Source organism: Puccinia triticina, chromosome 16A (assembly GCF_026914185.1).
Source record: "Puccinia triticina chromosome 16A, complete sequence".
Taxonomy (NCBI): domain Eukaryota; kingdom Fungi; phylum Basidiomycota; class Pucciniomycetes; order Pucciniales; family Pucciniaceae; genus Puccinia; species Puccinia triticina.
In genome coordinates, this window is record NC_070573.1 from 494,627 (window position 1) to 635,435 (window position 140,809).

The window sequence follows — 140,809 nt, forward strand, 5'->3', positions numbered from 1 at the left end:
CATTGAACAGTTTAGTCTCTTGTCCAGGAGAAAGACTTAGTCCGAAATAATGGATGCATTAACGTCAGAGTTCGTGTTGGAGTTTGCCTCTTCATCATCAGACGATTCAGGTTGAGCGGGATCCTCGTCATGCTGAATATCGGCCAAGCTTCGTCCTCGTGGGTAAAACCGTTTAATATGTGAAGCTGCGTAAGCCCTCTTCAGTTCTACCCCGTCCAATTCCTCCAGAATGTAAGAACCCTTTGGTAACTGTTGCTTGATTCGAAAAGGCCCATTCCAGCGATTGGCAAAAAGCTTGCCCCATTGGTCTTCCAAACTCTTATTATAAATAAGCACTAATTCGCCTGGGTTTAAAGGTTTACGGAGCCTAGCCGCCATCCTTCGATCCCAGTATCTGACCGAAGAATTCCTAGTTTTCATTAACTTCTCGTGAGCTATTCCCAGGATCTCTTCTCGGCGTTCCAGCTGCATAGTTCTGGCTTCCAGAAGTTCCTCTGTTGTGCTGATTTCAGTCCAATCAATTCCCAGATAGGTGTCCATTTCTAAATCGACTGGAAGAACCGCCTTTTGGCCAAAGACTAATTCGTAGGGTGAGTACCCAGTTGTTCGCTTGGTTGAAATTCTATCAGCAAAGAGTACTAATGGAAGATACTCTCTCCATTTTCCTCCAGATTCACCACACATCTTGATTAAGGTGTCCTTGATTGGTCGGTGTCCTCTTTCAATCATTCCGTTAGCTTCCGGATAATACGGAGTGGGTGGTTTGAAAGCCGCTCCAATCTTTTCCACAGCTTTTATAAACTCGTTCTTGAACTCAGGCCCATTATCTGCTGAGACTGTCTTGATTACGCCATAACGGTAGACCCATTCTTCCAAGAGAAATTTTCCAATAGTGGCCGCTGTTAATTTGACCAAAAGGGCTGCTTCTACCCATCCGGATAAGTCGTCTCTGGCCACCAGTAAGTATTTGTATCGTCTGGCTTTGATGTGGCAGACGTCCAAGGCTACTCGTCCAAATAAGCTGCTTTCTCCTGTTGGATGTCGTATCTCCCGAGGTACTAAGGGGTCCCGCTTCTGGCATGGTGCACAGCTCTGAACCCATAACTTCACTTTTTTCTTCAGGCTTGGCCACCAAAATCTGCAAACTAGTCGCTGGTATGTTTCCTCAAGTCCTTGATGCCGGCCAAGATCCTCATGAGTCATTCTCAAAAGTTTACTTTGGTAGGCAATTTTGGATATAACTAGTTGGGCCATGGGTGAGTGCCTTTGCATAAGTCTCCCATCCTGAACGAAATAATTTGCTGATTTTCGTTTGAGTTTCTGAAACTGGTCCTCATCCATAGCGTGGGGTTTGCGTAATGTCCTTAAATATTCCTTAAGATCTGTCCAAAATCCAGGCGCTTCCCATTCCAAGAGCTCGGTGGATGCAGCCAAAAAAAAATGGAACTGAGAGCAAGCTTTAATTACTGGTTCATCTTCGTCAAAATCCTCTGCGTCATTATAGAACTCGTCTTCCTCATCGCTTATTGGTCTCCTTGAGAGCGCGTCCGGCATTGTGAATGTTTTCCCAGGTTTATGGACCATGTCGAAGGAGAAGAGATGGATGAATGATACCCATCTGGTCATAGGGGCATTTGGAAGCGAGGGGGCGTTAATCATTTGGATCAAAGATTGAGCGTCAACTTGCAGTTCAAAGTGCTGTCCCCAGAGAAGTGTTTGTAGTTTCTTGAGGATTCTTGCCACGCCACAGAGTTCAAGTTTTGGCTGAGAATATTTTGATTCCACTGGTGAAAATACCACTGATTCGTATAACACTGGTCGGTTTAACCCTGTTTGAAGCTCCTGTTGAGAGAGCACTGCTCCTGCTGCGATGAAGCTGGAGTCCACCGCCAAAACAATAAGTCCTCCGTGTTCCGAGTAGTCCAATTTCTTCAGTGTAATGTCTTCTCCAATTATTTGCTTGAGCCGCTCAAAAGCGTGGTTACAGTCATTGTCCCAGCACCACTCGGTATCCTTTCTTGTGAGCTTCCTGAGAGGTGCTGCAATCTCTGATAAGTTTTTCACAAAGATTCTAACATAAGTTACTATTCCCATGAATCCTCGTAGTTCGGTAAGATTGTTTGGGGTGGGCCATGTTGTAATTTTGTTCTTCTTCTGAACTGAGACCCTTCTTCCTTCCTTACAGACCACGTGACCAACAATATCCAAGGCAGGCACACAGCAGGCGAATTTTTTCCCGGAAATGGTTAGTCCAGCCTCTTCAATTCGAAACAAAACCCTTTCAAGCGTTTGCGCATATTCCCAAATGAAACAACGTATTCCTGGATTTTCCTCTAGCACTTCGTCATCGTATGTTGAACATGGTCCCTTGATGCCGCCGTCGTCAATAAATACGCCTATGTGTTCTGGTATCTCATCCTGAAGAATCCACATCATTTGCGCTTGATACACGGCTACCGAATTAGTTGCACCTTGGGGAAGTCTTGTGAGCTGGAATCTACCCAAAGGTGTGTCAAAGGTGGTTAAAGGCCTTGATTCCGGAGCCAATTCTCTCTCATCGTAGCCTCCCATGATATCGCCTAATCCGTAGCATGCGCGTCCTGCAAATGATTCTACAAATTCTTCTGTTGCCGGTGGCAGCCCTGCGTCTTTAATTGTGACTTTGTTCATTTCTTGTAGATCATGGACTATTCTTAATTTTCCGTCTTGCTTAAGTACGCAAAAGACCGGGCTCGAGTAACTGGAGGTAGACTGTTCGTAAAGTTTTGTACAAATTCGTTCTCTGACCAATTCTACGTATTCGTCTTTTACAGCAGCCGGTATAGGAATTGGTTTCTTCTGCCAAGGCACGTGATCCACCACGGGAATAATATACGGTAACCCATAGGTATGCTTCAAGAGTCCTCGTTCTTCCGGGCTGAATGCCAAGGCTTTTTCCCGAATAAGGATTAAATTCTTGAAGAGCTTCAACTCTTCTTCCCATAGCCATCCTTCCGGTCCAAAATTAACTACCTTCAGGCGTTCTTCCGTAATCCTCGCGGTAGGCTTGAAGTCCGGAGGGTTTGGCGTAAGTGGTGTGTTGTAAGGATCTCGTGAAAGTGGTGGTCGTTGAAGCGGAGGATTTAATGCTTGAGGAATTGGTTGATTGATTGGTCTGATCTTTTTTGCTACAGGTTTATACTTAGTCATACACCATAGTTGTCCCTCCCTCCAGCTCTGACATAATTGATCCTGAAACGTTATGCCTAGCCCTTTTGTGAGTAGTGCCTCCGTTTCCTTGTATGTGGGACTGGGTTTAGAAACTGTTGACGATATGGTGGTGGTTTTTACAAGAACCATTGTGTGGTGATTTAGTTTTTCTGATGCAGGCTTATTCGCCCAAGTTTCCTGTAGTTTTGTCCTGAACATTTTGAGTAATGTGAGAAAGCTGTTCAGAATATTCTTGTTTGTTAGCATCAATTTAAAGAAACATTTTTTTGTTTTACTTGATAGAGTTTTGATTGATTTGAGGATTATTTTTTTAAGCCAGTCAAAGAAACCCGGCGCTCGAGATATAACCCGCTTGACTAGCTGGAGTGAGTTTTTCCCTAGATGAACGCCGGTATTTATAAAAAATGATCATTCGTCTTCTTTTTGAACATTCGCTCCTCATCGTTGATAGTAGAAGTGGGGTCCTGGCCCATGTCTGGCTTCACGACGTTGGTACTGAGATCCTTTCGATTATCCCAACCTCGCCCTTGACCAATACGTGCTAGAGGTACTGACACCCGCCTTCCTTTGGTTCCTTGGAAAGAGAGTGTCTCCCCGGTATCATGGTACTCCAATGTGCAGCCGTAGTTGAAAAGAAAGGGACGTCCCAGGATGCAGTCTTGCGCTTTTGGTGATATGAAGAGATGAGCAGGTCCAGCAAATCGACCAATTCTTACTGGGCAGTTTTCTGCTACTCCCGTGATGTCGCACCTGGCTCCGCCAACTCCTTTCATGGGTATGTCGACTTGTATCCTCTCTAGATCCAGATCGTCCGCTACTGATTGGGGCATGACATTTACCATAGACCCAGAATCAACCATAAAATTGACTTTAGCTCCCCCAACTTTGGCTGTTACATATCCCAAGGCGCAACTGTAGTAGCATGGATCCGCTTGATCTTCTACTGGTGGAGTGGCCATTGCTGCTGCTACCTTTTTGGCTTCTGTTGCCATGTAAGTGGTGGTATTCTTTCCTGGCAGTCGTCCTTGTAGCTTTGCAATGACTTGCTCCGTATATGAAGGTGAGATTGCTGTGAGCTGCGCAAAAGTCGTTGGAATTTTGACGTGATCCAAGTCCTGTAGAAGGGTATCTTCCGGTGAATCTTTTTTCAGGATAGTTGGTACTTGTTCTCGACTCCAAACTTTCCCAGGTGCTTTCCTTGGCGTTTCTTTTGGCAAGTTATCGTCTTCCTCTTCTTCATCAATATCCATGGTGTCTCTTTCCGGTTCTTGGATCCTAACTCCGCGTCTTCCTTTCTGAGCTTCTGCTCTAGTGACTGCGTGAGTTTTCATAAAATTTTCTGATCCTAAGGACGGGGGATTCCAATCCACGGTTTGTACTGAAGCCTTCATTACTGGAGTGTTACCGTTTCCTGTTTGACGGGATTTCGCCAGATTCCTGATTGATTCTTGCATCTCTGGTCTTGCAGATTCTGTGGCTACCACTGTTTGTATTGGTCTAGAAGGCACCCAGGGTATGTGCTGCCCATTTGGTAGGAACCAGTCCTTTCCTGCTCGTCTAACCAGCCCTTGCTCTTCATCTTTCAAGTATTCCGGACATTTTGATGTGGAGTGGCCTTCCCGCTTGCAATAGTAGCAAACCATTGTCTCGTACAGTGGAGTGGAGGGTCGGGAGTTTCCTCTGGCAAATTCCTGTTTGTCAGACTGGCCTTGTCTATTATAACTTGATGGTGGGTCACTCTTCATCTGTTGCTTGAGAGCTGCCAATTCTTGATGCAAATCGTTAAGTTTTTGTTCCACAGCTTTGTCGTTTGGGGTTTCTTTCAGCATTTGTTCTCGTCGTCTTCCGTTGCCTTTCTTGGTATCCAGATCTTTCTGCATTAGTCGGTTTGATTTGGAGAAATGCGAGAAACTATTATAGCCTTCATCTACCCTAACTTCGGTTTCTGCAGCCTTAGTTAAGTCTTCCCATTTTGGTGCCTTGTTACTTCCGTCCTTGGCTCTTGGGAGTTGATTCTTGTTGACTAGGGTGCGCTTGATACTTCGTTGACTTTCTGCTGAGAATGCACTTAAAAATAGGATTCCGGCATCGCTTTCTTTACTGATGTGTTCATTTTTTACTAGATATTTGAGGATTGGGGTAAACTTTGCCAGGTACGCTTTGTATTCCCGGTGACTTGAAATTCCTTCTTTTGCTTGAATTTTTGCCACCTTGATTAGATCATCCACAGTATACATGACGGTGTTATCCAAATCTCCCCAAGCTGTGACCATTTCCGCTCGAAGTTTTGCCCAGTCGTAATCATCGTATCCGTCCATTTCTTCGAGTTGGCATTTTAATTCCTCCGTCCGTATGAATCGTAAGATCTGGACTACTTTGTCATGATCTGAAGCTCCGTGTGCGTATGCTGTTCTTTCGAACCGGGTCAGGAATTTCATAAACTGGCTTCCTTCGTAATAGAGCCCTGGATCTTTTATGATGATTGGTTTGGAGGGGTGCGCAGGTTGGAATGGTGGAGTCGGGACCCGTGGTTGTGGCCTCATAGGCTCTTGTCGAGGTTGAGACTGATGTTGTTTTTGTTGAAATTGAGGCTGATACATTGGTTCTCTGACATTTTCAGTGTTATGAATTCCATACCCTGACGGCTGTTGTCGTGGTGTCGTTTGTCTGGGAGGGATATTCTGGTGTTGTGGAGTTTCATCGGAGTCAGACAGCCCTTCTTCAGCTTGATCTCTGAATTTATTTTCCGGTTCTTTTCCTTTTTCTTTTCGTGGAGGCGGCGGAGGGTTCTGAGATTCCGAAGTCCAAAACAATCCTGAGGGTCCTGCCAATGGTCTGTTCCTAAACGGGGTAGAGGGAGCGAATCCATCTTCCAAATCCGGTGTGCTGAATGGTAAATTCATGTTCATCTTGTTGATTCTTAGTTTTCTATTATGTTGATCCTTGGCTTCCTGTTACTGTGCTCTGAAAAAGAAACAATAATATCTGGTCTCTGGTCTCTTTACCAGGGCAAATTGGGGGTATTCTTTCAATATTTGATATAAATAACTTCACCGTGCTGGGAGTGTTCTTCAAACAGTATCCAATTATCCGAATCCTTAGGTACTACACACCGTCGTTCAGTATATAATTGGCTGCTTCCTTCGAGTGGGCTCCAGAGTTTTCTTCTAACAGTATCTAATTATCCGGATCCTTAGGTACGACAAACCGTCTTCCAGTATATAATCAGCTGCTTCCTTCGAAATACTCCTTTCAGGTCCGGTGGTTATACGTTCTCTTCAGAGGTTTGTAATTGGTTCCTTAGATGGTTCCTAATAGTTGACTAGTCTTTCAACAGAATAACTGAATATGCCGTTGAGCGCTCTTGATTTGTTGATGAATTTGATTCCTTTTGTTGTTAGAAGCTAAGATCCCTTGACGAGTTCTTCTGGATATGTGGAATTCGGTTAAACCTATACGTCGTCAATTGAACAAGATTATCCTATCACGTTGGGGACTCCCTTGTAAGACTCAAAAGTGTTCCTGAGAACCTTTTGCTGAATGGAGAAGGGGATGATGGAGGTGCAAACTCTGCCCTTCTATGCTATCAGTCAACAAGACCCACCAAGCTATGCTTGGCAAGTTTTAATGAAGTGATAGGGTAGGTTGGCTCAAGATGAGTTGTTTGATTGACAAGGTATAGAGCTGATGATTTATATAAGGGTGGGTTATAATTGGTAAGGGTGAATATTGGGGTGACTGCGATTGGTGAGTGATGAACTGAGGAGCTGACAACTGGGGAGGAGAGAGCTCCTTATATAGACAGAAGTGGAGCCCCAGAGGGCTTGTGGGTTAGGGTTTCAGCTGATCTGGACAACAGTGTGAGGGATTTTAGCTGGTCTGGGTAGATACAAATGATGTCATAATGTGTCAGGGGTACATGAATGATGTCATAAGCATGCAGTAGGGCTGCATGAAGGCTGCGTAAAGTGACAGTAGGCTGCATTAGTTGACAGGTGGATGCAGGGGGTGCATAAATGACGTCTGAACTGCAGGATCAGTGCGGGATGACATCATAATATGGAAATAGAAGAGTACTTGATACTATGTGATGACTATAGTCTGATGGGGAGATGTATGCTTGTATCCTGTGATGTGTATAAGCATAATACTGTGATCCTTGACTTGAGGCTTGTGACAGGCTGGTGACTGGGTATGCTGAACGTGTGATGGGTGTCCATTTTCCAAGGGCGTGTAGGTTCCAATCCAGAGGGGCTCCAGTGACGCTTCCAGTTGTGACTAGGGGTAAAATTGGCCGTAGAATCCATTTCTGGGGTCCATTTGATGGTATCTTGAGGCGTATTGTGAGTAAATATGTAGTATAGAAAAAACTTTTTATTTTTCCACTTTTCCGTCTACCACACCGCAGGGTCTCTGTCTCACAGAGACTCTCGAGAGGCTTGCCCCCAAGCGTCAAGCTTTGGCGTAAATCCTGACGCACCTAAGGCTTGGCCAACCCCCAATTTTCAAAGGATCCCTTATTATACATCAACCACTACTCAGGCAGGCTCATGAGTGGCACGGCCTTGAAGCCTAGCTTCTTGCGCAGACAGCCAGCCATCCACCATCCATCAAGCCCCTTGTAGAGCTGCTGGACATGCTTTCAAAAACCATGCCAAGCTTGTCCCAGCGAGCAGAGTGTGTTTTTTTCAACTCCTGTACACATTTTATGTGTGGCCTGCATACCAAATGTAGTTCATTTATGGTGTTCAAAGTTGGTTTGCGTAGTTTTATACATGCATAAATCATAAAATCATAAAATATTTTTTGCAGGGGATATGTCTGTTTGATTATGTAATACAAAATTTACTCCCCAAAATATTTTTATGATTTTATGATTTATGCATGCATAAATCATAAAATCATAAAATCATTTTTGCAGGGGATATGACTGTCTGATTATGTAATACAAAATTTCCTCACCAAAATGTTTTTATGATTTTATGCATGCATAAATCATAAAATTGTAAAAATATTTTGGTGAGGAACTTTTGTATTACATAATCAGACAGTCATATACCCTGCAAAAAAGATTTTATGATTTTATGATTTATGCATGCATAAAATTATGCAAACCCACTTTGAACACCATAAATAAACATACTTCATGTACTTATTAGAAGAAATTGAAACTTTCATGTACTTATCCAATAGTATGGTGTAAGATCAATGCTGGAATCATGATTCCATGACTTTACATCCTTGTAGCTTTAAGGCCACTCAAGGCATCAACATGTGGCCTATGTAGTCGTGAAGGCCAGATGCAGACCTTCAATTTGGCACCTGGGCGGCCCATTTGGCCACCAGGATGCTATAGAAAAGTGGTGCCAAGCTTTCACACCAGCCAAATGGGTGAAAACTGTACTCAGGACTCACGCCAAATTTTGCCGCTTAGTCCCCCAGGGCCAAGTCCCTCCTTCAGAGGCTCGCGCTTTGCGCGAGGGGCCCCTGCCCACCCCCGCCTGACTTATCACAAGTCGCTTGTTTCAGAGGGCCCTGGTACAGCCTGGGCTGGCGCAAAGCGCGACCTCCAAAGGAGGGACTTGCAGGTATGTAAAGCCAAGAATTTGGCTTGAGAGCCTTCAGTGTTTTGGTGGGAGTTTTTTCCCGCTCCCCTTTCAGGGGTCTTCTCCTTGTGTATTCCTATCGCCTGTGGTGCCAGATTAAAGGCCTGATTTTTCTCTTTCTTTTGGTGTCAATCACCACTTTTTCCCCCTTCACAAACTTCTTCCATCCCCCTTTGAAGTTTGTGATTGTTTTGTGTTCGGCCAGAAGTGTGTATGGTGTTGCAAGCCCGTCTGGGCACTCACCAAAGTTTGGCCGAAAAAAGGCCAAGTGCGCGTGGCCAACGCTAAAGCCCGCTTGGCCAATCCTCAAGCCCACCTGGCACACTCCCAACCCCCGCTTGGCATATCGCAAAGTGGGCGGGGTTTGGCACAAAGCCCCGCTGGGCCGATTTCAAGCGAGGGTGCCACGCACGCCAAACGCTGTTCTGGCCATCAAGGAGAGAAGTTTCCCTCCTCGATGGTCGGTCTACAAACTGGTCATCAAGAAGGGAAGACTCCCTTCTTGATGATCGATACAAGTATCGCCCACCGCGAAGGGAGTCTTTCCTCCCCGATGACCAGCCTACAGACCGACCATCGAGAAGGCAAAGCTCCCTTGTCGATGTCCGATGTCAAGAAGGGAGAATGTTTCCCCTCCTCGAGGGCACATTGTTCTTGCCTTTTGAGGCAGAGACGAGGGCTGGCGTCTCATGACCGGTGTGTTGCCATCGGCCCAGAGCTTGATCTCGGCCAAGCGGGACTTGGCTGTGTGCCAAGTGTTGTAACTAGAATCCCTGAGGTTGTATTGCTCCGACTTGCCCGCCTCTTCCAACTCCCATACTCCAATTGTGGAGTTTGTCCACCCCACCGTACAACATCCCCCCTCAAACTCCACACCATGAGTACAACCAAAAAAAAAAAAAAAGCCCGGCTAGCTCAGTTGGTACTGGTAGAGCATTCGACTCTTAATCTGTTGTAACTAGAATCCCTGAGGTTGTATTGCTCCGACTTGCCCGCCTCTTCCAACTCCCATACTCCAATTGTGGAGTTTGTCCACCCCACCATACAACACCAAGCTCTGCCCCCCGCGCAAGCTGCTTGATCAAGCCCGCTGGGCACATACCCAACCTCCGGAGGCACTCGGCCAAGCGGGAGTTGGGTATGTGCCCAGACGCGCTTGCAACACCATATGCAAATTCCGAGAAGATCCATTTGGACTCAATTTAAATACAGAACTCCATCATCCATCCACCTTGACTGCTGAGCAAGGGCAACACTCTCCTTCAAGTGTAGATATCACAAAAGTGACACTACATTGAAGCTGAGATGCTCAGCTATCCCGTGTACTTCAGCTTGCTGACTCACAATGAGTGCGCGCTGTGTAATGTAATTTTGATTCAAAAAGTTGGCCAAAAGCCACAAATTTCCTGAAGCTCTCACGCGGAAAAAAGCTGATAACTCATAAGCCTCCCATTGGGAATGGGAGATGCTTTGCATCGGGGTGCTCCGCACCCCCAGTCCCGGGAGGCTTAGTTAAGTCAGGCCCCCGCCCCTCAAGAAGAGGGACTGACTGAGTTCGCCGCCCTAGAGGCTTTGTTAAGCTAGAGTTCCTCCTGTGCCAATTAAGATCACCGCTCACGGGCAAGTCCCTCCTGCGCGGTGCGACCTCCTCGGAAGGACTAACTTAACGAAGTCCCCCGAGGAGGAGGGAATTAGCTAAGTTAGTCGTAGGGACTGCGTCAAGCTTGGATTTAAATATGTACATAGAAATTCCAACTATTTAGAGCATCAGCATTGGTGGCTAAGTTAGTTATTGAACAAGTGAAAAGAAAGGTCCGAGTGAAGTGGGTGTTGAACCCACAACCTCGTGTACTGTGAGAGTCGAACTCACATACTCAACATTCATGAGTGATGCTCTAACCATTGAGCTAAGTACACATTGCTATGTTGCAGTTGAATACAGTAGATGTATGCTTATGATGATGTGTGGTGTTGCCCCAATGGTGATTGGATGTGTAAGCAACAATGTGTTAAGCAGTGCTAGATTGACACTTCAACATTAGTTTGGACTAACTAGCTCGGATTATGCTCGGAATAAGCTAATCCGATCAGCCGCCCGCATGGGTGGGGATTAGCGGGTCCGAGGCTGTCAGAGGTTATGTGTTTAGGTGCCTGTATGTTATGTATTTGGCACCTAAACACATAGAGCTCATGCTTATGAGCATGTTGAATATTCATTGTGTGTTTAGTCTGAGGACTAGTGAGGTCTACATGTAGACCCCACTAGCTCCAAACGGAGCTCCGGGTCAAGTTGATCCCGAGTTGATCCGAGCCAATGCGGATGCGGGGGTGGACTAAGTGCCCTAATCCGGGCTAACTTTGCCGAATGCGGATGCTTATTCATTTAAATATTTATTTATTTTGTAAATAAACTTTTGTTTTTTTGTTTTTGTTCGTCGTTTCTGACCTGAGTTTGACACTGTCACTGGGCTCCGGGCTGCCACACCAAATCGAATGGAACACTTTTGATGCACTTTTCTGGAGGAGGCTATTGCCAGGATGGATGAGGGTGAAGCTGTGGCCAAGGCCTTCCCCGCGATTGACTCCGTTCCATGACAGCTCATATGGTTCTGAAGTTTATTGCAAAAACAAAATTCTCCTCGCCAAAACCTCTCAGCGCTGAAGGCCGAGGAGGGGACCTGGCTAAGGTCGGGTCTGACTCAGCCCTCCCTCGCAGCCATGTCGACATCCAACCACCAAGCAAACCTCGTCAAGCTGGACTGAACAAGACACCGAGCCCTCGAACCTCAAGCTGATGATGAGTGTCGTTTTCGATGTGAATGGGCTCCAGGAATCCTTCCAGAACTTGACCTGTCTCGACAGTCACCCGACCGCTGGAGGAGACTCGCCGACCCCAGCCCAAGCCTCTGAGAAGAAGCCACTGGAGAAACCCCCGAACCAGCCGTACCATTCGTTCCTGTGTATCGACTTCGAATCTAGTTGCATCAACGCCGATGACCCGACCCTCGACAACCCGACTCAGCTGACCAAGAGCCAATTGACCTGGCTCTACCCGAACGAAATCATCGAATGGCCCGTCATCTTACTCCAGTGGAGGACCAATCAGGACGGCAATTCGGAACTGTACGAAGCCGGCCGATATCGCCGCTTCGTAAGGCCTGTCTGGAGACCCATTCTTTCGCAATTCTGTATGGACCTCACCGGGATCTCTCAGGTCGGGCTGCCAATTCTTTTACCAGCCATTTCTTGAGAGTATCCACCCAGCTGTATTGATGCTCGTCTTAACCTCTTCCTATTTGCTTCTGGCCTTTTGGCTCTTATTTGAATCTTGGTGATTTTAGAATGAGGTTGATCGAGCGATGACGCTGGACCAAGTCCTCCGTGATTTCGATCAGAGCTTTGTTAAGCCTCACAAACTCTTCACCCCGGGTAATCAAACGGTTTGGGTGACTGACGGACCATGGGTCAGTACTCTCTTTTTTTTTGTACAAGCACACTTGCTTAATCTGAACAATCTGTGGGTTTTTCCGTTTTTCTTCTTGAATCGTTTGTACATCAGGACTTTCGGGATCATTTCGTCAAGTCGACCTTCCTGGCCAAGATCGATATCAACTGCCTGCCCAGATATCTCCGATCGCCAATAGCGTTGATTGACCTACGCTATCTTCTCAAAGCGTACATCCCCAACATCTGCTCATTTCCGCCGCCGGATTCACTCAGTCTTTTCAATGCCATGGCAGCCTTTGGTCTGGACTTTGAAGGACAACAACATTCTGGGATCGACGATGCTCATAACGTCGCCAGGTTGCTTGCCGAAATGGTCAGATTCTCTATCCCCGACGGCTCTCAGACCCCTCAATGGATTTTCCGTCTCAACAGACGTTTATACATGGAACCTCGAAGGTTTTTTTGGATGTCCAAAAAGTTCAAATGTACCTGGACTTTACCTTAGCTTAACCCTCACTTCCCCCAGCCCAAAAAGACGAGAATCCCGATTCTTTTCAGTTGCCGCGTTTGTATTGCCATTTCCCTCTGTGGTTTGCTCATGTTTCAAAAATGTACACTACCGTCGTCTGCAATTGCTTATACCTATCGAGAGAAATGTGGTGCATGATGAAGAGTCCACTCAATTACATTGATGCTTCAGTTTTGTTGTCATGCTTTGGGAGCCTTTCGTTCATTACAATCGAGATGCGAGTCTGAATGGATGCATTTGAGGAATAGCCCGCAGGCAAATATTCAACTGGAAACAATTAGGCTACTCTGAGCAAAAAATGATACGATTAAGTTGAACTTATTTGGCAGAAAGTAAACTCGAAATAGATGGCATCTGACGTGTCTTATACGGGGGAGAAAAGCTGTATAGGTAGTGAGGAACAAGTAGCTCATACTAAGTGGACCAGGTCGATGAATTTGATCCCGTTCTTGATCTCCCGAAAGAGAGTTCTGATCTTGCTTTGGGTTGCCGTCGGATGGCTGCCATCTTGGGTGCAACAAGGAGTAATAGCGTCGATAGAAGCCCTCGTACTCTCCGGATCTGCGTCCTGGTAAAACTCGTCCTTGATTCTCTTGATCAACCGCATCATCGAGATCTTACGTCGGACCAATTCACAATACCAATAGTAGCAATAGTAAGTTAGTGTGGTGCCACGTCAGTCATGGCCACAAGAAAGTTATCAAGATGAGGTCTATACTCAACTGAATCGCCACCCAGATTCTCGAAAGACTGATTGAATCCAGGTGGATTGTGCGTGGTTAAACCCAAGATATCCATCCAAATTTCTCTCATCTTGGCGACTTTGCGAGTCTCTTGGTCATGACTGATTTGATTGCCATCTGCTGACTGGATTTGTTGCTCGTCGGCCAGAGTTTTGCTATTGGTTAGGCTCTGATAATCATCTTTCAGCTGGCCTCGAGTGGAGCACAGTGGTTCGGTGGACAGGGATGGATTGAGGATCGACTGTATGGGCTGATGATGATAGGAATCAGAGAGGGTTAGGTTGAGGCTGGCGACCAAGTCGGCCAAAAGGGTCCCGGCCAGCGCGTCGGCCGAGTGGCCGGCCCGTCCACTGCCCGGGAAGCTCTTGCCGAACGATCGGTTGTCGTAGAAGAGGTCGATGGCGACCGCATCCCTGTCCTCCTCCAGGCTCACCTCGATGCTCAGCTTGAACCTCGTCGGCATCCTGATCAGCTCCGGCGGCTGCTTGATCGGTCTCTGGTGCTCAGCCGAGTCCCAACTCTGGATGGTCACCAACGTGTCGAGCCATTCCCCATGTCCCACAACCAACCGGCCCAGCTCGCCGATGGATATCATCTGATGCTTGCCCATCTCCGCCTCCACTTCCTTCTCATGGGCCAGCGCTTCCAGCAGGCTCATGGCCCTGAACCGGTCGTCCCATAGCCTCGTTCGGATCGGCAGGACTGACACGCAACATCCGACCACGTCTTCTGCCAGCCGGCCTCCATCCAAGTCAACCTCCCTGCCACTTCTTACCATCCCGAAAACTACATCTGGTCCAGCCAAGCCTGAATTGAACAAACCAATCGCAATCGACAGCCGGATGGCTATCGCAGGCGTGATTCCATGGAGCAACTTGAGCTCTTCTAGCTTCTGCCGACCAAGCCATCGGGTAGATTTGTGCTGAGTCGTCGTAAAAGCTGAACCAGCGGAGTTTCTTTGGACTCCTTCCAGGTAGACTTTCCAGAACTGATGAATCTCGCGTTGATGAACCTCTGAGCGCGTCTTCCAAGCCTCGACAAACGCACTATACCTAACTTCAGTCCTCGGCGGGGACACATCAATCGAGCTCGACTGGCATGCTTCTCGTCGACACAATTCACCCAGTTCTCTCATCAATATTTCTAACGTCCACCCGTCGCTGAGAGCATGATGCAAGGACCAGACCAGCCTCCTCTGTTTGCTGTCCTCGCATTCAAAAATCCTCATCGATACACTGAGCCTACCCCACCCAAACTTCCTTCGATCTCTGTCTTCATTCAAGTAAGTCTATGATGAGAATTTCAGCCCTCAGTGTGACCAGCTATTTCAAGCAATGCATGAAACAAGTGAGTTTTACGCACCTCCAATTCCGAGCAATAGTCTTCTTCTTTCGCTAATCTTAGAATTTCGACATTCTTAGCACTTCTTGCACTGGAATAATCCAACACAACTTGATAGATATCAGCCAGCGATTCTGGCCAAACAAATATCGTCCTCAGCGCAGGATGATTCGAGACAAGTTGGAGCATATTCCGAGCGATTGATTCGCTAGAGAAGGATGGGTTTATGCGATAAACTGCTTGCGAGAAATAGATCCCGACTTTCTCCTCATCGTGCTTGTACTCGTCTTCCAGGCTTGCACTGATGATTCCAGCTTGGGTGGGCGAGGTGGGATAACAGTCCTCGACCTCATCCGCTGTGATTGAATGGACTTGGGCCAGGTGATCTAAAACAGTCTCTTTTTCTGCACGCGTCAGTAGATCAAATGGCGCGTAACTACTTGCCCTTGGCTCAACACTGCTCAATTCTGGCTCATGTTCTTGGAGGATCTTGACGAAATACAAGAAATTGTCGGCACGAGCTAGAGTCGAAAAATGGACACCGATCTTGTTCTTTCTAACGATTCCAATCGCTCGCATCATTCCAATTGAGTCCCCCCCCAGTTTGACGAAATTGTCTGTATCTTGGAACCGACTGGCCGCGCCTAGGTTGCCTAATCCAACACTCCAAGCCTCGGAGGCGATCTGTTCGAACCTTCCAAGCGGTCCTACTCCCTGAGCGGCTGCGGGTGGTAGCTCTGGGAGCTTGCTGCAGAAGTGCTTCTCCAGAAAAGTAGTCAAGATTCTCCGGTCAACCTTGCCGGCATAATTAACAGGGATCCGATTGATTGGAAGCCAGTATCGAGGGATCATGCAATGCGAAAGGTCGTCCCGGACAGCCCCCTTGATGTCTCGGACCAAGCTGTCGAACCATTCCTCGTGTTCACTCAGGCTCAACACCTGGGCCTCTGAACCGACGACGGGAGGTGTGAGCGATATCCCCTGCTGGCGGAGCGATTTGCAGAGCTGGGGGTTGAGCTCAACGAAGCAGACTAGCCCCGCCGTGCGCGTGTTGTCGCCATTCCACTTGGAAATAACGGTCCGCAGACGATGACCATGCAAGGAGGGCAGCCGGATTGCGAGCTGGTTTAACCGTTGCTCGACCTCTCCGAGCTCGACCCGCACACCAGAGATTTTCACTTGGCTATCGATACGTCCGAGACAGCAGATACTACCGTATCCTTCGGATCCGCTCGGCAGGAACTTGCCGAGATCGCCGGTCCGATAGACTCGGATGGGCTCGGGCCCGTCTAATTTGACCTCGACGAATTTCTCACGCGTTAGTCCGTTGTCCGCATACCCCCCAGCTACCTGGCCGCCACCCACGCAAATCTCACCGACCCCACCCAAGGGAACCAATTTGTCTAGATGAGGCTCAAGGATGTAGATCTCATTCAGCCCAGTCGGCCGTCCGATATCGTCAAGGGGTAGCTCCGGACTGTACTCAAGGGTCAATGAGCTTATGACGCCCACCGTCGTTTCACTCGGCCCGTAATCAACGCACACACTGACGCCTCTGGAGAGGAATTGTCGCCGTAAGTCAGCTGAGACGGGCTCGGCGCCCGTATTGAGGTGGTTTAAGTAAAGCCCCCGCGCTGCCCACTGCTCAGCTACCCTTGCTCGCGTTAAATTCTCCGTGGATTTGAAGAGCTCATCTTCGAGTAAAATGTTGAGGACCGTCGGCGTCAAGTCTACCGCCGTACATCTTAAACTAATCATCGTGCCGATCAGGTCTGTTTTCAGATTCTCCTCTGATGTCATACAGATCGTTGATCCATGCTATTATCATTATTTCGAAACAAACACATACAAAAAACAATCAGCTTCCAAATCACTCGATTAAAAAAAAAAGATTGGGACTGTATTTCTTAGACTGACAGCCAATGTATCCCAAATAGAAATAACCGAAACGTCAAACGCGTACGAAGCGAATTGTAAGACGCGAGTCAGGCCGTCATTTTTGCGCTGAAACCTCAAAGCGTAGTTGAACAAAAAGTGGAGCAGATTCGAGTTGGAGATCTTGATGGGTTTAGGTTCGCCGGTGGTGCCGGAGGTGTAGACGATATACGCGATCTGTTTTCCACCGCCGGCCATTGGTGTTCTTTCTTCCATCTCTCTCATCCTTGATTCGTACATCTCTAAAATTTCTAGGGGACGTTTTGTTGTGAATTCGCGTGTCTGGTCTTTTGTCGGTTTCCCGCATAATCCGAATCGGCTTTGAAGATCGTGACAGTAAGTCGATAGGTCTAATATATTCTCAAAATTCAATTGCTCCCGTAAAGTCTTGTCTTTCTGAGAGTATCTATTCTGATTGAACTGGTGATTATCATAGCTCTCAAACGTCAGCAGTAAAGAAACCTTCGAGTTTGCTAAGATTTTTTTCAACCTGTTTTTTGGGGTGGATAATTCCAGATTCAGATAGCCCGAACCAGTCAATGAAACGGCAAACATGATCAAGACCAGCCACGGGTTTTTGCTCATCAACAGACAAATTGTTGGATTCTCAGATGCTGGCTCCTCGTCTGGTTGAAGTTCTCGCAGAATTTTTAGGAGATGTTCGGATAACAGGTACGAATAATGAGCAAACTGCTTGAAAGTTAGATTGATTTCCAAGTTCTCGTTTTGATCCCCACGGCCAGGACCGGCGGAGGATAGACTAGAAGAATTGGCTCTTTCGAACCAATGGAGCGCAACCAGTGTCTCATTGATCTGCGCCGATCTCAGCACCAGTTCAACTAGGGATTTCGAGCCCAGGAAGTGCTGGACGAACGGCGGCCGGCTCGCATTGATTTCGGCGGCGGTCAGGGCCGGCCTGGAGAGCTTCAAGATGATTTGTCTTTCGTCTTCTGAGATCTTCAATGGAAGGGAACATAGACGTGCCGTGTGAGCCTTGGTGTACTGGGCGGGAGAACCATTGTCTGGGGTAGATAATAACTTGCTTATTTGATCGAGGAAATTGCCGGTATGAAGCAGGAACCAGTTGGCGAGGTTTGGATGAATCTTTCCGGATGGGTTCCGACGGCTCGCCAGCTTGAGATGTCTATCATCCACCACTTGGAGGACCAAGTGAAACTGAGCTCCTCGGGTCAATTCTTCATCATCCCGCGACTTGGTGGTGGCTCCTGGGCAATCATCCGATCTAGAGAAATCTATCAATAGGGCCGCTTCCGGCGTGTTCTGAAGCTGAGTACTTGGTTCTAGTTTTTGGAGTTGGGAGGCGATCAGGTTGATGAGGGTTTCGATGGGTTGCAGTTCCAGCTGGTCAAGAGTGAGGGTGACGATTGTGAAAGAGCCTCCGTGATCTGCCGTCCCGACGCAGAGAGCCCGGTCCCTGGGCTTGAGTCCGCCGGTGGTGCTAAAGACAGACAGCTGGTGGAACTTCAAGGAAGCCAGGCTGGCGAGTATCAACACGGCCCTGAAGGAGATGATGCTCTCAGCGTCGGCTAATTTGTTCGGCGGCCGGATGGATTGGATGGCGTAGCCATTTCCCTCTTGGATTTCTGGCTCATCGGGATAGTTCTCTACACCGTTCATTTTCTCATCCCAGGCCTGGCCGATGGGATCTTGGAGTAGGGGATGGGAAGCTTGGAGACGCTCCACTGGGCTCGAATGCGGACGAGCCGTGCTTGAGGAATAGACTGGAGAGTGCCGTTCGGCGTCGGAGAAGTCCATCAGCTTTGTTATTTTTTTAGTGCATAAGGGTTCAAGGCTGCGACACACCGGGAAGATGGGACAGACGCTAATGGCCCTTCAGGCAGCGCCATACAGCGGCACAGCATTCCCTAGCTTTATCATTTGAATGCACGCACACAAAATATGCACTTGCAACGTTTTCTGGAGATGCTCATATGCCAGTTTCAGAAGGGCAGCGACCATCGCTTCTCAGCATCGGGGGACTCTCTGCACCCTGACGAGGAAAACGAGATGAGAATGCCGGTGTGCCGGGAAGCCTGAAGTTGATGCTCGCGGCCTTCCGGAGCATCAGCTTATTAAATTAGCTCCATTCGTGAAACAAATAGTGACACATTTACAGATTCCTCGGGCTTCTGGCGCAGGCCCTTGCTCCTCCTGACCATCTTCCCTGGTCCTCCCGCTGCACAAGAAGTGCAGGCCACGGAGGTATTATGTAAAACCCTTCGGCTGAATCTGGAACACGTAGAGTGTCCGGAAGACGGCAAGTCCAGCGGGTGTGATCACGTCCCCGGTCATGAGTAATCTGAAGCAGACGAGCGGCGTCCAGGCGACTTGAGCCTCATTGTCGTGAATCCGAAGCGATTCCTCAGGAAAGTGACTTGTATCAAGTTTTCTCAATGATCATGTGATTTTGCCGACCGGCTCTCGTATACTCCACAGCTCGGGACTCCAATAGACACCATCCTCAGAATGATGCACGGATGGACAAGAGTGTTACAAATATATGACTTTGGCCCGTCCCGATGTGTTTGTTAACCTTGATTGTCTGGCGTTAAATGTTAATGGTGGACAGTCATCGAGATTTTCACTTCGCCTTACAGTGTGGCCCCGGATGGCGTTCGTATCAAGAGTCATTGGAAAAGTGGTTGAGGAGTCCTCGGGCCTTATCTGGGGAAACGGGTTTTCTTATCCTGCGAAAGTTGAGAGGAAAACGGGGCGACCCCTGATGAGGCTCAACACGTTCAAGACGGACTGCTTGAGACGCCGCACCGAATTCCCACCGATGTTCTAGAGTGCTTGACTCCGGCTTCGACGGCTGTGAAAGACTTTGTACTCGGGGCTGTGTGGCCCGGGTTCCTCTCAACCGGGTCTGCCTCGACAAGTATTTATGATCAGGTATGATCTCTGGTTCTGAATCTGATCGATCATGTCGCTGCCCATCGGGTCCTTGGCGGCTGGAACCGGCTTTCTCGAGGACAGCCTGAGGGCAACATGCTTGCTCGGCGATTCCTGTCCGTGCCGTCTCCGGGGGCGTGAAATCGGTCGATGCTGTCCGCTGCTGGTTCGGTTCCGTCGCCCTACGTAGTGCTCCACGCTGTCCGATCCGTCGAGGCGAACAGCACCGGTGGATTGGACGCCGTGTAAAGTCGCATTCGTATACTCACCCTGCCGGCGCGCAAGGTCGAAATCAACGCGAACGAGCCCTCAACAATGGCTCAGGCCTGATGGCTGCTGGTAAATCTCGAAACATTGAGCAGAACGCTCTTGAGCAAAGGCGGCATTTTCTGCAGCGGATGTGGTCCAATAATCGAGCCATGTCCTCACATGTGCTGTATCCCCCCTTCAAAGAGTTCAACTGGAGTCCATAATTGGCCAGGATAGCCCTGCGTGAGGTGACATGACATATTTCTTATTAACATGCAAGAGCCACATCGAGCCTGGACTCGGGCCGGCAGAAGATCATGAAGAGCAAGTACGGCCGACCGGCTTCGTTTTCTTGGCATGGCGGGCCACTCTGAAAAAGACAAAGGACGATTGCCATGCACCGATGCGTTTCTGCTCGTTTCAGGGCGCAGGTTCCGGAAGGCAAGATCGACGCACCGATGGATGGCAAGCCAGTCTCGCCCAGGATTGGCAGCAACACATCCCAGCCTCCCCATGCCGGAGTGCCGGCCGAGGCTGTTCGATCCAATGCTGCAGTGCCCAGGATGGACGGGTATGATCGATTGGGAGAGGGGGCAGGCCGGCAGACGGAATAGGAAATGCGCCCAGTCTTGGCTATACCCTTGCTTTGGTCCCCAGCTGAGCAGCCTCGAATCAGACTAAAATCGTCAACCGGACTGGCCACTCCACTGGGCTGTTGACCGTTTGCGGCTGGTCGATGGCCCACCCCCAGCCTCTGACACTGTGCCTGCCCGTCCTCACCTCGGCTGGACAAAGCGTATATAAATCATCGGCCGTCTCCCAAACAAACCCCTGGCCTGGGTAGATTGCTCGCCACCTCCATAAATACAACTGGGAACCCCCCTGCCTGCTTTCCTTCAGCCTCGGCTTCTCGACCACCATCTCCCCACTTCCACTAAAGACAGCTTTCCGCGAACATGGGTGTCTCCAACTCGGTCTTCCTCCCCCAATCTGCAACCAGCTCGGATGACCACTTCAAGGCGGCACACCCGAGCCCCATCCGCCCGTTTGCTGCTACTCCCTTGGCCCGTCTGAAGCCCTTGGACGGCGATGGGGACTTGGAAAAGCCCATCCTGCGGGTCGAAGGCGATCGCAATTTGATCGGTCTTCGCTCGGGCTTCCTTCCGAGCAGTCCGCCCGTCTGCCGGCTGGACGGCGCGTGGTCCCCATGGGAGGAGGCCCTGGATGCCGCCCAAGGGCTCCAGCTCGGGCTCGGCGAAGCCGACGAGGGCACGTTCCAGTGGCGCCAAATGCTCAGAGACGAGCTCCCGGTCATCGATCTCGGCCCGCTGGAGAGCGACACCGGCCGCCTCCGTCGCGCGCACTTGGTCCTCGCGTTCCTCATGCACTTCTACGTCCATTCCCGCACACTCCTCGATGAGTCCGCCATGTCCACTCAACTCGAAAAAATCCCAAAAGCAATTGCCGTCCCCTTATGCGCTGTGAGCAATCTGCTCGACATGCCCCCGGTGCTTACTTATGCCGACACCGTGCTCTATAACTGGCGTCTGATCAATCCAGCGGAGGGATTCACACCAGAGTGAGTTTGTAATTCCCCCATACCACGTACAGAAATCATGCGGTCTTACCTAACTTCTTATGTCTCTTTGCAGGAACATCGCGATTGTCACCACATTCACCAACACCCCTTCGGAAGAACACTTCTTCAAGACATCCGTGCTGGTCGAGGTTTTGGGACCGACCAGCCTCTCTTTGATGAAGCTAGCGATCGATGAAGCCATCGTGGCCGACACGCTCTCGGTCACCCGAATTGCTTCGAGCTTGCTAGTCCTTGCGAGCCTGGTTGATCGTCTGCGGGAAGTGGTGGAAAGAGTGCGAGACCATTGCGAGCCTTCGGTATTTTACTGGCAGATCCGGCCTTGGTTCCACGGCGGACCACGCGAGATGGAGGGGGTAGTCGACCCGAAGGACAAGACGCGCTGGCTGGTCACCGACTTCGGCGGCCCCAGTGCCGGCCAAAGCACGCTCATCCATGCCCTCGACGTCTTTCTCGGCGTCGACCACCGCCCACACCCCGCCCAGAGCACATCGACGAACCCGATGAAGCAGGACACGCCGAGCGGTGAAGAGACGTTCATGGCCCGGATGGCGGTCTACATGCCCTCGCACCACCGTCGCTTCCTCTCCGAACTCGCCGCCTGCCTCGAAGAACACTCCTCCAAGATCACCACCTTCCCCAGCCTGCCCCACGTCCCCACCCACTCCGTCCGCTCCCTCGCCCTCGCCTCTCCCCCCACCTCCGACCTGCGCTCGAGCTACAACGACTGCGTCGCCGCCCTCGGCCGCCTCCGCTCCACCCACAGCAAGGTCGCCCTGCTCTATATCGTCTCCCAGAGCCGCGTTCCTCCCCCCGAGGGAAGCGCTTTCATGGACGGCTGGCTCGAGAAACAGAGGCTGGAGGCCGAGAAGGCACGGCAGCCTCAACGGGCTCACCTGGGCACCGGTGGAACCGACCTTGCCAAGTTCTTGAAACGCTGCAGACAGAGAACCACGGAGGCCTTGATCGATTAACGGACCTTCATACCATCTCTCTTTTTCGCTTAACCCAACTTATCTCATCCGTTTTTTCTACTCAACCAAACCACACCAACAAGTCTGCTTAACTTCGTATATATGAGAACTCGCCCATCCATATTAAGCTATCCCAATTTATTGTCCTTGCAACCATAGATTAACTTGTCTGTATCCGCTATACACCAGATCCGAAACCTTAGACATATGCTGCCAAGAACAAGAACAAAAAACATGGAACATCATGTTGATGCTCCAGAAGACAAACTTCCTTATGCTTATCAAGTTGTTCTATCATAGCTTCTAAAGATTACACATGTTATCACTTTTTGCTTGATAAAAAACCCCTGAATGCCTTTGACTTACCAGTCCAAATTAGTGCTGCGCATCACAAACCCAGCATGTCGCTTTACCCGTACTAGCCCAGTTCGTGTGAGGAGGCTTCGAGACGTTTGGATATAAACCGTGAAGCCAGAAACGAACTTGGCAAAGTCCCTCGAGACTTCGGGCCCCCGGGGGGTAGGCTGAACTCGCGAGGCGAGCCTCCTTCAGGAGGGACTTCACACGGTACCTCCCCGCATTGGCACAGCAAGAATGCCACTTTGATTCCTTTTTCATTGAGTTATGTTCACAGCTGGGGGACAAGTGTGGTCTTGTAGGGCTGATAGCATCCTCTGAGAGAAAGCTACAAAAAAAAAACCAACCACCAAGTGTGCACACAAGCTGCAAGGTGCAGCAGTCAAGTTGGACACTGCTTGCAAATCCAGCAAATACATTAATTGCTAGAGCAATACATGTATTGATATTAAAGCCATACATATCTTGTTAGAAAAATAAATTTATTGAGAGGAAAATACACCCATTCCTGAAAAGCTTGTGGTTGGGTAGGCCCAAATTTTGGACTGCTATTTTCAGCCTCAAAGCCTGTAAGGCTGCATACAGTAATGTGATTACACCACGGGTCGTGCCGGATGTCCATGGGACACCCTTTTGGAGATGTCCCTGGACATCCGGCTCTTGCAGGGCAGGAAGCATCCGCGGGATGTTACTCTTCATGATGGATACAGATGTATCCCAGCTGAGTATCCACCGGATGGTCTTGGAGCATCTGCTGGATGTAACCCAATCATCCGCCGGATATCACAAACCATCCGCAGATGGGAAAAATAATTGTCCAGGTGCGCTGGCCTGCAAACTCCTGCAATGAGCACCAGGCCCTGGGTCGCGTGCGCTAACAGGCGGGGGGGGGCAAAGGCAATGCAATTGGGTGCCGGGGGCGATCGGGCCCGGGTGCTGCAGAGGTTGACAAGACTGGGTGTTGAACACCCAACCTGCAGCATCACAGGTCCCGGGCAGAGGCAGCCCTTCCCCACTACGGCAGGAGGCATGTGTGATTGACAGCAGCGCACGCGGTTCATATCGAGTGCACACTGGGTTGACATCCATTGGACACTCCAGCCAGAGTGTCCGATGGATGTTGACTCTCAGGATGTCCAGCGGACACTCCAGCCAGAGTGTCCAATGGATGTTGACCCTCAGGATGTCCAGATGATGTCTTTGAGGGCTGAACATCACTTGGACGCATCCAAAAGCGTCCAAGTGATGCTCAGTGCACCTGGCATCTGCTGGATGCTCCCCGGACATCATGCAGACACTTTTCAGCCCAAAGCATCCGCAGGATGTCAGCCTTTTCCAAAAAGGCGCCCTGTGATGTAGAAGAAAATCACTACTTTCTTTGTTTTTAAATTTGGGGCCTTGAGGGTTGCACCATTGGAATCCTGGAGCAATTTTACACTGATCAGACCCTTTCCCGCATGCCCCTCCCCTGCCCTGTGGCCAGCATGGCACCCTTGTCAAGCCAAACAGCCGCCCAAAGGGGTTTTGACTTCCTGTACAGGCCTGTGGCTGAAATAAAAGAAAAATTCTTTTTTTGGCCTTGAGCCCACAAGCTTTTTGAGAATGGCTGTACGTGTATTGATAGAAAAATAGATATATTGATATATCAATGCGTGTATTGATAGAAAAATAGATGTATTGATATACCAATGCGTGTATTGATAGAGCAATAGACTCAATCAATACAGCTTGTCAGCTATTGATAGTTCAATGCATGTATGGAGAAACTGGTACATGTATTGTGTAGTCAATATATGTATCATTGAGCCAATACATGTATTGCTACACAGATAAATGTATCAATAGACCAGTATACCAGGAAGAAAAACAGTCACTTGATGACAAGTGACATCATGCCAGCTCCAGCGGGCTACCCGCCATCTACCCACAATCTAACCAAATCTCCCCCCCCATCTACTTACCTTTCAGAATTCCCACAGGAGATCCTGCGTTTTGGCTGGGCACCACTAATCCTCATTTCTGGTCAGCTGATACTCAGCTTTGGCTCCCAGCTCATTCTCAGCTTTGGTGCCCAGCTCATGCTCAGCTTTGGTGTCCAGCTCATGCTCAGCTTTGAACCAGTCCTGGCCCAGCTGATTTTCAGCTTTAGTTCAGTCATGGCTCAGCTTAGACTCAGCTTAGGAATATCATTGGCTCAGCCAATGCTCAGCTTTGGACCATTATTGGCTCAGCTGATTTTTAGCTTTGGATCAATCTTGGTCCAGCCAATGCTCAGTTTCTGACCACTCCTGTAACAGCTGATGCCCATCTGTGGACCAGCCTTGGCTCAGCTGATGCTCAGCTGTGGACCAACCTTGGCTCAGCTGATGCTCAGCTGTGGACCAGCCTTGGCTCAGCTGATGCTCAGCTGCGGAACAGCCTTGGCTCAGGTGATACTCATCTTTTGAATAGTCTCCAAACACCTCATTCTCAGCTTTGGAACAGCCTTGGCTCAGCCAATGCTCAGCTTTGGGCCAGTATTGGCTCAGCTGATTCTCAGCTTTGGAAAATTCTTGGCCCAGCTGATTCTCAGCTTTTGAAAATTCTTGGCCCAGCTGGTGTTAATCTTTGGAACATTATTTTACCAGCTGATCCTCAGCTCTGCACAAGCCTTTTCCAAGATGATGCTCAGCTTTGGACCATTGTTGGCTAAGCTGATGCTCAGATTTGGAATATTCTTGGTCCAGCTGACACTGGGCTTTGTATCAGGCTTGGGATAGCCAATGATCAGCTGTGGCCCAGGCTCAGTCAATGCTCACCTTTGGCCCAGGCTCAGTCGATGCCTACTGCTCAGCTTTTGATGCCTGGGAAAAATTTAGGATCAGCTGACTGTGCCACATTGAGTGCTCTGCTGCAGTCCTGCAAGCTCTACAAGTGCTGGTGGAGCAGACTTAGCGCTGGAGCAGCTCTGGAGCTGAAACCAAAGCTGTATCATGTCACTTGCCATCACATGACTATATTTTTTTTCCTGGTGGTAGATGTAACATTTAATCAATATGTGTAGTGGTAAACCAATACATGTAGCAACATGTAGTGATATATGTATTGCTACACTATTGAGACATTATACCATACATGTAGAATGGTGGTGGGTTTGACTCATGGGAGAGCCATGGCAAGCAGTGTGCTTGGGAATGTTTCCATCCCACAAGGAATACTCACACAGATTTCTTGGGTCATAAAATTTAAGGCCCTGTTTGGCAGCGTGATTATTACGCAATAAATAATCTTGCCATGTCCCCCTACATTGTGTAAGACACCACTTTTCCGCCTGATCTTTTGGAAGTAAACTGCCAAGCCTTATGAGGGTTTAATTTCAAAAGATTATCCTAAAAAGACATGTTTTACCATATGTAATGTATCATGTTTCCTATTATTACGCTGCATAATATGACGCTGCCAAACAGGGCCTAAAGGTGATCAACAGCTTATGCGCAACACAAGTAAGGAATACTTGAGTTCACTCAAACTCTTTCCTGGGTACCCTTATTGTTAAATCCCCTGATTGGGCAACTGTGGAGGGGCCTTTTGTTGGGGGTAACAAAGGTGACACAAGAACTATGAGAGATGACAAGATGTCATGGACATGGTCCAGCACATTGAGTCAACGTGTAATAATCATTCAGTGAGGAAATCACAGTGAGGGAAACAACTAGACTATATACATGCAAAACATAGGCTGAGTTGTGGGTGCATAGATTAGAAGCATAAAACATAGTGAAATGCTAATACACTATCTCAACACCTTTGATACGTGTAGCAATGGTGAAACAGATATAATACAAAACAGCATCTTGAGATATTTGTATACTGTATCTGTTGACAAATACAAATGTATTGTATCTGCCTGAAGATATAATACCATAGTATTGTATCATTAAATGATTAAATTTTCTTTTCTTTTTTTTGGCCACAGTGGACTGCAGACAGAAAAACTATAAAAAAATGTAAAAATACAGTATCTTGTATTGGGCTGTATTTGTGAGAAGATAACAAAGTTTGAATACATGTGTATAGTATTGGTCTTTGAATATGATACAAATCAATAGGATTGGGTGCAAAACAGATACAAATGCAGGCAGATACAGATACAAGTATTGTATTTGTTTCACTGTTGTGTGTAGGGACTTTTGGATTTTCTGCTAAAGAACACATGCAGCTGTAACTTAGATCTTATAGCTGTCCAGGATTGTGTGAATTCAATAAACTTTGACTAAGAATTTGCGTTTGTGACAAGGATCTTTCTAAGCATTTTAATCATAGTTTATGACATGTGAGCTTTTTTGTTTTCAACAAATCAGAAACAAATAAAATAAAATGTATCAGGAAATGAATTCCATTTAATGTTTCATTTTCAACTTCAAGCTTGCTTGAGTTTTGCTGACTTTTTGGAGTGTGATATCATACTGATTCAGTTTTTGGAACATGTGACAAAACAAAGCTCACTGGCAGATTTTGAAACCCAATTTATCAAGAATCAAAACAAGCCAGCTAGCCCAAGGTTCAGAATTACTCTCAATCCACTCACTTTTATGACTATTTGATTGCAAAAATGCAGAAAATCCACCTCTTTGCTTCTTGTGGAGCTTTTCTGGCCTGTAATACAATCCAAGAGCTTTTACATGATTATAGTGATTCAACCATCCAAATTCAACCAATTTGGCACCAAACATCCAATGTCTCACATGGAAAACCCAATCTGTCACTAGGCCTGTCACTTGGCCCACCAGCCAGCAATCATAAATGGCCAAAAAATACAGATCAAAACCCACCAGCTCTTGGAATCACTAGTGCTTCACTAGGAAAGTTTACCAATGAAGCCCAAGACTTTCACCTTACTTTGATTTCAGATGATAAATTTGATGCCCCAAAAGATGATTATGTCCAAACAGAAATTGGTTGTTGGTGCCATGAAGTTGCCCAATTACCTACTTCTACCCCTTCTCCATATCCAAATACTTGTGGGACGCTGAATCTAATCAATCATCTTGATGTGAAATATAAAAGTGGATCTTCTGGTATTCTTGAAAATGCTGATAATTATTATTTTCCATCTCAAATTTCCACCATGAGAACACCAAAGGGTTCCCCATCTTCTGAAGCTTTCATATCGCACACTCAACCCCATTATTCACAAAAAAAACAAGTTTGTTGGGGAACCCTTGGGAATCCTCACATACAGAACCCACGTACGTCTTGGATTTCAGAATTCACAGTTCACATTCCCCCTCTCATGAAGTAAAGCCTGGATCAAAGAGAAATTTGATCCAAACATTGAAGAATCCAATTTCCAACACACATAGAGATTCATTGGATAAATGCAAGAAGGAAAAATTGGGTAGCAATTCTTTAAAATCTTGTCTAAAAAGTCAGATTAAAAACGAACCTGATATTGCAAACTCAGATTACAAATACATGGAAAGCTCAATAAATCACAACGAATCAACAGGAAAGATAATCTATTACCCTCAGAATGCTGCAATGATTTCTAGAAGTGGTTTTGAGAAAAATCTATTTACCAGTAGCAAAAGTGAAGCTTCCCATCAAATCAGTCGGGCAGGCAAACATGGAAGATTGAAACCCCCAATTCTTTTGGGATCAGAAGTAAAAATAAAAAGCTTAGATTTTGATCTAGCTGCAATTAAGGTTCAAGATACATGTCCATATATCAAAGTGAGATTGAAAACTATGTTTGAATCAATGATACCAAAGAAATCTAAAAACATAATTTTGAAAGCTGAGGAAGTTCTACTTTCTTTTTATGAAGTACAATCAATCTATCATACTGAAAAGATCAATAGAGCTTCTTACAACAGGAAATTTTCAGATTCTCTAATTGCAAGGATGCTGAGAGTAATGAATTCTAGTCAGGTTGAATGGTTCAAGTTTTGGGAAAGAAGGACTCAGATTGTAATTTTGGATGAAAATGGCATGAAATACAAACATAGAAATGAGAAGCGTTTAATTCAGTATTGTCTATTTCATATAGATATGATAGATACTATCATTCCACACAAATCTACAGCTCAAGAACTGACTGAAGAGGCAAAAGTGGAAATGAAAGCAAAGTTGTTCATGGATGCAATAGGCAAATTTCAAGATTTCAAACTAAGTCCACATTATAAATCTGAGCAAGTAGAAGATAAAGCATTATTTCCTAAAATAGTACCTGGATTAATTTGGCATTACCTTTATTTCTGGCTTGAAAAATCTCCAGAAAGAAATGATTTATTTCAACTTGCTTTTCACTCACCAGGGAAAAAAAATAAAGGCTTCCAAAAATTATTCAATACAGTTTTTAAATTCTCTGCAGAAGAATTGAGCCAGAGACTGAAATCTCCAGTATAATTCAAGCCACTTGAATGTGATTAATATATGAGTTTCATTTTGCAAAGAGGCTTGAAGTGTGTGGCTTTTTTTCTTTCTTTTGAGTTTTCAATGTTCTGCATCCACTAGCTCAGATCCATCATTTCTTCTCTCAACTTCAGTGTTTGGTTGGACCTCTCACCTTTAGTGCTTGGTAACTCTATGTACTATGGCAGATGTAGCTGCAAAATTTTGCCTGAATCAAAATGGCCTCACTTTTCCTCTTAAGCTGTTGGTAATTATTTATGTAGCTCTCTACTTCTCAATTATTGATTTTTCTTTTTATAATCTCTCAGGCCCCGTTTGGCTGCCGCGTTACATGTCATAAATGGTTGAATTTATGACGCCGCAACCCAAAGTTTGCCCCCTGTTGCCACCAAAACTTTGAAACCCCCGGGGGTTGCGCGTCATAAATTCAACCATTTATGATGTATCACGCAGCAGCCAAACAGGGCCTCAGTTATATAATATCCAGCTCTCCCTCTTTGCTCCCACATCTGCTCTTGTTTCATGTTTGCAGATTTGATATAGCTTTTTCTTTCATTGCATAGAGCTTTTATCATTCTCCACAGCCTTAGCCATCTGGTGCTCTGCAGATTCCTGTTGCCCTCCTGGCTTCATAACTATTCAATTTAGGAAGTGGATAGCAGGGATAATTACAAGATTCTCTGGTTCCAAAGATTGTTTTTTTTTCTTATTAAGCCTACTCCCAAGCCACCTTATTATATTGGAGGATGGTGTTCTTGTGAATGGTTTCAGCATTGATTCTGATAATCTATAAGCTCAGAATTAAACTTCCAAAACAAAAAAAGCACCTTATATGATCAGCAGGGTTCAGGGTGTAAACGGGTTGGGTTTGGGTCAAAAAACAGCACCCAAACCCAACCCAACATTTAGCGCGGGTTGGGGAAGATTTCAAAATATGCTGGCCAAACCCCACCCAATGTCAGACTTTTTTGGGTTGGATTGATTTGGGTCTTGGGTTGACCCAAGCTATTAGGCACCAAAAATCCCCAACTTGACTGTTGGAGGCGCCATAGTCGGGTTGCAGGCTGACCTGATTAGGAAATAGGCTGCCCAAACCCAACCCAAAAATTTTACAAGTTGGGTTGGCCTGGCCCATTTACACCCTGAAGAAGGGTCCAGATCATGATTGTTCCCCATTCAAATACATCTTTGAAAAAGGGTCCTGATTTGAGTATTATTTGGGGATATTGAATTTTACAAAGTGTTTTTTACAAGGTACAAGGCCCTGTAAAAAATTTCTTTGTAAAAGTACACATTAAGGGAGGGTATGTGTAATTTTACAATGTGTTGGCTAGATTCAAACCTTGTAATGTAAAAGCAACCTTGTAAAATTATACCTGAAGTCTTCAATGTGCAATTTTACTTGGTGTTTTTTTACAAATTGCCACCTTGTAAAAAAAGTACCTTGCAAAATTGCATATTTGCAGCAAAAACCTGAATTTTACCAAGCAAATGTTGAGGAAGCAGTACACCATGCAAAATATACCTTGTAAAAATCAATAACAATGCCAACCAGGTTTGAAATTACAAGGTGTTGTGTGAATTTTACAAGGTGTTTTTGGTACGCTGCACAAATTCTACCTTGTAAAAATCAATAAAAGTGGTTACCAAGCTCAAATTTACAAGTTGCTGTGGGAAATTTACAAGCCAGTTTTGACTTGTTTTTTTTTTTTTTTTGGAAAACCCACTACTACCAACTACACTTGGAAATTATGAACTTTGGCTGGAATTATGAAGTTTCTGGGAGTCATGAATCACCATATAACCCTTGGTCAAAATATTTTCCAGTGGATTGAATTCTCTTATTGCTCCTGCACCTTCAATAATTTCAGCAGGAGTGCATATTGGACAATGTGCAGTTTGGGGAAGTCAATTTTCCAAAGGAAAAAGGAGTATAAACACCCTGTAAAATTTCCACAACACCTTGTAAATTTGAACCTGGTAGTTGTTGTTATTGATTTTTACAACATATATTTTGCATGGTGTACTGCTTCCTCAAAATTTTCCTTGTAAAATTCAGGTTTTTGCTGCAAATATGCAATTTTGCAAGGTATTTTTTTTACAAGGTGGCAATTTGTAAAAAAACACAAAGTAAAATTCCACATGGAAGACTTCAGGTATAATTTTACAGGGTTGCTTTTACATTAAAAGGTGGGAATCCAGCCAACACATTGTAAAATTACACATACCCCCCCTTGAAGTTTACTTTTACAAAGAAATTTTTTACAGGGCCTTGTACCTTGTAAAAAACACTTTGTAAAATTCACCCACCCCGTATTATTTGAACTTTTTCAAGTATCATTCAAATTATTTACTCAAAGGACATCCAAAGTCTCATGAATTTAAATGCTCTTTGTTTTTCTTTTTTCAAATTTATGTTGAATTTCATTCAGGGAAAACTCAAAGTTGACAATTCTGCCCAATTTCAGCACAGCATTAGTGCAATGCCCCAGGATTCAGCACAGCATTAGTGCAATGCCCCAGGAACTGTCCACACACAGAGAGTGCATAAATTCACCCACTAGAGAATTTTGAAATGGACACAGGTACTGGTTGACTTGCACTGCTGATACTGGTGCAAGTTTGTGTAGCCTGGTAAGTTTTGTCCATTCAATTATGGTATTCAAAATTGCATATGCCACTGTTTACATAAAATCATAAAGCCCATTTAATTGGCTGGGAGATGTCAGCATGCATAAAACTTAAAGTGACATCTCCCAGCCAAAATTGCAGTTTATGATTTTATGTAAAAAAATCTTATGCAATTTTGAATACCATAAATCCATCCAAGTTTATTGAATCCACACAATCGTGGAGCTCAAGATCATGGTTTTGGCCTATTTTCTTCTCAAAAAACTGTTGAATTTACTCCCCAAACACTCCGGAGAGCACCTTGGAATCACCCTCCAGCCCGTGCCGCAGCAACACGCAAAAAAGGGTGGGTCAAAATGAATTTCAAGGAGGGCCTAATCAAGTGATTAGGGCAGCTCCAGGGAGGGGGTAGGACGAAACCGGATCCCCTGGGGGGAAACACACCTCCTCCTCCCTCCTTAAATAGATGTTGGGTCGCCACCCAATTCTGAACTGATGCAATACATACCTGTTTGTCACCCGCGGCCACCGCCACTGCCCACGCCTTGCTGTCAATAACAACGGGCTCCCACGCAACCTATCCGGATCAAACTTGTCCGTCTTTGGACCCTTCCCCTCGCCTCGTTGGTTCACAACCAACGCCATGGCAATAGTGCCACCAAGCAGCATTAGAGATGTCATCAGGTACCTCTTTGCGGGTACCTTGTGTCCGTGGGCGGGTACCTGTTGGCGCTAGCAGGTAACCGCCGGCGGGTGCGGGTGCGGGTGCGGGTGTCTGGCCTGATGAGCTGCAGGACCCCCCCAATATCCGTCTACCTCGCCAAGTGGAATCCCTCATGGCGAGCGGTATACAAACAACCCCTCGCCAAGAGGGAGTCCACTCGGTGAGCTGGTATACATATACCAACTCGCCAAGATGGATCCTTCTTGGCGAGTGGGTATACTACACATACACCAGCTCGTCGCCGAGAGGGATTCCTCTTGACGGGCTGGTATGATACACCAGCTCGCCGAGAGGGCTTCATCTTGGCGAGCTGGTATACATATACCAACTCGCCAAGATAGCTCTTGGCAAGTGGGTACACACACACCAGCTTGTCGCCGAGATGTCGACGGGCTGGTATTTATAATGTACACCAGCTTGTCAAGATGACTTTCTCCCGGCGGGCTGGTATGCGGACACCAGCTTGCCAAGACTTCCTCTTGACTGGCTGGTATATGTACATGCACCAGCTCGCCGGGAGGGCTTCCTCTCGGCTGGCTGGTATACATACACCAGCTCGCCGAGAGGGCTTCCTCTCGGCTGGCTGGTATACATACGCCAGCTCGCCGAGAGGGCTTAACGCCAGCTCGCCGAGAGGGCTTGACGCCAGCTCGTCGAGAGGGCTTCCTCTCGAGCTTAACAAAGCCTCCCAGTGAGGCAGCCCCGCAGGGTCTCTGTCTCACAGAGAGGCTTAGCTGCAAAAACCTGTATGTATCTGGCCTGAGAGCCCCAGGAATATCAGCCTGTATCAGGCTTTTTTTCACTTTTTCCTTTTTTTGTAACTCAACCGTCAGCCCGCTGAGGCTGCCCCTCAGGACTTAAGAAGTGCTCGGGAGTGCGCTTCTTCTGATGCAATTTAGGCCTTGTAGCTGCCAATATAAGGCCTGATCCTTGCGTTTGAAGTTTTCAAACACCAAGAAAAGCGGACCATATTGAGAGAACTTTTTTTCGTAAATACATGTGGCTTTGTATCAAAATCTGTTTCAATCTATTGAAAGGAAGTTGAATACTGCATTCTTGCTTACATCAGCAGGAATGCGTCTCAAAAAGAAGCCCTTTTCAAACTGCTCTCCAGGCCATGAATCAAGTGCTATCAGCCTGTGACTGCCGCCAAATTAAAGAGGAGAAGCAGGCCTTTCTTTGATATCCGGGGCGGGACTCAGTTCTTTTGGGAAGTGGGGTTTTTGGGGGCACAAAGTTGGACACCTGCAAAAACTAAGAGCTGTACGCGGGGCTCTCACGCCAGGAATCAGGGATTCCATGCAAGTCCCTCCCTGACGGGAGGTTGCACTTTGTGCGAGGCGCTTCGCGCTGCGACCCCCGGCAGGCGAGGGACTTGTGCTAAGTTCGGCTTCCTCTCGGCTGTCTGGTATATGTACATATACCAGCTCGCCGAGAGGGCTTCCTCTTGGCGGGTTGGAACACGTAAACCAGCTCGCCAAGAGGGCTTCCTCTCGGCAGGCTGGAACACGTACACCAGCTCGCCAAGAGGGCTTCCTCTCGGCGGGGTGGTATACATACACCAATTGGCCAAGAAGGCTTCCTTGCTTACTTAGCCGCAAAAAATCTCCACACCCGCGGGTACCTGCCGCAAGTACCCGGGTACCTCCTTCCTGCTCCTCAGAGGGGTGCAGGTGCGGGTCCGGGTGCTGAGAATTAGCGTTTTTTTGGGGGGAGGTACCCACACCTGTGGCGGGTACCTGGGTATCAAGTGACATCTTTATGCGGTATAACCAACGTAATGAGTTCATTTGTGTGCAACTGAAATTGACAACACTTTTTTTGATATTTAGCTCGGTGCCAGCACTTATCCTCGCAATTGGGACTATAAATGCTTGCAGTATATTGCTGATTGTGAGAGTGTTTTCTTGATGATTGATTTCAGTCTAGCACGTTCCACCCCTTGATATGACAGCTTTTTTTTTGTTAAATTTTGATGTTTGACAATCTAGATGGCCCATATCTCAGGACTGATAGGCAAACCAGTGGAAACCAACCCCTTTGAGGAGTATGATGTGGTGATAAAGACAAACACAAAATGTCACAATGACCATGATTGAGACTGATATGTTTCTGAAAGGATAAAAATGAAACAATCAAGGATTGAATCTAGAAGGCGGTGTTTGCGGGCTACCAGGGCGGGCCACACAATCACAAAATTGCGGCCATAGCGGTGGCTAAGCCAAGCTTTGTAGATTAAGCGCGCCTAGCTTCGTAGATTAAGTGCAAGTGTTGATTGAGAACTGCAAGGATCTTCTGGCAGAATTGTCAAGCTTGGGCATAACTGGAAGCAAGGTCAAGAAGATCTGTGATCTATGTTGAGCCTACCCCTTTGTTCAAAAATGGATCCTTCACTTTTTGTCTGAAGAGACTCTCACTCTTGAGGCAATTCCTTTTTTTCCAAACTTGTTTACTATTAACAAGACAATTCCATTTCTGGTGACAACAAGCCCATGTACCAGGATAAGTCCGGACATGAAGGTACCTCAGCAATCAACACACATCTTAGGAGATGGGCAAGATGCCCAACTTCGTGCATCATGTTGTCCAGAAGCTAGATTTTTGACACTTTTGAGAAACCTTCTCTTGTCATCATCTCGCTCCCCAAAGCCTTCAGGCCAAAAGCAGTCAAGTACTTCATCAACCATTCTGAGACAAGGCTCTTTGTCAACGCCTGCCACATCATTCATGAGCTGCACTACACACCTGTGACCTTGTCCATTAAGGTTATCATCTCCACCAAAAACACAGGAACTCCAGCCTGTTGAGCCCAAGACTGTCTTTGCTGGGGACCAGCCCCGGCGCCTGAAGTGATTGGACTAACAGCTGGCATCAGCATCCAAGAAATTGAAGCAAGGATGTTGGACACAGCACTTTCTTTGGGACAAAAAGTTACGCATGTGTACTGAAATCAACACCCTTTCACCAAAGCTTGAAGTTTTTCCCATCCTACAGCTCACATTCCTGTAAGTCCAGCCTCACTGAATTCATTTGGCTGCACCTCTGGGACGCTTGGGATGCTCAAAGGGGTTGCATGACTCAATCAACCCATTTCTCTTGTGTGGTTGAACAACTGACCTGGCTCAGGTTGGACAAAAGGGCGCAACATTGTGTTCTTCTCTAAACTCAGTGGCTACTGTGCCTCAGCCAACCAACCTATATATTTGATTGCAGCTTAGCTATGTTTTGAACTGCACTGATGCTCTGGTTAGTAAATTCTGCCTTTCTTTTCCCCCTCCCCCCCCACTTCCCCCACATTATGTTATTTGTGACTCCTTTGACCTGCCAATTTGAGTTTATTTTTTCTGATGCTGGAGATTAGTTGGTTTTTCTTTTGCTGCAATGTCATGCATCCTGAGGGAAGAAGAAAAATCAAAATTAGGCCTGTCCTGATTGGGTGTTATTTTTCTTTTTTTGAGTTTTCTCAGATGTTTCAAACTGTGGTGAATGTTGAATGATTCACCTTGAATCTTTGGAACTGACTTATTTGTGATCCATACTTCAAATAAGAAGAAAGCAAAGCTTGATTTTCTCAAACTTATGGGTCTTTGTCAAGTTCCCCCAGGCTGTTCTGCAAAATCATGCAATGGGTGTACAGTGCCCTATCAAGTGTTTAGGGTGGTGCCAAAGCTTTACCCCCAGACCTCTGGCTATAAAAAATTCATAGGAACCTGTACATACCTGGTAAAATTGCTTTGTTGAAAGGTGTTCCTCCACTGAAAAGTGGGAGAAATACTCTGAAAAACTTTTCAGGTTTGAATTTGAGCTTGGTGGCCTCTTGCTGTGATGGGGTTTGCAGCAGCAAAGCCGCCTTGGCCTCTAGTTTGTTTTAAACCAAAGATAATTTTGTGGTTATGTTAGGTTTGGAACCAATGGGAAGGCGGAGCTGGGTGATATAGGGGTGAACCAAGGGAAAATTAAGCTCACCACATGCTTCAGTATTGCCCAGGGTTTTTATATAGAAAAACTGCCTATCCCCTAAGGTACTAGGCCCCAAAAACCAGCCCCCTATAATGATGTCATCTCTCTAGGTATTGAGTATCCATAGAGAGATATAAATCCATTTGTAGTTTATTACTCCAAATTAGGATAAGTTTATAGAGGGATTATAAATTGTTAGCTTATTGCTCTCTGTATGGAAAATGCATGATAATCATGAAATCATATAGCTTAGTACATATAAAGTAAGGGTTGTAAAAAAAGAAAGAATATAAGATAACAGGAGGACTTGAACCCAGGATCTTACACAAGATCTAGTTGAGTCTCAAGGTAGTCTTCACCCTTATAGACACATGGAAAATTGTCTCAGTGGCTTTCAAAAAGTGCCCATGTTATTTTCAGCTCTCAAAGCTTTTGGGTGGATTTCCCAAAAAACCTTCCATTGGAAACTCTTGATTGAGATTGTCCAATGGACATCTTGAGTGTCCAAGCAATGAAGCATCCATTTGAAACTCTGGCTGTAGTTATCAATGGACACCAAAGCAAAACTGTTCATATTATATCATACACTCTCAATCATAATGGGCAAAGAGGGAGAGACCTGAAGCAGGACAGAGGCTGTGATGAGCAAGAGAACACGCAGCAAACACGGGAGCGGTGGAGGCACACCTGAAGCAGCACAGAGGCTGTGATGAGCAAGAGAACACTCAGCGAACACGAGAGCGGTGCAGGCACACCTGAGATGAAGACATAGAAGGTGTGAGAACGTGAAAACAATAGTGGAAGTGAGAGGCATACCTAGAACCGAGTGAGTTGAATGAATAGTGTGAATAATGAAGAGATGAAGGAAAACAACAGCAAACATAAACGGTTGAAATACTACATCTACATATAGGGTTTACATTATCATCATCTAGGTACAAACCCTATTGGTCCAAGTCCGCAGCACGGCGCATGAGAGTATGCCCGGCCTATGCCTCAATAAATCAAGAGTGTCCAATGTACAAAAAAGACACCCTGTCCATTGGAAACTCTTGATTGGGGGTGTCCAATGGAGACCAAAAATAAATCCCTTTGGCCCTCTCAATTGAGAGTGTGAAACTGATTGGTCAAGAGTGCCTGATGGCCTGTGGACCACTGTTGGACATTCAGGGCTGAGAGGGGTGATGAGACGTCCGTTATGTGTGATGAGGGTGTGTTGCTTGCACAAAGGCGTTTTGGCAAAGGTGGGTAGCTACAATATGGTTATTAGTAATGTAACGGTACCATATCAATTTTTGGGCTATTATCATTCCTGTTACTAGTAGCAGGGGCACAGTACAACATCCTGACTCAAGGAACTTGTATCTTCCCAGCTGTTACAATATCTGCCAGTGCAAACTGTTGAGTTGTCTGTTAGTCTGCTACCATGATGTATCACCACAGTATGGAGGGCTGTCGGATCGACCCATGAGCACTACCAACCAACCACCCAGCTGGCAGCCACAAGCGTCTGTAGCCTAGTTGGTAAAGGCAGCACTCTAGTATGTGTCTCAGCATAGCTCAGGTTGTGAGTTCGACTCTCACCAGACACATCTTCATTTTACAGTCTCTACACAAACAAGTAGATATCAGACACCATTTTAGACAGATTGGTGCTTTTAATGCTTTTTACACCATTATCCTATGGATAACATGTTACGTTACTAGTAACACAATGAAAACCTGGCCCAATATGATAGGCCTCAAAGCAGTTGTTACTCTTAGAGATAATGGCCAAGAATAGTAACATCAGAAGTTATGCTACACAGATAACAGTGGTTAACATAGCCTTTTGTAGCTACCCACTGTTGGTGTTGGGCAGTTGGGAGGGTTTTCATGATGAGAGGTCAGTTCATGTGCATGTTGTGTGTTTGAACCCTGCCCTGGCCCAGGCCACAGATGACAGTGATTCCAGTGAAATGTTTCCCCAAGCCTCCAGCGGATGGTGTTCATCCCAGCTGGGAAAAGTTGTTTTTGCATCCTGAATGATGCCTTGAGACATCCAGCAGACATTCATTGAACCATATACTGGATGGTTTCTGCAGATACACCATGGGGAGCAAAGCCTCCAAGGGGGTGGCACTAGGACCAATTGGGAACAAGAGGCTTGAATCAGGGTCTGAAAGGAGATATTGAGTACCAAAAGGAAAATTAAAGGTTGCATGAAGGGTTGACTATGCCATGGAGTTATACATATCAATAATGGTTGTGGCTTCTGAATAGAGGGCTGATGGAATACAATTTCATAAAGTAAAAAGGGAAACCAAGCTGGGAGCTCTATGGTTATTACATCTGTGGGTAATATCAAAAGGGGAACTGCCATGCTGGATTGGGAAGGTGGAATAGATGGTGGGTGTACAGGGTCTCTCCTAGTAGTCTGGCTCTGTCTGTTGGGTGACTTTCTTCCACTTTTACTGATTGTTGTATTTGTTGAAGGAGGTGGTGGCTTGAGTAGTCTGAGAATGATTTTTCTTTTGTGGAAAAAGCTTTGTAAATAGAGAATTGGATTCCCTTGTGCACTGCAAATCCTCAGAGGATGGGATTCATATGCTTTTTTGGGCTTCATTTGTAGTATAGTGGATGTCCAATTTAGTAAAAGTAAGGATAGTATTCAAACATCAAAAAGCCTCAAATTTGCAGGTCCAATTTGTAAATAAGGTTGATGGTGCAAATTCCAGCTTGTTGTTTTGACCATTAAACACCTCTGAACACTGATAAATTGATTCATTGGCCTTTAAGGTTTATGGTATTCAAAATTGCATAAGATTTTTTTACATAAAATCATAAGCTGCAATTTTGGCTTGGAGATGTCACTTTAAGTTTTATGCACACTGACATCTCCCAGCCAACATTGGGTTTATGATTATATGTAAATAGTGACATATGCAATTTTGAATACCTAGGGTGTTCAAAGTTGACTTGCATAAAATAATAACACCATAGAATCATAAAATCTAAGCTGAAAAAAATATGTACCACCCAAACACTCAATTAGAGCAACATCTCTAAAATGGTATGTATAAAATCATCATTTGAAAGTTTTATGATTTTATGATTTTATGATTTTATGTATCAAAACTTTTATGATTTCAACTTTGAAGAAATGATTCAAACAAAATGTGACTTGCCAGGGAGGGTAAATAAGCAAGGCTCAAGCAAAAAATTTGTCCCAACAGTGGCTTGAACACTGGACCTTCAGATTGACTGCTGGCTTCAGTCTGACGCTCTCCCAACTGAGCTATTGAGACTCCGATTTTCTCCGATGACGCTGTACCCCGCCTGCCTTCTTATAAACTACCCATAAACTGAGTCCATTCTCAGCAGACGACATTGGTTCAGTCTCGCTGAGCGGCAGGAGTGCATCTTTGGCGCGAGCTGGACCGGGAGGAATGCCTGTCGGCTGACGAGACAGAGAGTTCAGCCTCATCGAGTGGGAGGATTCCCGATCTCGGTCAAAAACAATTGAGTCCAGCCGTTTCTCCCGGCTGGAACAGTTACAATCTCGTCGACCCGGTCTAATCCCTCTCCTCGCCGGTTGCATCCGTTGGGGAGTCAAGACTTGTTGCACATCCCTCTGTAAGTCATGGGCTTTTGTTCATTAATTCTATGACTGGTTGTACGATTTCGGTCTCGTGGATGATACATTCAAGAGCCGCGATTTATGAGGTACTGGGTTGATTGTTTCGTCGTTGTTCTAATAAGCGAAAGCCCCGGATCTTTTGGTACAGATCGTACATAAAATTTATACGGAAATCGACAATGGATCGGGTCCGAAAAGTTCAAAAAAAAAGAAAACAAGATAATTGGAAAACGACATCGGATGAGATCGGGGTGTCCATGAAAGGCGGGAAAATGCGAACGATCAATGTTGAAATAACAACATGAACAAAAAGAGATATGAATAGATCAGTATACGAATCAAGACAGTTTAGAGGATCAGTTAAAAAAGAAGACTTGCTCTTCCTTCCGGTATTTGCGAGATGACAGTCTGCGCCAGGTGGGCGCATTGTTCGTACGAGTTGACGCCTTCAGTCCGGTAACATTCGGCCAACTTTTCTTGGTTGATTCGCATCTCCATCACACGGATCCAATCGTCCCTGATCTTTTTATCACGGGCTTCCTTCAATTCTACATAAGAAAAATGGAAAAGCACCATGGACGAATTCAGTGATCAGGAGGTTTTGTTTCGACGATCAAGGTGTTTGTTTGACATGAAAGAGAGCAAGGATGGTGAAAAGAAGGGATATAGAGTCCAAAGAAGGATGCAGGGTTGAGAAAACTCACGGAGAGCTTCATCGAGGGTCAGGCGCATTTCGAGGTGAGTAGATCGAGTTAGGGTGGTCGAAGGTGTCCTTAATTGATGTCGCAGTTATTCCGGGATGGAGTCGTTTGAACTTCGGTGGACACCGAACTTAACTAAGTCCCTCGAGACTTCGGGCCCCCGGGGGGTAGGCTGAACTTCAGGACTACACCGTACCTCCCCACATTGGCAAAGCAAGAATGCCACTTTGATTCCAGTTATGTTCACAGCTGGTGAACAATTGTGGTCTTGAAGGGTTGATAGTATCCTCTGAGAGAAAGTGACACAAAAAAACAACCACCAATTGGGCACACAAGCTGCAAGGTGCAGCGGTCAAGTTGAGCACTGCTTGTAACTCCAGCTGTTTGGGGATTTTTGGGGAATTTCTGCGGGTGGCAAGAAAAACCTGAAATTATGTAGGTTGAATAGGAAAAATCAGGCCTACAACCTAAGCTATTTTATTCCAAAGATTGTCAAGAGGGCAAGGAATTATAAAGCTTCAAAATATCCACCCAGCCAAACTCAGATTTTTCACATGCCAAGAAGGGGCAATAGTGTGCAAGTCCCTCCTGCCAAGGGCTGTTGGAGGCTTGCTTTGCAAGACAAATACCAGCAGCAGAGGGAATTTGCTAAGTTTGGATGGACACTGACTGGAGTCTGGGAGACAGCAATCGGGGGACTGAGCCCCCATTTGGCTTTATTGGTGGGTCAGATGGATCCCAGTCCGGGTGGCCAAAAAATTGTCCACCTCCTAGCTTCTTGCCCATCTGCACATCATCAATCAAATCCACCTTGGGGGTTATGGATTTCCCTTTGTTACAACTGACAAGCTCTATCCACCAGATATGGGTTCTTTTTTCAACTGGTGTACATAAACTGGATGCCTTCCCTTTGGATCTACAGATTTCAATTTACACACCCAAATCTTAATTTTTGGCTAAAACAAATGTGTTTTCCTAAGCCTGGGAATCATTGCTTTGATTTGAAATACTTGTTTTTTGATAGCTGTCTTGATTTAGGATTTAGATGGGCATTTAGAGCTCTCTCTAAATTCCAACAGGAAGTACTATTCCCATTCAAATACCTTTAATCTTGCAGGAAAATAGAAAAGAGCAGTGTGTACAGCCCTGGGAAAACATTCTCCTGAATTTTGATAATCATGCACTTTGGTGCAGTGTATACAGCCACCATGCATTTATCACACATGCACAGCTGTATGATCAATCCTTGAATCCTGAAATCATGAATTTACATGCCTTCTGGGTTCAAGACCACTAGAGAAAAAAAATTCTGTAAGGTAAAATTTAGGCATTCAATTTGGCTCTTGGGATGCCAATTTGGTCCACAGGATGGTAGAGTAATGTAGGTTCAAAGTTTCACACCAGATAAATTAAAAATAGGTCCTTGGGATTCACACTACATTTTTCCACTTACCCCCTTTTGAGGGATTAGAGCTTGGAGAAAAGGATTCCAGAAAAAAAAGGGGGGGCTATCATGAAGAGACCAAGGATAGTACCAAGGAGCTGCCAAGGGTGGCAAAGTTGGAAGAAGCTCTGACTCAATGATCATATTTCAAATATCAGGACCCCGGGTGCAGACATATATAGAGACAACTATATAGACAGCCCCCTGGCAAGGTTCAAAAGGGGGCCTAGACTGATCAAAAGATGACAGGAAGAAGACATCTCACTTGAGATGGACAGTACACATCACACTTGTGATGGAAAAGATACATCTCACTTGATATGGAAAGACAAACATAAAAGAGACATCACACAGAGTGATGGAGAGTTTTTAAAACAAGATGAGAGACTGTGAGCAGACAAGAGGTTGAGAATTATGACAGTGTGTTGTGCAAGCAACAATGTAACCATTACAATAAATGCATTTGTAGTGGTGTGTAGCATATCTTAATTTATCTCTGTTACACTGTAACAGTATTATAACATGCACCTGCTCTGTTACATGGGATTTTTTTTTTTTGTGTAATGGTGCGCCAATGCACTACAGTTTTTTTGGATTCATGTATTGAGGAGCTGATGTGCCACTGCTCCAATACATAACAGGCTGTAACAACACTTTAATGGAGGCTTGATGTGCTACATTGAGCTTTGAAATGATGCACTGGCGCATTCAATACATTGTATTGGTAGTGCATTGGTGCACCAATGTGCTACACTACTTTTCAATTAGTGTGTAACAGACCCCTATTACAATAAACTGTATATGCCGCTATGTTACATGTATTGTAATGTTTATATTTTTGGTGCAAGGGGAAGCTGTGTGCCAACTCAGAAGAGGGACTGACCCAGTTCACCTGCCAACTGATACTCAGTGCCATCCGTACCCTGCAGGGATGGTGGCAGGTGTGTGTACCTGCCTCAAATTTCACTTAGACTGGGCAACCACACCGGTATTGAGCTATTGAAAGGTTTCATTTGTCATTCTCTGTTAAAGTATCAAATAGCTTTGCTTCAGTTTTTTAGAACTAGTTGTATTTACAGTTAAGAGCCCACTAGCAACCTTGTACTGGTTCCCTTCTTTTCTCTTCATTCAATCAACTTGGTCTCAAACCTCACCAGTGATCCATGTCTCTGCAGGTATCAGTTCTGTCTTGTCTTTCTCTACCTTTCTTCATGTTTGCTTCTCACTCACGTCTCTTGCGTTAGGTTGGCTCCATTGTGTTCCTTGTTCAGTGTGTGCTCTATAGTTGGCTCCAATCCATTTCACTTGTCTAAATGGTCTTCATGCAATTCACTCACTCAACTGGATCTCAAATCTCATCAATGATCTATGTCTCTGTGTGTCTCAGGTTGGCTCCCTTGTGTGTCTTGTTCATTGTGTGCTCCATAGTTGGCTCACATCCCTTTCACTTGTCTAAAGACCAGCACCCAGCAAAAAGTATCTGTTTTCCATCTCTAGCAAGGTTGGGAGTATCCTAGTTAAACTGGAATGCACCCAACAAATTTAAGATGGGTTAGAGCTGAAGCAATTGAATATATAAAATTTATAAATAAAACTTAACAACATTGAACTTATATTTAACTTTCATTGGGCAATGGGTGAGCCCAACTGTAGGATACTCCCAACCTTCCAATTTTTCTGGAAGTGCCATTAATCTTGGTCATTTTTTTGGATTGATATGAATTCTGATCCCTCCCCTTTCTTCCCTTGTTGACAGCCTCAAGTGTGCTGAAGGACTAGTTGCTACAGCAACACACCATAAAGCATCTTCTGAAGAAATAATGGCCAAAGGCCTGAGACTGAGAATGGTGAGCTGGGAAATGATCAAGCACAGAATCTGTGCAGGGACTCAGAACAACAGATGAGAAGTCTCAAAAGAGCATGTCTCACTGATATGGGCTCGGAACTAAGTGATGTCTGTATTTCATGTGGGGACAGATGAAATACATGGAGGAAAAGGGGCCTAAAGAGGGGCCTGAGTGGCTGAGGGACCCTGATGGAATGAAAAGGAACAAAAGAGAAATAAGCCCTCTTCTGGGCATGGGGCATAATTCTAACATCTTCCAGAAAGGCTTGCTTGAATTTGAACTAAGTATCCCTTTGAGGATCAGATTAACAAATCAGAAATAAAGGCAACTGCAAAACTGAGATTGACACAAAGTAGAGAATATTGAGTTAGGCTCAGACAAAGAAACTAACAATTGGAGGACTTCCCGTCAAATACGAATAAATCTGGAAATCCAGATTTCGCAGGGGAATCTGGAATCTGGAACTCTGGATCTCTTTGGGGAGCTTTGGGGACCAAGATTTCACTGCGAAAGCTGAAATCTGTCGCCTAAGATCTGGATTTCCAGATTGACGGGAAGTCCTCCATTGGATCAATTAATTGATTCCTAACCTAGGTTTTCCAACCACAGCTGCTGGTCCGCTGGATGACAAACAGATGACTGATGGGACTTGGGAGAGATTGTTATGAGCCACCCCAGTCAATACTCAACAGACTATAGTATAGTCCCTGTACATGCTGCGCCTAGACTATTCTACAGTACGTTCTGTGATCTCGGTTTCACTCGGCCCCAAGCAGATCCACTCGCCTGTTCCCACACGCTTTTTTTTCAATTTCAACTTGGATCCCGCATCAACATGCGTTACGCAGCCGCAGCAACCCAGTTTTTACTCCTCAGTGCTCACTCACCCGATCCCGCACATGCAATTTTTTATCTCTATCCGGATCTGGCAAGATCCCGCATCAAGATATGTATGCTCGCAGTTGCAGCAACCCGGTTTTTACTTCTCACTGATCACCGGATCCCGGACATGCCCCCGCCCCTTGTTTCCCTCATCCGCTGCACCTAACCACACCTCAGAAACACCGACCACCACTGTCCTCCAATTGTGCTACAACCCATCTGACTCCTCAAGCCAATGGGAAAAAATCCGTAATGTATCAATTTCCCATCAATCATCATTGCTCAATCATTCTGACTTGTTTGTTTCTTGTTTTATTTTGCTTTCTTTGTTGCACGATTTTGTGAAATGTATGGGATCTTGATGATATTATCATCTGACTCCTCAGGTCAACAGGAAAAAACCCGTAATGTATCGATTTCCCATCAATCATCATTGCTCAATCATTCTGACTTGTTTCTTTCTTATTTTGTTTTGCTTTCTTTGTTACGCAATGTTGTGAAGTGTATGGGATCTCGATGAGATTATTGATTTGGGGACCTTGAGTGGAACACATTGGCAAAAAAAATGTATGCAGGCACAGCTGACAGTCGGTTGTGGATGGCATTCAAACTTGTGGAATCATCACAGAACCAGGCCCTGATAGCAGACAAGGATGAACCCAAGCATTGGAACGGGCAAGCAAAAACGCACCTGTATTGGAATCAGACCCCAATGCTGGAGCAGATCCTGGACTCTACGGTACGTTCTTTTTGCAAATGTCCCACAAGCTGTGTTACGCAGTTGCAGCAACCCCAAAGCAGCCTATTGTGACACAAGCTGCGTCACGCAGCTGTAGCAACCACAACTCAGCCTACCTGCTGCTTTTCGTTCTCACTCACTTGATCCTGCACATCATACCATACCTTCTTTCCCTCATCCGCTACACCTACCACACCTTAACAACACCGACCACCTCCATCCTGAGGACCATCCCCAATCATGTTCCACAACTCGTTGTCCAACCCAGCAAGCAATGATCCTTGCTTTACTCCCAATTCTACTCATGATCAGCCTCATAATGGGCAGATTGCCCCCTCCCAAACTGGTGTCGCGAGCGATCTCACTTATCATCATCCTGCACATGTTAACCCTCACTTTTATGTTGATCGTAATACTCATACCACCCATTATCAGAATCCAAATATTTATCTGACTCAAAACCAAATCCCCAGTACTTTACACCATTCTGCTAAATCTCACGTTACCTCTAATCACCCTGAATTTCAAAATTCCATACATTATCATCCAACTCAGTCCCATTTTGGTTCTGCTCAATCCCAATCGCATCTTTCCACTTATCACTCTCCTAACCGTCCCATCCATCCCCTTCCTTCTCCGCGAATCTTGCAAACCAACAACACTTTAACTAGCTCTCCAGTCCACTTGCACCGACCTATCCCGGCCAATCCAAATGTTGTCAGTCAGTTGGAGGATAGAGCTAATCAGGATTGGAATTCAAGTGATTACCGACCCAGTTTATCACAATGCCCATCAACCTATTCTCCGTCGCTGCCTCCCCCTCTGCCTTCTCCTCACCCTAAATCCCATGCTCCTCCTTTAACTGGAATAACAGATTGTACCAACAGCAAGAAGCGCAAAAAGACTGAACCTGCCAATCGTCCTCGCCCTGCGCCCAGGTCGTATGAGGAGATGATGAGGATGTCCGAAGCTGAACTTGTCATTGAAGCTAAGAATTGGTCGAAAAAGGCCATGTCCAATTCCGATCAAACATTTTTTGCCAACTATGCCTCCCAACAGCATAAAATGATGTCCATTAAGGCCATAGAGCGTGGTGTTTCCATGCCAATGGTCCATGGTTTCTTGTCAGTGTATTTTCTCATTTGCTTGCTCAAGTGCTTTGAACTTACGCCAAGAATTTTACCTCCCTCCCATGCTCTGAAGAGGCCGGCGAATGGCCGTGCGCAACCCCAACAGCTTCAACTATTTTATGAAAACAAAGAATGCAAGAGCTGTATTTTGTGGTCGTAAGTAATATTCATTTTGAAATAGAGTTTGATTTGGCTGTAAACGCTCACATTCTACTAAATAGCTCGCAAGGGAGTTAAATGGTCGCCGGGAATGGGGGGGGTTTCTGGTCTCTGGAAAAAACTTTCCTCGGAAGAACAGGCAAAGTACCGGCACCTCGCCTCAACTACAACTCGCCCAGACGGACCTTCTCATCCACAAAATGAAGATGGCAGCCATGAGGCAGACGAGGCTTCCGATGATGATGAACCAATTGTGGCAGCTAACCAGGTTGGGATGCGCAAGAGTATTTCGCTTCTCAGCTCATCCAAGGAAGTTGAGAACTTTCTTGACAAATGGGATGCCGAAGTAAGCTAATTGGCAATGTTTTCTCATTTGAATCTCGCTGACCAATTTTGATCTTGCAGGCAGTAAATGTTGCCGAGAAATTTGGGTGTGAGCTGGTGATCTTTGCAGTATCTCGTCATCTTGGGCGACACTCTTTCCAGTACACTCGATACACACCTGGGGCCTCATCCTTTGTCAAAAAGGCCAAACAGGTGGATGGAACCAAATGTTATCCTGCGCGCATGCAATCCTTTATTACCGGTTACACAGTCTCCGATCTTGCAGCTTCCATTGCCATGGTAAATGAGCAGGCTGATAAAGCTGCTAAAGCAGGTTCACATGCACCCGGAGCAAAAGGGGGGAAGGATGGTGAGCCTCAAAAAACAATCACATTTTTCATGGTACTGACATACCTCCTACGCACTCCTTAGCATCTTTTCCTCTCCGTCCGGTTTCAGCAGTTAACAGAATGTCCAAGTTGATTGGTTAGTCAATTTTTTGATCATCCTGCTGAGCCTTGTACGCTTTTTCAAACGATTATCACTAACACCATGTGTGACCTTGTACCAGCTGAGAAAACGGGGGGTGCTATCACTCAGTGGCCCTGGTCAAAGACCGATTATCGTCTTGCTGAAGTCAAGTACCAATTAGAGTTGCTACCAGGTGCAAAGGTAGCAGCCTCATGGCTTAAACGACCAAGTCGCGGACTCACTCCCAATTGCCAAGCTATTCTCCATTTAGACCTTGACCAAAATCTCATTGACGTTGTTTATGATCCTTCAATCCCCGATGATGTCTCGCCCAAGGACTTCGAGAGCCCCCCCCCAATCACCAACACCTAGTAGGAGTAGTCAGTCACCTAATTAGCCAGCGTAACATATTGCTTCACACATCTGTTTCTGTTGTTGTTGCCTTGGATTTCTTTTTGCTAGTATCTTGCCACAAATACAAATATATCTATGTGTTACTTGAATTGTGTTTACCCTTGATGCCCTGAATACAACTCTCCTTGTAGTCACACTTTTTTCCTCTTGTTTCCTCTTTGTCGCACTTTTTCCCTCTTGTTTCCGCTTTGTCACACTTGTCTCCCTCCTCTTGTTTGACGTATCTTCTAAAATGCTTGTAAATAATTCAACATAAGATTAGCTCAATTTCTGAAAATACCCACAAGATCCAACCCTAAACTCTAACTATCCAAAAAGGAGCTTGGAATCTCTTGTGTGCTGAAAGTCACACAATGCTAAAGATAATGCATTATACATAGCGGACCAAGCAGCAGCTCACAAATGTTCCCAGCTTTATCATTTCCAGGCAAAGAAGGTCCCTGGATTGGGTTGAGCTCCAGTATCTCCAAAAATTCATAGATTTTTGTTTAAACCTGTGCTCAGCTTGGCGCATTTAGTAGACATACACAAAAAGAAGGTAAAGATTGGCACTTTGCCTCAGCTTGTTTCAGCACATGTAGTACATAGCCACACATGAAAGCAAGGTACAGAATGGTAATTTGATGATTCATGGGAATCTATGTTGATCCTGGAACATCACACCACTGATGCATACAAGCCATGCTCATGGTCAGGCTCCCAAGGTTCCACTTCTATAGTGTTGTTGTTGTTTATGGTACCTGATATTCTAGTGGAAGTATTGATTTCTTCTGGAAGTGGTTACACATATTTGGTGTTGCACACGTAGCCAATATATTACTCTGAAGGCACTTTTTTAAGTTTTTACTATTTTGAATTTCAGTCAATAATCATTGGTTTACTTTTGTTTTCTTCAAACACACTCTATGCTGCTGACTTTTGTTAATTCAATGCTACTGATTTTGTTCAACTCTATGTACTTAAGGTTTCTATGTGACTGACATTTTTTATGTGATGTTAAGGTTATGTTTAATCATTTGAGATTTTCTGAGGTTCAGAATCTGTAGCTCAATGGGATTTACATCCTGTATTGTATCATGCTATCCATGAATAATCAAGGAGTGTTGAAAAGATGACCGGAGAGCAGATGAGGACTCGAGGAAGAAAGCTCGAGTGAGGTTTGAGGCCTAGAGGAGAAAAGCTCTGAGGCAACCAAAAAGGAGAAGGAACCCCAGAGAGGGGTCAAGCTGCTAGCTGTGAGGAGGAAAAAGGCTCCTCACTACAAGAGACTCACTGGTCTCAGGGAAAAGCGCGCAGGAGCTGATGGAGTTTTGATTATCCAGATGAGCAGACTTTGTAGCTATTACAACTGAGTGAAGTTGTGGGCAGAAGGTGAACAAGCATATTCATCTGGAGGGAGAAAAAAGGAGTGACAGATGTGTGACAGGGAGAGAAATGGACCCTGGGCTGTTGCAGTTTCAACAAGGAGAAGTATCATGCTATCCATGAAGAATCATTTACCACACTTGTTCTATTTCTTGTATATTTATCAACTTAATTATTTCCATTTTTATTGCTAAGATTTTGTTTGGAAAATTTATTTTGGTATTTTATCAATGGTGTCCTGCTCTTCTAGTTTTTTTCTCCTTGATTATTCATGGATAGCATGATACAATACAGGATGTAAATCCCATTGAACTACAGATTCTGAACCTCAGAAAATCTCAAATTATTAACCATAACCTTAACATCACTTAAAAAATGTCAGTCACATAGAAACCTCAACATAGAGTTGACAAAATTCAGTAGCATTGAATTAACAAAATTCAGTACCATAGAGTGTGTTTGAATAAACCAAAATCAAACCAATGATTTTTGACTGAAATGCAAAATAGTAAAAACTTAAAAAAGTGCCTTCAGATTAATATTGTGGCTATGTGTGCAACACCAAATATGTGTAACCACTTCCAGAATAAATCAATACTTCCACTAGAATATCAGGTACCATAAACAACAACACTATAGAAGTGGAACTGTGGGAGCCTGACCATGAGCGTGGCTTGTTGTGGTAAAACACGATTGATCCAAGTTTATTAAAATCACAGAAACCTGGACCTCAAGATCTAAGTTTTTGCCTATGCTTATCTGCAAATTTGCAAAGTTGCCCTCAAAATGTGAATATAATCCCCAAATACCACGGAGGGCACCTCGGATTGACCCTCCAGCTTGTGCCACAGCAACAAGCAAAAGTGGGCTGGTCAAATTTAATCTCAAGGGGGGCCTAATCAAATGATTAGCGCGCTCCAGGGAGGGGGTAGGACAAAACCGGATCCCCTGCCCTCAACATTATCCACCGTCCGTCTCTTAAATAAACGTTCTCACCATCAAATTGGCTCACCGACAACTTGCGCCTCCTGCACCCCTGCTCACCAAACCACACCCCATCGCCAGTATTTTGACCGCCGCCGCCTTCGACCCGTTTATCATGGAACGTCAGGCGTATCACCAGACCCTGGTATCTCTTTCCCCCTGCGCACAACCACTGTTCAGCAACCCCCAATCCGGTCACACACTTTGTTGACATAACGACGTCCCTCATCAGTTCCGCCCGCAAGGCTTCCTGCTCTAGCTCGCCCAACAAATCTGCCCCATCCCCAAGGCACCCGCAGACCGCAAACCAATCCCTTTTTCGTACATGTAAGTTCCCAAACCCTTCGTCCAAGCCCTCCACCCGCTTGGACCCGCATTCCCTGAAACTCATGGCGGGTTTCCACATTCTTCCTTTCCACCGGCTCGCGTACACAACCACTGTCGCGCAAAGCCCAACCCAAACGCCTCTATTGTTGAGATAACCACGACTCGCTGTCAGTGCTCTCGAGACTGGAACCTCCCTGGTTTATCCTCCAAGCAGCCTCACCCCCAAGGCACCGCGGCATGTACAACCATTCACTCAATCAACGGTCAACTATTCTGACCCCCCGGCCGTAAACTGGCAGCACTCACTTGGCCCAATCGACAGCTCCCCATAACCCAATCTTGACACAACTTTAGCTCCGATATGAAGAATGTTTTATGTTTTGAGGAAGCGCGCGAGGACGCGGAGATGTCCCAGTGGGCGACTTGGGGTTTATCTCAGCTTGCGCCGATCATGAATGAATGCATATTTTTCAGTTGTAAGTAGCTTAGATCATGCCGTTCTGCTTTGAGAGGGTTTAGTTTAGCTTGCGTCTTGATGAATAGGATATGCGAGCGAAAAAGACGAACGGCTTGGGGATGACCTTTGTGCGCAGTTGATTGATTATTGAGCATGCTGGATTCCCGCTTAAAAGGCGACGAACTCGTGGGACATCGCGACTACCTCGCGGGGAAGGGAGGCGGGAAGTTTTCGGCAGCGGATGTGGTGATCTGGCCGTGAGTAGTGTTTCGTGTTTAGGTTGCCGCAAGATACTTATGCTGACGGGTGGAGTTCAGCTGGGTTAATGTTGCTAATCTCTGTGGCCTCGGCGATACACCACTCTCGCGATTCCCTTGTCTGGTTCGGTGGTGGGTGTGCATCAAGGGGCGAGCTGGTGTGGTTGCGGGGTGTTTGAGTAAATATGAGGTTTAGGTCAAGTGTTTGGTTGTTGATTCGCTTCGGGGTAATGGGCATTCCGGGGAGATTGAAGGTTGGTTGTGCGCGTCTATCGGCCTTCCCTGTGTGACGGCGACGCCCGCCCAGCCATGGCAGCATCATGCGGGCCTTGGCCGCGGAAAAAGATGCGAGACTGCGTGGCTGGTGTGAATGTCTGAGGTTTTGGGTTGTGGCGGCTTGCGGCCAACCTTTTAAAGTTTCTAGGCAGCGTCCGGGGCGCCTCCCCGGTCGGGGAGGGGGGGGGGGTTTGGATGGTTTGATGGAATGGGTTGGAGGGAGGGGTGGCTGGAGCTTCAAGTTGGGTTGGTTATAGCATAGCATGGTGCGGGTGAGCGCAAGATGGTGAAGTTGGGGGGGTGCGTGTCATTCACACGGTCTGGAGTTGGGTAAAGGGTGTAGGCAGGCCTCTACATGTCTGAAGGTGGGTCTGCAGCGTAGGAGGCGCGACACGGGGCAGATTGCCAGGAGGGGACCTGGGGTTCCCTCATGTAATGATCTGTATGAAGAGGGAAAAACAGCTGAAGGGGAACCCTGCTGATGAGGCAGACAAAGGGAAAGAGAGAAAATGAATTGTGATGGCCATTGAGTGAGGGCCTGAATAGAGCGTACGTGAGAGGCATGGAACATGGGGGGGGAGAATAGGGGGGGGGGGGGGGGGGGGGGGAATGCCTGTGAACTTGAGTTGCAGCGGCGAAGCCGCTTTGGTCTCTAGTGTTTTATGAACAATAGATGAACAAATTGTAAATTATGTGTGCAACACCAAATATGTGTAACCACTTCCAGAATAAATCAATACTTCCACTAGAATATCAGGTACCATAAACAACAACACTATAGAAGTGGAACCGTGGGACCCTGACCATGAGCGTGGCTTGTTGTGGTAAAACACGATTGATGTTTTATGAACAATAGATGAACAAATTGTAAATCATCAGTAACATTTATAAAATAAAATGTCAATATAATGCCAAAAAGGCTGATCTGAACAATGTCTTTCATTATTATTCAGACTAGACTGGGAACAAGTTGACTAATAAATAAGCATCAAATTAATGATAAACACATATTCATGATGTGGAATTGGCTGCTTGGTTATCAGGCAACTACTCAGCATATGACTAATGATAATTCATGATGGTAACAGGTTAGTTTTTCAATAAAATCAGGTGATCTCACTCTGTTGGACAACCTTTTCTCATGTAAAATAAAGAAAATATGCAATACTAAATCCAAGTACTTTCATTTCAAACAAAATATATTTCAATGTTTTGCCAGGAAAAATCAACAAACACACAGAGCAGATTAGAATCTAGGAGAATAAATCAAAGAAGATGTTACACATCAGGTTGGTATTCAAAATTGGCTTTGTTAAGAATATTGGACTGATTAATGGCAGTGGCTTCCTGCTCAAGATCTGCAAGCATGGTTTCGGCAAGGATGTTTTCAATATCTTCAAGGTATTGTTGCTCGGATTCGTCTTCTTCATCTGCATCTTCATTGTGGGGTAATTGTCCTTCTGTGATAACTTGCTGTCCATTCATCATCATCACTAGCACCTCGTGCAAGTCACCTGGGATCTCTGTGAGGAAACCACAATCGATTGCGTATCTGATTTGGCTCAGCTGTTGATTCCATAAGGCAAGAAGATTGCTGTCATTGAAGTGGGCCGTGGTCTTTTGGAATGCCTCCAGAAGCTGATCGTTCCATTCAACTTGTAAAGTACACGTCTTGGAGTATGCCGTGTGGAGAATAGTGGCAACAGAACTGATCTTGTATTGTGCAGACTGTCCCTCCAGAGTTGGATGGTGCATAAAATGGTCTAACTCGGCAGGAATGACTGCCTCATCAGGATCACTCCCAAGATCCTCCCGGCTCCGAACATCCTCCATGTAATCCTTCAAGCAGGTGAGAAGCAAGAGGAGCTGGCAGTGATGCCGTGTGGCTCACCTCATTGCACGTCAAACCTCCCAACTTAGTCGGCGCTTCTCCTCAAGTGCACGATTGAAGCGTGCAAAGGCTCGTATACCTTGCTGCGTGAGTTGGTCCACCGCCCAAGGTTCATTAGCATTTGTGAAAATTCCATCGTTCCAGAAAATGTCATCTGATTGGAGGGAAAGAAGTGCAGTGTATTCAATTATCGGAGGGGCTGGTCGATTTGGGGTGATTTGGATGAAAGCACGGGCTAATCGATTGTAATTATTGAGTTTAGTTCGGAGCTTGGATGCTCGCTTGCGGAGAGCTTCAGTCAGCCTCTGCTGGCCACGGGTACCTGGCTCAGATGAAGTTCATTAGAAAATATTTTGGCTGATGTGGGAACTGCAATTGATAGACATACCAAGGGTAGTACTTTCACCTGCACGACATACTCGAAGCAATGGTTGTTTCTCTTCAACAAGGGCAAGGAATGATCGTTGCAATTCAGTCTTGGCATACCAGACCTTTGTAAGGTTCTCATTTTGAATTCATAGCTTAAATTTGTCAGCATGGTCCGGTCGGTACACAATTGTATCATCCATGTCCATGACTTACGGCTGAGATCACTATTCTCCTCTGTTTGACGGGCAGTTCTCCTTTGCGCTTCAAGTTGTCTGGCTACTGTTGCACAAGTGCGCGCCCGTGTCAGTGCTTGCTCCGGTGTGATGGCTACAGCAGACCTAGTTGGAGAATCAGCAAAACAAGGTACATTATCAAAAACAGTTTTTGGATGGATTAAGAAGGAAAGATTTAAATAGTTTTTGGACCAATAAATAAGGAAAGATTGAAATACCAAGCCTCATTCAATTCCTCTTCCAAACACAACAGACGTCCAAGTTCAACCTGTTCCCTATCCGCTGTCCGGTTAGTGTTGACATGGTAAGCTTGCTCATTGTTCCATTGTTGTTTGAAAAACTGATTGGTATAGTTGGAACCAGGAGTGTGAGGGTTGGCAACACGATGGAGTTCAGCCAAAGCTAGAGCTGATTCTTCGTGTATTTGATTTGCAGATTCAAGCTTGTGAAGAAGCCAGTAAGCTGAAATGTTTATAAATATTCAGTGTTAATGAAACGGGTGTGAATGATTGTTTATGCAGCTTACCAGCCATTTCATTCAACTGTGTTGTATAGTACTCCGAGCAAGAATCGAGAGCTGTGAGTCGGTGTAAGCGGGTCGAAACACAAAGACTGGAGATTAACGGTGACTGGAAGGCCCAGAGTCTCTCTAGCCCCTCCCCATCAGAAAGTCCCCACCATCGGTTCAGCCAAGGGTTGTACTTGACCTGACAGGCCCATTCATGCACGTAAGAATGGAAGACTGATGTTCCAAACTTCAGATCTTGTTGTCGTTCTGGTAGAATGTTGCGCTACAAGCGAACAAAGTTCAACTTATCAGAAATAGATTGATGATGAGGAAATGTAAATATCTAGTAACCTTGGTGATATGTGTTTCCAGGTGGCAACCAAGGTCGTATAGAACTCCAATCTTGTGTTGAGGAAAGTCCTCCAAGATGTTGCGAATGATTGATACCGGATAATACAACCTTGGATAAACAATACACAGTTGATGAGTAAATGTAGCAGGAGTAGGACTGAACCACAGTGGAAAAACAATTGTGATGTACTTACTTTTCACCGGTCTTGTAGATATTAATGTATTTCAGGGGCACGTCATGGCGACAAGCACTTGCAAACAAGCCATTGTCGTCACACTTCTCCCAGGTGGTCTCGCCACGGGTATTGTTTGCTGCTTTATGTGTGTCGGCACACGGTGGCTGAAACATGACAACAAGGGGTGGTGAATGCAAGGCCTGGATCACAAAAAGATCAATATCTCACTCACATCAATCCCCACTGCAGCACCCTCGGTTGCGGAAAATTGGGTAGCATCAAGAGCAATGCCGGATGGTGGGATAAAGCTACTGGGATACTTTGACTCTGGCGGGTTGTCCTTGCTTGCGTAGGCGTAGTGACGCTGCTGAAAATTGCCATCCATGGCAATGATTACATCGGGTTTGTCTGGATGGCCTTTGATTTCACATTCTTGAGGTCCAAAGCAACGGGGGCACTTGATGGCCCACTTTTCACGCTGTGTTAGTTGCATGCCATTGGATAAAATTTTCTTTTGATTTATTTGTATACGCGAATAGAGATCAACACTGCAGGTGAAAGGAACTCGGAGGTTTCGTTTTTGGTACTTCTTACCCCGAGCGTAACATTTGTCTGCATTGCGATTATCAAGGAACAAAGAGAGGGCCTTCACAAATGAAGTGGTGGACAAGGCTGATGATTGCCAGAGCTTATGATGGAATTGGAGCAGTCAAATTGAGAAAGCGGTGCGAGGCTGCTCAGGTGAACTGGCTATATATCCATAATGGATGAGTCGTACAATGTCGGGTATGCACTTGCAGAAAGGGACTTCATCGGCTGAGTGTCGAACTAGACATAAAGATTATATTGTGGGATTTCAGAAAATGTATGGAACCAATTCATGGGGAAGTGATGGCTTACAGAGTAAGTCAACTACATCAACCTTCCGTGTACGGATGTCATTGGGATTACATGTACAAGTGTTTGGAGGCAGCTCGTAGTTTGACGCCTGGGATGTCCAGTTGCTTGTGATTGTCTGACACAAGGTAAAGGTTGCGGTGAGGCTGATTTCCAGTTGGCTCCATCTTTGACTAATTCTCTCTCGGGTTTCAGCGTAACGGCGGGCTCGATGGTATGCAGCATGGGCTGCAGTCGGAAGTTCTTCTTCTATGGAAGGGTCTAGTTGTTCATCAAGATAGCTGCCAATCAGTGGCTCGTGTGCTGGGTAGGCTTGATCTGGGTCAGGGAGATGCTGTAACGGTTTGGTCCGATGACAACGACGAAGGGGGGGGATATGGCCAAGTCGTTCAGCAATGTTGAGACTTTCATTACAATCTGCTTGTTCTTCCCGTTCCCGTGAGACATCTCTGAGCTGTCCTTGGGCGGTTCGACGACGGCGAGAGGTACCAGTGTTGATAGTGTTGACACTGCCGTGGGGTCTGTTGCGTCGCGCCATGTGCCTGCTTATATATTTTTGCCAATGTGTTCCACTCAAGGTCCCCAAATCGATAATCTCATTGAGATCCCATACACTTCACAACATTGCGTAACAAAGAAAGCAAAACAAAATAAGAAAGAAACAAGTCAGAATGATTGAGCAATGATGATTGATGGGAAATCAATACATTACGGATTTTTTCCCACTGGCTTGAGGAGTCAGATGGGTTGTAGCACGATTGGAGGACGGTGGTGGTTGGTGTTGCTGAGGTGTGGTTAGGTGCAGCGGATGAGGCAAACAAGGGGCGGGGGCATGTGCGGGATCCGGTGATCAGTGAGAAGTAAAAACCGGGTTGCTGCGACTGCAAACGTACCAATCTTGATGCGGGATCTTGCCGGATCCGGATAGAAATAAAAAAAAACGCATGTGCGGGATCGGGTGAGTGAGGAGTAAAAACCGGGTTGCTGCGGCTGCGTAACGCATGTTGATGCGGGATCCGAGTTGAAATTGAAAAAAAAGCGTGTGGGAACAGGCGAGTGGATCTGCTCGGGGCCGAGTGAAACCGAGATCACAGAACGTACTGTAGAATAGTCTAGGCGCAGCATGTACAGGGACTATACTATAGTCTGTTGAGTATCGACTGGGGTGTTATGAGCCGCAGCGCAGCCTTTGTATGTGCATAGCTTACATGCACATGTCATGGACCACACTCTTGAGCTTTGAGAGGCTGGAGATCCAGACTGTTTCCTCATCCTGCAATCTACAATATAGGATCCAGAACCCCCCACTAGATCAGCCAGACCCCAGATCCTCTCTTCCTCTCCACAGAACAGACCATAACAGAGACAAGCAGAGGCAAACCCAACAAAACAGAAGACAAGAAATTATAGAAGACTAAGAGAGTCAGAACCTGACAGCGGAATTCAAACCAAAACAGGTATGGGAGTTGGGACAATATTGAGTGAGAATCCAGCCAAACTTTTACCCAAGTCTCTTGCTGCTGCCGCCCCGGGGATGTGATCGTGCAAAGTGAGCCTCCAAAAGCACATGGTAGGAGGGAATTGGGCCGATCACTCCCTGAGTAAACCCCGCAACTTCAAGGGCCACGCAAGCCTCCCGCCAATCCCACTCGCGGGGGCATCTAAAGACCCCGCGCGCCTCGATTGTCCTCGGCCATCTCTCAAAAAAAAAACAGAACCTCAAAAGGTTTGCACACACATACATACACATATCTATGTATACCGTCCGAAAGAGAGAGGGCAAGGAGTGTACAAAGACGCCCAAGGTTTATTTAGGAGGAGGCAGGGAATGGGACGGTGGAGGGGCGGGGGAATGGTGAGGGGCGGTACTTGGAGGAGCAGGAGGAGAGGAGGAACAGGGGGGGAGGGCGGGATTCAAGTCACAAGAAGCAGGGGTGGAGTGCGGATGAGGATGGTGGATGGCAAGGGTGGCCAAGTTTTCGGAGCCGGCGGAGGCCTGGCCAGGGTCCTCTGGCGCGCCATTGACGCGGCCGATCTGTGAGCGGGGCAGCGCGTTCATCTTCGGATCCGAGCTCGGCGCCGAGCCTTCGGTAGGGGCACACGAGTCCGAAGAGTTCGGCCCGGCATGGATCACGGCGGGCGGCGGAGTTTCGGCGGCGGTTCGGGCAAGAGCGGGGTCCACAGACGACGACAGCTGAGTGGATGACTCGAGCTTTTGGGTGGGACGGGAAGAGGGATGCGGCAGGACGGGTGGAGGGGGCGGCGCGGGAAGGTTCTGGATGCCCGGGCCGGCGGGCGCGGCAGGTCGGGACGGCGGGTGGTGGGAGGGGTAGGGTATCCGGGCATTGGCTGGGGCATGGTGGTTGGGCAGCGGATCGGGACGGGGCAGACGGGCTTGCTGGCTCGGGTTATCGTCCTCCTGTTCCTCCTCGTCCTCATCTTCCACAAGCTCCTCCTCCAGCTCTCCCCGCTCGTCCTCGTCCTCATCTTCTCCATCGTCTTCATCCTCCTCGTCGTCGTCCTCCTCGTCCTCCTCCTCCTCAAGATCTTCCTCCTCTTCTTCCGCCTGGGAATGGCCAGCAGGCCGCTGGCCTTCTTGTTGGGGCCGACAGGTCAGCCGGATCCGGGGGCCTTGATGGGAGGAAGCCTGCTGGAATTCCTGGGAGCGGTGGGCGGCAAGATGGGCGGGCGGGTCGGGCCGCACGGGCATCTTGTCCTTGCGGCCGCGATGACGCGCTTTCCACTCCTCTTGGTCGAGCAGCACGTGGGTAAAGTCGAGCCAGTTCCAGGCCTGCCAGAGCTGCCAGATCTCCCACTTCACTGAGTCCTCCTGCGCACTTTCCAGCCCGAAAAGCGGCTCCGGTGGCTTGTCCACCCCGATGTACTCGATCCGCCGCTCCGAGTCGCTCGAGTCCCGGATCGTCTCCGCCAGTCGGGCCACCGACGTCACATGCACGTAGGGACAGCCGCGCACGTCCAGGTGTCGAATGTTTGGCACCGAGAGCGCGAGTGCATTGATCAGGTTGGAGGTAATGTTTTCAGTCAACCTACAATCCAACTGAACGAAAAAAATGAGAATCAGATGAAAAGGACCTCTCATGAAAGCAAATGAACAAACAAAGGTGGACGAACTAATTCAAGATCAGGCAAACACCTGATACAGTGGTAGAGATCGACCTCGTCTCTAAGGATACAATTACGAATCGAGATTTCACGCAGGTTGGGCGCGAGGTCGGAGAGGTCGATCAAGGCCTGTTCCTCCTCCTCAAGGTCCAGGGCTTCACAGACCAACTTCTCCAGCCGCGGCATCTTGATGATCGGATTTTGGATGCTTTCTCCGAGCACAGACCAGATGTGTGGAGTGCCTTCTCCCATGAGATGTAGCTCTGTCAGGTTCGTCGAGTTGATCGGCGGCGCTCTCAGAGTCACTCCGCCTTCGTCTGATCCCGTCTCACTCATTTCGTCTTCCTGAGTAAATCAATACATAATCAAGTCAGAGAGCTGAGAAAGAGATAGAGAAGTGTGTATGGATGTGACTAACCCAAGAATTGAAGTTCCAATCACTCGGTAGATCTTCTTCCATCTCTTGGTCGAAACAAAAGTCGATCAGTTTCAAGATTTCCAGGCTGGGAGATCTCCGAATCAATTCATAAATCATTCTTCCCCAGGTGATGCTCCTAAGGACGAGGAATTTGAGGTTGGGGAAGAGCTGGGGTAGGAGGAGTAGGTTGGGGCTGAAGCAGATGCCTTCGAGATGGAGGCGCTCGATGGTGCAGGGTATCAGTTGAGCAGATCTGAGCCCGGGCGTCATCTCGCTGAATTCAGTGCCGCCGAGCACGAAGCGTTGCTGGCGTTGCTGCTGACGACGTAGGTGGGGCTCGTTGGCGGTCAGGGTGCCCATGCGAACCTCAAAGCTCTTCAGATTGGGCATCCAGCTCGAAAGCGCAATCAGCGAGAACGAGGGGATCCGGGCAAGACCGTAGCCGACAGAAAGCTTCGAGAGGTGGTTCAGAGGGAGAGGTCAAGGTCAAGAGTCAGTGTCCTTTTGTAAACTTAGTCATCCGCGTGACTCTCAAGAAAAAAACGATTCTCTCGCTATTTTTTTTTTACTTGAAGAGTTTGTACGATTAGATCTGGTGGAGCTGAGTAGACGCCGGCCGAGAAAGCACTCAACTCGATACTCTTTGACGCTTTTCGCCCATGGGCTCTGAGCCAGCATCCAAGCCTCACTTGCCGCGGCGAGGGACTGCTCAAAGTGGCCGTCGATCCTGATGTCGAGTACCTGTAGACGCTCGGGTTGACGGGCATCTGGTGTTCCGGCGGGGGGTGATGGAGCTAGTGTTGAGACTGGTTTGTGCATGAGTTCCTTGATGAGTTTGAAGTTGAGGGTGAGTACTTGGGCGTTCCAGTAGGTTTCTTCGGGGTTGATGACGATCTTGTTATGGATGGTATCGATGGTGAGTTGTGGGCCTGGTAGTCTGATCCGGAGTGTCTTGAGCATCAGGTCCCTGCTGCTGTTCATCCGAGTGAGCCATTTGCCGATGGCGGTGTTGGGTTGGGAAGTGGTGATGGGCCCGGGTTGGGTGAGCTGGATGCGTTCGAGGTATAGGGTGCGGATCTGGTCGGCCAGATCGGTTCGGGAGACGTTGAGGGTCAACTGTCTTGTCCATAGGAATCGGCTGCGGATCAAGCCACGTCGCAAGCCCTTCGAGCAACAGCTGAGTCTGATCAATTCACTCTCACCGACGAAGCTGGCGATATAAAGCAGTAGATCGAGCCTTTGGGGGTGTACGCGAGATGGATGTGGTACGATCAGATTAAGCCGAGGGGGGTGCGACTGTGGGGGATAGTACGTACGGTAGATAGCCGATCAAGGGCGGGTCGTTCGATTGGGAGGGTGTTTTCTCAGTTTGTACGTTTGAGTTCATTGGGAGAGGCGGAGAGGGGGTGGCTATAGAGATAGCAGGCAATCAGTTTTGGGGGGTTTTTTTTTTTTCCAATCGCGTGTTTTTTGCTTACGCCTCTTGCTGTTAGGGTGTTGGAGTGGTTCGCTGGCTGCTCGTTTGTGTGAGTCTGTTTATCGAATTAGAAGTGTCAGCTCTTGCGCATGTGTTAGTTAGTAATGTATGTATGTGGGGTGTGCTGACCGGTTGGTGAGGCTGGCTCGGTGGGTTCTGCTGATCGTTTCCTGCTCTGCTGGGTCTTTCGTTCTGTTGTCGTTGCTGGTAGTTTTTCCATTCCCTCTGTGCGATGGCTGGGTTGGCTGGGTCGAAGGTGGTTGGCGGCTGGCTGTTTGGTCGATCGATAATCGGCAGAATGGAGTGTCGGAGCTGCTTACATAATCATGCCCACCCCCACCAGACCAGACCAAACCATAAACACTTTATCAAGATCCAGAATCAGAATTCAGATTTAGGACGAGTTTTATTCATGGGAGGGGTGTAACAGGGCTGTGATAGCAGTGTGCACTCGCGGCCAATTAGGTTTTGGCAGATAATACATCTATGCACATGCTCTTGACTTTTCAGGTTTTTTTTACTGCAAAAAGTTGTTTCCATCTGGTGATTTTTTTTATTGCAGTTCAACATTTTGAACTTTGCTTCAACTTGTGCCTCATGTGTGATAACGACTAAGTGCAGTCACACCACTTCTGGTTGTTGAGCTTCACAAATGAAGGAGTGAGAATACAAAAATAAATAAAAAGACTGAAAAATCACAAGCATGGTAAACATTCCGATAAACAAAACAAAACTTTGATGAGTGGTATAGAAGCCAGGAGAGAAAGAATGACCTCTATATCAAGTCTGGCTCATGCAAACTTGAAGTGCTTGTCCATAAGTCTCTCTGGTGAGACCCCAGACCCGCTCACCACAAGTGGCTTAGTTAAGCTTGCAAGAACCTCAACATTACGGGGAATTCCCTCCCTGGCGAGAGGGTGCTTGCGCCCGGCAAGCACAGCAGGGACTTGGGTTAAGTTCGGGCTGGGGGAGGAGCTAAATAATTCAAAAACCTCTCAGTCAAAAAAAAATTCTCCTCCCACTTAAGTTTTGCAACAATACTCGTATTTAGAGCAAGTCCCTCCCTGCGGGAGGAGGCTTTGCCACCAGCGCCAGTGCTACAAAGCAAGCCACCCACCAGGGGCGACTTGTGCTACTTTAGGCTCAACTCGCTGTTGAATTTAATTGGCAACAGGTGCAAGTCAAAACTTGCGTGATCTTAGCCCGACCAGTCAAGATGATTTGATGTTAAATAACTTGTCCACAATCTTGCTTGTTGGCATCAGTGTGATGATTAAGAGAAGGAAATTACGGAGTTTAGTTTGGTGGAAACTCGACATAGCACTTTTGAAAGAGATAACAATTGAACGAATGTTAGTCAATGCCGCTGATTTCGTTCGATCAAAAGGATTCAAATTTCTGAGCCTCACTCCACCACTATTATTGCAGCACCTTGCTACAGAACCAGGACTACAATAGAAGTTTGTTTTGCTACCATCAATTGGATGAGGAGTGTTATCTTGATTCACGTAAGCAAAAGGGAGGTCAGCTATTGCTGATTCTCATTCAGGTGTGTGCCAAGTCCGAATGGCGAAGCGTCGGACAGGAAACTACTCTTACCAGTACCACCCTCACAGACACGTTTCGCAAATCCAGTGTAACGCTTACAGTCCATGGCGACAGCAAGGGTAACAGCCCAGCTCGCAAGCACCACAAGGGTGAGGGCCTTCGAAAGCACTGGTAAAGGGATCAAGAATATGGATTTGTGATGATGTTGGCCGGCTTGTTGAGATACTTCTTTCGAGCAAGATAAATACGCACTATTCAGAAGGGAATCACTTCTCTTTTCCGACTTGTTATGTTGTATTTAGCTGGGATTTTTTTATGATGGGGAGATGCCCTCTCCGGCCGACAAGAGCAACCTTTTTATATCCGCCAGGAAGGCTTGGTGTTTCTCCCGGAAAGCCCCAGAAGATCAAAGATACAAACTGTAATGAATTGATTATTGGAGGCGGGATTGGTCCACGCAGTCGCGACACCGCTGAGCGGCGGCCGGCCGGACTCGGGCCTACACAGCGGGACTACCCCGCCTGAATTGGAACCGCCACGAGTCGTGCCAGTACTGTAGCCATGGCGTTGTACGACCCAATCGGGAGAGATCGGGAGTCCCGGCGTCTCACCTATGACGCTGATTGGGGCGTCCCCAGTCACAAGAGCGGCTCCACCACGCACCTGTGACCCAGAAAGACTACAAACCTGCTGGTCATTCAAGGCAAGGTGGATTCCCTCGCCGACCAAGGTTTGCTTTCAAGAGAAGGCCAACAAGGAGAGCTGGTCAGTGTCTCACCTCGCCAACCCAATTTTCTGATTGCAATTACGTGCAGGCCAACAAGGGTGGCTGGTGGAGCTGTATCACTGCAACCCAACAAAGCTATGGATCTCTTTCTTTTCTTTTGCGCATGCTTTCTAAGCCTCTTTTGCTGGTAGAAAGAGGCTATGTACAAATTTTTAAGATTCCAAAACAAAACAAAACAAAAAAACCTAAAAAAATAAAATCTTCAGAGAAATTGTATGGTTCTCAAAAAAGATTTGGGAAATTGTAAGCACATAGTGTCAAAACTTGCCTAACATAGAAAGATGTTATGTTCTAGTGACATAATACACCCTTATCCAGAGGTGTCATATGGGCTTAGTGGAAGCAGTAAGCAACGGTGGGTAGTTATCGCTACAGTAACACGTAATGTAACAATAACGTGACGTTTTTTGGCCGTTATCGTTATTGTTACCAGTAACGGCAGTGCGATATCAATATCACACCAAGAGTTTTTTTTTCGCGACGGCCGTTACTATATCTGAGCGGGTAGCGACAGATATTGGGCAAGATAACGAGCAATAAAAGGCCAAAATAGGGCCAATTTGGCCTTTTATTGCTCAATAACGCGTTATCCGCTGGATAACGCGTATACTGGTAACGGCCTCAAAAAAAGAGGCCCGCTATGTTACGCGTGATGCCGCTGTTCGCGCGTTACTGCTAACAATAACGGCGCAAAAAGTAACGGCGGGTAGTTACTTTACAAAAATCCCGCAGATATTGTAAAGTAAAGTAACTACCCACCGTTGCAGTAAGCAACAATGGGTTTTGACTTTAATTTACAATCAGTTTAACTGGGCCCTTCCAGTAAAGTAAAGCTGTTTTGATGCCATACTTTCATTTACTGGTTATAGTAAAAGAAGTTTTATCAATGGGCTGATATAGTAAAGAGTCTCATTTGACATGTTTTAACTGTAGTTATTTTGATAACCAGGCATAAAACTGGGTGTAAATGTACTTTTACCCTTTTTTATCAAAACAGAAAGGGCCAAAACAGGGTGTGAATGCCTGACTGTGGTGATAAATAGTCTTTGGAAAGCTCTCCCCAATAGTAAAACATAAATCCCTTTACCTGATACTGTACCAGTCAAAAATTGAAAAAATTGAGGGAGTGTGTTACAGTAAGGAGAGATTGTTTACTGATCCTGGAACCATTTATTTACCCAAAATAATCTATGATATCTTTACTTTCCCAATAACCGTAAAGTAAAGACCCATTGTTGCAGTAAGTAGTTTGATCAATTTGTGTGCTGAGAATCTTTTGTCAGCTTTATGGGAAGCCACGGGGCCCTGGGTGACATGAAAGAATGACCAAAGGCTGACATGAAAGTGATTTAAAGCTCAACGGGCATTTCATGGCATGCCCACAACAGAGCATTGTGCCAGGCCTGCATGGAGGTCAAGCTACCAAGATGCTCCTGATGCCATGCCTGCATGAAGGCCAAGTCAACAAGCACAGCATTGTGTCAGGCCTGTGTGTGGAGGTCAAGCCAATGAGCTCAGCCACTGCCAGCATAATTAGCCAGCCAGGTTAAGGTTATCTCAGTTAAACTGGGATGAACTCAACCAATTTAAACTTGGTTGATCTCAACTGATGGAATATAAATCCAAGGTACCACCAATGATGCAACTGTTAAATTATGTTTAGTGTAATTAGCGCTAACTTGGCGGTTTATGAGGCCGCTACGCTACACTAGATTGTAGCTTAAAAGCTAACAGGTATTGGAGAAAAAAGTGCAATTTTAGCTTCAAATTACAGCTAATCTAGCTGTAATGGGTAGCTAATTAGCTGTAATTTAGCGGCTTTGTATTACAGCTAAAACTAACAGCCAAAATGATTAGTGGCCAAATATGTACGATGCTACATAATTAGTGCCGCTAATGTAATTAGCATAGAAGTTGCATTGTTGGTACCAACCCCCTTGGATTTATATTTCATTGGTTGAGTGCATCCCATTTGAACTGGGATGAATTCATCCCAGCCAAATATGCTGGCAGTGAGCATTGTGCCACCCCCGCATGGAGGTCAAGCTGTTGAGATGCTTCCGCCTCAATGCCTGCGTGGGGGACAAGCCAATGTGAAGTGCCCAGACTGCAGGTCAAGCTGACACCAGTCCCAAAACACAGTGTGGCTACGCTAAGCTAGCGGTAGCGTGCGCTATCCGCTAGTTGAGTGTTGTGTAGCTCCTAGCACAATGCCAATAGTGGTAGCCTGGCTACAGGGCCGCTACACTACACTACCAAGCGCTAACAGTGCTATCCGCTTTTTTAGCGGTTAAATAGCACTGCTAGCGGTCATAGCCCCAATAGAGGCCCCTGTATTTGTTGAAACTGCAACAGCCCAGGGTCCATTTCTCTCCCTGTCACACATCTGTCACTTCTTTTTCCTCCCTCCAGATGAATATTATTGTTCACCTTCTGCCCACAACTTGTCCCTCAGTTGTAATAGCTACAAAGTCTGCTCATCTGGATAGATTAAATGCATATGCATCTGCAGGGAAAGGAAAGAGTGTGACAGATGGAGGAGCGGAGAAGGAAGAGAATAAGCTGTGAAATTCCAACAGTATTCCAGGGGAGCCTGTTAGCAGCAGCCAGCAATCACTGAAGGCTAACAGAAAAAGTGGTTGACAGTAGTTTTGCTACACTAAACTACTGACTGAAAGTAGTTTTGATACGCTAAACTACTGACCAAAAGGAGTTTTGCTATTCTAAACTACTGACTGAAAGGAGTGTTGCTACGCTGAACTACTGACTGAAAGCAGTTCAGCCGCCCACCATTGTGCTGCTAACTTAACTAAGTCCCTCTATTGGAGGGGGGACACCGTCCTGCAGGGACCCTCCAAAGGAGGGACTTATGCGCTATGTCAACCCCGTGGCAGTAGAGAATGAGAAACATGATGTTTTTCAATCCTCTCTGGACGCGCCATTTGGCACCAGGTAATAAAATTTGGGGGAGCAAAATGTGCACAACATTGAGGAGTTTCTTTGTAGATATTTTACAAATTTTCTGGGGCCTTGTTGGGTGCCCCATGAAGTCCTTTTTTGTGACTGACAAGCATCCACTTCATTGTGCATTCCACATTTTGCACTGTACAGAATCTGAAATTGATAATGTTACAACTATGATTGCAGCTCAACCAGAGGAGTTGAGGATGAGATCAAATAGTAGAAAGAAGGGGACAGCTTAAGCCATCCCAGAAATGTAAATTAGAGAAAAAAAAGGTTCAGAAACCCATGTGGGAGATTAATTTTAAAAAAGTCCCCCCCAAAATGCCCAATTCTCTACTGCCGCGGGGTCAACATAGCATGCAAGTCCCTCCTTTGGAGGTTGCTTTGTTCCCCCAAGGAGGGAATCAAGTTAGATTGCGCTGTGGCCGCGCTCTCCCGCTAGTGCAAGACAGGCACTCTTTCCAGCCCGGCCCAACCTTGAACACAACTAAGTCCCTCCCCTGCCTGAGAGCATCCGCATCCGTTGCTAAGTTAGTCTGGACTAACTAGCTTGGATTACGGTCGGAGTAGGCTAATCCGAGTGGCTGACCGCATCGGTGTAGATTGGGAGGTCCAAGGCTGTTGGAGATTATGTGATTAGGTGCCTGTATGGTATGTGTTTGGCACCTAAACACATAGAGTTCATGCCATTGAGCATGATGCATATGCATTTTAGAGGTTAGTCCGAGGACTAGTGGGGGCTAGATTTATACCCCACTAGCTCCAAACCAAGCTCCGGGTCAAGTTGATCCCCGGTTGATCCAACCCGATGCGGTTGCGGGGTTGAACTAAGTGCCCTAATCCAGGCTATCTTAGCGCCCGGTGCGGATGGTCTGAGGCTTTGCCGGAGGGAATTATGACTAATCTGCATTTCTTGCATGAGAGATATTTTTGTTTTGGTGGTGTGTTGCTTAGAACCACCAGAACTCAACCCTGATTATCCCAAACCTTCAGTTTTCAGTGGCTGGTACGCCTGCATCTGCCCCTCCTTCTGATATAATTTCAGACTCCCCCGCGTTCATCTTCACCTTCCTTGTATTTTTTCAAAATACCCATTTCCTCAAAATTCTTGGACTTTCCACCGGATCAGAAAATAACCGTCCGTGTGCATTCATCTCGAGGTCGATTCGCTGATACAACATGATATAAGTATGTGTTTCTATTTTTTTCCACCCATTCTCAGCTTTGATTGGGACCCAACGCAGTTGGATCCGTGCACTATGGAAATAGTAAATGAATCAAGAATGAAATGGAGTGATGTGCTCGACACCACAATTATTTTGATTTTTATTCTGTTTTTTGAAATATGTATTTTAAAGATATGTACATGAGCTAGATACAAGGAATACAAAGCACATGATAATTTTGTTGAGAGCAATGCCATTCAGAAAAAACGGGTCTTGTGAGGAAGGATTGAGAAATGACAGAGTAATGAGCTGAATACAACCATGAGCGTGCTCAATTATCCTGATCTCTCATGCGAGAAATGCAGAATAAGTCCCTCCGGCAAAGCCTCAGGCGAGAGCGTCAAGTTCGGCCAACGCTGCAACCGATGCGATGCAAGTATCGCGCATCGGCCTGTATCGCATCGAATTGCATCTGGTATACACTGCATCGGTATCGCATCGGCCTGCCGATGCGATGCAGGCTTTTTGAAAAGCATGCATCGGGACGGCTGATGCGATGCACACTTTATCACATTGCATGCATCGGTCCGCCGATGCGATGCATTTTTTGGTGGTATCGGCCTTGATACAGGCTTTATTCCATCGGCGATACAGTGCATTGGTAGTGCATCGACCTGCCGATGCGATGCAAGCTTTTTGAAAAGCATGCATCGGGACTGCCGATGCAATGCACGATTTTGCAGATGTCATGTATCGGCAAGGCAATGCGATGCACTGTATCGGCATCGCATCGCATCGGTTGGGCCGAACTTCGGCCCAACCTCCCATTCCACGCCAGCCGCCAGCGCAGACAGACCTGCAAAAAAGCTTGGTTGTTGGACCAAAGACTAGTGACCCCATCCATAGGATGTGGAGGGGCCCGAGCAACGGCCGGCACGGGTCCTGTTTGACAAAAGCAGAGGGCTTCCCGCCTCGCTGGGCCCAGCCCAAGCGAGGCCTCTCCACAAACAAATTATGTTCAAGTTTTGGTTGTAAGATGCACAGCCGCGTTAAAGGTGCACGGACCACTTGTTTTCACAAAAAATGTTCATAACCACCCTACAATGTGTCCTAAGGTGCCCAGACCCCTCACACACACAGATATGCTCTCTACTTACACACACACACACACACCATATGTATATTATCCACACACAACATCGCGCCCGACACACTCACAGCCATCCGCGGGCACAACACGAACACAAAAGATTACGGAGATAAATATGGGACAGAGGGGCCGCGAGGGCAGACGGAGCATGATCAGGCGCAGAAGATGGAGAAGATGGAGAAGACGGAGAGGCAGAAGACGGAGAGGCAGAAGATAGAGGCGCAGAAGACGGAGAAGAGGGAGAAGAGGCAAGAGAGGTGCTTATGAAAGAAAGAGGCCGAGGCGATCCGAGGCGAGAGCAGAAGGGGGTTAGGATCAGAGGAGGTCATTGGACGACGCGCGTCCAGGGTCGTCGGCGGCGGGTCTACAGATCGGAGTCGCGTTGTTGTTCGCGAAGCCCTTGCCGGCGCCGCCCTCGGGGCCCTTAGGCTGGCGGATGATCTGGTGGGAGGCCAAAGCCTGCTGCTGCTGGTGATGCTGGAACTGGGGGTGGTGGAGGAAGGCGCCGTTGGCGAGCTCGTCGGCGAACGCGAGCCCGGGCTGCTTAGAGGAGGGGTCGCGGAGACTGAGGTGGGACTTGCGCGCGGCGAGGAAGGGGGGCGCGGGGAGGTCGGGGCGGGGCTCGGGGTAGAAGACGCCCGAGTGGAGCTCGCGGACGCGCATGTCGGGCATCGACTTCTTCATCCGGAGCGCGCTGGCCGAGGAGCCTGGGCCGGCGTATTGTCCCCCCTGGTGGGCATGGTGCTGGGGAGGGAGGGCGGAGGAGAGGTGGAGGCCGGAGGCGGCGCGGGCCATGTTGGCCGCGCTGGCCACCCGGCTCATCATCCGCGGGGGCGCCGCCGGGGCACTGCCGGACAGCTTGGAGACCACCACGAAGCGCTCGTCGCCCTGGCCCTCGGAGCGGTGGACGAGGCCGAGCTTCTTGGCGATCTGGTGGACGATGCGGCGCTGGGGCCCGCTGAGCGCCTTGGCGAACGCGAGCTCGTCGCGCAGCTTGTCCTCCTTGAACACCACCACCCGCGAGTAGAGCTCGAGCGTCTGGGGGTCGTTCATGTCCAGCTCTTTCGACGACTGCTGTTTGGGATCCAGCGCGGCGACGGAGGAGAGCGAGAAACTTTCGAAGGCTTGTTGGGCGCTGCTCGTCAGGTCGTGGCTGGAGGAGAGGAAGGGATGCTGTTGGTGGTGTTGTTGTTGGGCGTTCGGGTTCAGGAGGGATTGGGAGGGCCGGTGGGCGATGCCCCGGAAGTCGTCCTCATGATGGCTGTAGTTCCCGAAGGAGATGTGGGTGGACGAGGCGGGCTGCTGCTGCTGCTGCTGCTGCTGCTGGGCGGAGGAGTTGTACTGGTCGAGGAGGGAGGACTCCTTCTGGAGCTGCATCGAGCGCATCCGCTTGATCGCCTTCTCCTTCTCGATCCGCTCCTTCTCGCCGGCCTGCAAGACCTTCTTGTACTCGACGCGCAGCTTGCGCCCGCTGATGTCGAAGCCGTTGAGCCCTGCGACTGCCGCGTCGGCCTCTGACGCCGACCGGAAGTTGGCAAACGCCAGCCCTCGGAACACTCCGTTGTCGAAGTGGTAGTCTAGATCATCAAAGCGAGTTAGAGTGATTTTTTGCTTGTGAAAAGAGGAATGATCGACTTACTGAATGCGTAGGGCAAGGGGATCATCAGGTCTTCGATGATGGCGAGCAGCTGTTCGCGTCTGACGCTGAAGGGAACTGGATGGAAGAGTTAGTGGTTGGGATGAGTGAGAGGATAGTGGATGGGACTTGCTGTTTTTGATGACGATGGCCGTTGGGATGATGTCGTCTTCGGCTTCGGGCGTGGGGCCGCTCTGGTTGGTGGACATGCCGATGGCCTGGGTTGATGGATTAAGTTAGTATTTTTGTTTTTGATGGAGTAGAGTGGAGTGGAGTGGCTGACACTGGGTGCGGTTGAGCCGACGGAGGAGAGGTTGCGGCTGATTGGGGGGGGTGCGGTGGATGAGAAGAAGAGTGCGGCGGGGTCGAATGGGGTGGCCATGTAGCTGGGCTGGTGGTCGCTGGCGGAGTCTGCCGAGGGCGGTCTGAGTTCGTGGGTGGTGGCTGTGGGGAGTGGGGGGATGGGTTCGGCTGTGGTGGTTGTGGTTGTGTGGGCAACGGTGAATCGCTGGGATTGTTTCTGTGGGGGTGGGGAGTGAGTTAGTTGTTATTATGGATGCTGCTGGCTGTCAGGGGTTTTCTGGGAGAGGGGTGCGGGTCATCGACGATCGGCCAGGAGAAGAAGAGGAAGAAGAAGAAGAAGAAGTGAGATAGGAGTATACTTTTCTGAGCGTCTTGATCGCCAGTCCGTCGTGCTGGGGCTGGGGCTGGCTGGCGGCGGGCTTCATGGTTGGCTGTCGGATGGGTCGGCCGGCTGCCCAAGGGGTCCTGGCTGGCTTAAGTACTCAGCACCGCCAAACCCACACTCACACACTAAGCAGCCAATCCGACCACCCTGCGGATCACTCAACAACCCGCGGGAACAGCTCACACCCTCCCAGTAGACATTCCCCCAGCAACAGCAACAAAACGCCCACGAAGAACAACAACAGAACATGCCACTCCTCGCCACCCCCAAGGTGCGCGCCGGCGGGAAGAGCAAGAGCCCGGTGGGCTATGTACGCCGGCAGCCCCGACAAGCACCTGCGCTGCTCCTTCGTGTATGTAGACCACTCCCAGGGATCACCCGATAACGACCAGGAGTGCCTCCACCCGGGGATCCCCCGAACCAACTCTCCTTCAACATAGAATTGTTTTGGGAAGCACACAGTCTCCCAGCAAATCGATCTGCTATCATCCTATGGCTCCACTATGTAGATAGAGCACGCCTCCAGATTCCTGGCGGCGGCGAACACATGCGATGGTCTGCGTAGCCATGATGTGGATAGAGCGTACTACAAGGTCGGGAGGACGGAGGGGCGTCCACGCTTTTCTGACAACGTGTGGTCTGCGTGCTGTTCAGCACAGTATGTATGAGCAGTTGGCTTTCTGGGCGTTGGAAGAGGCACGGCTGGGACTCCCAGAAATGACACAATACTACACATGTCGCAAAGGAAACATGTGGCCCTGACAGATCCCCACAGTCACTGCACTCTTTTCCCCTGTGTGTTGTTTAGTCAGGCTCAAATTGACCCCAATGCGCCTAGGAAAAGGCTCTCCTCTCCCTATGATGTGATGGCGGGTTGATCCTACTCATCCACTCTCACTAGTGTTTGGTAGCTAGCAGGTAGAACGTGATGGGCAAGCAAGGCCTCAGAACACCTTGCTCAAGCCTGCAGGGCTCCCTTGACCCTCCACTTTCAAGCCAAAAATTGCAAACAACCACTACATACAAGAAAAAGTCACACAACTGCCATCATGCGCAAACTCAAAGGCAGCAGGCAGCGTTTAGCTGAACCTTGCTCATAAGTTACTTCAATGCACAGTCATTGTGCAAAGAAAAATTGTCATGTAGTTTGCTGGAAGTTTCAATGGCCATTATCCTGGAGTGTCTCCCATGTCAACAACTGACAGTAGTTGCACAACATTTTCTTGTATGTATGTAGTCAATTAACCCACTTCCTTTTGTGACATGTGTGTGTGTGTGTAAAATGGCCTCACTTGAACAGGACTGTTGTAGCACCTTCCCACTTCCAAAACCACTCAAGGGAGAATTATCACAAAAGGAGAAGACTTGTGGGCCATCCCACTGTGGATTTGAAACATATGTATACAAAATGACCACGCTGATGAAGTACTGTCAAACCATCCCCCTTACTACACTGATGCCAAAGAGACACACTCAACAAGTCAGCACCCTGTAGGCCTTATGTGTACCCCAACTAGGCATCTCACATGAAGCTGCATCTTATTTTTCTTTGTTGGTCAGTCCTGTGGGATCACAACCCAGGAAACCCCCTATAGATGGTGGCAACCAAATTTATGAAATGGTTTGGCAAAAATCCAAAGCGGTATGCACAGAATTATCGCATGAATGGCCCCGTTTTGGTCTCAATGGTATAAGAAAGCACAAATGTATTCCTGGGGAAGGGATGAAATTCCTGAGTTCACAGCAATGGTACCAGGCTTGAAAGCCATAGTGCATTTGCCCCAATGCCCCATATGTGTAGCACATTATTTTTGCAGTGTTGGGGAATCCTCTGAGCATACACAAAACATGAAGGAATGAGGTCAGAAAATGTGTGAATTTGAGCAAAATTCTGGATTTCACATTACCGTGCACCCATCTATAGGGGTCGACGTGCATAGTGGACAAAAGGAGCAGGGGACAGAGAAGGGACGGAGTCCCATCACTCAGCCGCAACTTGATTTGTCTCCCTTGCCTGACTTAACTAAGCCTCCCGGGACTGGGGGTGCGGAGCACCCCGATGCGAAGCATCTCCCATTCCCAATGGGAGGCTTATGAGTTATCGGCTTTTTTCTGCGTGAGAGCTTCAGGAAATTTGTGGCTTTTGGCCAACTTTTTGAATCAAATTTACATTACACAGCGCGCACTCATTGTGAGTCAGCCAGCTGAAGTATACGGGATAGCTGAGCATCTCAGCTTCAATGTAGTGTCACTTTTGTGATATCTACACTTGAAGGAGAGTGTTGCCCTTGCTCAGCAGTCAAGGTGGATGGATGATGGAGTTCTGTATTTAAATTGAGTCCGAATGGATCTTCTCAGAATTTGCATACACACTTCCGGCCAAACACAAAAAAATCACAAACTTCAAAGGGGGATGGAAGGAGTTTGTGAAGGGGGGAAAAGTGGTGATTGACACCAAAAGAAAGAGAAAAATCAGGCCTTTAATCTGGCACCACAGGCAATAGGAATACACAAGGAGAAGACCCCTGAAAGGGGAGCGGGAAAAAACTCCCACCAAAACACTGAAAGCTCTCAAGCCAAATTCTTGGCTTTACCTGCAAGTCCCTCCTTCGGAGGTCGCGCTTCGCGCGAGGGCGCTTTGCCTAAGTCCGAAGTTGGAGGCGCGAAGCGCCTCCACCGGAGGGACTTATGCGGTATCGGTGATTTAGGGCTGAGAGCAACGGCCAAAAACCAACTCCCCAACAAATGTTGCTATAGCTCCATAACCCCCGGTGTTTCCACCAAAGTTTTTGGATAATCTGAAAGCCATACATCTTGGCTAATTTTTGATGCACTTTCATGTCACATTTCTACCTGCCCCACCTCTTAAAAAAAACATCAAAAACTCAGCTGTCTTAGCTGTCATGGGGTTTTCTCAATTCTACATTGACCACATTGTACGATTGGGCACCAGCAAGAGCCACCAGAAAAGGGTATGATATACCCAGCCTTCTGATGATTCTAAGTCTGAATGTAGAGGGTGATTACTCAAAAACAGAACCACCCAGAGGCCCTGAATGTTGATGTACCTCTCAGGCCAAAATCACCTGTAAGGCTTAAGTCCCTCCCAGAGGGAGGCCTTCGGCCTCCCTCGGGAGGGACTTAGTTAAGTTAGGCGCTTTGCGCCAGCCCAGGCCCAGGGCCTAACTTAACAAAGTCCCTCTATTTGAGGGGGGACGCTGTCCCGCAAGTGGTAAAACACTGGTCGCATTGCGCCTCCGGTCGGCGCAATGCGACCAGTGTTTTACCACTCCACCTGTAGGAGGGTGAGACTTAGTTAAGTTAGGCCCAGGGCCCTCTGAAGCGAGGGACTTGTGATAAGTCAGTCCCTTGCCTGGCTGAGCCCGCACAACGGACGCCGGTCTCGACGTGTCTGTTCCACAGATCGCAGCGGGCAAAGGTGCCCCCTCGCCACCACGTCCGCGGCTCCTGCCTGGCCTCGCTCGCCCGGCCTCCGTCGTGCTGGCCTGTGTCCGGGGAACCTGGCCAGCTCTGGGCGACCGGAGGCCTCGCTCCCCTCGCGCTTGGAGTCCGGTCAAGAACCGTTGCCGGAGGGTCTGTTTCACGATAGACTTTCCACATTACTACAAGAGCGTCTTTCCTTTCCAAGGGTCGATGGTATCCACATAGAGAAGATTATTGGAATCGATACGCCATCCATTTTCACAAAGAAACCCGACTGTCATACATTTGCGCTGCACATTCCGTTCTTCGTTGCGTCGATCACTTCGCAAGCCAATTAATACAATCATTGACCGCGAGCAACAAGCTGCACCAATCTGTACCGGTGCCGAAGTAGAGGAGCATCAGCCGAGAGATAGGGCGACGATGAAGGCGGCGACGATGATGACGCTGGTGCTGGTGGTGATGGTGCAGAACGCAAGCGTGCATGGCCGCTCGAGGCGAGGCACGGGTCAGCGAAGCAAAGACTCCACCAGTCTCGACTCGAAGCCGTTCCTGTGTCCCGGCGATAAGCCGACAGCTATATGTGCCTATCTTGGCGAGCCAGGTCAGTCCTCCATCCGCCCATGAACTTCTTCTCCTCCGGGCAACCCACGCACTCACAGCCCACCCCACTCTTCTCCCACGTTGTTGGATCTAGTCTCTGGTGAGTGCTTTTTCGTGCAGTCTCTACGAAAAAATAAAATACACACTGGTGTTGCTCATTGCTGAGTACCAACATCTCCTTTCCTTTGCAACTTGGGATGCTGCAGTCCAACTAGCCGTCAAGATTGGAGCGCAGTATCAATGCTCGAACACGCCCAGGAAGTGCTGCTCAAACGCCCTCACATTCGACGTGAGTATCCCCCTGATCCACCTTTTCTCCACCCACTCCTACTAGGTTCACTCAGAAGATCAGCACGATAGGAGACGCTAACATGATTTTGTCTTTCGGGCCATGTGCTGGGTGTAGGCAGGCAAGGCGACAGCCCCTGGCGTTGCCCCGATCACCGGAGGCAAAATTAGCGACGATTGCACAGAGCCGGTTTGAAGAATTCACACTCACTCTGCAGGAGCAATTATGGAAAGTTGCTGCACACAAACAGAAGTACCTTTTTGCTGGGGTCTGGTTACACTTTCCCAGCCAAGATGCTGTATGAATCAATACCGCCAACAGGAACACCATTATTTCTTCTCTTCTTCTCTCTACATAGTTGATGTTGCTGTTCTGAATAGATTTTGACAATTAGCTGTTCACTTTTAAAAAGTAAAAAACAGGGGTCATCAACATGAACCCATCAGGATATGTGACTGCATAGTGTTTCTGTACATAGATTGATTATCCATGCACAAGTAGAGTGTTTTTTTTTTGTTTGTTTTCCTGTCATTCTCCACACTAGATCAGGTCTGTGCTTGCCCTGTACTCCAATTGCCAAAAAAACCCAATTCTGGATTCCACTGGATGGCTTCCCGTCGAGATCTGCGGGCCTCCGCGAAGTGATCTAGAGCCCAAAAAGCTAGACTTCCCTGCAAAAATCAAGACTTTTTGGGTCTGAACCAACATCTGGGGGGGTCCCAGATTGCACGGGAAGTCCTCCACCGTCAATTGTGTTTTCTAAAAAAACCAAGGGACATGGTGTGCCATGCAGTTTTGTTGGACCTAGTGGTGATAGTGAGTTTGCAGTTACTTGGAGCCTGTATGTACTTGTGTATCCTTTCTCTGCCTCTCCAACACCGCCTGTCAGACCTTCTTCCTCTGATTCTCATTCCTGCACCTCCGCCAAGGGTGTCCACTCCCTCCATCATCTCACACAAAGCACCCAAGCGCTATAAATGTTTTTGATCCTATTTCCACCCAAGCTTTTACGGCCCGAGGGCAGCTCTGTACTACAATTGGCGTCCCAGGGACGCGCACACCAAGGAGGCCTTGGTCGTGGTACCTATGACCCCGAGCTTGAGGCCATGATATCCATGTCAGGCCGAGCACACCCCAGCCACAAGCACGCCCATGATGGAGGCCAGGATAGGTTCTCGTCGCGTTGGACTCGGGCAGCACCCGAAAGGGGCGGGCACTGGAGATGGCTTTGCATGTGGATCGGAGACTGGTGGCTCGGCCGGCGTGCATATCATAGAGCGTAAATCCATGCCCAGGGATGGCCCGAACACAGAACACAGGATGGCGGTCTAGGGTCACGCCGCTCCGAGGGCAGAGAGCGCGTCTCTCGTCGCCTCGCTGTACTCCTTCACGATCGCGAAGATGTCCTGCTCGGTGCCACAAAGTTAGCCAGCCAGTAGCAGCAGATGATGGGGGAGGGTGTACCTTGGCGCGTGGATGGCTGGCGTCGGCCAGGAGCCTGTATATGAACGCCTCGGTCGTTGAGACCGTCCCGCCGGCGGCTCTGATCGTCTGGGGGGATGGGTCAGTGTGGGCCGGGAGGAGAGAGCGGGTGTGGGGAACGCTTACTTGGAAGGCGAGTGCGCGCTCGGGGGCGTTGCAGCTGCTCACGGCGTCCGCCAAGACCTATAAACGAGCGGTCAGCGGCGGGGAGGTGCTTTTCTGTGTCCGGGCAGAGAGGGGGGTGGGGGGGGGGGACGGACGTGGACGTGGATGCCGCGGGCCAGCAGGTCGAGCGCGGTCTGGAGGACGCATATGTGGGCCTCGATGCCGACGAGGGCGACGTGTTTGGGGGCGGGGTTAGCGAGAGTGGCGGCGAGCTCGGGGACAAGCATGCTGAACTGGGTCTTCGGGAAGGTCTTGTCCGGCGGGACGAGCTGGGCGAGCCGGGCGACGGTGGGGCCGAGGGCTTTGGGCGCGCGCGCGGGGTCAGTCTCTGGCTGTATGGGTGGGCTGGAGGGAGGGATGGGGGTACCTTTGGGGTTCTGCTCGGTGGCGAGGACGGGGACGTGGAGGGCGGCGGCGGCCTTGAGCTGTGGGGGCCGCCGAGGCGTGAGTGCTGTGGTTCTGGGGGAGGGTGTGGACGGGCGGGCGTACGAGCTTCTCGGCCATGTGTTCGAGATGGTCGAAGTGGGCGATCTTGGGCCCTGTGCAGGATCGACAACTCAGTGGAGGCAGTGGTGGGATGGGATGGGCAGGGGACGCACTGAATCGCTCTTGCTGTGAATGGATAGTCAGTTGCTGGTGGTTGGGGGTGGTGCAGACGGGTGCTTACGATGTCGCATAGCAGGATGGCCGCCTGTGGGTGGTATGGGTTAGTTTGGTTTTGGTTTTGGTGGTGGTGGTGGGTGTGTTCTTACGTTGGCTGGGCTGAGTCTGAGGTGGTTCATCTTCGGGGGCTGGCCGGGGGGTGGGGCGTGTGGACTTGCTGGCTTATGGCTAGGCATGGCTGTCGGGCGGGCCCGGGCCGCCCGCGGGCCAGCCCGAGTCGGGCCACAATATTATTGGGCGGGTCGGGCCGGGCAAATTCTCCTCAAATAGTCGCCCGGCCCGAACCCGTTTATCTGCCGGGCCGCCCACGGGCTCCAGCAAAAAAAAAATGAAAAAAAAAACTTTTTTTTTGGATAAATAAGCATAGCATGTAGTTTTTGGAGCCTATGAAATACTCCCTCCACTATTATGGAGGGTGGCCAGTCATAAACAAAAGAAAGCAAAGTTAAAGTAAACCCTTTCAGTTCTTGGCCGCTAGCTTGCTGGCCTTCATCCAATCTTGAGTGCAAATCAATGCCTCAACCGTGTCTTTGCTCAAGCGCATCCGGAAATCGTCAAGAACTCGCCCACCTGTAGAGAAAGCGGGCTTGGATGCGACTGAGGTCATGGGAATCATGAGTAAAGTCCTGGCAACCTCGGATAGTGATGGAAATTGTGAGGCGTTCAATTTCCACCAGCCGAGTAGATCAAATTTGGCATAGTCAGCAAGGATCAGGTTTCGTTCTTCAAGATACAGATCCAACTCGGCTGCCAGCGCGTTATGTGGTGATGAATCCATTGACCAGCCATGTACTGATGGAAGGCGGAAAGGTTGTGATTGATCGTCTTCTTCTTAGGGTTAAGTTTGGGTTGACTGCTGGTATTGACATTGTTTGGGTTTGCTGATGGTACTGGAGCATACAGGCTCCACAGTTCTAATAATGCGGACCTAATCTGCCCTATGAACTCGCTGACATCTTCACTAGCTGTGGTGTCCTGCTCAAGGCTGTAGCAGAGATACCACATCTTGTAATGAGGGTCAAGAACAAGTCCAATTGCGAGGAGTTCCTTCATTGGCTCCCAGTGTTTATCAAACTTATCTCTCATTGGTTTGATCATGCCAAAGAGGAGCGGTAGCGTTCCACAGTCCTTGATTTGCCTGTCAATTGCCGTCATTGCACGGTAGCCCTGGTTGATAGTTGGATATTGGGTACCACTCAATAGGACAGTGGCTACAGGCAAAAACAAGTCAGTCTGATGAAAAAATATATAGAAAAGTTGTCATGAGAAGCAAAAACTGACCTTGGTAAAAAGGCTCAAGATACTTCTCCATGACAAGGAGCTCGTCCCACTGAACCTTGGTTGGGCAACCCTTGAACTTCTTGTCCTGAATGGCGAGTTCCTGGAATGCCAACTTGCATGGCAACAATGATTCAATCATCAGATATGTCAAGTTCCATCGGGTTGGGACGTCCTTTGATGGATGTTTCTTCTTGATGTCAATGCCGACCGCAGTGAGGGCCTTTTCAAAGGCATCCATGATAGTGTTGAAGTGTCAATCTAGCACTGCTTAACACATTGTTGCTTACACATCCAATCACCATTGGGGCAACACCACACATCATCATAAGCATACATCTACTGTATTCAATTGCAACATAGCAATGTGTACTTAGCTCAATGGTTAGAGCATCACTCATGAATGCTGAGTATGTGAGTTTGACTCTCACAGTACACGAGGTTGTGGGTTCAACACCCACTTCACTCGGACCTTTCTTTTCACTTGTTCAATAGATAGAAGGAGATCCTTGGATCCAATGAATGCAAGTACGGAGTTGATCGACAGCAGTACCGGCAAACTTGATCCCGTCCTTAACAACCAAGTTGATTATGTGTGCTAAGCAGCACTGTGGTGAGCGCAATCAACGCGCGCAGCGTGCAAAATAGCCAAAAACTTAACATTTTTAACATAAACATGTGTAAATATATCTTATACCACTTTCACAAAGATGTTACATAGTTTTCTCATTACTCAAAGCGCTTTAAAAAGGTATTTTCTGGCGATAAATATAAGGAACACTTGATATATGTAATCCTTCTAAAAAGGCCACTTTTAGATATAAAATCCACATAAAAAGGGATATACATTAGTTTCTTTACACTTCAATCTGGTATTCACTTCTAAGAATTATTTAACATCTTTGAGAAGTATTCCAGACTAAAAATTACTTACATACAGAAAAGCCAAGACACATATGTAACTACAATTTCATCTCATAGTTGTAAATCTTCTGAGATTCAAAGCTAGTCTGATGTTGGTTCTTTTATCTATAAAAGAAGGCCATTTTGGGTACTCTTTTTCCCCATGCTTGCATTAGATAGTAATACTATAAATTACTAGCATTCATCACACTGATAATTTGAAAATGATAAGTTAACTGATAAATTAAAGATAAGTTGAAATTGAACCCCCTTGAAAACTTGTAATCCTCAATTCTCTTTGAGCTGTGCCATAGAGCTCATTGATCAAAAGGTATTCACAAGTAGCAACACCAAGAAAGTTAAGAAAGTGCCACATCTTTATTTTTCTTTGTGTTACATTCTCCCAGAGTTCTTCTGGAAGGCAGCTCTTCAAGCATTTTATTCCCTTCCAAGCTCATCTCCCCGCCGTGAGAATTTCCACAGTGCATGTGAAAGTAAGCCAAGGTAGCAGAGCCCAGACCAGGGTTGCGATCTTCCATAAACAGCTTATAAAGTTGAACCATCACCCCCGTATTTGATAATGCATTGCCAACGGTAACAAAGCCAAGCTTGCTCACAGCCTTCCAATCACGGATAATCTGGCTGAGGCGATCTGAGATTGCTGGTCCAGAGTGTGGAGGTGGAAGCTGTTGGAAACTGAGTATCACCTTGATGAGGTTCCAATATTGCTTGTTGACATAGTGGCCTAGTCACAACCATGTAGCTGGTCACATCAGCAGCGGTCCATAAGTTGGTTGTCAGGGCAATATGATTGGCCTGCTGTTTATAAGTACCGCCTTTTGCTCGTTGAACAGCTTGATACAATCACTTTGGACTGCCTTTTGTCCAGGCATCATGAATTGCTGCTGGGCCTCCTTCATGAATTGGATGAAACCCTTGTGTTCAGTCATGGCAAAAGGATATTTGTGTTGAATTATCATTTCGGCCAACCGTTCTTGTGTCTTTTCTTGGTTGTATATCCAGACACTACGTCTGCCAGCGGCACCATTTGACGAGGGGAAGCTTAGCAGGCCTTGCTTTGGTGCAATAACACCTCCTTTCTCAGCTATGCATTTTTGTGAATGTCTTTGGAGGTGGTTAGTTCCAGCGGAAGAGTTTCCCGTGAGTTTGACATTGCAATAATTGCACCGCACTTTTTCCTTGCCGTCAGATTCTAGAAATTAATGTTCATCAGATGTGAATAGACGTTCTTGACTGACTAGAGAGGGAAACTAACCAAAGAGCTTTGTGAAGTGGTCCCAAACCTCACTGGTGAGTAGAGAATGTCAAAGTAGACCCGGGTACCGGTTGGACCGCCGGTACCCGCGCGTTTTTTCCACAAAACTGGCACCCGGCACCGCACCCGGCACCGCACCCGGCACCGCCTGGCGGGTACCAGCGGTACATAAGGCGGGTACCGGCGGTACCTGCTTGGTTTTTCTTTAAAACCAAAGGAAATATGTATTCCCTTTGGTGGCCAGTTGACCAGAACTGCAATGGCCATCAAAGGGAATGTGTATTCCCTTTGATGACCGGCAAGGCCATTGAGGGCCTCTGGATGGCCAAATGACCGTCCATTGAGGGCCTCCTGCTGGGCGGATGCCGCCCTTGAGGGCTTCCCCATGGCCAAATGGCTGACCGGCCATCAAGAGCCTCTTCAATGGCCAAATGATTGGCTATTGCGGTCCTCTCACGTCCCCCATCCCCCGGGGGTCGGGCGGTACTTGGGGGCGGTACCCGGGTACCACACCGCTTTTCGCCAAAAAACGGGCACCTGGCACCGCACCCGGCACCGCTTGGCGGGTACCACGCAGACGCAGGCGGTACCCGCCAAGCGGTGCCGGGTACCGCCAAACGGGTACCACTTGACATTCTCTACTGGTGAGTTTTCTCTTCTTTGATTGAGACTCATCTTGATCTTGTGATTTGCTGGTGTTGTCAGTGTTTGCTGCTGGAGTCTGAGCCCCTGTATTATTGGTGATGGCCCCGTTTGTAGTATCTTGCAAATGTGATTGGGGAATCACAGCAATATCGATTTGCTCGGCATCAGAAGCTGCCATGTTGACCAAAGGGTGGCCTGCCGCTGAATATTCATGTTTGGTGAATCGGGAATCTGGGATTGTTGACTTTGATGGTGACTGGTTGGTAGTTACTAACTACAGCCAATCCCAAAAAGCTTGGTTTCCTTGAAAGGAATTTCCAGGGGAAATTCCTTTTGGATTTGCCAACCTATGTGCATCCAACATCGAGGTTGGCCACATGATATTCAGACCTGCAAGTGCAGTTGCTCGCAGGATGCCACAAACCAAGCTGTTTGGTAGCAAAAAAAAAAAAAGACGCCTGCCACTGGGACTGGCACCGTCCAACCTTGCAACCGGCGGTGGAGGGGCATCCGGAGTAAAATTGGCTGAATCACTTGATTCTGAAATCAGAATGGAGGAAAAAGATAAAAGGAAGTGGCTTATTGGATTTACTTGGCTGCTGTATATGCAACCTGCATATGAGAATGAGGTGGGCACGAATGTCCAACCTTGACAGCAATTATTGGGAAATCCATTGCATAGTTTGGGTGGAAATTCCTCCCAAGGAAGCCAAGCTTTTTTGGATTGGCTGTGGGTATGGGGGGGCCTCCCGGGGGGAGTCCGGGGCAGCTCGCGCCCGCCCGCCTTGTGCCGCGGGTCTGACGGGCCGGGCGTGCTGTCGGCCAGCCCGGCCGATGGCCCTGCCTACTTATGGCTGCACAGCAAACCCAGGGAAAGCCAACGCCCCACCAATGAAGAAAGCCCACTGGACCATCACCATCCTCATCCTCACCCCCCCGGCAGCAGCAGACACCCTCACCATCCCCGTCTTCCGCAGACGAGCAGCACACAGCAGACTCCAGCAGCAGCGGCTCAGGCTCATCACCAAGTACAGCACACGACCACCCATTAAAACACTCCACCCACGCCAGATCCCACTCCCCAGCATCCCAACAACAACAACAACAACAACAACAACACCACCACCACCACCAACAACACCACCAACAACAACAACACCGAACATCACCTACCGCGGACAGAACGATGGGAACGGCGGGGTGATCGGGCTCCAGAAGATCCTCAACTTCCAAGCAGACCTGTCAGTCCCCACCCTCTATCCTGCCAAAACCCGAGCTGACAGTCTGCGCCCAGGGAGTACTTCGCCTCCATCTTCATCGGCACCCCGCCCCAGCTCCTCAACGTCATCCTCGACACCGGCTCCTCCGACCTCTGGATCGCATCCGCCAACTGCTCCGTCGCCAACGGATGCAGCCTCGGCCTCGGCCCCCGCTTCGACCCCCTCAACAGCTCCTCCGCCTCCACCGCCAACTCCCCCTTCGCCATCAAATACGGAAGCGTCCGTCGTCCCCACCCCCACCCCCCCCCCCCCCCCCCCCACTTCGACCGCCGCTCATCTATTCTCTTTCTTTTCCTCGTAGGGCTCGGCCACCGGTAAAATGTACTCCGACAACATCACCTTCGCCGGATACAAACTGCCCCCGCAGAGCTTCGGTAATCTCATCCAGCCATACCTCTCACTTCCTCCGCCGCTTATGTGACATGCTCCTCTCTGACAGCCGTCGTGGACACCGTCTCCTCCGAACTGCTGAGCAGAGACGTCTCAGGACTGATGGGTAAGCCCTCTCGTCCCCCGCTGCCAGCAGAACAGAAGCCCAGAGAGTGAAGTTGTGTGTGTGGTGTGTCCAGGGCTCGGGTTCCAGCCGCTAGCCTCCTCGGGGGTCACGCCGATCTGGCAGAGTCTCATGAACAACGGCAGCCAGAGCGGGGGGAACGTGAGCTTCGCGGGCTTCAGCTTCGGCCTCACCAGGTACATCAACAGCAGCCGGCCCGGCGAGGTCGAGCCCGGCGGGCTGTTCACCCTCGGCACCCTCAACGCCTCGCTCATCGCCCCCGGCGAGCCCATCAGCTTCATCCCCGTCCCCAACGGCCTCCAGTCCTACTGGCTCATCCCCCTCGACGGCATCGACGTCAACGGCACCCCGCTCAACCTCAACGCCCAGGCCTCCCCCAACGTCGCCATCGACACCGGCACAACGCTCATCGGCGGGCCGGCCAACGAGGTCAAGCAGTTCTACAGCCAAGTCTCCGGCTCCTCGCCCGCCTCCGGCTCCTACCAAGGTACACATCCACACCCACACCCACAACGGAAAAGCTCGCCGGAACTGATCGCCCTCCCCCCCTTTCTTTTCCAGGCTACTACTCCTATCCCTGCAACTCCTCCGTCCTCGTCACCTTCCGGTTCGGAGGCAAGAACTACTCGATGGCCCCGGACGACTTCAACCTCGGGCCGTTCGGCTCGAACGGGCGCTGTCTGGGCTCGGTGTTCGAGCTCGAGCTGTCGGGCGCGTCGCGCTCGCTGATCTCCTGGGTGATCGGGGACTCGTTCCTCAAGAAGTGCGTGTCCTCGTCTGCGGGGAGAGCCGAGCAGAGAGGACTGACCGCGCGGCTGTTCTGTGTAGTGTGTTGTCGGTGTACAGATACGTGCCGCCGGCCGTCGGCTTCGCCAGGCTCTCTACGGCCTTCAACAGCTCCGGGCCCAGCGTCGTCACCCCCGGCGGCCCGCTCTGGACCCCCGGCCTGCTGCACACCGTCGAGGCCCCCGCCCCGGGCGCGCCCCGGACAGGCGCCGCCGGGCTCGTCGCCGGCCTGCGCAACGGACTCAACGGCTCCCTCCAAGCCCCCGCCGACCCCGCCGCCGCCCCGCGCAAGGCCGCCGCCCCGTCTGCCCGTCTGCCCCCATCCCCGCCCGCGCTCCTCGCCGCCCTCGCCGCCGCGCTCTGCCTCTGACCATATCCCTCCATCCGTCGTCATACACACACCCTGCCCGCCCCGCCTCCGCCCCCCGTCGTCCGCATATACCCCCCCCCCCCCCCCCCCCTGCGGCAACCCATACCCACCCGTCTCTGTATTTATCGTCGCTTATATCGCGCCGGCGGCCCGGTAATCGTGTGTGTGGGCTATCCTCCATCGTAATTCCCTCTCGGGCCGCTTTTGGCGCGCGGTTGGCGGCGGGGCATCGGCACCCGGTCCCCTCCCTGCTACTACAACGTTTCCTGCTTCCTGCTTCCTGCCTCCTGCCTCCTGCCTCCTGCTTCCTGCTTCCTGCCTCCTGCTTCCTGCCTCCTGTTCCAGCTTCCTGTTTCCTGTTTCCCGGTCTTTTTTTTTTTGAATTTCTCTGGTCTTTTGGGCCGAGCGCGGACAGGCATTGGATCCGGCGCGCGTCGTGTGTCTCGGACGGGCCCGCTGTGTCTGTGTGTGTGTGTGTTGTAACGAGGACAGCTGTAAATGACCATGTTGTGTGTGGGGTCAGAGAGATACGGGCCGGTGAAGGACTGTCCTGCGGTGCAGAGTGGCCGCGCGACAGCGGCCACAGAATCTGCCTGGGTCAACCACGTCCGAAGATGGACGCGCCCCATGGTGATCTGGGACTGAGAACAGCAGCCGGAAAGCCCGTCTCCAAGGAACGGTGCCATGGGTCCGGACCCACCAGCCCTCTCACCTCAACTGTTACGTGCTCAGAAAGCCCTGCATCGTGGTTGGTTTGTGGCTCCCTCTGCCCCAACTCTTAATGAACTTCAAAAAAAGTGCTGTTTAGATCTGCGTGGGGTGGCATTCATCGCATCCTTGAGGATCCTTGAAAAACCAAGGGATTGAAAAAGTCTTGTACCCAGCCGTACCAATATCCGCATCAGGTCCCCAAGGTGATCAGCCTCTGGTCAATAGAATAATGTAGATAAGGGAAGTCGGCAAAATAGATCTGTAACTTTGGGAAAAGGATTGGCTCATAGGGCAGAGCTTGTTGGGCCCTTGATAGATCTTTAGGGACCTGACTAGGACTACTTGTGGGTAAAACTTGAGGCGGACCTGGATGGGACCTTTTAGTAATGTCTTGGGTAGCTTTAATTAACGTTATTGCATCTGGCAAGCATTTAACTGTCAACTATGAACTGGTACGGACAAGGGGTATCAGATGGTTGGGCGGCGGCTGAAGACACTGGCAGAAGCTAGCCGAGCTTCTGGCAAGTCTAGAACCCTGGAAACCCCCGATAAATGAGCAGCACCACAATGCATGAACCTTTGCATGTTTTTGTAAAAATGGTGCGCACAAAAACGGTATGCATGGGCTTTGAAATCCAAAAGAACAACACATTGATGTATGAATTTCCAACGAAATTCAGGTAAATTGGCGCAAACCCACATGTCCCTGCTTATCATTGGGGCTTTTGGGATCCCCGGGCGGATTTCAGTGACAAAAGTGCATGAATCAGCCAGGAAAAAGTGATTCCCCGGTGCCCCCCAATGTCTGAAGTTATGCAAATCTCAGGTTTTTTGGATGGCCTTGCGTGCGCACACAATGGAGAAGAACAAGACGCTTGGTGGTGGTGGATTATGCAGGGGATGATGGCTGCCATTGCGTCTCGATCTTTGGGGGCCCGCCATCCGAGCGCCGGGAAGTTACGCTTGGGATTATCCGGAGCCCCTTGTATGGGGCCGGCGGCGGGCTGTGCGGGGCTTATCGCGAAACACTCCGTGCCAAACTCCGACCTCCGAGTGGACAAACACACTTCGCAACCACCCCGCACACGAGCAGACCGCGATGGCCATCGAACCTTGCGTGGATGTCATCCTCGGCGCCCAATGGTCAGCACCCCCCACCCCATCATCCGCTCTGCCCCGCTGACCACCCCGCAAAAACACCCACTCCAAAAATGCGGTCTGTCCAGGGGCGACGAGGGCAAAGGGAAACTGTGCGATATCCTGTCGGCAAAGGTGGATATCTGCGCGAGGTACTGGTCTTCCCAAAAGAAGCTCTGGCTGGTTGACTGTGGCGCTGACACAAACTGGCTCCGTGCTTTCCAAGGAGTGCCGGCGGGAACAACGCGGGCCACACTATCGTCGTCGATCTTCCTCCTGGCGAAGGCATTGACGGGAAAGGCGGCAAAACCAAATACGACTTCCATCTACTACCTAGTGGTAACTCCTCTTCCTGATCCCTCTGCGACAAAAGAGACAATAGCCGAGAGACTTTCACTATTGTAGGTCTGGTAAATAAGGATTGCATAGGTCTTATTGGCTCCGGAACCGTCATCCATGTGCCTAGCTTTTTTGATGAACTGGCTTCACTGGAATCTAAAGGTACATCTCTCACGCTTGTATCTGCTGAAAATTAGACTCTAACATTTTCCCCCCTTCTGGAAGGACTGAAATGCTCTGATAGAGTGTTGATTTCTGACCGGGCGCATCTGGTGTTCGATTTCCATCAAATCGTCGATGGCCTGAAAGAGATCGAGCTCGGGGGCTCGTCGATCGGGACGACGAAGAAGGGGATCGGACCGGCGTACTCGACGAAGGCGTCGCGCTCAGGTCTCCGAGTGCACCATCTGATGGGCGACTTCGCTAACTTTGAACAGAAGCTGCGCTCGCTTGTCGATGGCCGCCGCAAGCGGTACGGCGAGTTCGCGTACGACGTCGAGGCGGAGCTGGCGCGGTACCGCGGGTATGCCGAGCGGCTCAAGCCGTTCGTCGTCGACGGGGTGGTCTATCTGCACAACGCACTGACCTCCAAGGATGCGCCGAAGCGGGTGCTCGTCGAGGGCGCCAATGCGCTGATGCTCGACCTCGACTTCGGCACCTACCCCTACGTAACCTCTTCCTCGGCCTCCATCGGCGGCGTGCTCACCGGGCTCGGCCTGCCCCCACGCGCAATCTCGCAGATCTACGGGGTCGTCAAGGCTTACACCACCCGGGTCGGCAGCGGACCCTTCCCGACCGAACTCACCGGCAAGTGGGGCGAACATCTCCAGGAGGCCGGCGCCGAGTGGGGCACCACTACCGGCAGGAGACGCCGGTGCGGATGGCTCGACCTCATGGTCCTCCAGCACTCCCAACGGATAAACGGGTATACCTGCTGGAACTTGACCAAGCTGGACGTGCTCGACGAGTTTGAAGAGATCCAGGTGGGGGTAGGCTATCAACTGGACGGAAAACCCATGGATTCTTTCCCAGGTCAGCAGTCTCTTTCCTTCTCTAGCCCATCACCTGTAAATATCTAACGGCTATCAATCATCTCAGCCGATCTGGATATCTTGGAGAAAGCAACCGTCAAGTATATCACCTTGCCTGGCTGGAAACAATCGATCAAGGAGATCAGAAGATACGAAGACTTGCCCAAGAACTGTATCGATTACATCTCCGTCATCGAGAAATTGACGCAGATCAATGTTAGGTGGATCGGCGTCGGATCGAGTAGAGATGCCATGATCTTCAAACCTTGACACGATCCTCTTCGTATCTCCCTCTCTCCCATGTTTTTCATTCCTTGCTTTTTTGTATCTTCCTCATTCCTTCTCCCCGAAATCATGACAAATCATCGACAAAACCCTCGGAATTCCCTTCTTTTTGTGTAGAAGATCCAAAGCAATAAAAGCACAAAGATGCATTTCTGAATCAAGTAAGAGTCTAAGTAAATCTACTGTCTGAGCAGCCTTTTGAAGCCGCCTCTCTTAAGATGTGAAAAAGTCCTCAATCATGCTTTCATTGCCCAACTCGGGAGCATTCCATACATAGAAACAGAGGGCAGATGCTAGGATGCAGAGTAAACAAGGTCACAGGTAGCAGAGTATGTATGATAGAGAACCAACAGAATGAACAGAGAAAATGGATGCTTGGATGTCCTGAAAAAGCTTTTCTGCAGAGGAGTTTTCATCTTTCAAGATTGTAAACCAACGTAGTTGCCTTCTCGGTCGTATTTTTCCAGAGAATGTGAGCCTCCAGTACCAGTCATTTGGGGGCCCAATGAGTTGATCATAGTTTCCCAGTATTCAGTGCTTGTTAAGAAGAAGCAGTCTGGGTGAAAGCTTCGGTACCAATACTCGAGCAGAACGAGCGCGATCCAGATCACCTTCATGTAGGCTGCGGGATCATTCAAGTACTCTTTGATCAGATAAATCTTGAGGCTGCCGAATTCTTCCGCTTTGAGCTCGTGCCCTGCCATGTCTATGTCCCCAATGATCGGAAGGCCTCCTTCATTTCCGACCAGGACACCCTTGCTGAACCAAGTCCCAAAGGCATTCAACGCATCCGGGAGCACCTTGCTGCCCTTCGCCTTTTGCTGTGCAATTATATTGCGGTGACATGTCTTCAGATATGTTTCAAGGATGTTCAATTTGGATAGCAGATGGCGTCTGGGAGAATAATCCTCGGTGCCATTCAAGATTCTGACTCTGAATTTGTCAAAATGTTTGTATTTTGCAATCTGGACGGGGAGGCCCTGGACCTTGAACGATTTCTGGTGCAATAAATCCCGGTCAAATATCAAGAGATCCTTGTCTATTTGTATGGATCTTTCTCCAGAGAGATGTCTTGTCTGGAACTTTGAAGGCTTCATTGAGGCCGGAAATCTACTGAGATTTGGGATTTTCAGGATGCCCAAGCTATCCCAATCCACCCCGGAATCTTCGTCTTCCCCAGGAACCGTCATGCCTGACACAATGGCTTTGTACAGAATGATAGTCAGATTCACTTCCGGGCTCAATCCACCTTGGAGATTCTTCACATGTTCCCAAATGCTCGGCTTGAACTCTTGGTAGAATGTTGTGCCAATCAAGATGGAAGTCTCCAGAGAATACTGTGCAGGCATGTTCTTTGAAATTTGCTCAAGAATTATCCTTTGGACCAATCCAAACTCTTCTCCTGATCTTAAATCATCTTCCTTAGAAACAATACCATACACAGGAAATCTGTTTTCTGGACTAAATGCTTGCTCAAACAACCACTCCATTAATTCTTTGTTTGATTTTAATATGAATCCATTGGATTCTTCCACCTTTAATTCCCTTAAAACAGCTGTATTGATGAGAATGAGCCACTTGATGATATGTTTGAAATTCTTCTTCAGGAAGGAAGGGCTATGACTGATCGCCTTTCTTTCTCCTACAACACGGATCAAGAAATCATCTGATTTTGTCATTGGTAATTTGACAGCTGGGGTGCCTTTGATTATATAACTTTGCCAATCTTTTGGTATCTTATATTGTTTGCATGAGGTTTTCATGTATTTGAAAAATTTGTCCACCATACCCTGCACAATTTCTTCATTTATTGTTTTCTCAGGCACACTAATTATGTTTTGGAGCTTTTGAAGATTGGAACCAAATATTTTAAGCTTTTTTATTTCATTATCCCAATTATCTCTTTTATTTGAAAGTATCTTAATGGGTGATATAATTTCCAAATGCTTGATGTTGTTGGTCTGGGTATATCCTATGTCTGGAAATACCCCTGGATGTGGTGAATTATCTATTAGATTCCCTTGTGTGAGTTCATTGGTTGTAACTGAGGTGAAATCTGAAGGAAAATCCAGAGATCTTGGAAATTCTAAAGCAGATTGAAGCCCCACCTCATAGTTCTCTAGTGGCCAGTATCTTTGGGCCTCTTGACTCCTTTGTATCGCATTGTTATGAAGAGATGTTCCCTCCAAATTTGAAACATGCTGAAAATTTACACCAAAGTTTCCCATTTCCAAGTATCTTTGAGTATCTTGAATGATTGGTCCACCTGCAGCATTGCTGTAATCTAATACAGGAACTTCCCTGCCTGGTATCATGCTATTGTGAAAAGATCTGTCCATATTTGAAGCATGTTGAATATCCAGGCCAGAGTGATTTGTTATCAAAAATTGTTGGGCATCATCAGTGGTAGGTTCAACCCCCACATAACTGTAATCTAATAAAGGTGTGGCACTGCTTGGTAGCATGCTGGTATAAGAAGACCCATACAAATTTGAAGAATGTTGGAAATTCATGCTAGAGTCATCTATTTTTGAGAATCTGTGGGTATCTTGAATGGCTGGTCCAACTCCTGCATCACTGTAACCCAGTCTATGTGTATTGCTGCTTGTTACCATCCTGTTGTAAGAAGATCCATCCAAACTTGGAGGATGTTGGATATCCAGGCCAGAGTTCTCTGCTTTTGAGAATCTTTTGGTTTCTTGAATGGTTGGTCCAACTTCTGAATGCAATAAAGGTGTTATACTGCTTTGTCCCATGCTGTTGTAAGAATATCCATCCAAAATTTGAGGATGTTGGATATCCAGGCCAGATTTATCCATTTTTGGGGATCTTTGGGTATCTTGAATGCAAGGTTGAAATCCTGAATAACCAAAATTTAATAAATTTGTGTTGCCAGGTCTTTGGATGTTGTGATCAGATCCCTTCCAATTGGAAGAATGTTCAAAATGTGTGTTAGGGTGATCAATTTGAAAGGATTCCTGATCATTTTGATTCACATTGGTTGGTCCAAGATGGTTGTCCCAAAGTATAGATTCAATCATATGATCTGTTTCTGATGGCAAAATAGATAATTCATATTGAAAGCTTTCAGGAATCCCAAGGGGAGGGTTTATGGAGCATGTGAGCAGTGGATTTGAACCTTCCAATCTTCCTCCTGTAGCACAACCTTCTTGTTGATTATCAATATGGTACTTTAGATTCAGTATGCTAATATTATAATCCATAAATAGAAGGAATCGTTCTCACCTTGCAATCCAGGGGGATTGAAATGGACATTTCCCCAGCTTTGGGTTTGGGAACTAACATCAGGTATGATATTGCCCCGGATCCTTTTGGCTGGGCTATGAATTGAACCATTTTCCAGACCAACTGACAAAGAATAAGGATCAGTTTCATGGAGATATATAGATTCATTCCTATGGGTTTATGTTGGGCTTGCTCACCTTTTGCAGTTGGAATGGTTGATGAGTGTAGGGTGTGGAGTGCATACAAATCTTCCAATGGACGCTTCTGACTGTTTTTGTTGTTCCAAGTAGCTTTGAATTCAGAGGAAGCTTCTGGTAGATGGCTTGGTGTGTTATAATCATTAATTAAAAAAGGATTGATCTCATGGCTTGCTCTTGGAAAGCCTGGTCGAGCCAATACATTAAAGTTTGAGATAAACACCACACCCAAGATCAAACACTGCTTTCCCACCAAGTGAAGCATTTCTGGGAAGCAAAAAGTATGGTAGTTAGTGGGTAGGTTTCCTTTTTTGATGGGTTGTTGAAACTCTGTCTTCTGTTTCCTACTCACTCCAAAAAATCCCATACATATAAAAGTTTCTCCCTCTTGATGATACTCAACATTATAGCCTGTTTACATCTCAGTTATTTATGTCTGACTGACGTCTTGTAGTCATGAACCCTGACATTATTGGCTTATCAACTCTTCGATGTAACTTGTCTTTTTGCGTGTGATTTTATTCATCATGGTGCTGTTTTTTATTCATAACCTCATTTTTTCTCACCCACATTTTGACCACATGTACATAGACTACTTATACGGTACTAGATACATGTGAATCAAAATCATTGGTTCTCCTCCATCTTTTTCCGTGCCCCAAACTGAGCCACATCCGGTGAGAGATTCATCCTCACTGTCCCTTCCTCTCTTGAGCCACGGAGCTCACTCTTTTTTTGCCCTTTTGATTGCCGCGGTGTAAGACTCAAAAGTGGTAATTAAACCCTTTTGCTGAATTTTGAAGGGTATGATGGAGTTGCAAGCTCTGCCCTTCTGTTATCAGTCAACAAGACCCACCAAGCTCAGCTTGGCAAGTTTTCTTAAGTGATAGGTCTGGTCTGTTCCAGATGAAATCTGTTTGACTGCAACGTGTAAGTGTTTCAATTACTTTGTTATAATGGTTGAATTGTTGTTATAAGGGTTGATTTATTGTTATAAGGGTTTTAGGATTTGAGTGTGGATGAGTGTTGGGTGACTTGTGAGTTCTGGGTGAGAAACTGGGGAGCAGGCCACTGGGGGTGGAGAGAGCTCCTTTTATAGACAAAAGTGGAGCCCCAAAGGGGCTTGTGGGTTAGGGTTTCAGCTAATCTAGACAACAGGGTGAGGGATTTTAGCTGGTGGGAGTAGATACAAATGATGTCATAACCCCTCAGAGGCGCATGAATGGTGTCAGAATATACAACAGAATATTCTAAACATGCCAGGGGTGCATACATGATGTCAGAATATACAAAAAGAACATTCTAACACATGCATTAGGTGACAGTAGACTGCATGAGCTGTCATCCAGGGGTAATTAGTGTATACACAAAATCTGAGGCTGCAGAAACAGTGTAAATGATGTCATACTATGTATATAAAGGAGTGTATGAAGTTAATATGTAATGAGTGTAGCCTGACAGGGAGATGTATGTTTGTATTCTGTGATGTGTATATGTGTACTACTGTGAAACTTGGGTTGAGGCAGGTGACAGCTGGGTTACTGGGGCTGGCCGTGTGATCGGTGTCCATGAGGTGTAACTTCCACGCTAGAGGGGGTCCAGGGGTGCTTCCAGTGGTGACTAGGGGTGAAATTGGCCGTAGAATCCATCTCTGGGGTCCATTTGGTGGTATCTTGAGGCCTAGTATGAGTATTTATGTGGCATAGAAAAAACTTTTTATTTTTCCACTTTTCCGTCTACCACAGTGGAAAAGTCCAAGATTCAACATGGGTGGGGTAAATCAGCGAGTCAATCAAATGTATTCAGTTATGTCCTGTCTAAATACTAAAAGCCATTTAATCTCACATTTACCCTTCTCTCACATGTCTCAAGATAGTTAAGGTATATGTATTAAATAAGAATAGTAAATATTCAATTTCTGAAGCATGGTTTTCTAAAGGACAGTTTGGCCTTGACATTGATCACTACATCAAATATTCATGGAGCTACAGCACAAGTACACTTCTTTCTAGGGAAAGTCTCAAAGGCATCCAAACCCTTTCCAATGAGATCCACCATTAAAGCAGTGTCACAATGGGTTGGCTATGATGTCTTTTTATCCTTGTTTATGGCACTCATACAATGAAGTTCCAGGGTTTGATCTGCAATCCCAAGTTCAAGGGGTTTGTATTGGTTAAAACCCCCTGCAATAAGGTTCACTGGGGTCAATCACTGTAATACTGGAGTCCCTGACCAATATTATATATTGGTTTGACCCACCAATACATACATTATCCATTTTTTGTAATGTATAAGTGGGCCCCGCCAACATAAGAATGGTTGCGGAGACCAATATCACATTGGTTTCCCCAATTGCTGCTAGGTTCCTGCAGTGTTGGTCAGGTTTCAGCCACCATCATTTATAATTACAAGCCTCCATTAAGTTCAACTATGGTATATATTCTATAGATAGGAAGTTAACTATAAGTAGGTATAAGATACTATGAAAAAATTGGTACCAGAGAAAAACTTGGGCAACTGCTACCAGAGAAAAAAAAAATTGGTCAACTGCTACCAGTTGATATGAGGAAAATTGGAGGAATCTTTTGTTTTGACCCAAATCTTTCTGAAAGGTTGCTTCTGTCAATCTTCAATTCACATTTGCTGTGCACCATGTACAGCACATCTTTGACAAAGGTGATTGTGTAACAATATGCAGTCAAAATGTCCAAGTATCTCACATGTCAACGTTCAAGGAAATACTCCATTTGTTGGAGCAAGCTTATTGGTGTTTTTGCAATAATATCCAGTAGCCTCATGGGGGATTTGATGAATGATGTGTGGGATTCTATACCTATGCATGGAGCTAGGCTACAATTCCATACAACTCATGAATATATATAGCCAATAAGTCATCTATAATTAGATAATGGCAGTGCGCCAGGATCCCCACAAGATTTGGCTGGTTGGGGACAAGCTGCTTTGTCAGACAGATATCTGTGTGGCCCTCCTCTAGAGATGCTTTCCTCTGCAATTTATCTCATGATGTTCCTCTGCTAACAGAGGGGTTCACAACTGAACTGATTTATCAGGACCACACAATCATGGGGTAGACAGAATTTTTGGCCACTTTTTTTTGAGAGGCAAGGAGGTCTCACATGAATTCATCTTCTTTTCTAAAAAAAAGAAATCAAGTGGTAGAAACTTCTATATACCCACTGTACATCTTGCCAAACTTATAAAATGTTGATTGTAAAGACCTTAAATTTACCTCCAAAGATCTGCAAATTTCAATTGTGAACCCCCATAGTGATTACTTGCATATATTGACAGAGCTGTACTATGAAAGACAGGAAACTATAAACCAATTAATCATTTTTTTCAATCAAGAATGCCTGAAACAAATCAGATTTGCCACAATTCTCCTCAGCAGCAAAACTATTCAAACCAACAAAAACAAAAAAAAAGTAGTCTCTATATATTAGTGATAATTTACAGACACACAAGGAAGATCCTTTCGAAATCAACACCGACCTCTGGTCAGGGACGAAGGGATAGGAAAGAGGAATCAAGAAAGAAAGATTGAGGATCAGGCCGGAGTTTCGATTACAAGATCAACGTCAGTATTGCTATTAGCCCGAAGAAGCTTGAGCCGGAGACTGTGAGCTGGGCTCCTGTCGGCAGAGTTGCGGTTGAGAAGGAGAGCGGGTTCTTGATTCCGGATAGACTATGCGTTCACACAAGCGATAGGATTGGCAGGAGGGGACGCATCAACACGCGAGTTTTTGCATCATGTTGATTCATGAGCGTAGATCATGGTATTTTTCTAGCAGGCAAGACTTACATCGGGTCTGGATGAGTCGCATTGGAGACATGAGGAACGCCGACATCAGGCTCGTTGGCGACGAAGGCACATGCTGAACAAGCTGGTAAGCGACATTGACGATACAGGGACAAAGAAGACTTCATCAAGGCCTCGCCCATTCCTCGTTGTTGCGTTTCATGGGACGGCATGAACTCACTAGCTTCACCCTGTGGGATCCCCTCACAAAAGAAAGTGCCTTGATCGTTGACACACACTGTCGCATACAAATAGATAGACCAATCCCACTCTTTGAGCTTGCCATCATCTGCACAAAGATATTCAAGCACGCCATCCACGCTGCGAAAAAAGGGGTGGCATACCTCCGTGCTCCAGGCTCGGCTGGCTATAGCTGATCGTACACATCAGTTGCTCTGAATGGACTGACGGGTCGCCTTCCTTGGTACATTGGCTAGCCACTAGACATAAGTTGCGCGCGGAGAATTTGTTGTTGTCAGAACAAGAAGAGACAAAGCATAGATCAACCGGAGGGCCGGGCCAAGATCAAATTACTCGCCGACTGCTCCTGTACAGCCTCCCGTACAGACTTGATGAGGATCATCATTACATGCTGCAGAAATGGAAAGGATAAGGAAGGGTTTAGCGGTGCACATTGCCCATGTCCAAAAAATGGCCACATTCTTACTTGTTTTGGTGCATAAGAAACGGCTTACTGGTGTTAGGTCCTTGGATGTTGGAATACCGTGTGCACTTGCGGCTTTTCTCGCCGCTGATCGGTGGAGGATATGGACTGGAGAAGGATGTGGTGACCAGACCGAAGAAGTAAATGCACGCACAAAACAGGGAAGAATGCATTCTAGAGCTGAAATCCGAAAAATCTAATCAATGTGGTGAGAAGCACTATAGGCCGTGGTGGTGAGAGCTAGGGCTAGCTAGGGGATGGCGCTGTATGTCTAGTGAAAATAGCTTGGGGCTGAGGAAGGGGCAAAAAGTGCTTTAAAAGGGAAGCAAGCTGGTGGCTTTCAAACGAGAGTAAACTCTCCCGAGTTTGGTTTAAATTGTCCAAAAGAAGTATGTTCTCTGAGGTGCGTTGATAGGCTGGTGGGTGGGTGATTTGTTGGAGGGAGTGTCGATGTGAAGCAGATTGACTCAGAATCTATTGCGCGCTAGCCACCCCCTAGCATCAATGTGTGTGTGCCAGCATGAAGGGTGGAGCAGTGGAGCTTGTCGTTCAGGGAACTTCTTCAGTTACTCGGTTTGTCAGTTGCCCCCACCGTCAACAAGACATCGCAAGGTCTTTTTTTTGCGTAGAAGCCGCCGGCTCGCTCAAACCCGAGCTGCTTCCATGTGGATCCTGAAACTTGATGGGACGCTGCCCTCGAGAGATTCATCTAATTACCCGATGGAATCAGGCAGGGTCGAGGTAAGATTCTAAGCTGGACACTGCCACTTTGCCTGATGTTCGAGCTTCCGCCTGGAGGAAGAAGCAAACGAGCGAGTCGTACTGTACCAACGGTGTCGAGTCTTCGACGCATGAGTTTCATCACTACCAGTGCACCTACAAACCACTGGATTTTTTTTGGCCCGCTTGTGGAATCACTCCGAAATTCAATCGATTGCCGACAGACCAGGTGGTTGCAGGTTGTGCGGCCTTCATGAGGGAGAATCCGCTTACAAAAAATATATCCGCGCAAGTTTGTTTGACGATCACGTTAGAAGAACTCGATTGCTTCCCTCTTGGAGAACTGCGACTGCACAGGTCTCCTTGCTTCTCAGCATCTATACGCCAATCCCTGGTTTGTCTGAATGGGTCGAGGCTTAGGTGCAGTAGTGCTGCTTCACCCATTCAAGTCTCCATTGACCTGGAGTCTGGACAGATAAACAGACAACCGCTCCTCGATCCAAATCATCGTCCAACTGCTTTACTACATACCCCGTCGATTCTGGTATCCCGTCGATTCTGGTATCCCGTCGATTCTGGAGCCCTTGGATGACCCCGAAAGTCCATGTTGCCATTCGCCTTGAGCACTTGAAACAATGCCTATTCGGCGTCGATGATCTTACCGAACTTAACACCTCCCGTGCTCGCGGGGTGCGAGTACCCACCCCGTCGCGCCTACTGGGAAAGGCGTAGTTAAGGTCGATGATCTACGCCATGCAGCTTGGAGAGAAACATTGGCTGGCTTTGACCCATTGGAGGATTAGATCTGGTGCGTGGGCGGGTGAGATAGGACAAAATCGGGTCCCTGTTATCGATCCAGCCTCAGTAGCCCAGTGGTAGAGCGTTTGCCTAGTATTCATCACGAATGCCAGCAAAAGGTCCAGTGTTCGACTCACTGTTGAGGCAAACCTTTTGCCACAGTAGAATATCTCCCTCTGAGGTCATGGACAGATGCGTTGCTTTTTACGACGATGGATAACAGATAGTATACATGTGGCATAACAGACATATCACGATAGAGAGCATCTTTTACACATGGCATTCAGCATCAGTCTTGGGAATATTTTTTGTTTTGTGAACAGCTGTTGCCTATTTTGTTGTTCTTTTGGGGGAGAATTCTTTTTGGATCGCAAGTTTTTGAGGCCATCTCGTCTACGAGAATACTCATGTGATATGTAATCATTGATGAGACATGGAATGCTTTATACGTTGGAAGGAGAGCGGAACAGAGGATGCTTTTTCTTGGTTGTTTTTTACGAGGATGATGATGGTTGTTGGGAGGGGACGCTTGTGTGAATCTAGTGATTTACGAGCAAGAGGCACGGGTATGTATGTATACAAGCAAATATGAGATGTACATAAAGGAGGAGGTGTTGGAGAAGGAGATTAATCAGAAGCCGACGAATCATGATATGAGAGAAAGAGAGAAGATAAGGGTAGGGAAATGGGCGCACCTGAAGGCCATGGATCCTCGGGATATCGTCGGCCAGGGTGCGGTTAATGATCTGGTGCTGCTTAAGCATCGACACTCCTTCGAAGGATTTCTCGACGACCTCGACGACGAAGAACGACCCACACCCGCCTGCCCGACGAGGCCGGAAGAACAGTCAGAGGGAAGCGACGGCTTTCACGGAGGGAAGCGACGGCTTTCACGGAGGGAAGCGAGGAGACCACCGACCGGAGACGTCTTCGACACGGACCCTAGCCTCGGGGAACTTGCGTGCGAGTTTGGCGGAGATCGAGGCTTCGGAGACGGGCGGAGCGGGGGGGTCTGGGACGGACGAGGACGAGGAGGCGGAGCAGGCGGACGGACGCGCGGTGAAGGGGCGTTGCTGGAGGATGCGAGGGGCGGACGGGACGCCAGGGTCTCGGAGGGACGCCCGGGCGAAGCCTCGGCCTGTTCGCGGCGGGACGGGACGGGCGGTGCAGGCGCGAGGGAGGGCGCGGTGGAGCATGGCGTGGGGCGTTCGGTGGATAGGGCGGTTGGGCTTCTCTGCGCTGGAATGTGTCGCTGCTGAAGACGGGCGTCGTCCAGGCCGGCCGGCTCCGAATATCTCCGCATCCCCGCACTCCACACTCCAACCCCCTCAAACCCAGTTAAAGTTCACGTTCACGTTTAACGTTCATGCACAGTTTTGTGTATCTGTTTATGAGTGATTTACCAAAGTAAAAAGAAAATCTAAAAGAAAAGGGAAGGGAAGAAACAATTGAACTTGTATACATTTATACAAAAATCAAAGGAAGACCAAAAAATAAAACCTCCAGTACGTATGCATGTATTGAAGTAGTATTGCCAACAAAATAAACGACCACAAACATATTTTTTTGGTGGTTTTTTTTTTTTCGGGATGAAGAGAGAAAGAAAGAAATATCTTCCTGCCTCCCGCCTTTCTCTCTTCTCCCCCCGCCCCCCCTTTTTTGTAACAAAAGAAGCAGAAACTTTTAGTGTTGTTTGCGGAATAGAAAGAAGAGTCAAAAAAAAAAAGGAAGAGATGTCCTGACACAAGTAGAAAGAGGAAGGCCAAGACTGAGGATGGGGATTTTCTTATTTGAAATCCATCAAGTCTCAGTAGAGAAGAGAGCGGGAAGCAGGAGGAGGAGAAGGGAGACAAAGGAAGAACAGAGAGACAATCAACCGAAGATTTTGATCGTGCCATCAGCGCCGGAGCTAGCGACGAATTTAAGAGAATGGAAGGGGTTAAAAGCAGGAGAGTTAGGGTTATTAGAAGGGTTGAGATGGACGGGGAGGAGGGAGGAAGAGGAGGAGAGGTTGGAGGAGGGGTGGAACTTGACGTCGAGCACGCCTTCCTGGTTGGACTTGTATCGGTGGGACGAGATCTCTTGGAGACAGGTCCGGGAGCCCGTCAGGTCCCAGAACCGGATCGAACAGTCGTGCCCGCCCGACACTAGGATCAGACCCGTTGGGTCGATCGATAGCGAGGTCACCGAATCCAGATGGCCTAGCATCGAGTGCGTGCATGCTCCTGATCATCTCGTTCACAGTCAGCTCTTTCCCCCTTCTCATGTCTCTTCCCACTTTTAATCTTTCACTCACCCGTATTCAAGTCGTACAGTCGTATAAATCTATCCTCATGAGCACTGATCAAGAGAGGCAGAGTAGGATGAGTGACGATCTTATTGATCTGCGTGGCCGTCGTCCCATCTAAGAAACCAATCCAACAGAGAAAGAAAGTGGTGAGATCTCATGTGTGTGTGTGTGCGTGAGAGTAAGGAGGGGAAAGAGCGGACCGAAAGTTTCGTCACTCTTCAACCTAAGCGAGACTTTACCGTTCTCGAGTTCGAACAATTTGATGACCGAGTTAGTATAAGAGACGGCAACTTTTTTAAGGTCGGACCAGACGACTGCGACGCTAGTAGGGGTGACCTTGACGGGGATTCCATTAGCGCCGATGATGGTCTGTTCAGTCGGATTGGAGGCTTGGTGCGGGGACGGGTCGTCGTCGAGCAAGCCGTCGTAGCCCCAGCTGAGCTTGAGGGGAGAGTTGAGCTCGTCGGTGCTCCAGACCTTCACCGTGCCGTCGGCACTCACCGTCGCCAACAGCGCCTCGTCTCGCAGCCGCAGAGGCAGCAGAACCATGTCCCAGATCGCGTCGGTATGGCCCACAAAGCTCGCCAGCAGCGAGCGCGGGTCGTACGGCGCATAGGTCTCGTGCTCCGCCGGCGGCAGCGACCACACTGAAACAACTGAGTCTAGCGAGGCCGAGTAGATCCGCGGCGGCGACGAGGAAATGGCAACACTGGTGATCGTCGCCGAATGCCCTCGATACGTTATCTGCGGCTCCGTCTCAGGCCAGCTCGACGGACTCGGGCTGCCACGAACATCCGTCAACTCTCGCTCACCCGGAGGCTCCAGTCGCTTCTAAGATAAATCACTCACTTGGCTATCGAGGCGGGATTCAACCTCCACAGCTTGACCGTGCAGTCATCGCTTCCAGAGACGATAGCCAGTCCATAGCGATCGAACGCAATACACCGTGCGGCATCCAGATGTCTAGAAAAAAAAGACAATACTACCATCTCAAAAAAAAGGAGCAATAGAGATTGTGTGTTGAAAGCTTACGATCTTAGCGTTCTCTTAGGTTTCCATACTTTATAACCATCGAAGCCTTTCTGAACGACCGAGCCAGCATTAGAAGAGTTCTTTCCGTCAGGAGCAGTTCCGGAAGGGTTTGTGGCAGAAGATGATCCTAGCTGATTGTTAGCAGGGACAGGATGGTCATGTAACGTCAACCCGGCGAGTTCCTCGTCAGGCTTGATCGGTTGATGATCGAGTGTCAGCGGAGGCCCGGCTTTGGAGGGGACCCGGTCGTGCTCTTTCCTGCTCATCCGCATCTTCTCCTTCTCGCCGGCCAAGCGGAGCTGTTCCTTCCAGGACTCCGACGACTCTGGCCGGTAGATCGCGGTGAGCCGGGACTCGTCCGCATCGTCAAATACCGACACGTTCCCATCCTCGGCTCCGTCGTTGCTGCCGTCGCCACCATCGGAGGAGCGCCCGTGCATCACCAGCGGGGATAGTCGACCATCGCCGCCGCCGGCTCTATTGAACATTGTCTGTTGTTCGGTTGCAGAGATCTCCGGGGGATCCGAGTGGTTCACCGAAGAGATCCCGTTGGGGCCAAGATTGGAGACGATCCCGTTGTGCATCTTGTTGTTTGGCGACTCGTCCTCCCGGCTGCCGGCCGAACCGGCGGAATCTGAACCGACCATGGATTGATCAGCGGAAGAGAGGAGGGGAAGATTGGCGACGGTTAAGGGGTGCGACGGGGTGGTAGCCAAGTGTGCTGGGATTCCCGACCCAGTGGCGGCGTCGGTGCTCATTGGTGTGATTAGGAGAGGTCGTGAGGAGCTACGAGCGCGGGTCATGACTGGTGCACCGGGCACGGCTGAGGTCGTCGGATGGACGTTGGATCCCTGGGGAGCAGCCCCAGGATGTTGCGAGAATGAAGAAACATTAGGCTGGTGTTGATTGTCGATCGTCGAGACCTGGTAGAGCGCCGATCGTTGGGATTGATCCTGGGGACCGCCAGGATGGTTCAAGGGTCGATGGATCGGGTTGGGCGATGAATTGACTTGCTGGTTATTGCCGGGTTGATGGACGTTTGCTTGGTTTGGTCCGCCTTGTGCCGCTGCTTGAGTTTCGTTCAAGATCTTACGTGGCCGTTCGATCCCGGGGATTAAGGCGGATTGTTGTGGGAGTGGATTGAGTACCTGGTTCGAGGTGAGATAGTTGACTTCCTGCATACATCTGTGCGTGAAGTTCGAGCCAGATAATGGATGAGCAGATCGTCCTCAAGGCGATCACGATTGGGTATTTTGGATGATGACAAACTGTTTGAGATAGTCTCTACTCCTAGCCCTTGCTTTCGGATCCCTGCCGAGCCCCATAGCTGTCGTTCCAAAGCCGATCCCGGTGCCACCCATCATCGTAGCCATACCAGCGCCGGTCATACCGTTTGCCCAGGTGTTCACATTCCCATTGGTGCCCATTCGGACCATGTTTTGTGCTGCGACTGCAGGCAATGGTGGTGCGATCGAGATGGAATGAGCGGGAGCGGCCGAGGCTTGGACGGGCAGATTGGTGGGTAGGTTAGGCGGTGGCGATTGCTCTTGGTTGGTCGTATCAGAAACCATGACCGTTGGGCCAGTTGGCCGAGCTGAAAATTTGTTGTATAAATGTTAGCTTGCTGGGCCCGCAAGGTGCGCGATAGAAACCAAGCCACAAGATCACGTCACACGTACCAGCTGATGAAGCCGCGTTCTGCTCGTCATACTTTGGACTATCGGCTCGCGCCGGAGACTCAGAACCTGAGGCAGGACCACCGCCATTCTCAGCCATGCGTAAGGCAGCCAGTTTTCCAGCAGGCAGGGCCATCGTAAATGCGTTCGTGTTTTCCTTGTTCTGGTTATGCGATAGATACTTGGACCTAAATAGGGCAAATCACGGCCTCAGTTGCTGCCATAAATGGTGGTAATCAAGAAGAACTGACCGTTCCATCTTGAGAGCCCATTCGAGCATCCTGACCCTCCTAGCCAGATCAGTCTTGGCTTGTTCCCAGCTTCTCTTCTCGCCTTCGAGGAGGGCCACGCGAGCTCTGAGTTCGGCTCGTTCGATCTCCCAGCTATTCTGTAAGCTCAGGTGGGTGCGATGGGTTGATTGGAGGTAGTGGAGGACCTGTGGGAGGGTGATATTTCCTGTAGGGTTCTGAATGGGAGGCGGTGGTCCGATGTTGGGCTGCAATGGGTGGTTTGGCTGCTGTTGAGTCTGTTGGGCCTGTTGCTGCTGCTGCTGCTGCTGCTGTTGTTGTTGTTGTTGCTGCTGTTGTTGTTGCTGCTGTTGTTGTTGAGGCTGCTGAAACTGTTGATGTTTCTGCTGTTGGAACTGTTGCTGCTGCTGGTGTTGGTGGTGGTGGTGGTGAAGCTGCTGCTGCTGTTGGTAATGCTGCTGCTGTTGTTGTTGCTGCTGCTGCTGCTGCTGTTGGAGCTGAGGTGGGTTTAAGGACTGAGGGGATTGGTTGGGCGACTGTTGTTGGATTCCAGCCTGGAAGGGTTGTTGGGCTGGGTTATTGTTGGTGTAGAGTGGGTGGTTGAATTGGTTGTTGTAGTTGTTGATCGGCTGTTGGTGTTCGTTCGTCGCAGCGTTCCCCCCGCCGAGTGCATGGAGGTAGTTCTGAGTTTGGGCAGCCAGTTCGCGTGTTGGGTTCCAGGGGAGCATCCTGCTGGCTGGGCAAGCGTTCTTCGCGCTGGCAGTTCGGCGAGGGCTCGTGATTTGCTTATGGATTGTGTGGTCGACCGTCGGAGGGAGGAGGATGGGATGCTGGCAGTGGGGTGATCGAGGTGGAGAGGGCCCCGCCCCGGGGGAGGACTGCCGCAGTGACAGGGCGGTGACACCCCCAGAGTGACATCACTATCTCAGCCTCGGAGCCCCCTCGAAGGGTCACACTTCAGGGCTCGGGGCAGCGATCTGCAGAGCCCACGATCAAGAATCAAGATCAAGGCTGGCGTGCCACACATCATGGGCCATATGTTTAGCCTCTCGACGAGGCAAGAAGAGGCGAGAAGCGTCTTAGAAAGAGATGCTCGGAGGGACCAGCGCCATGCAGCATGTTTTACAAATGCTGAACGTTGCATTGCAAAAGAATTGCCCTTGTCGTCCTGGTTGAACTTGCGGGCAAATTTGAGACAGAGCAAAGCATGCGCAAGAAGGCACCGGCCGCGTCAAGTCGGCTGACAGCCCGGGTGCTGCGTAGCACGCAGCAAAGACTTTGCCGGCAGCTTCGTTCTGATCGAGGGACTCGCCGAGGAGCCATGAGTTCAGAGTCAAATTGGCGGTGTACGCCTCCGTCTGCGCTCTATATCGAGCGGCTGGTGGTCGCCCTTTGCCCGTCGTAGCAAGCTTCTTTAATGGTGACTGGGTGGAGTCTCTCCATCGATTTTTATTCCGCAGCTCCAGAGTCAGGAGGTCGATCCCTTGAGGGGCAACTCGTGGAGCAAGAATGGGTTTTGGAGGCTTTGACCCAAAGTGTACCTACCCATTTCAAACTTTAAAGCTCTTGGCAATACCAAAGGATATCAGTCTTGAATCTTGGTGAAAGAATCCCTTTGGCGTCTGGCGGCGTTGAAGAGAATTTAAGCGCTAAAAACCAAGCCTTTCTTCATTTTTACAACTATTTATCTATAATTTTAGTTAAACACGCAGGATGTACACATATTTATGTGCTTCGCACAGGAGATGAAACAAACAAACGTCTATGGACACATTTACATGCCTCAACCCGAATCAATAGATGTACTTGAAATCAGGATGTTGGTCACCTAGGTGATCCCAGGATCGCGCATATATGATGAGGTCCTCTTCGCTTGGATTGCCCTGCGGCTCGTCCTTCTCGTGATTAAATAAATCGATCGGATCACGAATACCAAAGCTGTGAAGTATCTCGAGTCTATTGGTGACTTTCTTTTTCTGGGCATGACTGAGCCACATGGTGTTCAATATACAGCACCCTATGATCATCACCGCGCTACATTTTCAGAACAGACAAGCGGCATCAGTTGGTTTGAAGACAGGGATTGCTTATGAACGATTTCTGGTAGCACGTATCGACATGCCTGACCAGTGACTTACAGAAATATATTGATTGCAGTCGGAAGGGAGTATCTTGGCTTGTGTCCCAAAGTAAAAATCTAAATACGAAAAAAGATTTAATCATCACTCCGAGTTCAGATCACTCGCCCATCTTTTGTCAAAGACAAAAACTTACCCAAACGCTAAATAACCCTCCCGAGTTTGCCACCATACCCCCCAAGGCCAGTGCGGTCGCTTTTCGCATGTGAGGTTCGCTGTTGTCCGCCGTCCAGGCCGCCAGGCTTGGCGTCACGCCATACGCCCCAGGGATTGATAAAAAAAGGGAGCCGTACCTCACATGATCGTTGCCCGAAGCATAAAACATTGCAAAACCGATGATTGAAAGCGCTGCGCTAAGACCACTCGCGATACCTCGAGATTGACGCCGATCTGACCAATAGGACAGCGCCAGCATATAAATGAAAGATATCACAAAAGGTGGAACTGTATTTGGACGAATAAGAATAAATCTGATCAGTTTCATGAAGAGCAAATCTTGAGATTCCCATGAGAGCTTTGAATACCTGAGAACAGCTGAGTATCGGTTGGTGAATAACCGAACTGTTGGAGGGATGCATAATTCAATGAAGGAATAAGACAACTCAGTTGGATTTGGAAAATGAACTGACCGTATTGACAACTACAAAGGCATCGAATGATTTTCAAACCGTGAGGGACCGGGGGTCAGAAAGTTTGCATAAGCTAGGAGAGATAGCGGGAAGAACATAAACACCAGATATTACTGACTGGTAGGTGTAAAATAAGCCAGACTGTAAATGTTAGATGCAGTTGCGAATTGCGCTACACTGATGAGAATGACGTGAGGGCTTTTGAAAGCTTCACAAATCTGGAGCTTAGTTGACTTGGCGGGGTAATTCTGGATGGAGGTGGCCGAAGAGTTTAAACTGGAACTGGGCATCTGGGCCGTCTTTAGTCTCGAGACAAGATAACTGTCGGCAGTCATAAACAAACATCCATCAACACTTCAGATACTTTTTCATGCCCACGTGTTTATGTAAACAGTAAAAATTTGGATAAATAGCTACTTTTTTTCTGCATCTGTCAGAAATTTCGCTTTCTCAAGGCTTGAGGGCAGAATGAAAAATCCAGCTACTCCAAAAACTGATGTGACGAAACCCTCGATCTGCGCAGATTGCCCGGGTACATAACCAAATTGAATTGAAGAGCAAAATCATTTGAAGAGGTTAGTTTAATCTGCGCCAGATGTCGAGTACTATACAATTTCTTATAGGAACTTGCCAGAAAAACCCAAGCCCAACCGGGGCGTCCCCAATGACCATCAAGCTTGATAATAGCATATGTGAGCAATCCAGACGCCGCTGCAGCTATGCAGATTGTACCGAAGAACATAGCAATTCGAAGCTGCAGCTCGGACCTGTGACCGACCTCAATAACAGGTAATGAATAACTATCACTCGATCAGGCAAAGTGCGAAGACTTACGCACCTGGTATAAAACGTTGAGAGGTAAAGTAGAGTAGCTGGAAACATTCCACCTTTTGGAGTAATCGTTAAAATATAAAAGCGAATACCAAGATAACTGCTAAGAGTTGAGCTCACCCTCTACCAATCCTAAAAAAAACCTAGAAAGGATATGAAGAAAGTTGGACGCAATAAAAAAACTCTTAGCACATCTTATTAATTTGCTAATATTTGCCCAGGCCAAACCTGCAACTTTAGTATGAATAAAGTTTCTCACTGACCTAGATACAAGAAGTCCCTTGTAACTGGTACCCACAGCAATTTCCAATGGTTATAAACATCTAGAAAGGTCAAAATGGGAAGTAGAGGTTCAATATTACTCAGGCTCACCTATTAACCAAACCTTGCAAGCAAGTTATCAGTCCCCATAAGGTTACAAGTAAAGGGATTTGGATTCCAGCGCCGATCTTGCGTACCTTTGGAATCACAAAAAGAATATTTCATAAATAAAATGGGATCAAGGGTGAACCGAATGAAAAAGTGTAGAAGGGTTTGGTATGAGTTTTTGGATTCTCTTGGACTTGAAGTTGAAATACGAACCAATAGGTTTGATGGGAGCTCGATAAGCTGTAATAGAGGGAATAAGTCGTTCTATCCTTGACGTTCCATGGGGCATATTTAGACTGACAATGTAAGGGCTTGAGGCCCCTCAGAGAAAAAGATTAAACACTTCAGCCTGTGCCAATTTTCACGCCGTCTCGGAGCCTGATAGATATAAAGCAATCCTCACATGAATGTGACAGTCAATATCATTGAGAAATCATAATCGTTCAGATGAAGGTCTTTTTGCAGTCCTAGCATGTGAAATCAGTATTGGGAAAGTTAGCCAGGTGATCTGAAACCAACATGCCGACATAACAACTGGAAACGAGTTTATTTCGTACCAACGATCCGGACATTGCCTGTTTTAGTCCATCGAAGTACAAGGTTAGTGATTATCAGGCAATTTCAGAAATGTTTTAGGGTGCCGCGTAGGTAGGAATGAACATACCAAGGTTCGCGCGATCCAGGAAACTCAGAAAGAAAAACAGTCCCAAGATAGGGATAAGTCTACCCACAATAATAAATCCACCAAAAACAGCCGCATGAGCTCATGAAAGCATGCAAAGTATAGGTCGGAGTTTCACAGACAATAGATCCAACTTCAGTACGGCGTGTTTTCCCCATGATTCATCTTTGGTCGCTATTTCGGGGGAGTTTTCTTTGAAGTGTTGTGATCCTTTTGCATCCGACTGCATATAGCAGCCATCTTTAGGGCTTATCATCGTATGAAATGTTATGAACAAGGGCACTTCTACAAAATGGTTATGGAGCCTGAAGTATATCGTTTGTTGATGGAAAAGATTGATCCTAAGTTTTTTTTACAGAATGGCGATAGCAAGAAGGGTGTCAAATATTAGTAATATTCTATAAATCCACGCTGGCTCAAGAGTAAACTGCAAGTGGGCTGCCAAGACCAAGAACCACGAGTGTTTGTGTGTACAGTTGATAACGATATTCGGTGGCAGCCACCGCAAATTCTGTGCTCAAGAAGCTTTGTACATACAAGCTGGTAACCGGGCTAAATTCGTGGTGGAGACGTAAATACTGGAGTATCGGGATCAGCTAGGAAGAAAGGAGATGCTGAGGGCTACGTGGCCTCACGTGTCGGCCTCAAAGTTGGAATCAGATTCCGGATTCCACGGTGAATGAATCAAGCCTGCGCACGGCGCACCTGTTTTCGGAGACCAACGCCGTTCCCATGTCAGCCCATCCTGCCGCCCATCATGAAATCTCATTGCCAGAGGTGATACCCTTGTTGGGCGGCTGCGAGGAAGGGTAGATCGGCATCCATGGACTCTAGCTTAACTACGCCTTTCGAACGGAGGGTCCCGAAGGCTGTCCGGCGCTTTAGGCCTCGCCGCTTGCCCTCTGAAACGACGGGAGTTGTGTTAAGTTCGGGGACGGCTGCAGGAGCGGTGCGTGCTGCAGCCGGCCAAAAAAAAAAAAAAGAACTGCCCGTCGGCCGAGCTGAGGTATGGTACTTCGGGGGAAGGGTTTGTTTGAATATGTTAAACTGTGTTCATTAAGGTGGAAAAAGAAGAGAAAGTGGTCCCCAAGTTCTCCGGGCTCTCTTCCATCCCTCAACAAATTCAATTCACTCGTTCAAAAAATAGACACGACGAAGGACAGAAGCAAGGGACAATGTCCTCTGCAGAAACATCTATATACTTCAAAAAAGATCTTTTGTTTCGTTGAGAGGGAGAAGAAGCGGTAAAGAAAAGGAATATGCTGCTGATGTCGTTGCAAGTGATCGACGAAAAAAATGACATATGATCAAATTTGGTAAGGGTAAAGTGGTTGATTTTTGGTTTCTATGATGATATGGAAATGAAATCTATCTATATATAATGACACGAGCAACGCAAATCAAAAAGTCTATACATATATATGCGTAGATAAAATCTGTATGAAAAGGGAAAGGAAGAAGAAAAGGGATATGCTGGACCAATGAGGTAAGCTTGGAGGGAAAAGAAGAAAGTGTTGGGAGAAGAGAGCAGCCGGACTCAAGAGGGGTTTGAGAAGAGCATCGAGATACTCTCTCCATTATGAGTCTGCTCATCCGAAGCAGTCCAAAAAACGAAAGTGTGAATGTCAGGGGAGGACAAAAAGACGACAAAAAAATTGAAAAGGACACTCAACTCGCCGGATACTCTCCGCCAACACCGGGCTGATATCCATCGTCTCCAGCTTCCCAGAAGACTCAGAAATGTGGGAGCGTTGGTCGATGGTGGTTGTGACCACCAATTTGAGGACAGGTAGATAAGCCAATTTCGAGACGGCATCTCCGGATAAAAGTCCTGATTCAAAAAGGGAGGGGACGTAAGAGAGAGGATGAGAAGTCGTTTTAAGGGAGAGAAGAAGGCGAACCGTGTGAGACGATGGCATAGACGGCCTTAGCGCCGGCCTGGTCGAGTTCCTTCGCGGCCAGAGTGAGAGTCTCGCCGGTGTCGATCATGTCATCGAGCAAGATCGCGTTCTTGCCCCGGACGTCTCCGACAAGGATCTCCATCTTTTCCTCGAGGAGCTCGGTGTGGTCGGCTGGGCCGTTAGGTCCACTGAGTGACTGCCGAAGCACGCCCGCTCTCCGGGCCCGTTTCCGGTTGATCAGGGCGAAATCGACATCCAGGTTGTCGGCCAACGCCGTCGCTCTATGGCCAGGGGTTTCAAGTCTGAGTATTATGCGGGTTTATTTTTGCTAGGGGAGGTTGCAGATCACGGCTGACCGTTTGGCGCCCCCAGCATCCGGTGAGACGATGATGCTATTCTTCCAATCCTCGACGTTGGCCCGTATCCATTTGGCCATGATGGGTTCCATCCAAAGGTTATCGACGGGGATGTCGAAGAAGCCCTGGATCTGAGAGGCATGTAGGTCGATGGTGATCACATGGTCGCAGCCGGCGGCCTGGAGCATGTTGGCCACAAGTTTGGCCGTGATCGGCGCCCGCGATCGGTCCTTCCGATCCATCCTTGCATAAGGGAAGCATGGGATTACTGCCGTGATCCGCTTGGCTGATGCCGTCTTACAAGCGGAGATTAAGATCAAAAGCTCCTGTAAAATTGTTCAAATTCCAAAAGGAGTCAGCAGGAACACTCTTCAAGAAAACATCACACCTTTCGCCCTAAATAAAATTAACATCTCCGTCAAATCAGAAATTGAACTTACCATGAGTAAATCGTTTGGATCCGATGTACTTCCAGCGCCAGCTCCAGGATTGAACCCGGTTTGAATGATAAAAACATCTGTGAAAGTCGCGAAAGAAAGTTATTTTTGGTTGATAGAAGCAGCCAGAGGACTGAACCGAAAATGAACATGATAGATGCCAAAAACATTCTTCCGGTTTTCACAAAAAAGGCAATAGGTAGAAACTAATTTGAGAAGGAAAACGAATGAATTTGACAAGCCTTCCTCTCTGACGGATTCGTCGATTGCTACCGAAGTTTCGCCGTCGGAGAACTTTTTGACGTTACAGCCGCACAGGGAGATGCCTAATCTTGTGGGCAGCAATATAGCAACGACGGGAGGAATTCAAGAGCGTCAAAAAAGTGTTGTGTGAACGTGGGACAGAGGGAGGGGGCAGGGATGACGGTGGGATCGATTTGGCCATCTTAATTACATCCATTCTCGGGAATTTTCAAGAGTCACGTGAACGGCGTACCTATGGGCAACGGCCTGTGCGAGTTGAGGATGGCTGTTACCTGTGGAATAAGGATAGAGGTTGCTCGGTGTCAGCTTTACCAATTTTGTATGCGATCCAGAGGTCTGAAGGACGGACCAGTAATCAATTTAACGCCACCCTGTTTGCTGGCCATCATCATGCCTCGAGTCGAGCGGTCTAGGCTGTATCGTGGCTATGTTTGTCCGAGGGAGTGGCCCATTGCACTAGAGCGATGTGCTCCACAGATCATTTTATAGAGCTCCGGGATCTTGTCGGGTGCTGCGGCGAGTCAGTCACCCCCGCTCCCCCCTCTTCTCGCCGCAGACGCCATGCATACTGAAATATGTAGGGCCTTTGCGTGTGTATGCAGCAATCTCGATCTGGATGGCCTGTTTTTTTTGGAAATTTTCAGTGGAATATCTGATGATGGATTGGTTGATGCAGTGTGAATGACCAAGAAAGTCAATTTACAACAATCTGCATGTTTGTGATACATACAATCACCTTTCAAATTGATTTTCATCAGCAAGGGACTTGAAGTTTCTGGAGAGACAAGTTACATAATTCACGTCCCAGCAGACTTGAAGGAGCAAGTCCCAAACCCGGCTCTGGAATTGAAGAAATAACAACAAGACCACAAATTCCTCTTCGCGACCGCCTTGGATACTTCCTGGGACGTGAGTTAACTTGTCCCTCAAGGCTAAACTTCAAGTCCCTTGCTGATGAAAATCAATTTGCAAGGTGATTGTATGTATGTATCACAAACATGCACATTGTTGTAAATTGACTTTCTTTAATTATTCAAAAAAGGGAAATGCTTGACTTCTTGCATGGAGGGACCCAGAGGGACCCATAGTTATGCCAATCTTTGAAAGACCTCATCTGGTTTGCTGTTCAAAATTGTAGGAGTGTTTCATCTTGGAAGTTGAGCTCAAAAGTATGGCACTGATTGTGTCAAATTTCCTACTAAGAGAACAGAATGCATTTCTTTGTTGATGATCCAAAGGGTGTCAAGATTTCAGATTTTCCATGAATTTCATTTACTACTATGTAGCTGTTACAATGCATAGTAGTATTAAGTACACAAAAATTTCCGACATTGAGAGTGAGGCAGGTTTGGTTTCAATTTCCTACCAAGCAATCCAAGTTTGGTGGGGGCACTGGAGTTTCTGGCACCACATTTTTCAATGTTGTTGGAGCCTGGAGGGCTATGCACTCTGAGCCTTGCCGCAGTCGTGGTATCTTCTCCATCCCGGACTGACATCCGGGCTGGGGAGTTTTTTATTCACTACCATTGTGTCTCTTCCATTGCCTGTGTCACTACAAATGTACTGTATTTTTTCACTGTTGGTGGCAGTCAAAGTACAATATGTTAGTGGAAGTACTTGGGGCAGAGATAGGGAGTGGGAACTCAGCACTTGAGGCTATACAGGAGCGTGGACAATTGGTGAAAGAAAAGTCAGACTGTGAGTAAAGACAAGTGGTGGAGGCAAGAGGTCTTGGGAGTGAGAGCAAAGCTTAGCAGATGATGTGCACCAGACTCCAGAGGAGGGCGGATGGTTGGAAATTTTAGCCTATTTGATGCATTGTAATTCTGGGAAAGCTTGGACAGATTTTTGAGATGCACACTCAAATTCATGGGATCCTGGTGTTTGAGATCAGGTTTTTATCACCTTATGCTTGGCAATTTTGCAAGGTTGCAGCTGTGTTGGGCAGAAGACCCATCTTTACTGGTGCTGTGACTAGAAAGCCATCAATTTAGCACACTGAAAATCCTGAATTGTTCAAGCTTAATCAGAATGAAAATATGTGAAGCAAGGGTGAAAAGCTACACTGCACTGCAAAAAAGTGGTCATTTAGCGCAGCGCAGCAGGGGACCACTACACAGCCAGCAATGGTGCAACAAATACAATACATGTAGTGTATAGGCATATACATTTATGGTGTTGAAAGTTGGTTTGCATAATTTTATGCATGCATAAATCATAAAATCATAAAAATATTTTGGTGAGGAAATTTTGTATTACATAATCAGACAGTCATATCTCCTGCAAAAACGATTTTATGATTTTATGATTTATGCATGCATGAAATTATGCAAACCAACTTTGAACACCATAATTGTATTGTATTTGTTTTTGAACTAGAGGCCAAAGCAGCTACACCGCTGCAGGATACAAGATCCATATCGCTGTATTCCCCTTTTTCTGCAGAATGGTCACACCTGAACCCTGTTGAGCCACACTTGCCATACAGTGATTGTAAGGCCTCTATTATGATCTACCGCACTGCACAAACATAAAACTATGGCCAAGCCTCCCCCCTCATCCTCAATACCTGGTGCTCCCAAGGTCATCTGTGGTTACTCCCAAAGTACCACCTCCTCCACCCCATCCCCCCCCCCCCAAATTGATCCGGTTGCACCACAGCAAGGCAAGGGGAGTGGGTGTTGTGTTTGGGGTGAGGTTCAGTTGCAACCAGAAAATGAAATAGCCAAAGTGTTGTATCATTGCTAATTAGGTTTTGATTTTGTGCACTCTAGTCTCTATGAAATATGGCTACAGTGATTGTTCAGAACTACTTAATTTGTTAAACAATTATGTGCCAGTGTATTCCTGGATAAATTATTTACTTGTCCCATGTACAGCCTGCCAGAAAGCCCCCCCCCCAAAAAAAAAAAAAAAAAAAAGGAGAAAAACAGTCAATAACTACTTGGCTTGTTGTGTGTCAGTGTCTGCCTGACTAAATTATTATACATGTCCCATGTCACTGTTCCCAAAAATAGTTCATCTGAGGTTGTGTGGTCATGTTGCAAATCATGACAGATATAGGCATGCAATGAACTGTCAGGATTACATGACAGGTTGTCACATAGCTATCATGAGAGTGAAAGCTCTATGTACCCCTCTGCACAGTCACTGCATAAGTGACATGTACCCCATTTTGCTTACCTGTGAAATTACAGGTCCTCTATGTCATTACAGGCAGGTGTAACATGTCCTAGATACATGAATTATTTTTGCATGCAGTGTGTGCAGCCTCCCTGAAAGCCCCCCCCCCTCAGAATAAAAACACACTCTACTTGACAGGGTGGTACAGTCCTTGGATGATTGTAGATTGATGAATGACAGCACCAGATTTTGATAAATCAACAGTGAGCACCAACCTCAACAAAAGTCCCAGATGAAATTGCAGATTAAGAAAAGATGGAAGATATGTGGATATGAAAAAAAGAGTGAGTCATGATAAGATCAAGAGAGGACTGATCATATTGATAGCTCTAAAGATGAAACCTCCTTGATGGGTAGCATTCTTTTTGGGGTGAGTGCAGCCAACCAGAATCTCATAGACTCTTAGCCACAGCTCAAAGATAGTGATTTGGATAAAGTTGGTCTTGGACTGCTTGATCTTTCTGGTCAGCACATTTTGTTCAACCAGTGATGAGGATGAGGATGTCAGGGGTACTGATGATTTTTTGTGTAAGGTTTGAAATTCCCATAGGGGCTGTTATAAGTGGCAGGTGTACATTACAAGGGTCAACAAGGCCATCAAACTATCCAGCAGGTTTGGAATAAAATTGACTTGGGTTCATATTCTGAACAAGTGATCAACCTGAAGCAACATACACTAGTTTATCAGCTTCAAGAGTTCTCTTCTTGGGGAATTGATTAGCCTTAACATGATATTTCACCCTTCAAATTGACTCTTGAAGAACTCTTGGCAAGCCTTCAAGAGAGCTTGAGTGCACTGGAACATTTCCTTGGATTTGGATTTCTTGTTTGGTTCCTTTTGTCGCGCGTTTGGCTGGATTATCGGCTTGAGGGTTGGAAGGAGGAGGGTCAAGAGAGGCAGGCCGAGGAGGATCTCAATGAAGTGATAAGATCTCATTCGTCGTCTCATTGGGTTTTCTATGTAACCAGTTCATCTGGAGAGGGAGAGGGGGGCTCTTGCAAGCAGGAAGTTGCCGGTGAACGTTGAGCTTGCTGTCCAACTTGCGCGGGACGGAGGGGGTCTTCCCTGCGGCCCTCGGCCTGGTTGATGACGTCAAAATAGAGCAGGGAGATGGGGATGAGCTCGGCGATCTCGGCGAGCTGGCGTTGGGTGGGTAGTATCGGGCCGGCTCTGGGAAGCGAGGACGATAATGACGGTTCTGGCTGTGTGGGGCTGGTGTTGTTGAGGACGTGGCTAGGAGAGATTGGCTTGTTAAGGCTGACTGGCGGCGACGGGAGACGGGTGAGAGGACGACGAGGGGCCGGAGATGCTTGCCCTGCTGAGGCGAGGCGAGGAAGTCGGTCGCGATTGAGTTGAGCTGTTGGTGGTCCGAGCCGACGATAATGGACGACAAGCAGGACTGAAGCAGCACAGAGGCTGTGAGTTGACGAACACGCTGATGAGACTCAGAGAGGTGGGAAGCACACCTTGTTAGAGTTGGATATACACTTAGGTGAAAACTGGGTTCTATCTTCTATGTACTTCACCATATGTACATAGTTCATAACCTAGTCGGTGACAGGTATCAACCTTAACTGTCACCGACGCGCACCTACAGTTCCGGTCCTCGCGTGCCCGGGATCCTCTCTCTTTCCTCACCGAGATTGGAGACCCGGGATCGACACGCGAGAGCTGACCCACCGCCGGACTGTATCGTGCAGGTTAGTCAGCTTAGTTAGCAATGCAAAACCGAGATTGGAGACCCGGGATCGACACGCGAGAGCTGACCCACCGCCGGACTGTATCGTGCAGTTTCCGTGCCTTTTATACACCTGAAGCGAGCTTAACAAAGCCTCTCCAAGGAGGAGCGGAGCGTCTCCGAAGGAGAGGAAGTCACACCATTGGCCCTACAGACTCGAGAATTTCTGGCAAAAAAACACATATTTTATTTTCAAAATGTTTTTAAAAACGGACCTACTTCGCGCAGCAGCGAAAAACTCTTCGCGCACAGCGACTTCCCCCAAAAGAAGGAGGGGATTTTTCCCAATTTTTTTTTGATGGATCAAAAGAGGGGGTCTTAACTGCCCTCTCCAAAAAATATTAGATTTTTTGGAGGTGTCCTTGTCATGTAAAAAAAAAAATCATAATATTAATCCAAAAAAAGGCACCCGCTACCCTGATAGCCCACCCCGGGGACTGTTCACCGCTAAGACTTCAGCCGTCGGGTACCCAGCCCCTCAAAAAGAAAGTTCGAGGGGCAGCAGCTCCGGGCCCGGCTATGCCCCAGCCGCCGTGCCGAGGGCTGGCACAGGCCATCGAGCGGAGTTACACACTCCCCCAATGACCGGCCAGCACCTGTGTGCATGTGGCACAAATTGCCGGTCATCGAGGGGGTGTTCACTTGGACCCGGTCATCGAGGGAAGTATGTACTCCTCTCGGTGACTGGCATGGACCCGGTCATCAAGAGGAGTGAACACCCCCCTCGATGACCGGAACGGACTCGGTCATCAAGGCAAGGATTTATTCCTCTCGATGACCGGAATGTTCCGGTCATCGAGAGAGATGTACATACTCCCCTTGACGGCCCAGTTGCTCCGGTTGTCAAGAGGAGTGAGCACTCCCCTTGTGACCAGAACGTCATCGAGGGAAGTTTGTACTCCTGTTGATGACCAAAACAGAGTGGCCATCGAGAGGAGTACATGATCCCCTCAATGACCGGTAGTCTGTGCTGGCCGGTCATTGGGGAGCGTGTAACTCCGCTCGATGGCCTGTGCCGGCCATTGGCATGGCACGGCGGCTGGGAGTTAGCCGGAGCTGCTGCCCCTTGAACTTTCTTTTTGAGGGGCTGCATACCCGACCGCTGAGTTTTGGCAGGTCAAAATTCCCCAGGGTGGGCTATTGGGGCAGGGGGAGCTTATTTTTTGGATTAATATTATAAAAAAATTTACATGTTGGAGGAAACCTCCAAAAAATCCAAGATTTTTTGGAGGGGGCAAGCAAGACCCCCTCTTTTGATCCATCAAAAAAAAAAATCCAGAAAAACTCCCTCCTTCTTTTGGGGGAAGTCGCTGTGCGCGAAGTATTTTTTGGCTTGCGCGCACAGCGGGCTTGAGGTCGTGGGACGGTCCATTCTGTGCGCAAAGAATTTTTCGCTGCTGCGCGAAGTAGGTCCGTTTAAAAATGTAGTTTTTATTTAAAAAAAAATCTGAGTAGACAGACTTGTAGCCTGCAATCTCAGCTTCCATTTTACAGTTTTTTACCTAGCTGACACACATAATTACTAGCCCACTCCACCTACTGTGAAGTGGTTCTGGAGAGGTGATCCAGCGGTTTTTGAGCTCAAAATTTGAAATTCCCTGAGCCCGCACGGGCTCGAAGGGGGGGATTGGGTACAGAAATCCACCATGTAACAACATTTACAGGACGTTTCTTTCAAGGGGGGATGGATATGGGGGAGTTTGAAGTGGGGGAAAATAAGCTAAGAAGCTTGCCATTCCAATGGTGCAAAGGGCACGGGATGAATCAAGAGGAAACAGGGAGATATTGGGGAAAATGGGGGAGCGTAGGGTCCTCCCTGCCATTTGTCTCGATCCTGTGGGGTGAGACATGTGACTTTAGAGGCAAGTCCCTCCTTCGGAGGTTGCTACACTCCCCCGAGGAGGGCACGCTTGTGTTAAGTTCGCACCTGAAGCAGCACAGAGGCTGTGAGTTGACAGACACACTGATGAGACTCAGAGAGGTGGGAAGCACACCTAATGGAAAGACAATGACAGGGTGAGAACATGAAACAAGGTGAGGAGAGTGGTGAGCATACCTGAAACCGAGTGAGTGAGTGGTTTGAGTGAATTGAATGAGATTGGTCACAATGATGAAGATGAAGGAAAACAACAATATGAAAATGGTTGAACTACATCTGCGGATTAGGGTTACCGGTCTCATCAACTAGGTTCAAACCTTGTTGGTATCAGTCCGCAGCACGGCGCATGAGAGTATGCCCGGCCTATGCCTCAATAGACAAGTGCCCGAATGCTCTGCTTCATCTGGCCAAGCCCGGCCTGCAGGAGTGCAAGAGTTTGAATCGTTTATTACAAAGACAAGGCCCTGCAGATGGGATGTGTTTTGGACTTGCACGTTGTTGAGGTCCTGCACCAGGAGAGCAGCCTCCATCGCAGTCACAGGTGTGCCATCACGGCCAATCAAACTGTTGATGTCAAAAACTGCGGTCATCAAGGCTTGCGGTGATAAGGATTGGACAATCATGAAATTAGCTGATCGATGACTGGAACAAAACTGTGTCAGACTAACCTCCTTACCTTGACAACATCAGCCGGGTTTTGAGAGTTACATCCAATTCCTTCACTAAAACTTGAGCAAATCCAATACAAGGAGCATCTGTTGAGGTCAAGTCAGATGTTGCTTACTTTTAGCCGGTCCAACCAATGGTACTGACAAGAGCTTTGAACTAAATCAACAAATCTGAGGTCAGGTTGGGTGGTATTCCTTTGGAATTGAATTGAAACAGTAAACCTTGTCCAGTCAGCTGCGACAAACATTGTACATGGGGGTGGCAGTTCATATGGTGATACAGCTATTTCCTGACAGCCAGTAGCGCGGCCTAAGGTTCCGATCCGGTGCCCCGGAGACGGATATTGCCCATCCCGCACCCTGACCCTGGTCTTATCCGGAATCCGGCCGGATTTTCCATGATCTTAAAGCAAGGGGCATTTCCCAAAAAAAGTGCCAATTTGATCAGGTGTGCCGGGGATTCCCCGGTAGAGTTCCCGATTCATGCGGGTTTGACGGGTATTCCCCAAGAAAAGACCCTATTTTCGGGTGTTTTCTGAGGTTTACCTGCATAAATCTTGCTTTTGGAGCGCTTTTCACTATCTGGCCGGATTCCGGATCTCTTGAGCTCAATCCCAAACCCTGATCCGGCCTGCGGGGTTTCCGGATTTCTCCGGATCGGAACCTTAGCGCGGCCTGGAAGGGTAGTTGTTGACACCGCGTGGCTTGGCTGAGGATGAGTGAGCGTGGCGGTGGCTTGAGGTTGTGTGGAGGCAGCGGCTGAATGAGGGGGGCTGATGGGTACTTAAGGAGGGCTTCAAATTGAGTGTCCCCCCAGGGGATCCAGTTTCATCCGCCCCCTCCCTGGAAGCCCCCTAGTTGCTTGATTAGGCCCCTCCTTGACAGCTCTTTCACAGAGTCTTTCACAACCGGCCCTTTTTTGCTTGTTGCTCTGGCACAGCTGGAGGGTCATCCATAGGGCCTTTGGGTCTTTGGGGATATTTTCAACTGTTGTGTGTCTTGTCCAAATTGTGTGCTTTTCTGTTGTGTTCTTTCAAATTACAAATACACCAAAACTTAGATCTAGGTTTCCACGTTTGTGTGGATTTAAGAAACTTGGATACACAATGTCTTGGTGTATTTGTATTGCATTGGAAACCCAATACAATACACTGCATTCATAAAAAAATGTATTGACTTTTGACAGCTCTGTTTATGAAACTTAGGGTAAAAGCCCGTCAGAAATAGGGGTTTTTGCCCTAGTACTATAACTGTACTGAAATAAAACACTGGCAATAATGTGCCAAACTTGCTACGTGGAATTTAACCAATAAGTACAAGGGTTTAAAAACTCTTATGTAAGAGGAAGATATTTGTAATTAATAAGGTTTACTTATTAGGAACAGGGATATATAAGGTTTTGACGTAGAAATAGCTGGTAAGCGCTTAAACTGATTGGCTGCACGTCAGAGGCAGAGGTCTTACAGCAACTATTTATAAAGATATAACTGTAATAAATGCTTATAAGGGATATTGGCATTTTTAGAGTTAAGATCTAGTGATTTTTGTACCAAGAGGGCAGAAATAAAGGAAGTGGTGGCTTTGATAAGCCAGAGGAGAATTTTCACAAGTTAACCTACAGGTTAATGGGTGGTGAAATGTCTGGGGAGACCATTCTAGTGGCCCCATAACCTCTTTAAATACTGGAGAGGTCAGTGAAAGCACTGTAAAGGTCCCACCAATTTTGGTTATGGGTAAATGCCAAGAGTAGACGTGTAATCTGCCTTGGTTATGGGTATTTTAATTGTACAATATTACACAACTTCCCTTACTCCCACACGTGACATTTGTATAACCGATTGTCACGTGAAATAGCTTAATATGAAGTGTAATATCAATTTGTACTATGTGTAAATCTCACCTGTGGCTCTTGTTTCACGGGGGAAAGGAATCTTACTGATCAATATAATTTTATGTATTTTAATTTATGTAATAATTTTTTATGTAGTTTTCCTGCTCTTTGGAGCGCTTTGTGGCTATATGTACATGTGTGGAAAAATGTATGAAGGAGTAGGAATGAGCCCTTAATTCAACACAAGGATTCTGAATATTCAATAATATTTCAGGATTTGTAAATGGTTTACAAGTTTTTGCAGACTTTAGGATACTTGTTGTATCTCTAAGGCTGACAACTGTGCCAATCCACAAGATACTACATTCTGGAAGTGCAATAAATTATACAAAAACTAGATTGTATTGTATTGGATAAAAAATACAATACAAATACAATGTATATGATATACAATACAATACAATACATGACACATGTATTGTATTTGTTGCACTGTTGCAGCCAGCCCAAAAGGTGGTGGTGAAGTGGGACCATTGCTGCATGCTGAAATCACAGGTCCCTGCCACTTACCCAACTCAAAAAGAAGTAGCACAGCAGGTGGGGCCACTACTCAGTAGCCAGCCAGTCATATAAATTCTCATTGCCACTGCAAGCAAGATTAACTAAATTTCTTCAAGACTCAGGCACCTCAAGACTCCATTCTACTCAAGCTCCATATTAAGATTTGAGATCCCTCCCAGACTATCTTCTTCCTCCCCTATTTCTTTGTTTGCCTTGTTTTTGTTTCTTTTTGTTTCCCCCTTTTTTTTATAAAAAAAATCTTCTCTTTTTTTTTCTTGGTCCTAGCACATGTACATGTGGGTTTATCATTGTTTTTTTAAAATATCTCAGTTTTTTCCATTTCTTGTGTACTGGTCCTATCTCTGCATTTTTATCCTTATGCGTGTGGTGTTCTCTGTTTTCTTTCTATCATTTCATTTCATTTCATTTCATTTCATTTCATTTCATTTCATTTCATTTCATTTCATTTCATTTCATTTCATTTCATTTCATTTCATTTCATTTCATTTCATTTCATTTCATTTCATTTCATTTCATTTCATTTCATTTCATTTCATTTCATTTCATTTCATTTCATTTCATTTCATTTCATTCTTTGTCTTTGTCTCTAGGCTGCTGTGTTTTGAGCGCTAGCACGCACAGGATGTGATGAATTACATTTGACAGGCCATCCCCAGAGTTCAAGTTTGAGACAAACTTCAAGGATGGGGTGTCATGAAATTCCTGTTGAGTTGTCTGTTAGTCTGCTACCATGATGTATCACCACAGTATAGAGGGCTGTTGGATCGACCCATGAGCACTACCAACCAACCACCCAGCTGGCAGCCACAAGCCTCTGTAGCCTAGTTGGTAAAGGCAGCACTCTAGTATGTGTCTCAGCTTAGCTGAGGTCGTGAGTTCGACTCTCACCAGACACATCTTCATTTTACAGTCTCTACAGGTTATGAGCCCAGAGCTACCTGAGCGCTACTTGCTTACAATAGAGACTTGATGAATTTGTGAATGCTTACTTGTAAGACCACGCAAACCCCTATAAGCCTACATCTAGATCACGGGTTCAATCCCTACGCTGATCATCTTTCCTGGGTCTCATTCCCACTCTCTCTTGGGGTCAATCCCCACTTCCCATCATGTAGCGAGGGGGGGTGTTGAGCTGGCTGTTAGTCTGCTACCATGATGTATCACCACAGTATGGAGGGCTGTCGGATTGACCCATGAGCACTACCAACCAACCACCCAGCTGGCAGCCACAAGCGTCTGTAGCCTAGTTGGTAAAGGCAGCACTCTAGTATGTGTCTCAGCATAGCTGAGGTTGTGAGTTCGACTCTCACCAGACACATCTTCATTTTACAGTCTCTACAATTCCAATCCAAGAAATAAGGCAATTGCTTTTACAATCATCATTTAAGTCCCAAATCCTTATCCAATAATCATCATCCAAATCCTATGAACATCAACAACCAAAACTACCACCAAGGATCTAAAACCTCAACACACCCTTGAAAACACTTCCCCAGCTATCTAATTGATCCCTTCCAACTCATTCACCCAGACCTACTCACAAGGGCATTCCCCAGAGCACTTTTTCTCCCCCTGGAGCTATCACCAGCAAATTACAAACCTCCATATTGGAAAAAAGAAGAAGGGTGGAACAGACTCTGTCAGGCTCTAAAAAATCTGAATATTGATCAAAAAACTGTGATGTTTCTTCTGTGGATCATAAATTCCCATGCAAACCCATCCTCACACTTGGACTCACTGAGACTGAGTCTTAAAGGTTTCTAGTGGCCAAGGTTGTATTGCAAGGCAAAAGAACTGGCAGGGAGATATAAGCATCTCTACACCACCGCTTGCAAATTGTTGAATCAGTGTGTGGGCTTGGCTGTGGGGTCAGGAACAGGTCTGGCATGACCTGTCCAACCTACATTTCATGGCAGAGACAGTTGAAAAACAACATTGGGTCAGAACTACGTTGGTTGGACCCATCTGACCTGCATGTAAAGCCAACACCACAAGTACACAGTGTGTCAGCATGAAAGTTGGGTTAATCAATGCCCAGCCAACCCCATTCAGCCCTGGTGAGCAGGCCAATGGTGTCATCCGGTTGAGCATGCCTGATTAACTCCGTTTGCTTGACTACCTGTCAAACCCAAGTCCAACAAGACTCACCTGCGGACAAAGGCTTGTCTGGACCAATCAAGCAAACACCATCAGCTGGTTTTACCCCCCTCAAGCATCAGTCAGGATTGGCTTGCCCTCTAGGTTAGCTAAACAATTGGTTGAGCTTTTTCTTATCCAGTCACTGGATGTGCCTCTTTTGCTGTAAGGAAGAGGCTACACAGTTCAAATTTTATAAGAAAAAAAGTAAAAGAAGTCAAGAAGAAAAGCCGCCAAACTCAACAAGAATACTGCAAGGTACATGCTTTGCTGTCCATATACAAGAAACAGCAATGCCTAGTATAATGCATGATTTGGGGCAGTGGTTGGTGTCCCTACTGCTGGGCCAAGGGTTGTGGCTGGTGTTCAAATCCCAATAGGCTATGTTTTTTTTGGGGATTAGCTTGTTGACCAGCCAACAACTGCTTCCATAGGCATTCTGTTGGAAGATCAGCCAACAGCTGGTATTCCCTAGGCCCACTGTTGGAAGAATCTTAGCAATGGCCCCTGTGAACCCGGGTACCTGTTTGGATGCGGGAACCTACCAGCTTTTTTGCCAAAAGTTTGACACCCGCACCCGCACCATCTGGGGAAGTCAGAGCAGGTACCTGCCCCTCAAAATCAACTGGAAGGAATCCTTCCACTTGAAGAGGTTTTGTAACCTCTTTGACTGGAAGGCCTTTGAAAAGGTTACAAAACCTGTTTGACTGGAAAGGCCTTCCAGTTGAAGAGGTTCTGTAACCCCTTCGACCGGAAGGATTCCTTCCAGTCAAAGAGGTTTTGTAACCTCTTCCCTTCCAGTTGAAGAGGTTACAAAACCTCTTTGAGCGGAAGGATTCCTTCCGGCCGAAAGGGTTACAGAACCTCTTTGACCGGAAGGAAGGCCTTCCCAGTCCTTCTGGTCGTTGTGGCAGCCGCCACCTGCCCAAACAAGAGTGGGTACCTGCTAGAATACCCGGGTACCCGCTTGATTTCTCCCAGAAATCCAGCATCTGCACCCAAACACGCACACGCTGGCAGGTACCCGCTGACCATGGGCGGGTACCCGCCAGCGGATAGCAGGTACCCCCGACGGGCTCGTCAGGGCCATCTCTATGGAAGATCAGCCAACAGCTGCACTTCTGTGGGCCTGCTGTTGTAAGATCAGCCAACAGCTGGCATTCTGTAGGCCTGCTATTGGTAAGATCAGCCAACAGCTGGCATCTTGTGGGACCACCATTGGAAGATCTGCCAACAAAAAACAACAATACATCCCGCTATGAGACATTAGGTGAGTCACCCAAATTTCTGGGTGGAGTTGCACCAGGAAAAATAAATTGTCACTGGACTACAGGTGACATCAGCCTAAGTCCACTGAGCTACCCACCAGTTGCACAGCTGGCAGCATGTACAGTCCCCTGTAGGAAACAAAGGGGCCATTGTAGCCTAGTTGTGGTAGTGACAGAGCTGGAAAAAAAGTGACAGCCAAGCATGACCTGTGGTGTACAAAGCTAGGTAGGAGGGGTAGGAACTGGGACTATGTGTTATAGTTTCAAAAGTACATCTGACATAAGGGTGTTATTGTTACAAGACTTGTCCATCATCATTGTTGTTGGTATGAGTGCTGTGATGGAGATAAGTAAATGCATGTATAGGATTCCATTTGCTGCACTTTAAACATAGTAGCATTGGTTTGTCCCCTGAGAGAGGTTCAATCATTGGTAGGTCATCAATCAACACCACTGAATTTTACCATTGAAAGAATTTGAAATTTTGAGCCTCACCCCATAATCTGAACCACAACAACAGGGCTGACTGCCACCTTTACAAGACCATGCGCTATGATTTTTATTCCAATAAACATTGGTGTCTTGAATATGAGCAAAAAGGAGGTCAACTGCTGCAAATTTATTTGTGGAGGACAAATTGTAAAGATATTAGATAGATTGGAGCAACTTACCAGAACCATCACACCTTTCTTTTAGTCCGGAGATTTTATATTTGCTACAGTCAAGGGCAAAGACATTTGAAGCACAGCTTGCCAGTACCGCGAGGACGAGGGCCTTTGAAAGCGTTGGCAAATAGTTCATGGCAGAACGTAATTCACAAAAAGTATTTATAGGCAACTTGTTTTGGGGTTGGTTGGATATAGGCAACGTGTTTTGGTGCTGGGTGGGTTGTACTTTTTTGGTGGTATCCATTCGGCAACAGCGATGTCGTTTTATATCCGCCAGGTCAGAACGCAACTTGACGTTTCTCCCGTAAAGCTCCCACAATTAAAAAAAAAAAAGCAAAAATGCGATGCATTCGGGCACGCAGGCGGGGCAAATGTGGCAGGGCTACCGATGAGCTTGACGCAAGTGCCTCCTCGGCCTCGAGAGACCGACTCCGAAGGGAAGAGATTTGTTCATTGTCGTCAAGTTGGGTCTGGAGCATCAGCCCAAACAAGAGGGGTGACCCCGCCCCCCATATCACCTGACACTCATTGACATTTGATTCAACCTAAACCTAGATATTAACGGACCGTAGCTGTGTCCAATTTCACTACATATGTGTGATGTCAACTTTTTTGGTTAAAAAAGAAAGACTCAACGTAGTTGAGACTCCAGTCGCTGAGAAAGGCCTTGCTATCTCAAGCCATTTTGCGTTGAGTTGTCGTCTGACGGCTTTCGTCCACATGTTAATGCAGCGCTGCGTCCAGCTAGGCTGTGTTGAAGATAGTTAGGGGTAGCGCTTGCATGGGCTCGGTTACGTCTCTTTCGAAATGCGATGTGAACCCCGAGTCGTCACAGACGTTCTTGCAACCACAGTTGCAATTAGTTCCGCCGAGCGTTCTATTTTCTCTCTCCTTCTTTTGAAAAGTTTGACCGACGGGCTGTTCCTCCGCCGATCCCCCGTTTCCAAGATTTGGGCTACACGTACTCTGTAGTGTCGTTCGTTAGCCACTTCTCGGTGGGGAAGGTTAGTTTTGGAATCGATTACTTGCCCGGTGACCCTAGCGGCATAGAACTGGGAAAACATATCTGTCCTCTCTGTTGTCTCTATCTTTTTCGGCTTTCAGGGCCCTCTCTTCCTATCAATGCACACTTCTCCATTTTCTTAGGGTCAGTTTTGGCGGTTTGTATGTGATTCAGAGGACTGACCAGTTATCGATTTGACACCACCCTGTCCATCATCATGTCTCGTCGGGAGGGATCTCGAAACTGCTTGTCCGGCGAGCCTGACACCAGCCTATCGGTGAGAGGCCCCGCTAGCCAGGGCCCAGTTTCCTGCCGCACACCCCGAAGCATGCTGCATGCGCCCCCGTAGGGATTCGGGACTTGAACTAAGTTCGCTTGTCCGGGTTTTAAGGCTGTGTGTGACCTCACCTACATACATACCACATCTGCTCCTGATGTCATTGGAACATGCTGCAGAAATGCGGACAAATTTTTATACCTCCCACGATCCCCTCTGTGCTCTGGTGGAGAGCAAACTGTGGAAACCGAGTTGGTGAGCATAGATCCTCTCTGTGTGAAATCCTTATTTTGCGTGTTTTTAAATGTCTTTTTGGACCAGAAGGAATGTTGTGAAGTTACCAAAATTTTGTAGGTTGGAGAGGCACACGCTATTCTTCAAACTAAGCAAGTTTATTCCAAATAAAGTCATGGAAGCAAGGATTATTGAGGGTTGAAAATTCCTGCCAACTAAATTTAGAATCTAGCCCCCGCAAAAAAAAGGGCTTTCTGTTTATAATCAGGGGGCCTTATAGTGAAAGCAAAAACAACTAAAGAGAAAAATTGAGAACCATAGAATTCCCAATTCTATAAACTTCTTTTGTATTCCCTCATCCATGACAACTCTGTTTTGAACTCTAATCTAAAAGATCAGCCTATTATACTATTTGTGTGTAGCTGTCTGTCTGATTGCACTCTATTGTCAATTTACATACTATTACCAAACTTGTTGCTATGTATATCTTGATTCTTACAACTTGCTCCTCCATTATTTCACTGTTATTGGCTGGGGTTAGAATTATTTTGTATTTCATATCACTCCTTCTGTTGCCTATTAGCCATCTGGCACCATATATTGTTATGTCACCTTATGACAGTATGTTGTTTCGGTCTCTTGTCAGTTATCCTATTTCATATGTTTTATAAGTCTTGTATTTTGTTTAGACCTGTATATAACAGGTCCTCTGTTGTTTTGGGCTTTTCCCCATTCATCTCAACATCCAAGTCAAAATTGCAAACCTTTCTCCAGAATTTAGCACACATACCGTGACCCATAAGGCCATCCCTTTTCACATCAACAACCCCAGGGCCAAATATCTGACCAACTGAATAACTTCCCACCAAAATTTGTGGGCCTCCATAAGTGATCTAGAGCCTGAAATGCTAGATTTCCCTGCAAAAATCTAAATATTTTGGGTCTAAACCAAAATCTGTGGGGGTCCCATATTTCAAAATAATTCCTCCACTAAATGAACAAAAAGAACCCCCTGGTGGGAGGCTTGCTGTAGTTGATGGCAAAGGGAGTGATTTGTGCACAAAGTCAAAAAATTGGCTGAGATAGAAATAAAAAAAATGGCTGGAGGGAAAGTTTTAAGCCTCAGCTAGCCTCCTCCTCAGCTACTGAGGTCCTTTCCCAGAGCCAAATAATGCTTCTGGATCTCAGCTTTCATGTGGTGCTGGTCTCATATCCTCAATCCCAACTGTTCTCCCTGTATTGATCTCTCAAAAACAAAAAGAGGAAGAAATTTAAAAAATGATATACAACTATCATGCCATGTAGATCTTGGATTCAGAAACCTGCAGATATCTGCAGATCCTACAACTTTAGCCACTCAATTTTTATATTTTTTGCTGCTTGCAGATAGGAAAATCCAAAAATGGATCTTCAGAGCACTGATTTGACCTTCAAAACAGATTCCTTCAATCAATTTTAAATCTTCAGCCTCTAGAATTTAGGTTGGTGCCCATGAAGTGGGTGACTTCCTTTCAAGATCTGTGGGTCTCCCAGAAGTGATCTAGAGCCCAAGAAGCTAGATTTCCCTGCAAAAATGTAGACTTTTTGGGTCTAAACTAACATCTGCAGGGGTCCCAGATTGCATGGGAAGTCCTCCAGTATTGCCAATGTTGGAGTGTGGGGTGTACAAACTCCACATTTGGAGTATCAGGGAGTCAAGAGGAGGTTGGGGAGGAGTACATGCAATCAAGGATTTTCACCCTCAACAGATTAAGAGTCATCTGTCTACCGATTCGCTAGCCTACTCGACTTCACAACTCGACACTTTAGGCAGGATCTTCCCGGTGCATGGTTAACACTCAACGTGATCGACCTGAATTGACGGGACCACTTCCTCCGCCGACAAGAGCGAAACGGCCGAAGCAAACGAAAGCTTATAAGGAACTCCTGCAATTACCACCGCTACCACCGCTACCTCCATCTCCGGTCGACAACAAACCGGACCCGTTAGAACAAGATCGACCACCTTCACCTTTCATCTCGACAATCTCGTACATTTTCTCCAAGGTATTGACTCGGCACATCGACGAAAACACATCAACATCAACTTCTGCTCCAACTGATAATCGGGTCATTAATAATCCTTTCGGCCTACCCTTATCCATTGTTATTCCCACACCTGAATATCGGCCTAAGACAAATATACCGCGAGGGACATCACCTCTTCAACCTCCATCGTCTCCATCTTCTACGGTCTCTGAGATTCCAATCATACCTGAATCACCCCTCTTCCCCATGTCCCAGTCAGCCGCGTCCGAGATATCGCCTAAGAACAAGTTCTTGCAACAACCGAGTATCTACAAGGCCGATGTCGAGCAACTATTGGCCGATGGTTCAAACTTCAACAAATGGAAACGCGGCCTTACCCGGGTCATTCTTCTCACACTCGGCCACGCAAATTTCTTTGACAAAGTGGACAATTACATCAAGCTATCGGCACAAGAGAACACCTGCCTCCTTTTTCTCATTCAAATCACGGTACATGACGAATTATCTTCCTTGGTTGACCAATTCACTACCGGTACCGAAGCCTACGAAGCGGTTCAGTCCAACTTTCAGGGGACCATTCGTTTCCGTCAGATCAAACTTATCGACAAACTTTTGGAATTGCGTGTGTCCGGCCCTACTACTGAACCTTCCCAAATACCCGGTCTGTTTAATAAGACATTCGATATATTTTCCGATCTACAAAAGGTCGGTGCTCCACTCTCACCACTTGTGGAGAGCCTCGTGCTTCAAAGTATCGTTCCGCCTCCGTCGTCCATGTCTTGATCCCAGCTCTTCCAGAACATCTCCTTGCAACTTGGTGCCAAAGCCGATGTCACTGCACGGGATATACAAGCCATCATCACATCAGCGTACGGTGAATCTCTACGATTCGATTCGACTGGTCCGACAGTTCCATCGGTTTTCCAAACAGGGCCGAGCCAGATGGCAGCCAACCCATGGGGTGCCCCACACCAAAACTTTGGACACAACCAACAAAACCGACATCAACGTAACATTCCGAACCCTCGACAACAAAACTACTCATTCCAACGACCACAACTGCCCAACAATAACACTCGCAATCAGAACGTTGGCCGACCGGGTAATCCAACCCTCGACGACATTGCAGCTGCCATCAACAACATTTGCAAGGGTAACACTGGACCCAGCGATCCCAATCTTCTCGCAGGGAGACCTTGTGTTTACTGCGGGGGCACGGGTCATTGGAGGTCGACTTGTCCAACCCTCCGCAGAGACGCCGGTCTGCAACAACCCAATACCCCCGTCAATGGTTGCCCCGTTTCCGGTTTCGCCCGCCAAGCCGCACTTCTGAACGACCCACCCACTCGGCCTGATGAATTTCCGGCAGTTCGATCGGCAGTGGGTGCGGATGCGACAAGTGTCGCTGGCGCAGGCACGGTTTTGGATTCTGGGGCGACCCACCACGTGAGCGGCTCTTTCCGTGACTTTTCTTTTCTGACAGCTTTAAAACCTCCATTGAGACTGAATCTCGCTTCATCAAACGGTTATATGACTGCGACACACAGTGGTCACCTCAAGATAACCAATGGGGCTGGTACACTAGCGGTACCAAAGGTCCTGTACAGCCCGGACATGACGGGAACGCTCCTTAGCCTAGGACAGTTCATCGATTCCGGTTTTTGGCCGGTATTCCTTCCAAATAACGACATCCGGCTACTTTCTTCCTTTGTATCTATCACGGCCACATATCGCAACCGCTCTTGGTTTATCTCGTCCGGGGCTTTTGAACCCGTTCATTCATCTATCAAGTCAATTTCTCCTTTTACTCCCGCTACCAACCCATCATATGACTGGCATTGCCGACTCGGGCACGTGGCAGACGACATCGTCAAACAATTTTTGAGAAGATTCGTTCCGACTTTCGACATCAAATCCTGGTCTCCTTTCATTTGTGAATCGTGCAAGATATCCAAGAGCGAACGACGCCGCCACCATCTCCCAGAATCAATCCCCTTAAACAACAAACTAGATCTTCTTGTAACTGATGTACTGGGCCCGCTGGACCCAGACGTGAATGGCAATTGATTCCTACTTACTGTACGAGATCATGCAACCACCTACTCGTTTGCGTTTCCCATGAAAAATCGTTCCGAGGTACCCTCCATCATCATATCTCTTGTCAAGCGAATCTTATCCCATTTCAAATCAGCTCCATGATACATCCGATGCGACAATGCTAAGGAGTACACAACTCAATCCTTCTCAACATACCTCTCTTCGGTCGGGACCTCGATAATCTTCACTTCTCCATACACGCCTGAACAGAACGGCGAGGCCGAACGCTTGAATCGGACCCTCGGTGACATAGCTCGTACGACCTTGAAACACTCCCAACTTCCCGACTCCCTATGGTCGTATGCATACAAATGTGCGTGCTACCTGATTAACCGCATACCCAACACACGCTGCAAGACGACACCCCTTGAACTATGGTCTGATCGGGCGCCCCTGCCCTGGGACCTTCCTTTTACCCCTTCGGCACCAAAGCGGTCGTACACATACCCAAGGAGCGCCGCCGCAAGCTGGATCAACGAGGATGGATTGGCTATCTGGTCGGCTACCAGGACGATGAGCGTGGATGGTTCTTTTGGAACCCGGTATCAAAAAGGGTCATAAACTCAGAGTGTGCTGAGTTCATTGACTTTCAAGGGAAATTGCTAATCCCTCGCCCCGAGAATTCTCCTGACATTCCATCTGCCCGTAGAACCCTAACCCTCGGCCAGGAGCCAACAAAGGAGATATGCGACGAGCAAGATGCTCAACTCGATTCTATCCAAGCAATTTCGGACGCCGACATTCCCACGAATCTGAAGACCGCATTGGCATGCCCCGAACGAGATTCTTGGTGTGCGGCTTGCATGACCGAGTGGGACCAACTGGTTCAGATCGACACCTTCGAAATAGAAGACAAGGAAAAGAAACACTCCATTGGCACGCGGTTCGTCTTTGACATCAAACGGAAATCGGATGGATTGGTCGAGAAATTGAAAGCTAGATTCGTCGTCTGTGGCTTCAAACAAAGGATCGGTCAGGACGTGAAGTCCACCTTTGCTCCCACTGCATCTCTGACGACACTACGGCTCCTTCTGACATTATCGATCGTAAACAAATGGAAGATCAACTCCTTCGTCGTGACCGGCGCATTCGTACACAGTCCAATAGACGAGACAATCTATGTCGACCCTCCCACCAAACGTTTTCCGGAATTGAAAGGCAAAGTACTACGATTGAAAAAAGCGCTATATGGGACCCGGCAAGCCAGTTGATGCTGGTGGAAACACTTCAAGGGCCTTCTCCAAGCGTGGGGATTCATCTGCGACGAGGTTGAGGAATGCCTATACAGATATAAGAAGGGCAACTCGATCATTATCATATGGATCCATGTCGACGACGTGATTGTTTTCAGCAACGACGACGGAGCTCTCGGAATCCTTCGTCAGAAACTCGAATCCAATTTACGAGTTAAGTGGGACGTGCGACTGGACAAACTAGTTGGTATCAAAATGGAGTATGGAGATGAATTGATCTTCCTAAGTCAACCGCTGTTGATAGACCAAACGATAAAAAAATTTCAAAGTGAGGTACAACCTAAGTTGATCCCAACATATACTCCCCTCGCAGGAGACAAGCTCTCGACCTCATCCGGTGAACCGGTTGAGGCGATGTTATATCAATCCTTGATTGGCTCTCTCAACTACATCGCACTCGGCTCACGTCCTGATCTCAGCTTCGCCGTGAATTATCTGGCCCGATACAGCTCGAACCCGGATGTGACACACTGGGGCGCTCTTCGACATCTTGTACAATACCTGGCGACTACCCGCCACAAACGCCTAAAGCTTGAACACACCAATAACGAACTAATTGCCTGGTCCGATGCCAACTGGGGCGGGGAATTCCAATGTTCAACTTCTTGTTTCATTTTAACATTCATGGGTAGCCCCATTGCTTGGGGTTCTCGACGCCAAAAGGTCGTGGCGACATCGACTTGCGCGGCGGAGTTTATTTCAATCGGCTCCACGGTAGACTTCTTATTATTCCTGATCCCGATAATCCACTCACTCGACGTAAAACCGGAAACGATCCTGAGGTGCGACAATCGAGCGGCGGTGCTCGTATCCAATGACAACGCGTCAAAAGGAAGAATGAAGAGCCTCGAGCGGAATTTCTTCTTTGTCAACGACGCAATCCGCGAACACAACATCAAGCTCAATTGGGTCTCGACAACCAAAAATCTCGCCGATTTCTTCACCAAGCCTCTGGGTGCCTCTCTACACTCGATTTCGATGTCTAAAATATTCCGATGAATCTCATGATAGCCTGATTTTTTTTCCATTTTGCTTATTCCTCTATTTTAAATCTCACAATCCCCACTCAATTGTTTTTCAACTTTTCTCAGTCTTTCTCAGTTTGTTTTCCAGTTTCCATTCATTTCATTCATCTCAGTTGTAATTGGTGGTGTGGAGTTTGAGGGGGGGTGTTGGAGTGTGGGGTGTACAAACTCCACATTTGGAGTATCAGGGAGTCAAGAGGAGGTTGGGGAGGAGTACATGCAATCAAGGATTTTCACCCTCAACAGCCAAGAAGTTGGTGTCTTCAGATTTCTTTGTACATACTTTGTTGATTTTTAAAATTTGTTTTTGTGTTTTTGGGATTGAAAATACTTCCTCTGTCTGCAAGCCTGCAGATATTGTTCATAAGCCCCTCCTAGGAAGTGCCCTCCAAGCAGGGTCCCCCGGACCCTCCCTGTTAGAGGCTTAGAAAATTCCAAATAAATCGGCAAAATTGTTTGTAATTGGTGCCTGAAAGTTGATTGATTGAGAGAGGAGAATAGGTTTGAGTTCATATCTGTATTCAGACATCCTTTAAATCCTGCTTTTTCTCAAATTCTCAGATCCCAAACACATTTATAGCTTAGTAAATGCACATCTAATGGAGTACTTTAATTTGGTTTGGAAGACTAGCTAAATACTATTTTCTATTTTCAAAGGGGTTTATATGCTAAGACATAGAGAATAGAAAATTGCCTCCTTTATAAATTGGCGGGAAGTACTCCAATGAGTTTTGGCTTCCTGCCTTTCATAGAACACATTGTTTGTATGACTGAAAGAGATTTAAAATTCAATAAATGTTAGTCGACCTCGCTAATGGCACGCGGTGAAAAGAAGTAGTAGCTCTGAGTCTCACCGCAATCACCGCACAGCAATTGGCTTTGGCACCGCCTTGGCAATAGAATCCGTCTGGAGGACGGGAGGCGTCTGTATAAACTTGTTGATCCGCTTGATGCACATAAAGAAAAGAGAGGTCAGCTATTGCAGATTCCCATTCAGGTGTATGCGGAGTCTAAATGGTGAAGTGCCAGACAGGTTGAAGAGCAACTTACTACCACCTTCACAGACTGGTTCGAATTTGGTTCCAGGGTTGTTATTAACCACTAGGCTGCATGAATTAATGGCGACAGAAAAATTAAAAGCACAGCTCGCAAGTACCACGAGCGCGAGGGCCTTCGAAATCGTTGGTAGAGAGTTCATGACGGGGCGCGAGCGGAAGAGTATATCTGTACTTTTGATGATATCGGCCGGCTGGTTGAAATACTTCTTTCTAGAAAGGATCTATTCAGAAGGGAATTGATTTTGGTTTGTGATTTGCTAGGTTGGAAGTTTATTTTCTAGTGGTCAGGTTGGGGGAGGGGCAAGAGCGACCTCTCTTTATACCCGGCAGCCCAGAATGCTTCGTGTTTCTCCCCGGCCCGGAAAAAATACACGAAATGCGATGTGTCTAAGGCCCAAGGGTAGGTACGTCCAGTGAAGCCCCAAGTTGAAGAGGCGTCTGCGCCGTTAGGGACCCTCGTAGACATGGGACTTGATTCGTTCAAGGGACTGACCGATTGGTCAATGTGACAGCGCCCGTATCCTCAATGTGGCAAGGTATACATTCTCCGCGAAAAATGACCTAATGCAGTGTAAGGGTTAGATATGAAACGTTGTGGTCATGCGCTCACACAAGATGGTCTTGGCAGGGACGAGTACAACAAAGCTTTGCAAAGAGAGCCCCGCAGGGTCTCTTCTCACAGAGGGGGCCGTTGCGACCCTGCTCCACAGGCGAGGGACTTTGCTCAGTTCGACAGGGGTGTTGCGCTCACAATCCTTTTGATGAATACATAATAAGTCTATGAATATCGATGTGTATTGCTGTAAGTTTTGACAATGAAAAACAAACAGAGATATCTACGATATAAACTGTTCAAAAGGCGTATGGATTTGAATAGGGGGGGGGGGGGGGGGCAGGGGGAGGAGATAGGAAAGGATAATGGAAAAGAGAGAAAAGAGAAGAACAAACTACACCTAAAACTGATTGACAGAGAGCTTAGTTATTGCAACCAAGGTAAATCGTTTAGAATGAAGAGATCTCTTTCTAGTCGAAGTTTAGCGACTTCCAAGACTTGGATCAAAGTTTTCAATTTTTTGAGATCGGCGCGTTCCCAAACGGTCAACAGGCCGTCCTGGTCTTCGATGACATCGGTTCGATTGACTTTACAGACCAAGTTCTTCCTCTGTTTCAATTCGTGATCGATCCTGATGATCAAGTTTGTCTGAGATTTCCTGATCATCATCGTCAGGTTGAGGATCAACTTATGAAAGTCGATGAAGAATAGATAAAATGTTCGACTCGGTTGTCGGTCATTCGTCTTCGGTACTTCTTGCAGTTCGATTATCTTGCCGGCTGAGAGTTTTAAACATAGTTCTCGAGAGTCCTTCAGAGTCATCATGGCGTACTTGGCGAGCTTATTTCGTGAGAAAGGCAATTTCAATAATCATTCATCTTCGAATAGACGTGCAATATGGTGATAAGAATCTGCCTAGAGGAGAGACAGAGACAGACACAACGCTTACATGTTTTTCGTCCAGGCGACCCTTATGCAGGAGAATTCGTACAACTCTGGCCGCCTCGATCCCATACTTTTCTCGGATGATCCTCGAGACCAAAGCTTTCCTCAACTCGAGGGAATACCTAGCATATTCAACTTTGAACTCTCTCATTCCTCCACTTCCACTGCCGCCACCCAAGACGTTATTTTTCTTTTCCGAGACGACCGCCAGTGGGTTCAGTTGAGCTAATCCTTTGTTCAGACTTCCTGGCACAAACACCGAGCTAGTCGAGGTGGCCAAGTCATCCTGTTTGGCCATCACCGACAACATCTCCGCGACCAAATCACCCGTGTTCTTTAGCTTCAGATTGAACTGCCCATTTGCTGCCCGAGTTGGAAAACATGTCTTGACAACATTTGATTGCTGGCCCAGTTTCATCAGAATAGCCTGTGCCGAGATGGCATCTGCATGATCAACTCATTAGTGAACTCGAACAAGTTGAATAGAAGTGTTGCGACAAGAAGGAACTTGACAAACCAGAGACCAAATCGCTGACGTCTTTCTGTTTTGTTTCCGCCAGAATCAACATTGCTCTTATGACCAATCCAGCCTCGAGATTATACGATCGGAAGCATTCCTGCTCGAAAATCTGCAGTGCCAAAGTTGTCATGAGAGAAGTTTCAATGTGCTTTAGTGATTCTCACTACTTGTATGAATGAGTCGAATGGGAGTCGAGTGGTCGATAAACGGGCATTTACGGAATTTCTGATTTTCATGTTGAATCGAGCATAGTTCACTCGAATAAACATGTCATCCTGCCAATAAGGAATCAATCAGTTGCATGTTAACACCAGATTAGCAAGAAGCATCAAGGCCCCGATGAGTTGATCTTTGAGAGTCAAGGGACGACTCACTGGCAATGTGACGTCCTCAGTCTTTTGTCTCTTGTTTTGAGCCTTGCGATCATTCTGCGCACTGTTTGAGGCACGTTGTTTCTACTAAAGATGAAGCCAAATGAAGACGTCAAAAAACAAGACCGGGCTACATTTGAGAAAAAGCGGGGCTAATGGAGGTGACTGACTTGTTCAAAGGAGCACATTTCTTCAAACGCTTTATCCTCCTCAGCAGTCATGATATCCACAACCTGTTCCTTGACTAGTCTGATGTCCTTTGGGCTCGGTACCCCAGGCAACTTGGCGATTAGCTCTTTGAGGAGAAAATGACAATCATAAATACATCAGTTCACCAACAAATGGATAAGATGGTACGCAATGTCTATACATATACTCACGTTTTTCATAAGCTAGTTCCAGATCGATTGGATTAATGGAATGCTTAGGATGTGAAGGTTTGATGTACCTCTCTGCCAACAAATTCAGTACGTTGGATTTGACAATTTGGGGCACTAGAGGTGGAAGCAGGGATGTAGTTGAGAATTCAGTGATGATATGGAGGCGCAAGATCGATCGAGTGCAACAGTTGCGTGGGGACTGACTCTTGAGTGGTGAGTGATTGAGTTCAATTTCGGTTTCATTGAGCCGTTTGCGTTGAGCTTGGTATTGATCACAGACCATCGTGACCAGCTGCCCAACGCGTAGCTTGCCGTTGTCTAGCAGACATTCAACAATCAGCTTGGATTCGATCCCGAATTGTTCGTAGGCTAAGTTGACAAATTGGCCGAAGCGGACTCGAGCTAGAATTTCGTCCGGGATCGCCTCAAAATACTCTGGACCACTAGAGGAGGGATTCGGGTCGCCAGTTGCAGCAGTGAGTAAGGAGGTGTCGGAATGAAGCACACAACTGATTATTTTTCGAACGTGAATTTTCATTTCAGTTTGGTCACAATCTGCCATTTGTTGGTCTGACGAGCTACAGAAATCGAGCTCAACTTCTGCTGGATTAATACTACCAGTGCTGTTCTGATCGAATTCCCAGTGAGGCAGGACATTCGCAGTAGATTGGAAAACGGCAAGCGACCACGATTGAGTAAGATGGAACCGATTTCCTAAGTAATCCACCACATGCAAATTTAATGCGATTTTTCTCTGGGATGATGATGGACATAGATGAAGGCTGACTCACTCCACAGGCATGACCGTAAAGCTGGGTGAGAACATGTTCGCAGAGTCGGATATCTTGTGGGCTGGTTGTCTTCATCACTGGACTCCGTCTTGGCGCTGCTGATGTGATTAACTTTCTGTGGAGTTGAATGCTGCCATCTCCCTAGTGCCAGTTGCATATTCAATTTTGAAAAGCCCAGCGGTTACAACCCCCCCCCCCCCCCCGAGGTAAGGTCAACCGAGGGCAACTATAATGGAGGACTTTTGGCATTTAGAGAGCTCTAGATGCCCCTATAACTCCTAAATGAAGACATCTACTAAATCAACAATCAGTCACCAGGGGGGAAAGTGAGAGAGTGCCACACCGTAATTTCTTTCTGGAACCCTGCTAGATTTTGTAAGAATGCAGACCAGGGAGACTGGCCCTCGACTCACAAAGTGAGAAGGATGGCGCGACCCATCTCAGCTGCGGACACCTCTGGTGAGTACTCGAGCTCCCTACCGGATAACTGACAAGGATAAAGCTAACTGCTAGTCCCCGCTTCAACAGGCAAAACGCCCGGAAGCAAGATCGGAGCAGCCACCGCCTCGTACCAAAAAGGAATCGAAGGAGGTGAGCAGCCCAATCCATCTTAAGCTAGGACAATAGCGACACAAAAGATTAACGTTGACGAATCTGAACTACAGATAAACCCGTCAATACGTTTCAATCGTCGCGCCTCAGCTAGGCCAACAAGAGCAAAGACTCGCGGCCCGAAGACGGACTGCAAAACTCGCAGAACATAAGTCAAACCACAGCACACACCAAACCAAGTAGCGGCCCTCAACCTGCTTCCAGTTCCTTGATTTCTCTCAGATTTCAACTGTGTAGAGTGTGCAATTCAAGCTTCAGCCAATGTTGATGTTGTTTCTAACTAAAGCTGATCTCATCTCTAGCTTAATACAGTGAGTGGGGCGGAATTTCACCTTGACCAATTTATGACTTGAGTGCAGCTCAACTTGAATCATATTTGATAGCTCAGTTGGCTCTGGGCTCACATGATGGGTTACTGTAACAGCTTGTGGATGAGACAACCATCATTCTTCTAGAGAATAATATCACAGCAGATCCCAAATTTTAGCCGGATAAGTGCAGCAGGAGCCCAAGTTGTAAATACTGCCTGTTTCAGTGCATAGTTTTTAATTTCATGGAGGTTTAATTGAACCTCATAAAGCCCAAGATTCAATAAAATCCATGTCATGAAATCTCAGATCCCCCTTGGTGGGCTTTTATATGTATACCAGCCTGCTGAGAGTGATCCCTCTTGGCAAGCTGGTATATGTATGCCAGCCTGCAAAGAGGGAATTCCTCTTGTTGGGCTGGTATACAGGTAGACTGTCACTTGTGTGACATTTCCACCATGATTTTTGGCCAAACATCAGGGTGGAAAATCCCCTGCAAAGTACAGTTCAATGAGGGGAGTTGTGTCTCCTCTTGATGGCCAGCTGTAGCGGTCATTGAAGAGAATTACATCACCTAGGTGGTGATGGACTGTCACTTGTGTGACATGTCTACCCTGATGTTTGGCCAAACGTCAGGGTGGACAGTCCCCTGTAAAGTACAGGTCATCAAGGGGAGTTGTATCTCTTCTTGATGACCCAGAGCTACCTGAGCGCTACTCGCTTACAATAGAGACTTGATGAATTTGTGAATGCTTACTTGTAAGACCACGCAAACCCCTATAAGCCTACATCTAGATCACGGGTTCAATCCCTACGCTGATCATCTTTCCTGGGTCTCATTCCCACTCTCTCTTGGGGTCAATCCCCATTTCCCATCATGTAGCAAGGGGGGGTGTTGAGTTGTCTGTTAGTCTGCTACCATGATGTATCACCACAGTATGGAGGGCTGTCAGATCGACCCATGACCACTACCAACCAACCACCCATCTGGCAGCCACAAGCGTCTGTAGCCTAGTTGGTAAAGGCAGCACTCTAGTATGTGTCTCAGCATAGCTGAGGTCGTGAGTTCAACACTCACCAGACACATCTTCATTTTACAGTCTCTACAGGTTATGAGCCCAGAGCTACCACATGATACCTAGGATATTATGGAGTCTTGGTATGATAAACCCCTTTCATAGCACGGGGGGCTGTCAGGTTGTGGTTCTGCTACTCTTAGCTTTATCATACCTGCTGGTGTCACTCATTCATGACCTGTCATTTACAGGTCTTACCCTCAATTAGGGATCTTCATGTGACACCAGTGGATGTTCATTCACCCACCTGCAGCCATTCATATCCAAGCGTCCTTAGTACAGTGGTTAGTAAACTTGACATGGATATAAGAGACATGGGTTCAACTCCCATAGGACACATAATATTTTATGGAGTTTCACAACCTGTACCATTCATTGAGGAGAGTTCCATCCCCTCAATGACCAGTACAGCTGGTTCATTGATGCGGAGTTGTAACTCCCTTCAATGACCACCTGTACCGGTCATTGAGGAGAGTTGCAACTCCTCTCCATGACCCAGCTGTACCGGCCGTTGGCAGGAGTTGTAACCCCCCCAATGACCAGGATTGACTGGCCATTGAGGGTAGTTACAACTCCCGTTGATGACCAGTACAGGTGGTCATCAAAGGGAGTTACAACTCTGCATCAATGACCCAGAATGACCAGGATTGACTGGCCATTGAGGGTAGTTACAACTCCCGTTGATGACCAGTACAGGTGGTCATCAAAGGGAGTTACAACTCTGCATCAATGACCCAGCTTTACTGTTCATTGGCAGGAGTTGTATGTAAGACTCCTAAATAGGGGTCTTCAATGATTGTTGTTGAGGGGCGCAAGGGACACAGCAAAGAGCCGGAGAACGTTCTAGTACCATTGTGGGGGGACTATATTGCAGGTAACTAGACCAGAGAACCAGAGAGAGGAAAAACTCTCTCTGTAAGTACAACTGGAAGAGGGAGAAGAAGGGGAAACAGAGGAATGGCCTACCTAGACCGGAGAGAGGGAAAACTTTCTACCAAACTAGGAAGGTGGGGGAGGAGGCGAGTCTATGTACTTGTGGAAAGTCTGTGATGATGTAAGCATGTGAAAGGCTATGTAACATTCTGTGAGACCCCCAAGGTGGGGCTCACATTGTAGCTCCCTTTGATGACCAGTCAGTACTGGTCATCAGGCGAATTTGCAACTCCCCTCAGTGACTGGTATAGCTGGTCATTGAAGGGAGTTACAACTCCACTTGGTGAGCAGCTTTACCAGTCGGTGAGGCGATTTACTACCCTTGATTACCTGTACTGACTGGTCATTGTGAGGAGTTGTCACTCCCTTCAATGACCACCAGTACCGGTTATCAAGGGGAGTTGTCACTCCTTCTGACAACCGGTAACGCTGGTCATCAAGCGGAGTTGACTTCCATTGATGGCCAGCCAGTACTGGTCATTTAGGGGAGTTACAACTCCTCCTG

The 140,809-nt window shown here is 47.6% G+C and overlaps 18 protein-coding genes across 18 annotated transcripts; 6 read left to right on the plus strand and 12 right to left on the minus strand.

Annotated features, from left to right (window-relative positions):
• Positions 1–11,610: 11,610 nt before the first annotated feature.
• On the plus strand, positions 11,611–12,768 carry PtA15_16A59 (uncharacterized protein; the record flags this gene model as incomplete). The annotated part of the gene is made up of 3 exons (XM_053164135.1): positions 11,611–12,030; positions 12,158–12,280; positions 12,376–12,768. 3 exons carry the CDS (start codon positions 11,611–11,613, stop codon positions 12,766–12,768), a joined length of 936 nt encoding a protein of 311 aa, XP_053027708.1.
• Positions 12,769–13,201: 433 nt separating this feature from the next.
• PtA15_16A60 (uncharacterized protein) lies at positions 13,202–18,587 on the minus strand (the record flags this gene model as incomplete). Its single annotated transcript, XM_053164137.1, has 4 exons — positions 13,202–13,408; positions 13,516–14,823; positions 14,898–16,694; positions 16,794–18,587. 4 exons carry the CDS (start codon positions 18,585–18,587, stop codon positions 13,202–13,204), a joined length of 5,106 nt encoding a protein of 1,701 aa, XP_053027709.1.
• Positions 18,588–20,929: 2,342 nt separating this feature from the next.
• Positions 20,930–22,544, plus strand: PtA15_16A61 (uncharacterized protein; the record flags this gene model as incomplete). The annotated part of the gene is made up of 3 exons (XM_053164138.1): positions 20,930–21,552; positions 21,626–22,223; positions 22,341–22,544. The coding sequence occupies 3 exons, from the start codon at positions 20,930–20,932 to the stop codon at positions 22,542–22,544; spliced, it is 1,425 nt and encodes a 474-aa protein (XP_053027710.1).
• A 17,763-nt stretch (positions 22,545–40,307) lies between these two features.
• PtA15_16A62 (uncharacterized protein) lies at positions 40,308–40,960 on the minus strand (the record flags this gene model as incomplete). Its single annotated transcript, XM_053164139.1, has 3 exons — positions 40,308–40,364; positions 40,607–40,776; positions 40,933–40,960. 3 exons carry the CDS (start codon positions 40,958–40,960, stop codon positions 40,308–40,310), a joined length of 255 nt encoding a protein of 84 aa, XP_053027711.1.
• A 6,094-nt stretch (positions 40,961–47,054) lies between these two features.
• On the plus strand, positions 47,055–48,297 carry PtA15_16A63 (uncharacterized protein; the record flags this gene model as incomplete). Its single annotated transcript, XM_053164140.1, has 5 exons — positions 47,055–47,127; positions 47,193–47,476; positions 47,536–47,824; positions 47,887–47,940; positions 48,026–48,297. The coding sequence occupies 5 exons, from the start codon at positions 47,055–47,057 to the stop codon at positions 48,295–48,297; spliced, it is 972 nt and encodes a 323-aa protein (XP_053027712.1).
• Positions 48,298–53,283: 4,986 nt separating this feature from the next.
• Positions 53,284–53,760, minus strand: PtA15_16A64 (uncharacterized protein; the record flags this gene model as incomplete). The annotated part of the gene is made up of 1 exon (XM_053164141.1): positions 53,284–53,760. The coding sequence occupies one exon, from the start codon at positions 53,758–53,760 to the stop codon at positions 53,284–53,286; it is 477 nt and encodes a 158-aa protein (XP_053027713.1).
• A 2,958-nt stretch (positions 53,761–56,718) lies between these two features.
• Positions 56,719–61,668, minus strand: PtA15_16A65 (uncharacterized protein; the record flags this gene model as incomplete). The annotated part of the gene is made up of 9 exons (XM_053164142.1): positions 56,719–56,972; positions 58,354–58,824; positions 59,041–59,488; positions 59,563–59,898; positions 59,972–60,424; positions 60,605–61,208; positions 61,288–61,381; positions 61,450–61,503; positions 61,578–61,668. 9 exons carry the CDS (start codon positions 61,666–61,668, stop codon positions 56,719–56,721), a joined length of 2,805 nt encoding a protein of 934 aa, XP_053027714.1.
• A 7,710-nt stretch (positions 61,669–69,378) lies between these two features.
• On the minus strand, positions 69,379–71,081 carry PtA15_16A66 (uncharacterized protein; the record flags this gene model as incomplete). Its single annotated transcript, XM_053164143.1, has 4 exons — positions 69,379–70,640; positions 70,703–70,777; positions 70,833–70,917; positions 70,983–71,081. 4 exons carry the CDS (start codon positions 71,079–71,081, stop codon positions 69,379–69,381), a joined length of 1,521 nt encoding a protein of 506 aa, XP_053027715.1.
• Positions 71,082–75,254: 4,173 nt separating this feature from the next.
• On the plus strand, positions 75,255–75,918 carry PtA15_16A67 (uncharacterized protein; the record flags this gene model as incomplete). Its single annotated transcript, XM_053164144.1, has 4 exons — positions 75,255–75,435; positions 75,529–75,534; positions 75,641–75,723; positions 75,841–75,918. The coding sequence occupies 4 exons, from the start codon at positions 75,255–75,257 to the stop codon at positions 75,916–75,918; spliced, it is 348 nt and encodes a 115-aa protein (XP_053027716.1).
• Positions 75,919–77,057: 1,139 nt separating this feature from the next.
• PtA15_16A68 (uncharacterized protein) lies at positions 77,058–78,152 on the minus strand (the record flags this gene model as incomplete). The annotated part of the gene is made up of 8 exons (XM_053164145.1): positions 77,058–77,129; positions 77,188–77,274; positions 77,332–77,388; positions 77,466–77,671; positions 77,738–77,795; positions 77,860–77,982; positions 78,038–78,061; positions 78,123–78,152. 8 exons carry the CDS (start codon positions 78,150–78,152, stop codon positions 77,058–77,060), a joined length of 657 nt encoding a protein of 218 aa, XP_053027717.1.
• Positions 78,153–83,026: 4,874 nt separating this feature from the next.
• Positions 83,027–85,085, plus strand: PtA15_16A69 (uncharacterized protein; the record flags this gene model as incomplete). The annotated part of the gene is made up of 7 exons (XM_053164146.1): positions 83,027–83,163; positions 83,430–83,634; positions 83,717–83,789; positions 83,855–83,911; positions 83,985–84,416; positions 84,491–84,692; positions 84,758–85,085. 7 exons carry the CDS (start codon positions 83,027–83,029, stop codon positions 85,083–85,085), a joined length of 1,434 nt encoding a protein of 477 aa, XP_053027718.1.
• A 1,810-nt stretch (positions 85,086–86,895) lies between these two features.
• Positions 86,896–88,573, plus strand: PtA15_16A70 (uncharacterized protein; the record flags this gene model as incomplete). The annotated part of the gene is made up of 6 exons (XM_053164148.1): positions 86,896–86,939; positions 87,023–87,085; positions 87,160–87,272; positions 87,339–87,434; positions 87,498–88,304; positions 88,371–88,573. 6 exons carry the CDS (start codon positions 86,896–86,898, stop codon positions 88,571–88,573), a joined length of 1,326 nt encoding a protein of 441 aa, XP_053027719.1.
• A 434-nt stretch (positions 88,574–89,007) lies between these two features.
• Positions 89,008–89,937, minus strand: PtA15_16A71 (uncharacterized protein; the record flags this gene model as incomplete). The annotated part of the gene is made up of 1 exon (XM_053164149.1): positions 89,008–89,937. One exon carries the CDS (start codon positions 89,935–89,937, stop codon positions 89,008–89,010), a length of 930 nt encoding a protein of 309 aa, XP_053027720.1.
• Positions 89,938–95,642: 5,705 nt separating this feature from the next.
• Positions 95,643–97,490, minus strand: PtA15_16A72 (uncharacterized protein; the record flags this gene model as incomplete). The annotated part of the gene is made up of 7 exons (XM_053164150.1): positions 95,643–95,721; positions 95,855–95,936; positions 96,033–96,089; positions 96,196–96,291; positions 96,386–96,443; positions 96,547–96,695; positions 97,400–97,490. 7 exons carry the CDS (start codon positions 97,488–97,490, stop codon positions 95,643–95,645), a joined length of 612 nt encoding a protein of 203 aa, XP_053027721.1.
• A 1,037-nt stretch (positions 97,491–98,527) lies between these two features.
• Positions 98,528–99,229, minus strand: PtA15_16A73 (uncharacterized protein; the record flags this gene model as incomplete). Its single annotated transcript, XM_053164151.1, has 3 exons — positions 98,528–98,572; positions 98,729–98,856; positions 98,953–99,229. 3 exons carry the CDS (start codon positions 99,227–99,229, stop codon positions 98,528–98,530), a joined length of 450 nt encoding a protein of 149 aa, XP_053027722.1.
• Positions 99,230–99,905: 676 nt separating this feature from the next.
• Positions 99,906–106,336, minus strand: PtA15_16A74 (uncharacterized protein; the record flags this gene model as incomplete). The annotated part of the gene is made up of 17 exons (XM_053164152.1): positions 99,906–99,942; positions 100,063–100,258; positions 100,330–100,437; positions 100,524–101,104; positions 101,173–101,286; positions 101,356–102,540; positions 102,625–102,949; positions 103,035–103,219; positions 103,283–103,527; positions 103,834–104,157; positions 104,503–104,762; positions 105,108–105,313; positions 105,418–105,476; positions 105,554–105,861; positions 105,942–105,978; positions 106,047–106,057; positions 106,165–106,336. 17 exons carry the CDS (start codon positions 106,334–106,336, stop codon positions 99,906–99,908), a joined length of 4,353 nt encoding a protein of 1,450 aa, XP_053027723.1.
• Positions 106,337–109,465: 3,129 nt separating this feature from the next.
• Positions 109,466–111,278, minus strand: PtA15_16A75 (uncharacterized protein; the record flags this gene model as incomplete). The annotated part of the gene is made up of 8 exons (XM_053164153.1): positions 109,466–109,513; positions 109,602–109,759; positions 109,830–110,110; positions 110,186–110,511; positions 110,626–110,702; positions 110,865–110,953; positions 111,119–111,158; positions 111,236–111,278. The coding sequence occupies 8 exons, from the start codon at positions 111,276–111,278 to the stop codon at positions 109,466–109,468; spliced, it is 1,062 nt and encodes a 353-aa protein (XP_053027724.1).
• A 23,516-nt stretch (positions 111,279–134,794) lies between these two features.
• PtA15_16A76 (uncharacterized protein) lies at positions 134,795–137,450 on the minus strand (the record flags this gene model as incomplete). The annotated part of the gene is made up of 10 exons (XM_053164154.1): positions 134,795–135,208; positions 135,318–135,757; positions 135,831–135,942; positions 136,052–136,108; positions 136,208–136,288; positions 136,375–136,499; positions 136,585–136,698; positions 136,789–137,093; positions 137,183–137,298; positions 137,376–137,450. 10 exons carry the CDS (start codon positions 137,448–137,450, stop codon positions 134,795–134,797), a joined length of 1,839 nt encoding a protein of 612 aa, XP_053027725.1.
• Positions 137,451–140,809: the final 3,359 nt, after the last annotated feature.